The 144,179-nt window shown below is 41.0% G+C and overlaps 2 protein-coding genes across 5 annotated transcripts in view; both read right to left on the bottom strand.

The window, feature by feature from the left end:
- LOC136880958 (uncharacterized) overlaps positions 1 to 2,916 on the bottom strand; it is a 22,095-nt gene extending 19,179 nt beyond the window's left edge. Inside the window, exon 1 of the mRNA XM_067153508.2 lies at positions 2,862 to 2,916. Within this exon, the coding sequence (XP_067009609.2) occupies positions 2,862 to 2,866 (5 nt within the window). The 5' untranslated portion in view covers positions 2,867 to 2,916. The remainder of the gene's footprint in view (positions 1 to 2,861) is intronic.
- Positions 2,917 to 70,832: 67,916 nt separating this feature from the next.
- Positions 70,833 to 140,014, bottom strand: LOC136881148 (uncharacterized). Of its 4 annotated transcripts, none has more exons than XM_067153814.2 (5): positions 100,666 to 100,719; positions 91,063 to 91,156; positions 85,689 to 85,770; positions 76,360 to 76,608; positions 70,833 to 71,817 (listed from the first exon to the last, which is right to left on the bottom strand). In XM_067153814.2, the coding sequence occupies exons 2-5, from the start codon at positions 91,144 to 91,146 to the stop codon at positions 71,651 to 71,653; spliced, it is 582 nt and encodes a 193-aa protein (XP_067009915.1). In that variant the 5' UTR covers positions 91,147 to 91,156; positions 100,666 to 100,719; the 3' UTR covers positions 70,833 to 71,650. The 4 variants fall into 4 exon arrangements, with proteins under 4 accessions (XP_067009915.1, XP_068085386.1, XP_068085387.1 ...); XM_068229285.1 differs by lacking the exon at positions 100,666 to 100,719 and adding an exon at positions 91,885 to 93,490; XM_068229286.1 differs by lacking the exons at positions 70,833 to 71,817; positions 76,360 to 76,608; positions 85,689 to 85,770; positions 100,666 to 100,719 and adding exons at positions 121,673 to 121,924; positions 131,701 to 131,782; positions 139,783 to 140,014 and having other exon boundaries at positions 90,631 to 91,156.
- Between the last annotated feature and the right edge of the window lie 4,165 nt (positions 140,015 to 144,179).

Here is a 144,179-nt window from a genome sequence, read left to right as displayed (position 1 = left end):
TGTGGTCTGAAGAGGTGATCTTCCAAGCGATTCAGGAACCCAGACAATGCCAGGTAATGTATACGGTGTTCGGGTTTTCCAAGCCCAAAAACAAATCCATGATGCATGTTTTTACGTGTAACGGGGAAGAGTACGAATGCTAACTTTCTCATATAAGGCAAACGCTACGGCTGTACCTTTATTAAGGGACGTGTCACTTGCTTCCTGTCCCATCGTCACTTTAAGAACTTTCTTAGTCGATGTTTTCTCACATAAGTATATTCTATTTCAAAATAATGCCCTTTAGTTCAAGAGGTCTCGTGTTCAATTCCGGTCCGGTCGGGGTTTTTAACTTTCATCAGTTGGTAAAATTCCAGACCTAATCACGCAAGTATTATAAGGAAGTGGTGAAGTACAAAGCATGAAAAACGTACGTGGAATTCCTTTTAAAGAAGAGATGTGTTCAATTCCACATCTGGAGACCTACCAGCCCATCCCAAGAAATTCACTTACTTGTATAACTTAACGATGAGTAGTGCACGCCATTTTCCTTTGCTGGAATGGCCACGCGCATTGCTATTGGCTGTCGTAAAATGCGTTGTGACGTCATTCCTATCAATGATCAGAAGCTCATAGGGTTACCAACCCGCGGAGTAAAAAAGTACATGTAAATGTAATCTGTTAGTGAAGCAATGTTTAAAACAGTCAACAATGGAGAGATGCAGTGCTGTCTCAATCTCGAGACGCTATCTACCGAGAACAATGTAGCAGGCTTTTCCTATTATACGACATTCTTAATTAATTAGGACTTTTTACAACTAACAAGAAAAGGGTATTTCATCTTCTCACCAAAAAACCCATATAGAATGCACTGCTGTACTACGGAAGGAAAAAAATTGGTTCAGGGCTCACTGCCTTAACCAATCCAGACCAATAGTCTTGTCCAGGCCCTATCCTAACCTATCCTGACTAATGATTTTGTCCTACCCAGAGCAATGACCTTGTCCAGGCCTTGCCGTAACATACCCAGAGCAATGGCCTTGTCTAGGTCCTACTATAACCAGTCCAGACCAATGGTCTAGTTCCTAAGTCGGGAGGTTGGTAGCTTTGTGCAGCGCGTGATCACATCCTCGGCGAGTCGACTGCGAGAAATAAACATAGGACAGTCACACCGCGCGTAGATGTGCGATGCAAGTGATAACCCATGGTAATAATGTTGCGTGAACAGGACTGGAATTAAAATCATTGGTTAATTCCTATGGCTCCGGACCTGGATGTTTGTGACGTCTACAGCATTAGTTTTCATCTCAGATAGAGCACCGTCCTTACAGAGCGCAGGTCACTATGCGGTGTCAATTAGAAAGACCTGCACCAGGCCTCTCCGGAGGCCGCACACCATTATACTATTTCAAAATATAGTCCTGAAATATCATTATTTGTAAAATAGTTTGCAATAAGTCTCGTAATACCTTACTACTACACAAAGCACCATTCATTTACACAGTATTTGATTTGAAGGCAATTACATTAACACTGCGAAAATTAAGGAGCCCCGTTTATTACCTCACATTGTGTGTGTATTCCATTGTTAATTGCAGAACAAGTGACATGTGTTGTATATTCCTAAAATGAAGTTTATTATTATTATTATTATTATTATTATTATTATTATTATTATTATTATTATTATTATTATTATTTATTCTCTTTTATAATTGACGCCCACTTAAGTAAATAATACTTTTTGTGGTTTTGATTATATATTTTACAATGAAACTTTCACCAAAGGAACAATATTACACACACGTATTACAATTAAACAGAAGTTTGGTGTCATTGTACAATTAAAAATAATTTATTATTTGACTACACACCAAGAAACTAACAGACACTAAACAGACAGCCAGACTGACGTATGCGCGCAAACGAATAAATCATACCTCAGTGTCCATGACATTGGCAACAAAATATATCCAATAGGGGCGCGCAGCTGTGAGCTTACATCCGGGAGATAGTGGGTTCGAGCCTCACTGTCGGCAGCCCTGAAGATGGTTTTCCGTGGTTTCCCAGTTTCACACCAGGCAAATGCCGGGGCTGTACCTTAAGTATCTACCTGTATCGGTGCAACGTAAAAACAAATCATAAAAAAGACACTGAATAAGAGTAGGAAGTAGAAGATTTATCAATTGAACTGGAAGGACAACGTACGCAAACGATTGAGGAATAGCGGAAGAAGCAATACATCAACACCAGGGCGTGTAAGGGAAGAAAAGTAACGTCCAACGCAGGTTGTTTAAGGACTATATTCATGTAACGTTAATTTCATAACTATATTTCAGAAAATACGTTCACTATTCAGCAAACTAGTTTATTAAAAGTGCACAACAGAAATGGTCGTTTCCTTTTAGTCCGGGTGTGCAATCCCGCCTGTATTTCGAGGCTATTTGAGTTACAACAGTGCACATGTTCCTTTCCTGATAACGTATTTTAAAAAACAATGAATACTTCTATTTGCCATGTATTTAAAACACAAAAGTTCTACAAAAATACTGACGATCTGTTGATATAGAACCTTCTCGTAGGGAGTTTATTTTCTCACTATCATGTTTCTACAATACCATGTAAATATAATATTTAACTAAGAAGGGGAACGTTTAAAATGTGTATATACAGAAAGAATTATACCCAGACCTCCATTACATAAAGAATTATCTAATTTTTCATTCCTGTAAAGTTGCTAAGTGTGATATACAAATTTCTTTGAGGGCAGGCTTTAACTCTATTCTGTATAATAAATATCTGACAGACCAGAATTTCGCACTTCCCGAAGATGTAGAGTAGACTACAGTTAAGCCATGCAGTAAAAAAAATTTCTGACATACCTCATTATTCCAGACGTTATTCGGAACGCGCGGATGAAGGCAGAGTGAAGTTTCCCTGAAGGTCCGCACATTTATAGCGCATGCTCAGAGTACCAAGGTCATGAAAGGCCGTTTTTTATGCATGTTTTTTTCTCTTTACATCATGGGATCACGAGCTTTGAACCAGAAAACGCGATGTTGACTTCAAATTCCTTTCTAGAGATGATAGTTGCTATGGAGAGTGTTCTTAATATTCAACCGAAGATTCTAAAAATAATAAAGAAAAATAAAGTTGTTAAATTCAAGTATCTTGGTAAGATACTTCAGCCTAACGGGCTCGATAAAGAAGGAAAGCGCGAGAGAGCCAGAAAAATGGAGCATGCATTCCACCTTATGAAAAACACATACAACAAGAGACCGATTTATATTAGAACTAAACTACGACACCATCAGACACTAAATCCAACCAGAGTGCATGTATGCTTCAGGATGCCTAGGATTAACAACCAGAAGAGACATTGAAAAAATCGAGAAGGAAAGAAAGGTATTATAAAAAATGTTCGGACCACAAAGATGTGCGTACAGGTACCGATTACGCAATAAGAAAGCAGTATATAAAACATGCAGCAGGATTTCAGATACAATTCGCAAACGAAGGGTTAAATTCTTTGGTCATATTTCAAGAATTATTTTAATCATTTGAACAAAACCACTAGGAAAGGCTACTCTTGTGGCAAATGGTTTGTTAACACCAAGAAGGATCTGCACCAAATGAACATCATGGATAAAGAAACAAGATGCACATATCTGAGGGGTTCCTAGAGCCAGAAACAGCGACAAAGAAGAAAAAATTGTACGCTGCACTGGTACCAATTACTTTGTAGGGTGTTTCTATGAATGGCAGCAGCTATTGGTTCTTCTAGGGCCAAACGTACAAGCAAAATGACATTTAATGTTTGTGTCGTTATTCTCTCTCTTGATTTTGATTCTACAATTAACATGACCAAAGACAAGTTGTACATCAGCATTTGAATATGGCAGTCTTAATAAAAGAAATGCCAAGGATACCAGTTCTTGATAGGGATTTTATTCACTATCATCTCACCTCGACCCAAAAACTCTATTGTATTCAAGCACTTTGTTGTTTTGTGTAAGTAATATTTTTCCACAGTAAGTCTATATTATTAGAAAAAATACCAAGGTCACGTGTGGTATAAGCAAGTGGAGGTTTCAATACTTTCATGGTTTCCGCAACAACAACAACAAGAACTACAATAGGTTTGGAATTTGCTTACTATATTTATATCGCGTGCAAGGCGTGACCGTAGTTCATCGGTCAATTTTACAGTAAAATTTGTTCATCTTTGGAGTGTGTGAAACTCAGCGTCAGTTATGATACTATGTCTGGTCACTTGCGATAAGAGCACAATGTTCTTTTTTTTTGCTAGCGGCTTTACGTCGCACCGACACAGATAGGTCTTATGGCGACGATGGGATAGGAAAGGCCTAGGAGTTGGAAGGAAGCGGCCGTGGCCTTAATTAAGGTACAGCCCCAGCATTTGCCTGGTGTGAAAATGGAAAACCACGGAAAACCATCTTCAGGGCTGCCGATAGTGGGATTCGAACCTACTATCTCCCGGATGCAAGCTCACAGCCGCGCGCCTCTACGCGCACGGCCAACTCGCCCGGTGCACAATGTTCTGACACAAACATTTGTATTTTACTTTCTGCCTCACGTACGCGTAATGGGTTTGTAGTGTGGAACCCTATTTTTCGCTGTTCCAAACTGGTAAAGGGATCCGCCACTCTTTCAAATGTTATCACATTGTACATGTGATGTTTGATGTTATTTCACGCATTCAATATAAAAAAACCGTAAATCGTAAAAAAGGTATTAAAATGGAAGAAAGCCAAACTTCCTCACGTAACGGAAAAGCACAGTATGGGTAAAATTGTAACTAGTAGTTAAACTCAAACGTTTGTAGCAAATAAATTTTCAGAATAGCTATAAAATTGTTGAACTGGCAACACTGGCTTCAAGTGTTCGTAAACTGCAAAAGTTGTTAAGCGACAAACTTTAGATTCTTTCCATTTGCCGGTCATACAATAGATTCTATATAAAATTATACGCTGTCTTGTTCGCTTTGTCTTACGGTGTGGAGGTATGGACTGTAGATTTAGTTCCTTGTTGTTGAAGGGGAGACGTTCACAAAAAATCATTGATTTCCTAAACTAAATGTAAATGTTCATCTGTATATACTTGGTGGTATAAGGCAAATAAATAAATAAATAAATAAATAAATAAATAAATAAATAAATAAATAAATAAATAAATATGAATCTACGTAAATAAACTCGTAACGACCATGTGTCTGTACACTGAATATTTTGGTGAAATGTTCGTACAGTTATCCGTTTCATGTGTAATAATGACCATCTGGATGTATGTTAGCGTTGGTGTCTGTTTGTCTGAGTTCGTATAACTGGGAAAATACTAGATATATTCACACGAGCCTTCATGTTTAGGATCCGCAAGTTTCTGCGTCGGTTTTAGGGCCAATATTTCTAAATCCCTGAATGGAGTGCGGGTTTATGGGAAGACCGAAACGATAATTTTACCCTCCCACAAAAAAAAAAAAAAAAAAAAAAAAACTGACCTACCTTAATGGAAATCTACCAGCCTTATTGGAAATGAATTTGTAAATATTTTTCTCATGTGCTCCTTTTTGATATGAGGATTTAATAAGGGTGATATAATTAACGGAGTGATTTACAGTCTGTCATGACACTTCAAGGTAGGTTCACGGGAAGAATTGAAGAGCCATTTTACTGTCTTCGATAGGACAAATGAAATGACGTATGGCTTTTAGTGCCGGAATCGCCCGAAAACATGTTCGGCTCGCCAGGTGCAGGTCTTTTGATTTGACCCCCGTAGGCGACCTGCGCGTCGTGATGAGGATGAAATGATGATGAAGACGACACATACGCACAGAGAGATCATCGTCTACGATTGGTTTCAGGAGTCTATAGCCACGGCGCCACTCCAGGTTTCAGATAAGCCGAGAAGCAGGAAGAATTTCGCACAAGTTCGGACCAGGAACTCTATCGTTCAATTAAGTCATTGATCCTCCTCATTCTGCCTCGACTTTGTTCACATTATTGTCACATGGTTTCGTAGAAAAATATCACTTAACATACCCTATTGAACTTTCGAACACAAGCATGTAATATGGCACAAAATTCATGCAGGAATCGTGTGATCCATTACCAATTGCAGTGCGAAGAACGGTTGTAATTGCTAATAAATAAATAAATAAATAAATAAATAAATAAATAAATAAATAAATAAATAAATTAATTAATTAAATAAATACCCGTCTCTGTGTGTTGTGGTTAGTGTGATTATCAGCCAACGCCCGAGACCCAGGTTCGATTCTCGACTCTGCCACGGCATTTGAAAACTGTTACGAGGGCTGGAACTGGGTCCACTCAGCCTCGGGAGGTCAACTGAGTAGAGAGGGTTCGATTCCTACATCAACCATCCTCGAAATGGTTTTCCGTGGTTCCCACTTTTCCTTGTCTATCCCTTCCAATCTTCCCATGCCTCTATAGGACCCCTGTTGAGCATAGCAGGTGAGGGCACCTGGGCGAGGTACTGGTCCTCCTCCCCAGTTGTATCATCGAGCAAATTCGCACGCTGCAGGACACTGCCGTTGTGGCGGTAGACGTGGGATCCCTCGCTGAGTCCGGCGGAGAAACCAACCCTGGAGGGTGAACGGATTTCGAAAGAACGGAAGAAAGAAAGAAACAAGGAAAGAAGGAATAAATAAATAAATAAATAAATAAATAAATAAATAAATAAATAAATAAATAAATAAATAGTTCGCCTTTGTGGCGTAGTGGTTGGTGTGTTTAGCTGCCACTCCGGGGGCCCGGGTTCGATACCCGGCTCTACCACGGCATTTGAACACTGGTACGAGGTCTGGAACAGGGTCCACTCAGCCTCGGGAGGTCAACTGAGTAGAGGGGCTTCCATTCCCCCCTCAACCATCCTCGAAATGGTTTTCCGTGGTTTCCCACTCCTCCTCCAGGCAAATACCGGGAATGTACCTAACTTAAGGCGACGGCTACTCCGAATCTGTAAACTTGGTATCCGGAGACCTACACTCTATCAAGATCCACAAAGATTGAAGGAAAGTACGAAGCTAAAATATGAGGTGTAAAATATTATTTATATACATTAGGCAAACGGATGACCGAAGTGAAGAAAGACTGGAGGCTGCTTTGCAAGCCTGAAAGGAGAGGTGAATTCCATTCTGTGCAATAAAACTGCTCCTTTTGAGAGGAACAGTGTTCTTGTTAAATTGGCGCTCATTCATGTTGACCCAGATGGAACAGAGATGCTTTGTCCTCCGAGTTCAGTAACTCACTGCCAACTTTACGGTTTACTACTGTGTGTCAGTTCACATGGAGAGGAAGAGCCGTCAGATCGAGAACTCACAAGGCAAGGCTAGTCAAATCCAACCAAACAACATTTTGTACCGGGCAACCTCGTAATCTGCAGGCCTTCGTGGGGAGCAGCGGTCGCTTGGTAGTCAAAGGCCCATCGGAGCTGTAGCATACAAAGTAGGGATCCCCATACTACGAAAACCGTAAAATTAAGCAATTTTCTCAATTGTGCCAAAAGTTGAGAGCTTAAAGGGCCCGGAAATGTTTTAAATTGTTAGTTTTGGATAGCTCCATCAAACTAAAGAAAAAAAAATCGATAATCACTTCCGGCCTAAATGCAGTTCCGGAAAAACAGCCTAAAATCGCTTGTTTCTTTATTCGCTTTCTTTTTGATTCAAATCCTGGAAAAATTAACTTATTGACATAATTCTTTCTGTAATGTGTTCCTTGGTTCAATACCCTCAGGAGCATTTTCATTTTTGAAGAATTCCCAGACCGAATGCAGTTATAAGGGCTTAAGGGGAGACCCTACTGAGTTTTTCAGTCAAAAATGGTCCAGAAACCGAAAATGAGATTTTTCCATCAGATGATATTTCATTCCTTGCCGCGCATTGTGATATAATTTTTTTGCTTGTACGGCCATTTTTAAATGCTCTGCGGGGGTGTTAAAATGACACGTGCACTTCAGTTTGAATGGACACGCCCACTTCCCTGCAGATAAAGTGGCATAGCTCAAAGATTCTTTTGTATTTCAACTTGATTCTTGAACATGATGTTTAGGAATGGCCTAGTGCTGCCATCTGTTATCTTATTTTTGATGATTTGTTGAAGAGGTGTATTAGGGAAAAAACTCAAAAATCAAATGAGAGTTTACAATCTGTTATTTGGCATAAATGCCCTAAACAGACCTTTGTTTCCAAAGCAAGGGTGGACATGGCTGTTGTAAATGCTGCGGGGGAGTTCAATATGGGTTCCGTAGCCTGTCAAAAGGTCAAAATGGCAGTTGATGGCAGACAATTGAGTGAAACCACTTACAAAGTGGGTCATGAACGTGACAGAGACAGGAAGCAGAAAAGTGCCATGAATAGTAAAGAAGACAAAAAACTGTTAGCAAGAAGCAGAAGCAGTCAAAATCAGTTGCTGAAGAGAGAAAAAGGGCTAAGGAAGGAGAAATATAGGTGCTGGGAAGTTCTGATGAAGGTATTATTACTTGACAGATGTTTATTTATAAAACTATCTTTTTCTCAGAACTAACAATTTCAGATGTTTAAAACATTCCTTGCACAACAGTTTTTGCACGATTACCTTCAAACTGTGTCCACACACTCTACATTATGCGGTTCAAGAAACTTAGTATCCGTTTTAAAATGTAATTATAATTTTCAGAGATATTGGATGTGAAATCCAAAATTTTCATAGGTTTTAACATGGTTATGAGGTGTAGCGAGGAAAATGGAAATAATTGGATAACCAATGGATTGTTTTTGAAATGAATACCAATTATTATTAAAATATGTGTTGTGACTATTGTAAGAAAGTTTCAAGAAAATATTTTCAAAAATATTGTGCATGGGACATTTTGAAAATGATGTACTTTTTTCAAAACAATTGTTATAAATTGAAAAATATACATTCAAATTCATTCAAATGTTATAATTAGCTTAAACTTACTTATCTCAATGTACTACCAAAATTTGGTGAAAATCAGATAAGAATTGTAGAAAAATTAAAACTCAGTAGGGTCTCCCCTTAAGTGAAACTCAGCATTGACTCACAGTAGCGCTCGTTATGGTAGAAAAAAGGAAACTGCTAATCTAATCGACCGGATAACGATGTTTAAGAAAAGGATTGCACTTTTTAGTAATAAATAAATAATATATACTTATTATTATATTTTATTTACCTAAAATTCATTGCTCATATCCCTAGGACGTTTTCAACATTGCGTTGCTTGCCTGAAGGGATAGAACTGTGGATTTTCCTTATTTCACATGGTCCACAGCCATAAAGCATAGCCTGCACGTTTGCTACGTAACATCGCGCTACGTATTTTTTATCGCTAATTTCAGATGACTCCCGCCTACAGTGTAAGACACAGCCTGCACGTTTGCTACGTAACATCGCGCTACGTATTTTTTATCCCTAATTTCAGATGACTCCCACCTACAATGTAAGACACAGCCTGCACGGTTGCTAGGTAACGTGGCGTCACGTATGTTGTATCGCTAATTTCAGATGACTCCCTTCTACAGTAAAAGACACAGCCTGCACGGTCGCTAGGTAACATGGCGTCACGTATTTTGTATCGCTAATTTCAGATGACTCCCCACCTATAAGATTCAGCCTGCACGGTTGCTAGGTAACATCGCGTCACATATTTTTTATCGCTAATTTCAGATGACTCCCCACCTATAAGATTCAGCCTGCACGGTTGCTAGGTAACATGGCGTCACATATGTTTTATCGCTAATTTCAGATGACTCCCCACCTATAAGATTCAGCCTGCACGGTTGCTAGGTAACATCGCGTCACATATTTTTTATCGCTAATTTCAGATGACTTCGCACCTGTAAGACTCAGCCTGCACGGTTGCTAGTCAACATCGCGTCACGTATTTTGTATCGCTAAATTCAAATGACTCCCACCTGCAATGTAAGACACAGTCTGCACGGTTGCTAGGTAACGTGGCGTCACGTATTTTGTATCGCTAATTTCAGATGGCTCCCACCTACAGTAAAAGACACACCCTGCACGGTTGCTAGGTAACGTGGTGTCACGTATTTTGTATCGCTAATTTCAGATTATTATTATTATTTAGCGTATGACATTAAAAATAAAAAACACGCAATCACAAATTAAATATACAGTGCACTGTGTAGGTTACAATTTCACCATCAAGCTCTGCAAATAGTCTATACGAGAAGGATTTGGGTCAGGAAAGTCTTTTGGGCTACCCTGATAAGCACTCAGGGGGCACTGTTCCACTATATGTCGAACTGTTTGCTTAGGGGCACCGCAGCTACATTCCGGGGAGGAAAGTTTGCCCTATTTATAGAGGAAGTCAGCGCCTGTCCTGATACGATTCAGGGTTGTCCAGGTTTTGCGAGGTAGGTCAAATCCTTTTGGTATACTAGTTATACAGGGGAAGTTCTGATACTCAGCTGGAGCCAGAGAAGTCCATTCTTGAAATCAATCCTGCTGCAGGCTGAATTAGTCAACCAGGATTTTGGCAGTCCTTATTGGTGGTTTTCTGGATCGAAGTCTGTTGTTCAAGGCGTAGGGTATATCTCCATGAATTGGCAGATTGGATTTCCTCGACAGCTTCTGGTACTCATGCAACAAGGCATTCTTTCTCCGTAGGTGAAGTGGAGGAATATGGCTCAGAACTGGTAGCCAAGAAGTGGGGGTAGATTTTATGGTTCCCGATATAATGCTCAAAGTACGATTTAGCTGTGTATCAACCAGTTTTGTGTAACAGCTGTTCAGCCAGACTGGAGAGCAATATTCTGCAGTTGAGAAGACAAGGGCAAGGGCTGAAGTTCGTAAGGTAGAAGCAGAACAACCCCAGGTGGTGCCACACAGTTTGTGGATGATATTTTTCCGTGACTGGAGTTTAGCTTTTGTCATCTTCAGATGTTCCTTGAAGGACAGTGTTCTGTCAAGTGTTACTCCGAGGCATTTTGAGTGTTTGTTGTGAGGAAGTCTAGCGTTTTGGAATTTGACATTAAGTTCACGGTGGGCCAGTTTGTTCTTGAGATGGAAACATGAGACTTCAGTTTTACTCAAACTTGGCCAAGTCCCCACTTACGAAAGTACTGATCTAAGGTGGCGAGATCAGCTGTCAGCTCATCTTCGGTGTTCTCCATTGATTTGCTCTGCGTTGCAAATGCCCAGTCATCCGCATAACCAAATGCTTTAGAGGCTGTTTTCGGTAAGTCTGATATATATAAGTTAAACAGCAGAGGTGCTAGTACCGATCCTTGAGGAAGGCCGTTATTAAGGATCCTTTCCTTACTTGTCTTGTTTCCCAAAATTACACGAAACCTCCTGTCTATAAGCATGTTTTCGATGAGCTTGGCGATTTTCTTGCAAGGTATTACTCGAATCAATTTGTAGATGAATCCTTGTCTCCATACTGTATCGTATGCTGCAGTAAGGTCCACGAACACAACGTAGGTTTTTAGTTGATTTTGAAAACCAGCTTCAATATGTGTAGTCAGAGAGAGAACCTGGTCTGTGCAACTTCGATTTGGGAGAAAGCCAGCTTGTTCAATGGGTAGATAGTCAAGAACTACTGAGCCAATTCTATCGTAAAGAAGTCTCTCCAGTAATTTGTAAACCACACTAAGAAATTAAATTGGGCGGTAGCTTTGAGGATTTTTACAAGATTTACCTGGTTTGAGAATGGCGATGATCTTTGTCTGTTTCAGAACTCGAGGGATGGACCCTGTTTCTAAGATATTGGAGTAGAACTTGGCTAAGCAGATCATTGCATATTTCCCAGCATGCACTAAAAATTCTGAGTGAATGCCATCGAAATCAGGGGCTTTTCCTGATTTCAGACTTTTTAAAGCCATAGCAACTTCCTCTCGAGAGAATGGACAGGAAAATCTGCTGCCATCAAGACTGTCTGATTTCAAGGCTCTGATTTCCCTTTTGATTGCAATGGTATGGTCGCGATCTTTATGAGCATTTGAACTTGACACGATATGAGATGAAACTTTGTTGGGGTTTATAGGAATAATGTATCGAGCTAATCGGCTCCCATCTCCTAATTTCCTTAACAAGGACCATGCCTTCCTGCTTGAATGTTTGAAGTCGAGGTTTTCAACTGTTTCTGTCAATTTCTGTCGGCGAGCAGTGCCCAGGCTGTGTAATAGTTAATCAGCTGTGTTCTTGTCTCCAGTTGATTGGAATTCTTGATACAGTTCATCGCTGGCTTCGCTCCATCCAGGAATATATTCCTTTCGATAACGGCTAGGTATAAACTTATTTGCCGTGCTTATTACGCCAACTTTGAATCTCTCATACTTGTCACTTGTTGGGGAAATCCATCCCAATACCTTATCAAGCTGTTCAGTAAAGGCAGGCCACTTTGCCTTTCGGAAGTTCCAGCGTGGATGAGGAGTAGTTGAAACAATAGGGACTTTTATTCCGATCTCTATTACAACTGGCCGGTGCTGGCTATGAAGAAAACTGGAGAGAACTTTTCGCGAAACTGGTAGGGGGGGTGCAGTTGTTAGTAGACACAAAACACAAGTCAAGATTAGACTCTTGTCCCCATGCTGCTGATCTAAAAGTGCAGAGACTCCCACCTACAGTAAAAGACACAGCCTGCACGGTTGCTAGGTAACAACGCGTCACATAGTTTTATCGCTAATTTCAGATGACTCCTCACTATAATACACAGCCTGCACGGTTGCTAGGTAACGTGGAGTCACGTATTTTGTATAGCTACTTTCAGATGACTCCCATCTACAGTAAAAGACACTGCCTGCACGATTGCTAGGTAACATCGCGTCACCTATTTTGTATCGCTAATTTCACATGACTCCCACCTCCAGTAAAAGACGCAGCCAGCACGATTGCTAGGTAACATCGCGTAACATATTTTGTATCGCTAATTTCAGATTACTCCCACCTACAGTAAAAGACACAGCCTGCACAGTTGCTAGGTAACATCGCGTCACGTATTTTGTATCACTAATTTCAGATGACTCTCACCTATAAGACACAACCTGCACGGTTACTAAGTAAAATCGCGTCACGTATTTTCTATCGCTAATTTCAGATGACTCCCGCTGCGCGGTTGCTAAGTAACATCGCGTCACGTATTTTGTATCGCTTATTTCAGATGACTCCCACCTATAGTATAACTCATAGCCTGCACGGTTGCTAGGTAATATCGCGTCACGTATTTTATATCGCCATTTTCGAATGACCCCCAAGGCGTAAGACATAGCCTGTACGGTTGCTGGGTTAAAAGTGAGATGATGTTCCGATCGACAGCAATAAGTACCTCTCCTCCTTTCATGGTATCCATATGTCTACGATATACATCATATCTGTGTTTTACGAGTTCACTATTGGTGGCATTACTACAGAACTATATTTCCCAGTGCCCTGAACGAGTCTTCCGGATGACTTTCCCTCTCCTTTACATCCTAACTACAAAGAGTCTTATCTGTGATTCCGGATCTCATATATATAAAAATAATAAAATAAAGGTCCAATAATACTGCCTTGCGGAAGCCCTCTAAATGACTACAGAATCACCCACTCTAATTAACAGTGTTCTGTTTTCTAGAAGTTTAGCCACCCTTTCAATCACCCTTCTATGTCGTCTTGTAGCCCTTATTTTCGTCAGAAGTCTCCCATGATCTAACCTTTTAAAGCCACAGATAGGTCTAAACAAGGTAGTGGATAATAGCTAGTTACAAATGAATAATCTTTCTTTTAAGAGAATATCATCATTCACGATGATTGCCGCAGGCCTGCATGGAGCACTATGAGAAAATGTCTCCAAAGAAATGTTGATCGTGTATTCATCAAACTGTTTTTCATTCTTGGGGCGAGTAAGCACTCCTTTTCAAATCTTGGCGTTACCGTCGTGAAATCTAAACACCGACCGCATGTTGCTACAGTAATTTGTCAAGTCATCTCAGGATTATAATTCTTTCAGAGCCCTCCACAATTAGTGCTGACTAAACAGAACAGTTGTCTGCTGCACTAAATTCCAGTCTGGACGATGAATAGGGAACACATTTAAAATTTAAGGCATAACAAAAGAAGTTTTATTAACAGAAAGCTTTTTAAAAGGGTGGCTTGCTCTTTTCTTTTGTTTGCGAGAGATGAATACACTGAAAATATAAACAAAGAAATGTATTTCTTTTCAACTTATCTGGACATGAAGGCTTTTATGTGAGACAGATGAATGGATTTGTCCATTTTATTTTTGTTAGTGTGTGGGTGTGTGTGTATTTGTGAGCGCGTATGGGTGACGAAGCACAAAATAAGCAGAAACCTATGACCTCTTAGTATTGGTGGGTGTGTGAAGATAATTTTAGTGCGTGTGTTGTTGATGATAATCCGATATATTTGGTATTCTTACCATATATCGCAACTGAGTGCTGTTTATTGGTTTGCTTGACATAATATTGATTTGTACGAACATATTCCTCATTATCATAATCATAGAAATATAATACTAAGACTGATCATTTGTCATAAATCATTTCCAGTGTCTCAGAAATCCTTAAAAATAATGAGGCATAAAGGAACAAACACGGGTGAGGACAGGTGAGGGATTGTTCTGCTCGTCTTTCGTGACAAGAACAGCTGTCACTCCCAGTACAAAAATCAATAAGATTAAATAAATATACATTGATTAACTGATTACCTTTACATCTGTTAAGTTACTGAAGTTATTTCTTTTGAACAAACTTATCTGTCTTGTTGCCTTGCCACGTGGATGTATAATCCTGCAGCTCTGAATTGCGCGAATGGTAACACAGCGCTTCCGCATAAGTCGTGTGATTCAGTACAGTTGTAATTTGCGAAGTTGAAGTCTGAGAGTAATTATGATGACACAATTAATTTCTACTTGAATTACTTTTTCCAATGACTATAAACACGGCAGTGTTTCGTGTTTAGGAAAGATCACTCCACTGAGACTCGACTTGAATGATTCTAGCAAGATTTCTTAGATTTAGGAGAACAAATGGTTGGTATCGCTATTGGCATTGGATGGGGTAAATCACGGAATACTACTGAAGAAAATGAGGGATAGTGGTCTTCATAAATGCGTGAATGAATTTGTGACTCTCTTAGAAAATACAACTCTAAGAATTAAAGTAGTTGAAGCATAATTCCAAACGTTAGTGATTAATAATGGAGTTCCGTAGGCAGTGTTGTTGGACATTATATATAATCTTATACATAAAAATGAATGTTTGTTCGTATTATATAGACTCAAAAACTACGGCACCGATTTTACTGAAAATTTCATACTTTGTTCTTATTGCTCCTGAGAGGGTTATGAAAGTGGTTTGACATGTTATGTCCTCATCATTATCTAGACTTAGGCTGTTTGGCACATCACAATAGGCTAATATAGGCGAAATATCGAATCTGTCGTACAAGGACGAAACAGAGCTCATTTGAAGCCTCGCGATGCGAGAAAAAACCTCGGTATGTCCCCACGGGAACTGAAAACCACATTTTAAGGATCTAAAACCAACCGTTTTCGATACATTGGCACCTCAGTACCCCGGCTCTAGCAATCGGCTGAAGAAGTGACCCGCCGTAACCATGGCAAGTTAAATCAAGGATTCTAGATTATCGAAAAAGACCAATATTAGTGTCGATCCACAGTTTTCAGGGTCGCTGAGATGAACTGTGACAAAATTATATATGTAATAATAATCTGAACTTATATATGTAAAATAACATCGTCCTGACTGACTGATTCATCATCCTCGAGCCAAAACTACTGGACAGAACGAAATGGAATTTTGGGGAAACACTTATATTAGAGTGTAGGTTCTCACTAAGGGAGGATATTCCGTCGCTAAGGGGGTGAAAATGGGGGGGAGGTGAATTGTTTCAATGAGCATATCTATATCTCAAAAACCTAAAAGTTTAAAGACATAAAAATTCGTATAAAGAACCACGTAGCTCAGATCCTTTCAAACAGAACAAAGATGGCCAAGGCCACCATAGCTCAATTGGTAGAGCAACCGACGCGAAATCGGGAGGTTGTGGGTTCGGATCCCACTGGTGTCCGGCTGGCCATTTTTGTTCTGTACTTAACATCTCTTCAACACGTACTACATGTACGTAACACGACCTAATACGTTGAAAGTCTGTTTCGATCAACCAAGTGTTTCTTTGTTTTTGGAAAGTCGACTGAAGTGGGGAAGGGTGAAAATAATTAAAGGAGTTGAATTCTGTTTATGAGGATACTTATATGTCAGAAACGTAGGATTTTACAGGCGTGAAAATTGGTATTTTGAATCTCCTTTAAAAATAAAGAAACGCGTACTTATTGTTTTCGGAAAGTCCACTTAAGGGAGAGAGGGATGGAAAGAAATGAAGAAGAATTTGAATTCCTTTCATGAGGATTTCTATCTCAAAAACTGAAGATTTTACAGACGTGAAAACTGTTTTTTGGTATCTCCTTTAAAAATAAAGGAACAAGTATGGTTTTTTTTTCGAAAAATTTACTTAAGGGGTGAAAAGAATTGAACAAGTGGGTGAATTTGTAAAATGAATATCAGTATATCTACAGTATATCTCAAAAACATAATATGTTACAGACGTGAAAATTGGGATTTGGAATCTTCTTTAAAAATAACGGAACATGTGTTTTTTATTAATTTCGGAAATCCACTTAGGTTGGGTGAGGATGAGGTAATGACAGATAGAGGGGTTGAATTATTTTTATGAGGATACTTATATCTCAAAAACTGAAGACGTTACAGAAATAGGTATTTGGAGTCTCTTTTATAAATAAAGGAACATTTGTTTTTGTTTGTTTTCGATTTGAGAGATGACTGCTTCTCACATGTACGGTTCTATGTAGCATGGTCATCTTTGACCGAAAAGGCAATATCACAGACGTGATTTACGAAGAGCTTCTGGGGTAAATGAAACTAAATTCTTCAGTAGCGTTTATTCTTTAGGGATTTTCAGATAATGTCTTTGTACAGTACCGAGGAACGATTAATTTTAAGAAATTACGAAATCCACGCGAGTGAAGCCGCGGGTAACTGCTAGTCTTCCTATATGCACATATGATAGGAGTAAGGAACTGGTCAAAGACACCGTTAAAAGCGATCTGCAGAAGGATATTCCGTGGTTCCTTGTATTACGTTGATGACGTTATGATTGCTGTAACTACCAGGGAAGCTTTACAAGATCAAACTGAATTATGGCGTAATCTTCTAAGACACTTTGGTCTCCACCTGAATTTGCAGAAAACCTTGTACTATGAAACGTCCCGAAACCCCGGTCCTATACAAATTAACAGAGTTCCTGTACACAAACTAGACAGTGTCCGGTACATCAGATGCCCTCTGCAGATTGATGGTTCAGTGACAAGTAAGTAAGGTCAAGGATTAATGCTGCTTGGATGCGTTCGCTGTGATAACTGAACGCCGATCTGCCTGAAGTCCAATCTCTGTAGGACTGTTGAATGTCCAGTTGTGAATTACAGCGCTGAGCTCTGGGCTACGAACAGAATTGCAGAACACAATGGAGATGTTAATATGACCTTGGGCATTTCACTTTCTGACCACAGAACCAACGACACTATCAGACGGTAGATTCAGTGAAAAGTTACGCGAATGCCGGCTACGCTGGTACGGACTGATCATAAGAGTAGTGCCAACAGCGCCACATTACCTCGTAGGCGTTCAAAACTGTGATGGCAAAACATCAACGCAGGCAGGAGAGAACAACTGCAATCCCAAGATACAATAAAACAGAGCCAAGTGACATTTAAGTACACATAAAGTGGACCCCACCTTTGCGGAACATCACTCAGAAGAAGAAGAAGAAGAAGAAGAAGAATGATTCTGCACCATATGAATTGTATTTCACTTAAATCGGTTGATGTGTGTGTTCACCACGCAATCTTCAGTATATTCATAAATTGTTCTTATGGGAGGTCGAGATTGATATTTCGAAGTTTAACTCGTCTATTTGGATTGTATCCAGAAAAGAAAAGTGTTACTTAGTTAGATTGTTCGTTTACGCACAATTTGATATCAGAATTATTCCGATCACATGGGTCATTGGTTGTCTGCACCATTTCCAAGCGTCTTGAACCATTCGCGATCAGAGTTTCGCAGTACAGCCACCCCTGCGATCTCATGACATCAGCGGGATAAGATTATCTGAGAAACATGTTGCGTAAGGACCAACCTATTTACTGCTGCATTAATGTTAAACCTAGCCTTCAAGAGTATTTGCATGAACATCAGAACAAAATTTACGGACGCTCTCTTTCCGAGCGTGAGCGGCTGAGTTCTAAGACGTTCTCACATGAAAACACTTTGAATTTTATAAATATACATTTATTTTAAATTGCCCCTATCTGAAGTGTAAATGCTATTAGTAGGCCCTACCTCACGCCGGACCTAGAGCCTACGACATCACAATTGAGGAGCTACCTGACTGTAAGATACCGGTTCCGTTCTAGAAAGCCAAGAATAACGGCGAGAGGCTTCGTCGTGCTGACCATAATCAATCATTCAATATCGATCTGCATTTAGGGCTGTCGCTGAGTTGGCAGATTCCCTATCAGTTATTTACCTACTCTCTTGTAGGTTTACCCTCTAGGGTCGGGGATACAACTGCGAAGGACGACCAGTACCTCACTTAAGGGGCCTCACCTGCTATGCTGAATAGGGTCTTTGTGTGTGTGTGGGGGGGGGGGAGATTGGAAGGGATAGGCAAAGAAGAGGGAAGGAAGCGGCCATGGCCTTAAGTTAGGTACCATCCCGACCGCCATTTGCCTGGAGTGGGAAGTGGGAAACCACGGAAAATCACTTAGAGGATGGCTGAGGAGAGAATCGAAGCTCTCCCTACTCTGTTGACCTCCCCCGAGGCTGCGTGGACACCGTTCCAGACCCCGCACCACTTTTCAAATTTCGTGGCGGAGCTGGGAATCGAACCCGGGTCCCCGGAGATAGCAGCTAATCACACTAACCGCTACGCCACAGAGGTGGACGTTTTCCGTTTTCACACAAGGCAATTAATTAAGACTACCTTCCCAATCCTAGCCCTTTCCCCATCGTTCGATCACCGAAAACCTTCCATGTGTCAGTCCGATGTTAAACCAATAGCAAAAGAGAATTAATAACAAAAAGGAACCGTACAAAATTGAAGACCTCCCGGAGTAATCAGCAATTCTTCAGGCGAGAGAAAAAGTGTGTCTTTCTTTCTTCCTTTCTTAATCCGTTTCCCTCCAGGGTTGGTTTCTACCTCGGACTCAGCAAGGTATCCCACCTCTACCACCCAAGGACAGTGTCCTGGAGTGTGAAACATTGTATCGGGAGGATACAACTGGGAAGGAGGACCAATACCTTGTCCAGGCGTCCTTACCTGCCTTGCTGAACAGGGTCCTTGTGGGTGGATGGGAAGATTGAAAAAGAGAGACAAGGAAGAGAGAAGGAATCGGTCGTGGCCTAAAGGTAGGTATCATCCCGTCATTTGCCTGGAGGGGAAGTGGGAAACCACAGAAAACCACTTCGCGGATGGCTGAGGAGGGAATAGAAGCCCCCTCTACTCAGTTGACCTCCCGTGGCTGAATGGACCCCGTTCCAGCCCTCGTACCACCTTTGAAATTTAGTGGCAGAGCCGAGAATCGATCATGGGCCTCCGGGGGTGGCAGCTAATCACGCTAATCACTACACTACAGAGGCGGACCGAAAAATGATGGTTGGTGTTTATTTCATGGTATAGAATACTTGAAGCAACTGCACATGCAAGTGTACAAATGAGTTCACATATTATTTAAAAATATTTTATTGTTATTGTTTTTAAAATAATGTAGGAATATTGGAGATGATACAACGGAAATTAATCTGCAAGTATGTCTTACTTTTATTTATAATAGCAGATGCACAGAACATGATCTTGTAACACAAATGATAGGAAATATAATATTTGTGTAATAATGAAAATAATGAAAGAATTATACATACCACTGGAGGATTTAAAGAATAAATCAAGCAAAGTAAATGAATTGAAGAATAGTAAAGTTAGATTCCTACCAAAAATTGACAAAAGAGAAATAACTAAAATTGTATTTTCAGAAGAAAACGACAACGAAAATCAGATGTAATGAAGAAATACTGGAAGAACAGAAATGAAAAAACTATGAAGCATCATAGAAGACGGGACAGAAATTGAATACAGTGGTCCAAAGCGAAATGATGATAAAATAATGAAAATAACAATAATAACAAAGAAAAAGTCAAGAAAATGTTTCAAAATATAGATATGATTCTTTTCTATGGCATTTATTTAAGTGATCTATTACACGTGGTGACGAACAAACACAAGCAATACCTATCATCTCGACTGACAGCACGGAGCACAAAGTTCTCCTGGGTGTAAAACAGCTTGAGACATAAGATGCCACAACAGCATAGAGGCGTGATGATACACCCTATTTACACTGAAATCTCACTTTTCGAATATGTGTTGGTTACACCCTTATTGCAGGGAGGTTTTCAAGTAACGAAAGTAATTCGCAATAAAGCCTGTTCTCCTTGAGGGCTACATTCTACAGTATGAAGAAGAAACCCTAAAACCTGATTTACAGACATTGACGGGTCAGGGATGCAATGAATGAAGCGGATATAGGCTGTTAATACGATGGGGTCGCCACTCCCAAAGTGATTTATTAATGAGTGATAGATGCTATGAAATTTGAATGGAGAGTGTTGCTGGAATGAAAGATGACAGGGAAAACCTGAATACCCGGAAAAAACCTGTCCCGCCTCCGCTTTGTCCAGCACAAATCTCACATGGATTGACCGGAATTTGAACCACGGTAGCCAGCGGTGAGAGGCCGACGCGCTGCCGTCTGATCCACGGAGGCTACTCTACAGTATGATAGAACATAAATCTGAAGGTTGGAAGTACTGATAAATTTAAACTTACTCTCACTTTGCTCACGAAGCACGCACTAAAACGTTTTCAGATCCAATTCTAATCACGTGTGTTTGCTCTGTGTTAGATCAATAGGGCTCCACTATTTGCATTATTGGGTCAGTGAACCCAGGCTCCAGCGAAGGGATACCAACTGAGATCATTTAAGATGAATTGATCCCCTTTACAGTTCCGATTATGTAATATTCGTAAGAAAAGAACCTGAAAGACTTGGCACCGGAGTAAAACAGCTGTTTTGAGAGCTATTATTTCCATGTGCTCACCCGTATTACATTTTCCATCATGTTCACTCAGTAGCGATGATTGTTAAGGCTTGAAAATTTTATGGCCTGTTACGGCGGTTAGCCGTTTCGAATTCCATTGGTGAAAAAAGATTTTCAACATCAGAATGCTGGCCGGCAGCGTGAGAGAGTTGGTGGTATACAATTTCTAACCACTAGATGGAGTGTCAAAATCCTGGATTCAGTTCCCATAATAATAATAACAAAAATAATATTTAATAACATTCAAGCCCTTTAGGCTTGTTCAGTCGTGAAATTAGCAGCGTTTCGCCCCAGTGTAGCAGTGCTCTCGTCAGTTGGATTCCTACACCTTTCCAAGATGCTGGTGGCTAGTGCGCCGTTGAGACACCACCACAAGCCTTTTATGTAGGACAATGCAGTGACGGTGCACCATATATAGAAATAATAATAATAATAATAATAATAATAATAATAATAATAATAATAATAATAATAATAATAATAATAATAATAATGTACTCCTCTCTGGTGTAGCGATTAGTGTGATTGGCTGCCATATCCAGAGGCCAGGGTTCGATTCAGGCTCTGCCACGAAATCTGAAAAGTGGCACGAGGCCTGAAACGGGTTCCTTTCAGCCTCGGGACGTCCACTGTGTAGAGGAGTTTTCTATCTCTCCTCAGCCATCCTCGAAGTGGTTTTCCTTGGTTTCACAATGTTCCTGCCAGGCAAATGCTGGGATGGTACTTCACATAAAGAGACGGACGTTTCCTTACTTCTTGTCTACCCCTTCCAGTATACCCACCTCGCGCCCTCCCCCCAGCTATAAGTTCCCTGCTCAGTATAGCAGGTGAGGCCGCCTAGGCCAAGTACTGCACCTCCTCCCCAGTTGTACCCCCTGTTGTATGTCCGGCGCTCCCTTCTCGCTCCGCCAGCCAGCTGCACGCGCGCCTGTGTATCATTCTGCTAGCTTCGACGCGCAGCCCTCAGTGCGCGTGCCTGACCATCGAGTGTACTATAAATAGGAGCTCCCTGCCTGCTCACTTGCCCACTTGCCCCGGTGTCCAGCTCCAGAATACACCCTACGTCGAGCACGGAGGCTACTCCTCTTGAAAATGTGCTTCGACCAGGTGGACTGAATTTCTGGCAGTACGAGGTTTCACCTCTGGTCACCGCTCCCTTACCTGTTTCCGCTGCCTATGTTCCGTAATTCTTTTACAAGCCATTTTCATTCCCTAATTTACGCAAGCTCCCTTAGTTTCGCTAGGTGGAATTTCTTCAATCAATTGAACTTGCTTTTTAGGAATTCAGGCACTTCAACAAACAAGGACTCTCAAAGACATTTATGTTAGTGTGCCAGATAGTTCTCGACTATCAACGTGTCAATTCACAAAGACTATCTTTTCAAGATAGAAGTGTATATAAAGACTGCAAACCTGTACATATTGTATAAAGACAGACTTTTCTCAAGATTCAATATTCCTTTTTGCTTCAAAATAAATTTCAGTTATTTGTGTAAATATCATAAAGTGAAGCAATAAAAGTTGTGTTTTGTAAATTTCAACCTTTGGTTACAACACAACTCTATGGCGACGAGGTAAACGCAACAACCTACAATTCTTCAACCCCAGTTGCCAACTCTATAGCAACGAGGTAAACACGACACTACAATTCAACAGGCCCAGTTGTCAACTCTACGGCGACGTGCTAAACAACAACGACACTCCAACCAGTTCTGACACACAGCTTACCTTACTCTTTCTTGCACGCATCTCGCAATGGCTACTGCGGAACAACTCGCTACGGTCTTCCAAGCCTTACAGCAGCAACAACAACAGTTTATGCAACAACAACAGGCCGCATTACTTCAGGCTATTCAAGCTATTTCTGTCTCTACACAGCCATCAGCTATTCCTCCGTTCTCTGCTTTTGATCCGGCTAAGGAAGAATGGTCAGTTTATTTAGCCCGTTTACAACAGCATTTCATCTGCCATTCTGTCCCAGATGATCAACGCCGCCGCGCACTATTTCTTAGTTCGGTTGGCAATGCTACGTGTGAATTACTACGTAAATTAAGTCCGGAAGAACACTTATCTGAGGTACCCTTCAAGCAGCTCTTGGCCCGTCTCACGGAACACTATGCCAAAGCTCCTCACATAGTGGCTGCTCGCTATAAATTTTTTCAGAGCAGAAAGCAACCCCATCAGACACATGTTGAATGGATAACTGAATTGCGTGGTCTAGCTAAACCCTGCCAGTTCATCTGCTCCCAGGACGGTTGTGGTTCATCCTACACTGATTCTCTCATTCGGGACATGATAATTTTACATACTCCTGAAGACAAAATACGTTTTGACGCTGTCAAGCAGAGTAACCCTTCTTTAGAAGACGTCCAGCGTATTGCTACGGTTTATGAGCTTACTACCAAGACTGCCGCAGCCATAGCTTCTCCACACGAAGTTGCACAAGTCTCGCCTCAGGCCCGCAAGTCCTCTGCTACAGTGAACCGTACGGATAAGGCGCTCTCCACCAAGCATTCTCGCCAGGTTCCCTCTCGTAATGCTACACGGAAGCCCAATTCTAAAAGCACCTCGAAACTCCTGCCTTCCTGCCGAGGTTGTTTCAAGCATCATGAACGTCGTGACTGTCGTTTTTTCAAAGCTACTTGTGAACGATGTAATAAACTTGGACACATTAAGACTGTCTGTCAAAGTTCGCTCCGCCCTGCTAAGACTACTGCAGCACGCCGGAAGCATATACAGCCCCGCCAAGACATGGAAATTGATCAAATCAATCTTATTCTTCCCACAAAGGATTCTCACAAAATCATCATTCCTCTCTCATTCTCTGATCGATCTGTCGATTTTCAATTAGACACTGGATCACCTGTCTCTATTATTAACCTGACTACCTACCACAACTTAGGATCACCTTCATGCTCTCCAGCTGACATCCAGCTCGTGACATTTAACAAGAAGAAAATTGACATCAAAGGTCAAATCAAGCTTCAGGCTAGTTATAAAGGAATTCAGAAAGCCATTCCTCTTCTCGTAGTTAACAACTACACTGCATCAAACATCATGGGCATGGATCTATTTAACTTATTTGGTTTCCAGCTACATGACAACATTAACGTCGTATCTACATTGCATCCTACTTCTGACGTTACCGCTCTCCTAGCGCAGTTTCCTGAAGTCTTCGACTCTCAGCTCGGAACAGCCAAAGACTATACAGCTCACATACAGCTGAAATCCGGAGCTAAGCCTCGCTTCCTCAAAGCACGTCCAGTACCCCTAGCACTTCAAGACCAGGTCACGAAAGAATTAGAAAGATGGATACAAACTGGAATTGTTGTACCAGTTACTTCTAGTCAATGGGCTACTCCACTCGTGGTAATCAAGAAACCTGATGGTAATGTTCGACTTTGTGGCGATTTTCGATCTACAGTCAACGCACAACTCGACACAGATATCTTTCCTATTCCACGTCCAGAAGACTTATTCCGTCGTCTCTCTGGTGGACAATTCTTCTCTCGAGTTGATCTTAAAGAAGCATATCTCCAGCTACTTTTAGACGAAGAATCTAAGAAATTTCTCACACTCAACACTCCTCTCGGACTGCTCCAGCTCCAGCGGCTCCCATTCGGTATTTCATCCTCAGCGGCTATTTTTCAGCGCTATTTGGCTCAACTCACCGCCTCCATTCCCGGTTGTGCTAACTACCTGGATGATATTATTGTTACTGGAAAAGATCATCAGGAACATCTAACCAATCTACGCCTCCTTCTCCAGAAATTGAAAGACAATGGCCTACGAGCGAATCTCGCTAAATGTACCTTCTTTCAGCCTCAAGTTCACTACCTAGGACATATACTTGATAAGAATGGAATTCGTCCTAGTATACAGAATGTCTCAGCGATAGTAAACATGCCAGCACCTCAGAACCTCAAGCAGCTTCAGTCCTTCATAGGCAAAGCGAACTATTATAATAAGTTCATTCCACGCTTCGCTACAGTGGCAGCTCCATTAAACGCTCTACGTAAAAAAGGTGTTAAGTTTCAGTGGACTCCGCAATGCCAACAGGCATGGAAAACAATCAACGACGCCTTAATTCAAGCTATACAACTCACTCATTTTCAGCCCGACAAGATCATCACGCTAGCTACTGACGCTTCAGACTACGGTGTCGGTGCCGTTCTCTCCCAGCAGGATCGTCATGGACAAGAACGCCCCATCGCCTTCGCTTCGAAAACACTTAATGACCATCAACGTCGATACTCACAGATAGAGAAAGAAGCTTTAGCCATCATCTTTGGTATTCGCCGTTTCAATGAATATCTCTATGGCAACCATTTCCTGATCATTACCGATCATAAGCCTCTCGTACACTTATTCCATCCGGGTAATAAGATCCCAGAGAATTCCCTCAGAAAGCTTCAATGATGGTCCATGTTCCTTTCTGATTATTCCTATCAGATTGTATATCGAGCCACATCCCAGCATTGTAATGCTGATGCCCTCTCCCGCTTACCCGTTGGTCCTGATACTGCCTTCGATTCTCAAGAATCTGAATGTCTTCAATTGGACATAGAACTTGAAGATACTGTATCCAGTTTTCCTATTGATGCTACCTGCATAGCTAAAGCTACGGATAAGGACAGTACACTTGCTACTGTACGTACTTACATCCGCAACGGTTGGCCTCTTCAGAGCACACTTCCTGCCCACCTGGCACCTTATCATCGTATGCAGCATCGTCTCACGACTCGTGCCGGAGTTGTATTACTAGAAGCAGGCACCATCTTCCGAGTGGTTATCCCACTTAGCCTACAGAAACAAGTTCTCGAATTATTACACCAAAGCCATTGGGGTATCTCCAGAACAAAGCAACTCGCCCGTCAACACTGCTACTGGCCCGGTATTGATGCCGCCATCGAAAAGCTAATACGTCATTGTGAGCAATGTCAAACGCATCAGAACGCCCCGTCTTCTGATCTTGCTTCATGGCCTCCTGCTACTACTCCATGGGAACGAGTTCACATCGATTTCGCAGGTCCTTTCCTCAATTCCATGTGGTTAATAGTCATCGATTCACTGTCAAACTTTCCATATGTAGTGGATATGCATTCGACTACTACAACCGAAGCTACCATTCGTGCTCTCCAGAAAATCTTTACGACAGAAGGTTTACCGCAAGTACTCATTTCAGACAACGGACCTCAATTTACAGCTACTGCTTTTCAGAACTTTTGTACACATAATGGCATTCGTCATATCCTCGCACCACCTTTTCACCCTCAATCTAATGGTGAAGCTGAACGCTTCGTACAAACATTTAAAAGAAGTATGAAGAAAGCTGTCTCTTCAGGCTTAACTAAAGACCAAGCCTTGCTCCAACTCTTAAACAACTACAGAACTCTACCAGGCGCTGATAATATCACTCCTGCACAGAAGCTCCATGGACGACCTCACAGAACTTTACTTTCTCTGTTACAGCCTCTTCCGACCCAGCATAAGACCTCACCAACGAAGTTCGCCCTCAACGACAAGGTCTACACCAGGACATTCAAATCCAACCCACTCTGGATACCTGGAGTCATCTGCAGATCTTTGGGTCATCGTCTCTACGAGATACAGACTACGGAGAAACGTATCTGCCGCCATCAAGATCAGATACGTCTGCGCTACCGCCCCTGTCCAGCTATTGATGCTATTGCTAAACCTGATAAATCTATTGCTGAACGCGCTTTAGATCATTTAATAACAATGGGTTCCTTTCAGGACGAGACAGCGCCACTCCGCCCAGTTCCAGCCCCGGACAATACAACAGAAACATCAGCAGCTCCGCCCCAGCATCGCAGTCGCCGCCAGCGCCGCCGCCGTTTCACGCCGTACCGGCGTATTTAGGAGGGGAGGGTGTTGTATGTCCGGCGCTCCCTTCTCGCTCCGCCAGCCAGCTGCACGCGCGCCTGTGTATCATTCTGCTAGCTTCGACGCGCAGCCCTCAGTGCGCGTGCCTGACCATCGAGTGTACTATAAATAGGAGCTCCCTGCCTGCTCACTTGCCCACTTGCCCCGGTGTCCAGCTCCAGAATACACCCTACGTCGAGCACGGAGGCTACTCCTCTTGAAAATGTGCTTCGACCAGGTGGACTGAATTTCTGGCAGTACGAGGTTTCACCTCTGGTCACCGCTCCCTTACCTGTTTCCGCTGCCTATGTTCCGTAATTCTTTTACAAGCCATTTTCATTCCCTAATTTACGCAAGCTCCCTTAGTTTCGCTAGGTGGAATTTCTTCAATCAATTGAACTTGCTTTTTAGGAATTCAGGCACTTCAACAAACAAGGACTCTCAAAGACATTTATGTTAGTGTGCCAGATAGTTCTCGACTATCAACGTGTCAATTCACAAAGACTATCTTTTCAAGATAGAAGTGTATATAAAGACTGCAAACCTGTACATATTGTATAAAGACAGACTTTTCTCAAGATTCAATATTCCTTTTTGCTTCAAAATAAATTTCAGTTATTTGTGTAAATATCATAAAGTGAAGCAATAAAAGTTGTGTTTTGTAAATTTCAACCTTTGGTTACAACACCCCCCACTCAAAGTCTCACGCTCCAGGACACGGCCCTTGAGGCGATAGAGGTGGAATCCCTACAGTAGTTGATTCTGAGGGAGAAACCAACCCTGCAGGGTAAACGGATTAAGAAAGAAGAAGAAGAATGTTGACCGACAGGGTACGAGAGGTAGTGGTATAGAATTTCTAATCACTAGATTGCATGCCAAAAGCCTGGATTTAATTCCAATAATAATAATAATAATAATAATAATAATAATAATAATAATAATAATAAAGCGAGTTTATCGTGCGGTTAGAGTTGCGTAGCTGAGAGCTTGCAGTCGGAAGATAGTGAGTTCAAACCCCACTGTTAGCAGATGTGAAGATACTATTCCGTGGTTTCCCATTTTCGCACCAGTCTGTACCTTGATTAAGGCCATGGCAGCTTCCTTCCCATTTTTAGTTCTTTCCTATACACCGTCGTCATTAGAACAATCTCTATCCGTGCGAAGTAAAGCCAGTTGTAAAAAAAAAAAAAAGATATGTTAAATGATGATTAAGTCAAGCTTCATCGAAATCTGCTCCTCCAACTAAAATAATTAATTTGCCAGAATAGTGCAAAATATTTATCAATTCTTGCTGTTGGATTCCTATATAGCCAGGTGTAACAAAAAAGATTCCTCAGCTTTTCTAGTAACAGGTTTCTTTTCTAGCCCTGGTTCTGATATTATTCTGGGCACAATTAATCATTTCGTTAGAAGACAAAATATATATTTTGAAATATAACCATACATTTCTCAAGTTTTTATTTTATTAGAATACATTGCAATTGGTATTTTTAAAATATCATAGAAAACATTAAGACAAAATGCCCAACAGTGGGCGTATATTTACCAGTGACAATGCTTATGCTATTCTCTTTAGATGCAATCACATCTGATCAGCTTTCGCAATTATCCTTCCCACAAAGAAAGGAAAACTGTGTATCACAATATGCAACACCAATTCCTCTGCCATCGAGGTACCAGCAACCAGAACCAAACCTGAAAGTGAAAGGTATGGGCGAAGATTGGTTGAGTTGGTCGAGAGTCAGTGAGTCTCCTGAAACAAATTCAGTTAAATATGTAGAGTAATAATTTGGTCCTGTCGGGGGTCAGTAGGAGGCTAATGTCTCCTCTGATTGCCTTAGTACTGATCAAAAGGGCTCAGATTATTGAGATGTTAAGAATATGAAAATATCATTACAAAACGGTTGTTAGAATAATTACAATTTTTAAAAATGCGGTAAGAATTTATCAATTGTCATTGACCAATTCCCTAGTTCATGAAAACATATGTACCGTCAGATCAAAAGTGTCCGGAAACCTCTCATTGCACGAAAACTAGTGCTTAGATGTCGCTACGAAGGAACCTGCTGATACACCAGGTGTTGTGCATAAGTCTTTTCCAGTTTCACTAAGAGATGGCGCCAGTGAACAGTATGCAGCGTATGAATTTGACACATATGTCAGTTTGTTCGTCTGACATTAACCGATCAACACACACAAGTTGAGTCCGCCGAACACTAGAGTCAGTATTGTGATCATGTCGACGTTTGTGCCTGAAAAAGAACATTTGCGGCACGCATTGCTTTTCTTAATTTCAAAAGAAAAAGGCCGTGGAAAGTCATCGTTTGCTGACAGAAAAATATGGTGAACACGCTCTATCGATTAGAACATGTGAGACATGGTTTCCACAATTTAGACGTGGTGATTTCAATGTGAAAGGCTGTGCGCTCTGATGGACCACAGAAGTGCGAAGATGAGCAATTGCAGGTGAAACCGTTAAAGCACAACGCTGTCGCCAACAAATGATAAATTTAAATCACGCATTGATTGAAAGACGACCGGAATGAGCCAGAAGTGATTTTGTTACACGACAATGCACCGTCTTACACAGAAAAACCAGTGAATGTTACCTTGAAATTGCTCTGATGGGACATCCTTCCACACCCGCCATACTGCCCCGACCTGGTGCCATCTGACTACCACCTGTTCGTATCAAAGGGGCACGCGCTCGCAGAGCAGCACTTCAGTAATTCCGAGGAAGTTGGAAATGGCTCGACGAATGGTTTGTCGCAAAATACAAGCAGTTTTTCTGGCATGATATTCATAACTTACCTGGAAGCTGGGCGAAGTGTGTAGAAGCCTATGGCCAAATTTTGAATAAAATGAATTTCCCTTGAAAATTACGCGTTTTCTTTGCTACAAAACCGACAAAAACTTATGCATACACCTGGTAAAGTTTGACTAAGGGCTTGATGTTATTCATTACTTCACTTTCTCACTTACAACTTCTCAGTTATCTACATAAAACTGGTGCCAATCCTTCCCCACAACTACCTACAACAATATTATGTTTCAAACTTGTCATTCAAAGTTATAATTATCTTAAATATTTATTCCATAATTATATGTTACTAAATACCCCCATTGCTACAGGTGTGGTGATAACTAGGGACCAAATTTTTAGGCAGTAATAGGTAAACAACGCAAATCTGTTGAAGTGAGTAACAAGTATAGTCTAGCCTGCATAATGGTTATGCTATGAGGTTTACAAAAAATTTGGAGTACGCCCCATTAGGACGCCTAAAATTTATGTTACACTCTCTACATTATGGAAGAAGAACGAGCTAGATGATACTTCCTTATAACTAAATTAGTTTGCATTCTAACCTGTTACTGTCTAATAATGCGAAGTCTAGTGATAACTATCATCATAACCCAAAGACCAACAGAAATATGCAAATAGCTGTTGTAAACATACAGCTTCTTATCGTGAATGTCCTTATTTTTTAAAAAAATATTTAAGGTATTATCTAAACTAATTTCATCCTGAATTAGATTTGGATACATTGAAGAACCTCACAGTCGAAACTGAGGAGAAATGGCTTTCACTATAATAAATAAATTAATGTTAACTAACTAAAATAAATAAATAAATAAATAAATAAATAAATAAATAAATAAATAAATAAATAAATAAAGAAGCCATGGAAACCCACTATTCCCACAAGAAACATTTGTCAGCTAGAAATGATAAGATTTCTCGGGTTATATTGTTTTCCTTGTACACTGGAGCTACTAAAGCAACTTTAAATTCATATGGAATATCTCCCTCACACAAAGATTATGTATGTTGAGGTTATTGTTTTGATCCTCAAAAGGTACTCAGTCAGCTGTTATAGATGGTCTTTGTGTCCCTGAAGAGGTATTTTTGTGAAATGAGGTATGAGGACAGTTTTCCGTTCCTTTCCTCACCGAATCAGAAGTTGTTATAGCATAACAGTCTGTCAAGCCCACTGAAATGTACGCACCATCCAACCCTATGAATGATATGACTTTTCATAACAAGGACTGGCTTTATAAGAAATGATATTACTAGCATGGCTCATCTCTCAATCACTTTCATATCATAACAGTCAGAGGCAGATCAATCAAAGTAACAACTTGATATAGCCCACATCTGAACACACAATTCACTGTAAACACCAGGCCTAGCCAGCAAAGGCACCGAAATCAAATACACCATTCATATACGGCACTGTATCCTTACCCGTTAACTTTAGTATGTCCCCAGAAATCTTATCAATAACAGCTGCGCTTCTAGATTTTAAATTTTGTATTAATTTTTTTATCATAGGTAAATTGCATTACATACATACATGCATTATCATTTGTTATGCCTTTCAGCGTTCAGTCTGCAAACCTCTGTGAATTCACTAAACGTCTCCACAATCCTCTGTTTGTAACTAGTGTTGTGACCTCATTTAGTTCTATACCTCGAATCTTTAAATCGTTAGAAACTGAGTCTAACCATCCTCGTCTTGGCCTCTCTCTACTTCTCTTACCCTCCATAACAGAGTCCATTATTCTCCTAGGTAACCTATCCTCCTCCATCCGCCTCACATGATCCCACCACCGAAGACGGTTTATGCGTACAGTTTCATCCATTAGCCTTTATATCATTCCAAGTACACTCGTGCCATTCTTCCCACGTGTTTGTACCAGCAATCATTCTTGCTACTTTCATGTCTGTTACTTCTAACTTATGAATATGATATCCTGAGTCCACCCAGCTTTCGCTACCATAAAGCAAAGTTGGTCGGAAAACAGACTGATGTAAAGATAGTTTCGTCTGGGATCTGACTTCCTTTTTACAGAATACTGTTGATCGCAACTGCGAGCTCACTGCATTAGCTTTACTGCACCTTGATTCAATCTTACTTACTATATTACCATCCCGGGAGAACACGAAACCTAAATACTTGAAATTATCGACCTGTTCTAGCTTAGTATCACCAATATGACGTTCAATTCTGTTGAATTTCTTACCTACTGACATCAATTTAGTCTTTGAAAGGCTAAGTATCATACCATACTCATTGCACCTGTTTTCAAGTTCCAAGATATTAGACTGCAGGCTTTCGAGACAATCTGCCATTAAGACCAAGTCGTTAACATAGGCCAGACTGCTTACTACATTTCCAACGAACTGAATCCCTCCTTGCTATTTTATACCTTTCAGCAGATGATCCATATAAACGACGAACAGCAATGGTGAAAGATCACACCGTTGTTTAATCCCTGTAAGTACCCTGAACCAAGAACTCATTCTACCATCAATTCTCACTCAAGCCCAGTTGTCAACAAAAATGCCTTTGATTGATTTTAATAATTTACCCTTAATTTCATAGTCCCCCAGTATGGCAAACACCTTTTCCCTCGGTACCCTATCATATGCTTTCTCTAGATCTACGAAACATAAACACAACTGCCTATTCCTGTCATAGCATTTTCAATTATCTGGCGAATACTGAAAATCTGATCCTGACAGCCCCTCTGTGGTCTGAAACCGCACAGGTTTTCATCCAACTTACTCTCAACTACTGATCGCACCCTCCCTTCCAAGATGCCAGTGAATACTTTGCCTCGTATACTAACCAATGAGATACTTCGATAGTTGTTGCAATCCTTCCTGTCCCCTTGCGCTTATAGATAGGTGCAATTACTGTTTTTGTCCAATCTGAAGGTACCTTACCAACACTCCATGCTAATCTTACTACTCTATAAAGCCATTTCAACCCTCCTTCCCACTATACTTCACTATTTCAGGTCTAATTTCATCTATTCCTGCTGCTTTATGACAATGGAGTTTATTTACCAACGTTTCCACTTCCTCAAGCGTAATTTCACCAACATTTTCCTCCTCCCCGTGAGCTTGGCTGTTCGCAACACCACCAGGAACATTTCCTTTTACATTGAGAAGCTGTTCAAAATATTCCCTCCACCTCTCCAGGGATTCCCTGGGATCTATTATGATTACACCTGAATTACTCAAAACACTGTTCATTTCCTTTTTCCTTCGTTCGATTCTTTATTACTGTCCTGAAAGGTTTCCCTGCTGCTTGACCTAGCCTTTCCAGGTTATTACCAAAATCTTCCCACGATTTCTTTTTGGATTCAACAACTATTCGTTTCACTCTGTTTCCTTCATATACGTACAAGTCCCTGTCTGCCTCGACCCTTGTTTGGAGCCATTTCTGATAAGCCTTCTTTTTTACGTTTACAAGCTGCTCTCGCTTCATCATTCCACCAAGATGTTCGCCTTTTCCCATCTTTACACACAGTTGTTCCTAGGCATTCCCTTGTTGTTTCTACTACAGCATCCCTGTATTCCACCCATTCTCTTTCCATATCCTGAACCTGCTTACTGTCTACTGTTCGAAACTTCTCACTAATCATATTCATGTACTTCTGTCCAATTTCCGCGTCCTCGAGATTTTCTTCCCTTATTCGTTTGCAGACGGATTTCAGTTTCTCTACCCCAGGCCTAAAGATACTTAGTTCACTACAGATCAGATAGTGGTCTGTATCATAAAAAAATTCCCGGAAAACTCGTACATTCCTAACAGATTTCCTGAATTCGAAGTCGGTTAAGATGTAATCAATTATGTATCTGCTATCCCTAGCCTCCCACTTACAGCGATGAATAGCCTTATGCTTGAAGATTGTATTCGTAGCAGCTAAACCCATACTAGCTCAGAAGTCCAGCAAACGCTTCCCATTCTTATTAGCTTCCATATCTTCCCCACATTTACCAATCACCCTTTCGTATCCTTCAGTTCTATTCCCAACTCTCGCATTGAAATCGCCCATTAGCACTATTCTATCCTTGCTGTTGACCCTGACCACAATGTCACTCAATGCTTCATAAAACTTGTCAACTTCATCCTCATCTGCACCCTCACATGATGAATACAGGGAGACAATTCTAGTCCTAATTCCTCCAACTGACAAATCTACCCACATCATTCGCTCATTTACGTGCCTAACAGAAACTATGTTGCGTGCAGTCTTATTCCTGATAAACAGTCCTACCCCAGACTCTGCCCTTGTCTTTCTAACACCCGTCAAGTACACTTTATAATCTCCTATCTCTTCCTCGTTATCTCCCCTTACCCGAATATCACTTACTCCTAGCACATCCAGATGCATCCTCTTTGCTGACTCAGCCATTTCTACTTTCTTTCTTCCATAAGACCCATTAATATTGATAGCAACCCATCGAATTCCATTGCGTTCACCAAGTTGTTTCCAGGGAGTCCCTCGCCTGTCAAATGGGAGTGGGACTCCGTTACTCCCATAGGTCCGAGGCTTGCTTAAAATGTTCTGAGCTCGGTAAATTCATGAAACAGGATGCTATCCTACTTACACATAGTCCAAGTGAGGATCTCTCCTCTAACTGGTTATGGACCACCGGTGGATTGTATTGTCCTAGCCGCCTGAGCACAAGGAGGACCATGACTCAGAATGCCCACACCCATTCCTTAGCAACTGGTTTCCCGACTCTCAGGACCACTTACTAGGCCCCTCAGCCGTTGCCCATGGTTCACGAACTAGGACCTGTTGCACTACTTTTCCAGTATTATTAGCCTCCTCAATCTAGACATTATCCTTATACCTAGCTAACTATATTCAGTTTCCTAGTATGTTCCTTCAATTTTTCCGAAATTACACTACAAAACCTTACTTGTTTCCAAGCTGCACTTTTTTATTTTTTTATTTCTCTGTTATAATGCAGTGGGTATTTCCCCATTCCTTACCATCTTTAAAGTTAAATGATTGTTTATACACTTCTCAGCGATTTCTTCAAACCCTTCCGATAGTCTGTTTGCATTTTATTTACCATTTTCTGCAGATAGTAATTACTTTGTAAAATCTCTACCATGAGTCTATTATCAAGTGTGTGCTACTGCCTAATAGTCATTACATTCAAAACCTTCCTTCCCATCGCGTTTAGTTTTAAATGGCAGAAACTGTTTCGTGAACAATTATACCATGTATCATTTCAGTTTATTTACAGAGTTCTTCTTCTGGTTTAATCAGCACCAATTCAAGAGCATTATTCTCTCTACTTGATTCCGACACTTTTTGATTCAGGTGACCTTTCCATATTAACTTAATTAATATTTACATTGGCTTTCCAATTAACATTCGGTACATTGAGATCACCCGATAAAATTAACGTTCCTTTCTGTGTCGGACCACACATAGCTGATTATCTTATCAGCGTCAGCATCTTGCTTTCCTGATCTTTAAACCCACAAAACATGAAGTTGCCCATAATCATTAAAGTGTTGGACCTCTATATCTTAAGACGATTACTAAGTATCTTTAAGTCCTTACCTGGTGCTGTCGTCAATGTACTATCAGTACTAACATGGAAATTTTGTCTCAGTCCAATCCAGTATCCTGAATTTTTCCCTTCGCTCAGTTTCAGGCGGCAAACATGATCCATATACAGTTCTATCTCCCAACCAGAGCGAGGCACAGCAAGGAAAGCATCTTCCAATTCACAAGTGATACGAGCCTGTTCCCAATTCTTCTCCATGGTATGCAGTCTGAGAGAACGATGGTGAATTCCGGGTAAAGGATCGTAGAAAGCGCAGTAATCTATAAACAGAAGAAGGTACATATTACGACCAGGGTGCTTCAGATATACCAGGCGTATGCATAATTATTTTCTGGATTCACTAACAGATGGTGCCAGCGAACTGTACGTAGCGTGTAACTTTTACGCATACGTCAGTTTGTTCGTCTGACATTATTCGATCAATACACACAAGTTGAGTTCTCCGAACACTAGCGTCTGTGTTGTATCGTTCAGTGATCATCTCGACGTTTGTGCCTGAAAAAGAACATTTGTGGTCCGCATTGCTTTTCTTAATTAATCAAAAGAAAAAGTCATCGTTTGCTGGTAGAAATATATGGTGAACGCGCTCCATCGATTAGAACATGTGAGACATCGTTTCGACCATTTAAACGTGGTGATTTCAATGTGAAAGACAGTGCGCGCTCTGATGGACCACAAAAGTGCGAAGACGAACAATTGCAGGTGAAACCGTTAATGCACAACGCTGTTGGCAACAAATGATTAATTTAAGTAACGCATTGATCGAAAGACGACCGGAATGAGCCAAAGACATGGCAAAGTGTTTTTGTTACACGACAATGCGCCGTCTCACACAGCAAAACCAGTGAAAGACACCTTGAAATCACTAGGATGGGGCATCCTTCCGCACCCGTCGTACTCTCCCGACCTGACGCCATCTGACTATCACCTCTTCGCATCAATGGGGCACTACAGACAGATTTTTATACAGATTGTAGATAATTCTTCAGTCTCGGTATCTGACCTCGATCACCTTCAGAATCTCAAATAGACGGAAGATGGCGACGGGGTGGTCTCCACCATCGGCTGTCTTGAGATTGGTTTTGCATGGTTTTTTGATCCTCCTGCAGTAAGGCGAATGCCAGGACAGTTAATAATATAGGCCACGGCTGCCAACCCTCTCACCTTCTCCGATACAAAACTCCTGGCCTGAGAGATGGTGTCACCGTCTACAGCGGATGTGATTATCAAAAGATTGATCCACTAAAACTTCAGCATTAGAGGCTGGAGACCATCCGGTGAGAGATGAAACGAGCCCTTCATCCTGGAGTGCCATCAGCAGCAAGGGAGCTCCGATATGTTTTGTGGTGGGATCATGGCATTATCCCAAATCCTGCAAAAGAAAACTGACAACAGAATATCAGTCTGTCAGTTCACGTGGAAAACGTTGAAAAGTTTGGTGCGTAGCGATAATTGAACTAAAGCTCCGAAACAACTTGTTTGCTGATCTTGAAATGATAGCAAATAAGTTGATCAGGAACTAATTGCTGAGGGTCACGACTATCTTTTTGAGTGGGAACGGCCACCGCTACACTGTCTGCGCATTCCTCAGTGACCTGTCAAACAGAAGGATTGGCCGCCTTGGAGAAAATGATCATTGTCCTCCAAGTGATACCCGAGATCATGACATCCAAATGTTTATGAACTTTTCTTTGCGGATGCGTGCTGTATACACCTCCACTTCTCCGAACGTTGGATTATCTTCAGAAACGTATCCCTTAAGTCGTAAGATTGACCACAGCCCTGTGAAGGATCCGGTCTGAGCTAGAAGATGGTGCTGATATTCACCGAATGACAGCTGTTCACCTCGTGCGTGTGTGAGTTTCATATGAAACGGTTTACAACAGGATAGCGTGAAACTGTAGACTTTAGGTATTTAACAGCCAAGAATTGAGTCGTAATTCTTCTGTATGCCCATCTTCCCGCCGAAGAATGATGCATTGAATATTCTGGCTTCAGGTCCAAGGGCCATCAACTTTTCTCCTCTTTGATAATGTTAGTTTATGGGACGTCATAAAGATCCAAATCAGCAAAATTTGACATTTTCAAGTTTTCACATTTTATTACCGTGTGAATTATTCTGTTTAATGCGGCATTCATTTCATTCAAATATTTACTATTTTAAATAATTCATGTAATATACTGTGCAATTCCATTTCAAGACACGTTTCGTGCGACGTATCACTGATTTACACATATCCCAGGGACTATTCACTGAAGAAGACTGTGATTTGGCGTGTTTTGCAGAAAAATATCTGTTTTATTAGTTAGTGACCCTGCTTGAGCTGCAATCGCAAGATTCAGTGTTGTTTTGCTGGAGGATTTTAAAGCTTAGGTTCTGCAGTAGTTGAGCTTTACAGAATCTTCTACATTTAAATGTAATTTACTCAAAATCGCGTTTTCCGAAACAAATGTTCCCTTTTCTCAGAAACTACTGGGTGCATTTACATGAAATGTTTACCAAATGTTTGTGATAATGATGTGGTAGTACGGATCTACTTCGGTTGACATTTCTTGAATAGTTCATTTTTTATAACAAATTATCTGCAGAAAAAATGAAATTGAGGAATATTTTAAAAATCATAACATTTTCTTAGCATATATTTTAAAACCATTCCAGATCAATGTATGGAAAAGGCACGAGTTAACATAATATTAAAAATAATCTTTCTACATTCAATGGCTACGGAGAAAATAAAGATCATTTGTTCTGCTATTTTAATATTGACGAGATATATTATTACGACCCCCTTTAACACTCCAATTCCCGGCTTTTACATTTGCCTTTAACGCCCAACCTGGGTCAATGTAACTCAAGCTATAAAATGTTGGTGTACCGGGCGAGTTGGCCGTGCGTGTAGAGGCGCGCGGCTGTGAGCTTGCATCCGGGAGATAGTAGGTTCGAATCCCACTATCGGCAGCCCTGAAGATGGTTTTCCGTGGTTTCCCATTTTCACACCAGGCAAATGCTGGGGCTGTACCTTAATTAAGGCCACGGCCACTTCCTTCCAACTCCTAGGCCTTTCCTATCCCATCGTCGCCATAAGACCTATCTGTGTCGGAGCGACGTAAAGCCCCTAGCAAAAAAAAAAAATGTTGGTGTACTGATTTCATTGCTCACAATATCGTTTTTAACGTTAAGAACTATTATTTACGAGCAGTAATATTTATTGGAGATCAAGCCGTATGGAAAACAATGAGTAGCTTCTTCATAAATTATTGCAACAACACAAGTACACCCATGTTCATGAAAACCAGAACACCTTGAAAGACTAGAGATAAAAAGTTAATATTCACATGACATGTGCATTAGTAAGTTCTGAAGAAATGATTAACATAAGAACTTTGTCGGCCCTGAGGTTTAAGGTCCACATCGATATCTCGGCGCACCACCGCTGACTGGTAAAATGTGCCTGCAGCTCTCGTTGTCGCTGTAAACCGGAGGTAATGGATCAGTGTGACTTGAGCAGACGTGCAGGTTTCCTTGCGGACGTATGCGAGAACCGTGACGTCAAATCAGTGGTTTTGAAAGAGGGCGCATTATTGGCATGAGAGAACGTGATGCATCCATCTGGGAAATTGCTGCTCGTGTGGGACGATTGTGTCGGCAGTGCAACGGGTGTGTACAGACCGGATCAGAGTAGGCCGCAGAACACGACGAGATTGGTCTGGTCGCACCACCCATGCCACCCCCCGTGAAGATCGACACTTAATCCGAATGGCATTGCAGGACAGATCTGCGTCCTCCTCGGCTCTGGCGCATCAGTGGAACAATGCAACACATCGTACACTATCAGGAGTGACAATCCGTCGCCGTTTATTACGACCGAGCTCGATAGCTGTACTCGCTTAATTGCGGCCAGTATCCAGTATTCGGGAGATAGCGGGTTCGAGCCCCACTGTCGGCAGCCCTGAAGGTGGTTTCCGTGGTTTCCCATTTTCATACCAGGCAAATGCCGGGGTTGTACCTTAATTAAGGCCAGGGCCGCTTTCTTCCAATTTCTAATCCTTTCCTATCCCATCGTCGCCATAAGACCTATCTGTGTCGATGCGACGTAAAGCAAATAGCCAAAAAACAGCGTTTATTACGGTCTGGGTTACCGGCACGTCGTCCACTTCTCCGCCCACCTTTGACTAATGTGCACAAACATGCTAGACTGCTATGGTGTATGGAACGACGTCACTGGGGTCAGGAATGGCAGCAGATAGTGTTTTCGGACGATTGTAGGTTCTGTTTGTTTGAAAATGATGGCCGCATTTTGGTTCATCGCAGACAGGAGGAGAGGCATCACATTGCATTCGCACAAGACATACAGCTCCAAATGAAGGCCTTATAGTTTAGGTTGCTATTGGGTACAACCACAAATCACAGTTGGTACGTGTGCATGGCACTGCGACCAGTTTGAACTACGTGAATGACATCCTGCGACCCGTAGCCATACCCTTTCTGCACGACACCCTATATTTCAGCAGGACATGTTGCTGCACGAACACGTGGCTTCTTGTTGTCACAGGATGTCAAACTGTTGCTCTGGCCTGCCCGATCACCGGACTTGTCGCCAATCGAAAATGTGCGGGATATTGTGAAACGACGGTTGCGGTGCTGTGACCCATTGCCAATCACCAAAGATGAAATGTGGAATCCGGTGAATTCAGCATGAATGGCTATACCCCAGGACGCCATTCGCACGTTATGCACGCAATGCCATCACGCATGGAACAAGTCATCAGTGCCCATGGAGCACCCATTGCCTACTAGACAAAGAGGACACATGCTGAACCTAGGTGACTGAAATGCTAATCGTTTCTGCAGAACATATTAATGAACATATCCTGTGAATATGAACTCCGTATCTCTAGTCTTTCAAGGTGTTCTGTTTTTTTATGAATATGAGTGTATATTAGAAATCCTATCAAAATTTCAGTAAATACTGAATTTATATCCATGAATTCGGGAAAAAGGAAAATTGCTATTAAGAGATTTTACTCATGTCTTTTTCAATTTTTTAATATTTCTGTATCGTTGTCGATAGTCCTAAACACACATATTTATACTCATCTGTTGCGCATTCCATTTCCTCGCATTCAGAATCACTGGACGCTTCGTCTACTGGAACTTCCTCCATCAGATTCTCCCTCCATAATATTTTGTAATTCCTCCAGGATTTCATCATCACGCAAGCATTTACGAGATATCAACAACCTCTCAAGACAAGCAGACAATGACCACACATCATGCCAAACAACAACAAATAAATAGAAGTATTGTTGCATATAATGCCATTGTTGACTGAATAAATGCGGTGACGCGTAGTACTTCACAATCCGAGATGCCAACATGAAACTTATATCACTTAAAAAAAGACGTGGTTAAGAATGACCCATGTTGGGCGTTGTAGGTAAATTGCATTTTTCCCCGAAAAGTCCAGTATTTATAAACCTAAGATTTTGTAATAATGAAAAATATTCTCAGAGTGAGTAAAAATTAAGAAATGATGTTCTCGTAGTTCAATTTCAAATGTTAGAAATAAACTCTTCAACTTCAGCTCGGTCAAATTGAAGTTGAGCGTTCTAGTGTTAATTGAGGTGGAGGAAAGAAGCGAATATATACAATATACCCACCTATTGTTGGTGGTGTTGATGGACTCTCCGTGCTGGTGCTGGTGCTGGTGGTTGGGGTGGTGGCCAAGGTGGTGTGGGCAGTAGTAGTATTCGAGGGTAATACTTGATGATAGTAGTATTCATACGCCTGAAAGAATTGAGATAACATAAGTTAAATTTTATAAATAAAGACAAAATATTTGATTTAAAAAAGATCACATAACATTCCATATTCCTAAGAACTGCGATAGAAAATGTGATATCATGACATCTTTCATACCGAGCGAGTTGGCCGTGCGCGTAGAGGCGCGCGGCTGTGAGCTTGCATCCGGGAGATAGTAGGTTCGAATCCCACTATCGGCAGCCCTGAAGATGGTTTTCCGTGGTTTCCCATTTTCACACCAGGCAAATGCTGGGGCTGTACCTTAATTAAGGCCACGGCCGCTTCCTTCCAACTCCTAGGCCTTTCCTATCCCATCGTCGCCATAAGACCTATCTGTGTCGGTGCGACGTAAAGCCCCTAACAAAAAAAAAACGACATCTTTCACAATATGATATGAGCAACTCTTCAGTGTATAGACTTTTGTATTCAGTACCTCTCGCAAATCACTCCTGTAACAGCTGTAAAACCTGTCATCATATGTAAATTGATAATACCTTAAGAACAGATCTAGATGTTTCTCATATGCCAATATGGTAACTCAATATTACAGAACAATATTTTATACCTACGCGCAGTTATTACACCATTAGATGCCCGAATTACTTTAATTTCTGGTTATTTTAATTTCTGTGGCACCGGGCGAGTTGGCCGTGCGCGTAGTGGCGCGCGGCTGTGAGCTTGCATCCGGGAGATCGTGGGTTCGAATCCCACTGTCGGCAGTCCTGAAGATGGTTTTCTGTGGTTCCCCATTTTCACACCAAGAAAATGCTGGGACTGTATCTTAATTAAGGCCACGGCCGCTTCCTTCCAACTCCTAGACCTTTTCTATCCCATCGTCGCCATAAGACCTATCTGTGTCGGTGCGACGTACCGCCCGTAGAAAAAAAAAAAGAAAATCTGTGGTGAGTAAGTTGTAATGGAAGATTTTATTTCTCTGCCCCATATTGGGTCTTAAACTCAACGTGTCCATATGGAAACGCCGGGCTGTTATAGATGCAAAGAGTTTCCACACACAATACGAATTACAACAATGTGCTGGCCACAAGATTTACAGATTTACTGACCAACCGAGTCGTGGACGCAAGTGACGAATGGGGCTTCACACTTAATGTGAGATACGTTTCATGACAATATCCCGATGATGTGATGATCAATAGAAAGTACATCAAGTGATAAAATAGAAGTATTTAGGAACAAATGTGAACTACAATATTGACTGCACTGAGGAAATAATGTAATGAGGAGAGAGTTCTGTAGCAGACACCTTAGTTTACTTCTAAGAATTAGACTTCTGAGATGTTACGTCTTCTCCGCCTTGTTCTATGTAGTTGAGACCTGGACCATAAAGAAAAGAGAAATGGACAGATTAGAGGCATTTGATTTATGGACGTACATAAGGATACTGCGGTTCGGTTGGACAGACGATTACATAATGTGGCGAATGGAAAAGAGAAAGGAAATATTAAATACTGTCAAAAGCTGCAGTATCTCGGTCATGTGATGCGAGGTGAGAAATGTCATCTACTGCAGCTGGTCATTCAAGGGAAGATACAAGGCAAAAGAAGACCAGCAAGAAGACGCATTTCTTCGATTAATATAATCTGAAAACTTGCTTCAACTGTTCCACAATTGAGATGTTTCGCGCTACACCATCTAAAACGAAAATCTCTATGATGGTATCCTACCTTCTTAGAGGAGATGGCACTTGAATAAGTGAAAGAAGAAGGTGTACAAATCTTATTCACTGGTGCGGACGGTACAGCTCAAAACACTCGACACACAATCCTACATCACATTTTCCACATTTCTGTATATGAAAGTTGAACCAACGTAAGTCACATTTTTTTTTTTTTTTTTTTTTGCTAGCGGCTTTACGAACCACCGACACAGATAGGTCTTATGAAGACGACGGGATAGGAAAGGCGTAGGAGTTGGAAGGAAGCGGCTGTGGCCTTAATTAATGGGAAACCACAGAAAACCATCTTCAGGGCTGCAATCCACTATCTCCTGGATTCAAGCTCACAGCCGCGCGCCCCAATCCGCCCGGCCAACTCACCCGGTAAGTCACTTTTTTTTTGCTAGTTGTTTCACGTCGCACCGATACAGATAGGTCTTACGGCGACGATGGGAGAGGAAAGGGCTAGGAGTGGGAAGGAAGCGGCCGTGGCCTTAATTCAGGTACAGCCCCAGCATTTGCCTGGTGTGAAAATGGGAACCACGGAAAACCATTTTCAGGGCTACCGATAGTGGGGTTCGAACCTACTATCTCCCGAATACTGGATACTGGCCGCACTTAAGCAACTGCAGCTATCGAGCTCGGTAAGTCACATTTTAGTCATTTTACAGGAGAAAGGAAAGACGTCAGTTGTAGAGCATCTACTTAAGTAATAAACGTTCATCATTGCTCCTTGATATATTTTGTGTAATTTTCATCACTGAGGTGCTGCCTGGCCGAGGCGGTAAAGGCGTGCTCGGTTCGCCCGGAAGGACGTGGTTTCGAATCCCCGTCAGGAAATCGTAAAATTTAAGAAACGAGATTTCCACTTCCGGAGGTGCATATGGCCTTGAGGTTCACTCAGCCTACACAAAATATGAGTACCAGGTTAATTCCTAGGGGCAAAGGTGGCCGGGCGTAGAGCTAACCACTCTACCCCATCACGTGCCGAGGTTACGAGTAGTGGAAGCCTTTACCTTTTACCCCTCCAAGGGCCTTCATGACTTGTACGGAGATTGCTTTGCTTTAATTTTCATCACTGAGCATATTCATTAATATAATTTACACTTAAAATGGTTAATTATTAGTTTGTTGCCATCAAAATGAAATGACAGTGGAGTTACGTTCATATGGCTTTATGTTACATAAAATGTAACACGTTGGTTTGCCTCTCAGATACAGATTTAGTGCATAGTGCTTGTAGCCATCACTTGGGACATGTCCGACTCGTTGGCTGCATGGTCAGCGTACTGGCCTTCGGTTCAGAGGATCCCTTAATTGGTTAATTCCAATGGCTCGGGAGCTGGGTGTGTGTGGCGTATTCAACATTAGGAATCATCCTAGGTAGGACCCTCATCTTCATAGACATGCAGGTCGCCTAATAGGCCGTCTACTAGAAAAAGACCTGCACCAGGCCTCTCCGGAGGCCATACGCCATTATTATTACTTGGGACATGCGACTTGTATGTTAGCGCACTAGTGAATGGTCTTCTAGCTAATTTAACCCTCGACTGGCGTTGTGAAAACGTTGGAACGTAAATGGCGTTGTGGGGTCGAAAATGATACCATACATTGGATGACCTCAAACACCCTTTATTTAAGTTTCAAAAATAAATAGATGTCAATTATATTTCCTTATACCTTTTGCATTGCCTACAATGAGAAATTAATATCGTCGCTGATTATAGATTGTGAGATAATGCACAATTGTTTTACCGCCACTGATTTTAAAAGAAAATCGCACTCCCATGATTTAACTTAAATGACTTTTTTTTTTAAATTTCCAATTGCTCCAAAACAAATTCAAAAGTACATTTAAATATTATAGTATACGAAACTCATAAAACCTTTGAATTTCACATTCATTTACGTCATTTTCACAACCATTTAGGAGTTGGAAGTTTGACAATAATGTTCTGACTTTGACGTCTCACTTGCCTGTTGGGTTCGGTAGCTGACCACTTCTAGCTGTTCCTAGCAGAGAAGGATGACGGCAGGTTATGGACGTCTAGGTTGTCCGTGGAACTTCCTTCTTCGTCTTCCTCATCTTCTTCTTGTTCCGAATCCGTGTCGTGCTCGGAATTGTAGTCTGCATCATTTTCATCCCGGACGAAACTATCTTTACATCGGTCTGTTTTCAAACCAACTTTGTTTTAAGGGATAGAAATCTGGATGGACTCGATATCTTATTCATAAGTTAGACGTAACAGACATGAAAGTAGCGACAATGATTGCTGATACAAACAGGTGGTAACTCGGAATGAGGAGATAAAGGCTAAGTTAGGAATGAAATCGATGGATGAAGCTGTACGCATAAACCGACTGCGGTGGTGATGTCATGTGAGGCGAATGGAGGAGGATAGGTTACCTAGGATAATAATGGACTCTGTTGTGGAGGGTAAGAGAAGTAGGGGAGACCAAGATGGCGATGGTTAGACTCAGTTTCTAATGATTTAAGGATAAAAGGTGTTACCGTGTTTTAGCGGTAGGTAGAGGTGAAAGAAGGTGCGGGTGTGAATGGATCTCAAGCTACGAAATTATAGTGCCAGTAAAGTAAATTTAAAATTTAATACGGTTATATTTTCTTTTCAAAATAAATAAGTAATAAGCATGGCAGGTACAGAATAGCAAGTCAAAATAGGGTAGTTACAATATTTACAGAATTTGGGCTTCGCGCCCCGAGTTCACAATGCTTGGGCAATCAGCTCCGTTTTACCCCAAACACAAGTTTTAACAGAGGGGCAGAAAACCCCATTCATACCTAGGAGCCCTTGCTCCAAATTACACTGAAAAGCCTCCTCGAGGCATACAACATACAATTTTCAAAAGAGCCACTCGCTCTCAAATTTAAGCCTCTCCCAGGCCACACCAAACTCCACCTTCAAGCTGTCCTCAACGGACATAAACACAGGGGTAAAATACCCAATCTACTGAGGTCTATTAAACGAAAAGAAGGTTAATTAAATGACCTCTAAAATAACAATTTGAGAGGAGGCGAACTTGCACTCCTAATACACTTTGATTAAGACCTACTTGGCACTAGGCCGTTAATACAAGGGCTAATCCCATGCTAAAGAGGTGACTTAAGAAAAGAACAATTTGTTTTACATTAACGAAGAATAGGTTGAGAAAATAAGTTCACCTCAAGACAATGTGGGTGGGAGCTCGAGAGGGTTAGCACTCTCTATCCCAATATGCAGCTTAAAAGAGAATAGAAGAAAAGATCGTTACATTTTAGGAAAAGGTTACATGGAGGAACGCTTCGCACCCGCCCCGAGAGTTAAACTGCTGAGCTAGCAAAGAAAGAATTTATTAATCGGCCATTACCTTATTGATGACCGCTGCCGAGGAAAGAGGCGCTTCCCGCCTCCTGCTGTGTACTTTATACACTGAAAGATGGAACAGAAGTGGCCCGGAGACCCTAAAATCAGCAGTTTATATCCTCTCGCGGAAGGTTCTAGGCGTTAGGGGAATGAAAACACCCTCCCACAAACTTTTTATTGGCTCGGGTACAGAAACATATCCAAGTTGGGGGAAGATACATCGGATTGGTCGGAAATAACTCAAAGAAATTCAGGATTGGTTAAATGCAAAACAAGGGGAAAGAGAGGGGTATACAGCCAACTTAAACAATAACTGAAAATTTTTTTTAGCAAAGACAAACATTTGAAATAAAAATTTCTCCAACAAAATAGTTCTTTGACTTCGCACTAGGTTGCACTATTGTTGATCTTCAGTAGTGTCCTCTAGAAGAGAAAGTTCACACTTCTTACTTCAAGCGAAACAAAAACACATCAAAAATGACACAGTTCAAAAACTCAAAGTTTTCCATGTGGTGACATCTTCAGAGAAAGTAGAGAATTAATAGCGTAGATAAAGTTCAGACTTCCTCCAGCAGAGGAGTTTCAACAGGCGCACATTTTAAATTAGCGGAGTGGAGGTGTACCGCCCGGTACAAAAGGTATACAACGAAATTAGGCCGCAGCACTAATTGCAAATAGGGGATTGTGGTGACGTTTAGTAAATTCACAGAGGCTTGCAGACTGAACGCTTAAAGGCATAACGGTCTATAATGATAATGTATGTTGAATATATACTGTACTACCGTTGACATAGGGTGAATATCAACACAGGCTGATGCTGCGTTAACAATCGACTTATCATTCCACTTTATCACACCATTGCCACTGTGAATGTTCAAAATATTCCTCTGATTTTTCTTCTGTCCATGTTCTATGTCTACTTTTGTTCAGATTGTTTAGTTTTCTATGTTCAGTCAAGGGCTGGTTGGATCCTCAACTGCTCCACTATTAGATTTCAATTTCTCTATTTACTAGACTGACTTCCGCATCAGCTGGAAGCTGGCGTGTGTTTAGGTTTTGATGCCTCCGACATCTTCATCACCTGAATCTTCCTCTGTCAAAATAGCTACATGCAGTGGTGCATTTCAAACTGTATATGCCATGGACACATTATTATCTTCTTGCAAGAGTATGTCAAGGGCATCCTTAACACTCAGATCAGGGGGTAATGCTCTTCAAAAGGCTCTAAAATAAGAGAATCATTATGCCCGAAGAGTGCAATAAAAATAGTACGTTGATAACTATAAGTAAAATTAACCTGACTCCATAACTGTGCAGCATGTTCAGATGGACACGCGGCGAAACATGAGGTCCTAAATACATATCTGACCGGCTAAGGTTTACTCTATGGTTTTCTGCCCATTCATTATACTGTTCTGTGGCTTAGAAGGCCGAAACTCACCTACAAAGTAATATGAACATACAATAACGTACTTACTCGACATCGATGTTCTTCATTTGTGTGATGAAAATAACTGCTAAGGACCACACTGTTACAGCAGTGCGCCAAGCAAGAACTAGCACTCCTATATGCATCTGACACAAAGATCACAGTTTCCTTAAATCTATGCAGGCATGCCAACGTCAAATTTTATGTCTCACAATTTCACAGGAGCAACTGAAATAACCCTTACAAACGTGTCCATATGGACACACTGAGCTGTTAAGGGATAAAAGGAACTGAAGGAAATCTCTGAGGTGCTGACTTTGTATCGGCTCACAATGACGTAGCCGCGTCGTCGTGTGCTGAAATTCGGCAGAGAATCTACTGGCGTCTTGCGGGGGAGTTCTCACGTTGTACTAAATTTCTCTCCGGCTCCTTGGCTAAATTGTTAGCCTGCTGGCCTTTGGTCACAGGGGTCCCAGGTTCGATTCCCGGCAGGATCGGGAATTTTAACCATCATTGGTTAATTTTGCTGGCACGGGGGCTGGGTGTATGTGTCGTCTTCGTCATCATTTCATCCTCATCATGACGCGCAGGTCGCCTAAGGGAGTCAAATCAAAAGACCTGCACCTGGCGAGCCGAACGTGTCCTCGGACACTCTCGACACTAAAAGCCATACGCCATTTCATTTTTCACTAAATTTTTATGTTCGCATATATGGCGACAAACCACACGCTGAGCAAATTAACGTTGCGGGTTGTTTATTCCTCCTGTTCAATAGATACGCTCCATATAAAGGCAGCTAAACCTTTGGGTTCTTCTGAATTAAGGGAGTATACAAGCCATTTTACTGGGGGAGAACTTTGTTGTTGCTCAGGCTTATAGCGCGCTAGGGGCGCACAGCTGTGAGCTTGCATTCGGAACCACAAGAAAATATAAGTTAATAAACTCATGGTACTACATTTTTGTTCGAATCGGTCTGCAAAATATTTTCGGGCTTATTGGTGTTGACATACACATTATCCCTCAAATGGCATCATAACTCTGCGAGACGGCTGCTCAACTTCCCGAAGGCAATCCCCTCTCATTACGGGGTACACATACTTTCTTCCTTTGTGTACCTTTCAGCTGGAGTGTTGACTTCATGCTGTGAAGTTGGCGTACCGTTCGCACTGTTTGATCTTCAGAAAAAGCGCGGTAAGTTCGCCGCCCCGTTTCGCAGTTATGTGACTATCGTTCGTGAGTCTTGATAATCAATATTTTAGGTTTATTGTGATTAGTACAGTTTTTACTGACTGTGCTTTGTAATTACTTCGTACAATATAGAGCTACGACTAGGTGCATCTCAACAATCAAAATAGACTGATCATGTGGAATCAAAAATTGATTATTCACACCGAGGTCTGAAAGCAAATCAATCAAACTTCGAAATTAGTTTATGAGAAATGATGAATGAAATGTTAGAGGACATTGATATTGATCCAGATTACGAGGTAGAAAGTGGTCATGAAACGGATTCACAACAGGAAACGGATGATAATGATGGAGGGGAGGACATAGAAACAGGTAAAAATTAACTAACATACATGAATTTTGGATATCAAAATGTGAATTCATGCTTTGAGGTTTCGGGAAATATTGATTCTTTGTCCAGTTCTACTTTATTTATTAAAGGGCTGACATAGAAAAAAGTAAGTACCGTAAACAAAGTATTTCTTCAAGATTTTTTACTAAAATAGGAAGTTCCACTTTTCCGGGGCTTCAGTTTAGTGTTTTTGTATTTTCTTCTGAATTTCGGATTTTTCATCCTATGCTTTGCTGTGACATGTTTGAGAACATGTGTTCCAAGCAATTAAGCTCACCGAGCTCGATAGCTGCAGTCGCTTAAGTGCGGCCAGTATCCAGTATTCGGGAGATAGTAGGTTCGAACCACACTGTCGGCAGCCCTGAAAATGGTTTTCCGTGGTTTCCCATTTTCACACCAGGGAAATGCTGGGGCTGTACCTTAATTAAGGCCACGGCCGCTTCCTTCCCACTCCTAGTCCTTCCCTGTCCCATCGTCGCCATAAGACCTAACTGTGTCGGTGCGACGTAAAGCAACTAACAATAAATAATAATAATCAAGCCCAATAAAAGCATCAACAGTAAAAAAATTGTATACTTTAATAGTTCATTCCAGGAGTCTGACAGACACCGTGATATAAGTTACGTTACTAAATGATATGCAAGTTGAGGGTTATAAGAAAACAATCGTTGAAATGTGGAATTAAATTAAAGAGTTATATTTTTCAAACATTTTGAGAACCTACAAAAATACCCCGTTTTTTATGCAAAGACCATCCTGTCCACTAAACTACGGAATAGGGCTACTTTATTTTTAATAACTATTCAGTAGACTGTATATTGGCTTAAAAGCCGAAAGATGAAAGTGTCATAGGGTCGTTTTCTTCTGGGGATGCTCTTATTGAAATTTCGCATTTAAATAGTGAAAACCAACACTGTATTTAGAAATGCATGAAAAATCTTTGGACGAGCTACCATAACCAAAATTGCACTTCTCACGAAGTCCAGGCTTCTCTCAACAGATCGCAGAGTTACAGATGGAGAATTATAGCTGACTGGCGTCTTATCTTTGAGGTTACAATTACCGTCCGAACTGGGAAGCGACTGCCTTGAAAATGTAGGAAAAACGACCCTGTGATTATTTCATCTTTCCGCTTTTACGCAAATATACATTTTTATGAACAGGCACGTATACAATAATTCAGCAGTCATAATACCTTCTGTAGTTCAGAGAAAAATGTGAGTTTACTACCAAAAGTGGGGTACTTATATAGGTCCTCAAAATGTTCCAAAAATTATATCTAATTAATTTCATTCGATATTTGAACTGTTATTTTTTATTTGTATATCATCACGAACGAGTCAAAAATTTATTTGCATACCAATTCGTACTATAAATGTAGGACTAGGAGATCATTAACTGGTTTTCGCTGGTGGTCTTAAACTTTTGTTAGGTATTCCATATGTGACTCTATAAATATATAAAGAAAGAAAGAAAGAAAGAAAGGAATAACAAAGAAAGAAAGAAAGAAAGAAAGAAAGAAAGAAAGGGAAAGGGATTTCTCAGGAAAACACGAAATGCACTACGAGGTATCTCTTATATGCTGACATTGTACGATGTGGAGTGCTGAGTCCACTTTCATCCATCCTTCAAAATTCCAACTTCCTCTGCTGGATTTGAGCCTGTGATCATGGTATCCGGAGACGGCCATTTATCCAGAACTTCTGTAGACTCGGATAAAATAACAATAATGCCGGATGCCCTTCCTGGCGCGGCATGACTTTTGAGATGAAAATATTGACCCTGAATTAGACGGGATTCGAGTCTGAGCCTCCCGTGTAGGAAGCCAGCAGCTAAGCCATTGAGGTAACCACGCCCCCGCTCCCTCCGCCATGTTTAAGAAAAAGAAGAAAGATTTGATTTAATTTTGTAAGTGATGTCTTCCAGCATACGAGGTAAAAGTAGCAGGTATTATGGTACACGGACAATGATTCATTTTTAGTTCCATGCATACCTCTTCAGTGGAACAGCAATACGTGATAGTGCCTCAAAAACCATTGTGTGACTATGTGACAATTAGGGAGCGGATTTTTAAACAGTAATAGGTTAGATTTCAACGAGTGGAAAACTTTCTCAAGGCCGCAAAGTGCTCCTCTTTAAAGAGTTGCATAGATGCTAGGGGCACGCCCATTCGAAAACCCCTGATACTTACGCAACTTTTCTTACTGAAATTACGTGCGAGCTAAAGGATAACTTTGACTCGTTGCAATCAAACGTATTACTGCAAAGAAACCCACTCCCTACTGATAATATTTCGGCTTAGAACTCTGACTAGTATGTCATCTAAGGCTCAGTATTGCATGAACTATATCAAAGGATTTTCTTTCCGTTGCCATTGATTCTTTCTAATTAATACGTGTGTTGCTGTCATTATTTCTCCCCACAACGTTGTCACACAGCGGTATCTCGGGGCACAAGGACGACTGGCCTCAGGACCAACATGACGGACCACACTGCACATAGATTATAAGGGTCCTATGACAAACAAGTCGTTCGCAAGGCGTGCTGCTTGTCTCTTATATTAATTTGAGATAATGAAACTGAGTTTGTCTATGACAGTTATCAATACAATAACTGGTAAATGAGATTTCAGCGTGGAACAACAGACTGTATGGTTACGTCACATAATTTTCACGTACTGCCGGAGCGTTGAACCACTGCCATTATCTTATCGTACGCCAGTTACTATTGGTTGAAAATTATATCAAACGGGAAAGTCTTTTTCTGTTTAAAATTTGTTATACGTCGCACTGACACAGGTAGGACTAAATAATAATAATAATAATAATAATAATAATAATAATAATAATAATAATAATAATAATAATAATAATAATAATATTTGCTTTACGTCCCACTAACTACTTTTTCGGTTTTCGGATATTCCGAGGTGCCGTAATTTAGTCCCACAGGAGTTAATTTACGGGCCAGTATTTTTATACGAGGCTGACGTATTTGAGCACCTTCAAATACCACCGGACTGAGCCAGGATCGAACCTGCCAAGGTGGGGTCAAAAGGCAGCGCCTAAACCATCTGAGCCACTCAGCCCGGCACAGATAGGTCTTATGGCGACGATGGGATAGGAATGGCCTAGGAGTGGGAAGGAAGCGGCCGTGGCCTTAATTAAGGTACAGCTCCAGTGGTGTGAAAATTGGAAACCACTGAAAACCTCCTTCAGGGCTGCTGAGAGTGGGGCTCGAACCCACTATCTCCCGGATGCAAGCTCACAGCTGCGTGCCCCTAAACACACGGCCAACTCGCCCAGTCAAACTGGAAGGACATCCTCGCGGCGTGTGAAGCCGTGGGGTAAATGTAAATGTTTTTATGAAGACCCAGTGAGTTGACTACGCGGTTTTAGTCACGTAGCTGTCATCTTGCGTTCGGTTCCCTCTGTTGGTAGCTCTAAATACGGCATTACTTGATTGCTTTTTTAAATATTTTAATTTTACACTCTGCTTTACGTCGCACTGATAGGTCCTATGGCGGCGATAAGATAAGAAAGGGCTAGGAGTGAGAAGGAAGCGGCCGTGGACTTTAATTAAGTACAGCTAAAAATGTTCGTGGCGTGAAAATGGGAAACCACGGAAAACCATCTTCAGGGCTACCGACAGTGTGGTCTGAACCCACTAACTCCTGAATGTGAACCGATGTAAAGCTCAGTTTGCTCAGACCGTGCTGTCACGCTACGCCACTGCTCTACTTGACCTGAACATGTGGATGTCCCATGGGGTGGGCTTCCGTCATGAGCTCGATTACGTCAGCCACTTTCCCTCTTGAGCCTCTGATTTATCTTCTCAATCTGGTTTAGGGTAGAGTAGATTGCATTGGTTACTAACACCGCAGGAATGTAGTCCATAACAGTGAAATGAGGTATGACATCATCACTGGACCAATCCCTCGCTGTGAATCAGAGCAGGAGGGGGATGAAGCCGCAAAACAATTTCAAGGGTCGCCAACTTCCATAACATCTGTATCAGGACCACCTCGAGCGGATCAATGTTTAAAATACTGACTAAAAAGCTCCACAGTTCCTGATATCAGATTCACGAAACTATTCGGTAAATTTTACTTTCACATACCGAGCTCTATAGCTGCAGTCGCTTAAATGCGGCCAGTATCCAGTATTCGGGAGATGGTAGGTTCGAACCCCACTGTTGGCAGCCCTGAAACTGGTTTTCCGTGGTTTCCCATTTTCACACCTTAATTAAGGCCACGGCCGCTTCCTTCCCACTCCTAGCCCTTTCCTGTCCCATCGTCGCCGTAAGACTCATCTGTGCCGGTGCGACGTAAAACAACTAGTAAAAAAATTTACTTTCACATGCTAGTATTTTAAAGCAGACTTACGTACTTCGACAATGAAAAGACGAAAATAAAAATTTTTGAACACTTTAGTGTTTGGATGGAACGCGTACATATTTCTTTCTTAATCTGTTTACCCTCCAGGGTTGGTTTTTCCCTCGGACTGAGCGAGGGATCGCACCTCTACCGCCTCAAGGACAGTGTCCTGGAGCGTGAGACATAAGGTCGGGGGATACAACTGTACTGGAAATAAACTTTCAAATCATTAGGTCTGTACAGATATTAAGTACAGGAGAAAAATGGCCACAGGACACCAGTGCGATCATAACCCGCACCCCTCCGATTTCGCGTCGGATTCTCTACTATGGTGGCCTAGGTCATATTTGTTCTGTTCGAAAGGACTCACTGAATTAGCACACATCGGATGACTAGCACGCACAATACAGTGTGATGCCAGTAGTAACGGACCTGCAGCTTCGATTCTTTTCAACTGGTAAGAGCATCCGGCGCGAAATCGGAATGTTGCACGTTCGGATTCCAATGTTACCCGGTTGGCAATTGTGTTCTGTACTAGACATACCTACCTTTGGTACGTACTGAACACAACCTGATTCGCCGAGAGGTTATTACTAATTTTTGTCCAGCTGTTTTGCTTTATGGTCGACATAGAGGCCTTGTTTGAGAGTATCTAGGGTTCAATTCCCGGCCTGGCCGATAATTTTCGTCCTCTTTGGTTCATTTCCTCCGTTCATGACTTCGATGTTTATCGATAAATAACTTGCATATCTCAATTGACGTTAAATAAGATTAGATTCTTTTGTCTGGTAAAACACAGTGGATAATTATGGTTTTTGGACGTCAAATTTGGCTGTAGAAACTAGTCCCGGCTTCATCAAGGAGGGTTAAATACAGGGTGGCTGAAAACAATGTGAACCATGTATATGAGTGTTAGAGGGTTGGTCATGCTGATAAATAATTTGATATCTCTTTCTATTGTCATTTTACCAGCTGCTGAAGTTAGCCGATCGGATCGCTTCGCGGGCGAATTCAAGTGTGCTTTGCGAGGCGCTGTTGCTAAATCTTCTCGTGGCTTAGAGCTATGCCGATAATTCGGCATCAAACGAACACAAACATACTGGGGGTTTAAGCCAGAGTCACCGTAGCGCGATCCTGTCAGCTCGAAGTACCGAGTTCAAATCTCTTTCCTGGTGGAGTTCTTCATTCGATTGGTTATCTCATGACACGTACAGATTTAGCTACACCGCCCTGCAAAGCCCATTTGAATTTGATTGCCAAAGTTCAGCAGCTGATAAAATGCCTACGACGGGAGATAACGAATTATTTTTAAAAGAATTATTTATCAGAATGACCAACCTTGCAATGCTTATATACCTGGTTCACGTGGTATCCGACCCTACAGTATAACCTAACCCTGGTTTTGTTAAATTTTGGTTAATATATTAACTCGTTCTTACGACCCAGTCGTTTCACTAAGCTATTTCGGTTAAGGCTTGACTAACACCGTAATAACCCTCGCTAAGGAGGCTGTGACTGAACATTAGAAATCATGAACACACTTCTCTCGCAATTTTCTTGTTTCTGTTTTGCGAGATATTTTATTTTCAATCACAGTTCTGTGGTAGCCTCAATTATTCCTTCGAAATATGCCTGATAGCTGTGATCGAAAAAATGGAAGAGATTCAGAAGAGAAACATAGGCAGAAATGTTTTAACGTTGAAAACATTTCTTAGTAGACAAAGTAGGGGTCGCCATACTACAAAAACATAACATTTAGCAATTTCCTCAATTGGGCCGACATTTGAATGGCTAAAGGGCCAGGAAAGGTTTCAAATTGTTTGTCTTAGATATCTCTATCAAACTAAAGAAACATATTTCCAAATTCACTTCCGGCCTAAATGCAGTTCCGGAAAAAGAGCCTAAAATTCTCGTTCCTTAACTCGTTTTCTTTTTTGATCGAAATCCTAGTCAAATTAACTTATTTACATAATTCGTTCTATAATATGTTCCTTGGTTCAATACCGCAGGGCACTTTTTTGATTTTGAAAAAATGTCCACACCAAATGTATACTGCTAATAATAAGAGTTAGTGTCTGACATTTCTTAGAGGGAGGTCCGTTCACTGCCTGCCGAGGCGGGATAAAGGGAGTGGCTGTGTGGATGCCATGGAAACGAGGGTGGGGCGACTGCGGTTGCCAGGGAGATAAAACATAAATCTTCAGGTCAGCTCGTCTTTCTGGGAGTTGCCAAACCTCTCACTGTCACTGATAAGAACCTGATTGTTTGTATAAGAGTGATCGCAAATGGGACGGCACCGCCTGGCCAGGTAGTCTACAACAGATCACAGCGGTCAGAATGAAGGAGGGAACAAGTGAGCCGGAAGCGAGGGGTAAGAGCATGTAGAAAAGAATGCTGGAATGTGGCAACATCGTGAAATGGCACGTGCAGTGCTCCTCCCTCCAACCTTACCTGTCAGACGCCAACTTTAGTTGAGTCTAGTATAGTTATAAGGGTTTAAGTGAAACTCTGCTCGTAGTGGTGCTTAAGTGAAGCAATGCATTGACTCACATTAGTTCTCCTAGTGGTAGAAAAAGGCAAACTGCTAAAAAAATCGCCTGGATAACGATGATTAATGAAAGGATTGTAATTTTAGGGATAAATAAAGAATATATTCTCATATTTCACTGTGTTTACCTAAAATTCGTCTCTCATATCCTTAGGATGTTTATAACATTGAGTTGCTTGCTTGAAGGGCTAGAACTGTGGATTTTTATGATATTCAGGTCCGATAATTTTAAGAATTTTTACATAGTTGTAGCATACAGTATGTTTCATCGGATAATTTACGTACTTCAAGGTAAATTCGTTTGCAAATTCCCTCATAGTGGATCACAAATCATATTCCTGAAAAGTTTTAGTCTTATATGTACCTGGAAACTATGAAGAGGCTAAAATAACTTATAAGGATAGTCACGGTAGGCATAAACTTGCTCATTTACAGATGTCTTGCGTCTGTAGGGGATCCATACCTCTTCCTACCACATCGTGCGCGATCATGAGGAGCTTATAGTCAGCATATTCTGTACCTTATATTTGAAGTTATACTTACACGTTGACGACGTGGCTGGGGTACGTATGGTTTAACGGGAGAAAGTGTCACCCCGATGATGAGTAGAGCAACCCAAGGTTTCACCATCTCGTTGTTCCTGAAAGTAATAAAATATTTTATTAACTAACTAACTAACTAACCCCATGGCACCACAGCCCTACCAAGCGACCGCTGCTCAACCCGAAGGCCTGCAGGTTACGAGGTGTCATGCGGTCAGCACGACGAATCCTCTCGGCCGTTATTCTTGGCTTTCTGAACCGAGGCCGCTATCTCACCGTCAGATAGCTTCTCAATTCTAATCACGTAGGCTGAGTGGATCTCGAACCAGCCCTCAGGTTCAGGTAAAAATCCCTGACCTGGTCGTAAATCGAACCCGGGGTCTACGGGTAAGAGGCAGACACGCTACCCCTACACCACGGGGCCGGCAAATATTTTATTACTACATTCGTATTGTTATCACTAGGGGCGGATTTGTATGACACGTCATATTTCTTTACCTTAACATTATATCATGTAGTCTTGTATTTTCAACACGTTTCCAAGCATTATAACCAAAAGTAAACTGGTTTGAGCATATAAATGCACATTTTGGCTTCTTTTCATTTTTGGCATATTTTGAATAAAATCTCATTATAACGAAATATTTTGACAATTTTCATTTGGATTTCATTTTATAGAATCCGAGTAAGCTCTACAAATTATTTTTTTCAAAGTAGACTGTAATATACTTCTACACAAGAACCATTGAAAAGTAGTGTACGGAATGTTTCTAGCAGATAAGGGCTATTGTTTGCTGGTTGGGTCAATTCCTGGAAGCCGGGTTATTGTTTTCACGGAGGCAGAGGCAATTCTGCAGTTATTTGTCTGCAGATTTTCAGGATTTTCCTTCAAGTGATGCAATTCTATTTAAGTACACTCCCGTCACATGTGATGTCAAAAGAAGTTTTTCTCTCTACAAGACGATAATCAGCGACAACAGGAGAGGATTCTCATTCAACTATCTTGATAATGGAGAATAAATCAGTTACGAAAGCTTCATTCAAATGGTACATATTCTGTGTATAACGAAAAACTGTTTGAATACTGAAGATTGAAAGTAACTGTACTGTTTATGTCTTCCACAGAGTCCTTTATTGAGTAAAAGTATGCAATGCAACCTTATATCGTGACGAATAAAAGAACAAGTTTGACGACTCCTCGAGTTCAAGCGCGCCCCGCCAGGCAGCGCTCGGGTGGGCAAGCTCCACAGTACCGATCAGATGGTCTTAGTAATGATCCCAGAGGAAATGTATTACCCCATAACTTACAAGTATACACACTGTCTTTTAAAAACCTATGAGAGGTTACAATTAAAATACCACGGCAGGGCATAGTGGAAAAGATCCTACATCGAAATAAGAGCTACGGACTTCATGACAGGTTACTGGAGTGTACATATACAGATAAATAGCACATAAATCCCAGCATATGAAAACAAACGCCTATGAACAATTTAAAGGGAATACTCTAGTTACCAACTCAATTTTTCGGTTACTGGACTTTCGAAAGCTTGCGCGAAGATTTGGCGACAAATTAGGGAAAATGTGAGGCACAACTCCTAGACGTAATTTCCATCTCACACGAGAGATATCCACTTTTTCACCATTCGCTATAAAATTATCCGATTTTACTATCAAATCGTCAGAGAAATGAACATGAAAAATTCTGCTATTACGCGTTAACTCAGTATCTCTCCGTGGAATAGCTCTGGCCCATTTTAAAAATTGATTTCTAACCTCCGGTGGTGAAAAAGTCGCATATCATCAACTACTCTATAATAGCCTGACTTACAGCCAGGCACGTAACAGTACGTCATGTTCAACTATTAAACTAATCAATCCACGTAAGATACATGCATTAAGTACACAACACACAATGAACTGAGTTTAAGAGTAAAGAAAATTCAATTTTATAGTGTGCGAGATATTTCAGTGAATGTCTCCCGCACTTTTCTACACCCGGCTTGCCGGAGCTACTAGAGCACGTGATGGATATAATCACTTGCAGTGCTTGTAGTGGCCGGACCACAAACTATCATGCTATAATGGCTGAGTCCTCGCATTTGTAATGGTTATATGAACTAATGTTAACACTGATGCTTTCACGGACCGTACTTGTAGACATGATATGAGCTTTTGGGCTTATCCCTTTCAAGAATACAAGGTGAAACTCTTTATGTTTCGCAGAGAACTTTGGTCCGCGTCTTCAGAAGAAGGTCTCGACTGTGCACGAGGAAGTTTTCTACAATAATGAGGGTTTGACTTTTAGAATGCTTTACCATTGAAGAGCCAACGGCCGTAGCCGTGTTGAACCACCGGATCCCGTGAGATCTCCGAAGTTAAGCAACATTGGGCGTGGTCAGGAGTTGGATGGGTTGCCACGCGCTGTTGGTGGGGGGTAAGGGAATGGAGGAGCGGAAAGAAACTGGCCACCCTACCGCACGTAAACTCCGGCTCAGGTACACCTCTACGGAGGTTCAGACCTGCCTTCGGGCAGAATAACCCTTACCTACCATTGAAGAGCTGTAGTGGTGGGCTCGTTCGTCACCAGGTGGCTCGCTGTATGCTGGCACAGCGCTCCTAGCGGAACGAGCGTTATTTATAAGTTAATTTACAGCTTTTAATTATTATAAACAGTGTACAGGACTTTTCAAATTTTATTCGGAAAACGGAAGATTTTTAGACAGTGAACTGACAATTCATCCATGAGCTACCCATGACCTAACGGACATCCTGTAATACTCAAAAAGCTTTCAAGAATTTTATTTCAGTGTATTATGCAAGAGAACAAATGTTCCCTTTGCTAGCCTATCCCTCAATATGGGATGGATCCAGTATTTCCTATGGCGTGTACGCCGCCGCCACCACCGCCACCATGGAAAAATAACTGACGCAGTACATAATGTAACTTAATTCTTATTTAATGAGATTCTGTTCATAATTATTAAAATTGCACACACGATTGGTTATGCCAGTACACACTCTGAATGTGAACTGCAACGTGAAAACACGCACATGGGTAGTTTATAAATTTCAGGCTGCGTGAAAATACGCTTGATGAACTCATGAAAACACGCACGTGTGGCCGTAGCCTTAGGGTGTGCACAACCCACAGCTCGCCGCTGTAATTGCTGAGGCCTGGTACTGTCAAATTTAAAATAATTTTATGTATTTCCCTTTCATTGAAATGGAATGTCGTATGGCTTTTAGTGCCGGGATATCCCAGGGCGGGTTCGCTTCGCCAGGTGCAGGTCTTTCTATTTGACTCCCGTAGGCGACCTGCGCGTCGTGATGAGGATGAAATGATGATGAATACAACACATACACCCAGGCCCCGTGCCATTGGATGTAACCAGTTAAGATTAAAATCCCCGACCCGGCCGGGAATCGAATCCGGCACCCTCTGAACCGAAGGCCAGTATGCTGACCGTTCAGCCAACGAGTCGGACACCCTTTCATTAATATTCGAACTGAAAGTAACCAAACCCAATGGTGCAAGAACCCCGAAGGGCCATGGCCTACCAAGCAACCGCTGCTCAGCCCGAAGGTCTGCAATTACGAGGAGTCATGTGGTCAGCACGAAGAACACTTTCGGCCGGTTTTCTTGACTTTCTGGACCGGGGTCGCCCTCTCACCTTCAGATAGCTACTCAATTGTAATCACGTAGGCCGAGTGGACCACGAATCAGCCCTCAGTTCCAGACAAAAATCCCTGACCTGGCTGGGAATCGAACCCGGGGCCTCTTGGTGGGAGGCAGGCACGCTACCCCTACACCGCGTGGCCGGCAATATTAGAAGTAACCCACTGTTAAAAGCGAAATTTTGCAATGTGCACCTCTTTGATTTATACAGGCTCTACTTATCTAACAGGAATGGTTCATACCAGTGACCAAACAATGAAAAGGACAAACCGACGCAGTGACAAACATTTGGAAGAATTGGGCAAACAATTCATTACCGACATAAACCATACCGAGCTCGATAGTTGCAGTCACGTAAGTGTGACCAGTATCCAGTATTCGGGAGATAGTGGGTTTAAACCCCACTGTCGGCAGCCCTGAAGATGGTTTTCCGTGGTTTCCTATTTTAACACCAGGAAAATGCTGGGGCTGCACCTTAATTAAGGCCACGGCCGCTTCCTTCCCATTCCTAACCCTTTCCTGTCCCATCGTCGCCGTAAGGCCTATTTGTGTCGGTGCGACGTAAAGCAACAAAAAAAGAACAACAATAAGCAAGATTCCGTGCACTCCACTGAACTTCAAATCCATCTTACTGATGCCGATTTTTAATGTTAAAAGTGACAGTTTACCAAAACTCACCTAAGTCCATTGTCATCATATTCCAAGCAAGACTAAGTGGAAGTTCACGGACTGTAGCTATAAAAAACCTGACTTAACAGTCTCGGTACATTTTCTTCAATCCCATAGACCTATATTAAAGGCAAAATGCGTTTATGAACAACCAGTGATTGAACCTGGAGGTGACAATAAAAATAGTGTTTGTAAATGAAAATGTAAATTTTCTCGTTAGAACTGACATGTAACAATATTTATTATTTGCCGATGACATTGTTGTTTTATCTGAGTCCACAGAAGATCTGGAGAAATTGCTGAATGGTATGAATACTGTCTTGGAGAAGGAGCGCGAGATGAAAGTAAATAAATCCAAAGGAAAGTAATGTAGTACAGTCGAATGAATTCAGATGATGTAGGAAATATTAGATTAGGACATGAAGTCTTACAGGAAGAAGACGAATATTGTTACTTGGGTCGCAGAATAGCAAACGATGGCAGAAGCAAGGAGGAGATAAAACGCAGACTACCGCAAGCAAGGAAAGCCTTTCTTAAGTAAACAAATTTGCTCACTTCGAATGGTGATATGCTGTAGGAATTAGAAAGATATTTTAAAAGTCGTTCGCTCGGAGAGCGGCTTTGAAAAGAAATAAAATACTGACAACAACTAGCTCAGATGGAAAGAGAGTAGAAGCGTTTGAAATGTGGTGTTACAGAAGAATGCTGAAGATGGGATGAAGGTATACTGAATCGAACTTGAGAGGAGAAAGATTTAGTGAAATTTAACCAGAAGAAGAGATAGAATGGTAGGATACATCTTAGGACACCGAGAACCTGTTCAGTTAATTTTTGAACGTTGTGTTGGCAGTAAGAACAGGAGGCGTAGTTCAAGTTCCGAAATACGAGAAACAGATTAGAGTAGATACAGAATGTAGAAGAAATCAACAGTTAGCAAGGTGTTAGGGGGACATGGAAGGTGCATGGTACCAATCGATGCACTGATGACACAAACAACAACAACAACAACAACAACAAAAGTACAAACGCGTTCTTCAGTTAATGTATCATATTTCAGTCGACCATAAACTACAGGAAAACTTTTTAATGGTGTATTCGTGTTATGGTGAATTCAACACAAGTTTCAGTCCTACTATTAGCTCCGTAATCATTATTTTCAGGATTTTCTCTTCGAAAGGAAATAGTAGAATCCTGAGTTCGCTGATTAGGAACCCATCTTTCCAATTACACCAAGCTGTTACCGCTATATCTTATGGAATTAAAATAAACCAACAACCAAGAGAGGGTTCGAATCCCACTGTCGGCAACCCTGAACATAGTTTTCCGTAGTTTCCCACTTTTACACCAGGCTGTACGTAATTAGGGCCAAGGCCGTTTCCTTCCCACTCCTAGGCTTTTCCTGTCCCATCGTCTCCATAAGACCTAGTTGTGTCAGCGCGACGTGAAGCAAAAAGAAAAAAGAACAAGAGTTATCCTAGTACAGTAAGGAAATTTTAACATTCAATTACCTGATACGTTCCTTGACACTAGCCGATGTAGACTGTTTGAAAGATAAGTAATTATTGATTGTTGTATGGTTTCGGTATGTGCACGAAATGTTCCCGGTACAAAGGTTAGAGACAGATACATTTCAGTCGCTGCCATGGGACGGTCATTTATCATCCAAGATCAACAGTGAATCAGTAGAAAGTCTTGATGTCCCGTAAATATTTATTTGGGCTGACTGAGGAAATTATTGTTTCCTTAAACGTAAATAAATACGGTGATTTCGAAGTAAGTAGCCGTCTTCTCCGTGTAGATGTAGCTATCCTGCTTCATACACGGAGGTTCCGGGTTCGATTCCCGGCCATGTCAGGGAGTTTTACCTGTATCTGAGGTTTTGTTCGATGTCCACTCAGCCTACATGACTACAATTGAGGAGCCATCTGGCTGTGAGATCGCGGCTCTTGTCTAGAAAACCAAGAATAACAGCCAAGTGTATTCGTTGTGTTGACCAGACGACACCTCATAATCTGCAGGCCTTCGGGCCGAGTGGCGGTTGTGTGGCAGGCCATGATCCTCCGGGGCTGTTGTGCCACATGGGGAAGTGGGGAGTAAGCAAGTAATAATAATTACAACAATATCTGCATCTGTGGTGTAATAGTGCGATTAGCTGGCCCTGCCACGAAATTTGAAAAGTGGTAATGGACTCGAACAGCGACTACTCAGCACCGGAAGGTCAACTGAGTAGAGGGGTTTCGATTCCCACCTCAATCATCCTCGAAGTTTTTTCCGTCGTTTCTCAGGCATGCCGGGATTGTAAGGCCACGGTCTCTACCATCCGTCTTCCTTGAGTATCCCTCCCAATCTTCCCATCCCCAAAAGGACCCTGTTCAGCAAGCAGGTGAGGCTGGCTGGGAGAGGTACTCGCCCTTCTGCCAAGTTGTATTCGGTGACCAAATGTCTTGCGATCCAGGACACTGCCCTTGATGCGGTAGATGTGGGGTCACTTGCTGAGTCAGAGGAAAAAATAACCCTGGAGGGTAAACAGTTTAAATAATTATATTAAATAATAATAATAATAAAAATAAAAATAATAATAATAATAATAATAATGGAATTCTTGATTAGCTCAGTGACTTAGCAGCTAGATTCCCACCTAGAAGGCTGATGTTCGAATCCCGGTCACTCCTGCGTTGATATTTTCATCTCAAAATTCACTTGGCGGCAAGAAAGGCATCCGGTCCGGCCTTAAAAGTCCGATCAGATCAAAAGTGAACCTGAGTGGCCCCAACGTCTCAAGAAATAGCTGGGATAGGCTGTAGAAAGTTTGAATAATAATAATAATAATAATAATAATAATAATAATAATAATAATAATAGGGGAATCTCGCTAATATCGGTTACGTACAAAATTATATTTCAGTGTCAGCTGAACAGGTAACCACAAGTAGTTGTGGTGGTGATCATTGTTTTACGAGCAAGTACAACGGGGTAACCTTCCCCTATTAACACTAATTAGAGGGGGAAAAGGAAGAGGTCCAATTCCTCGAGAAACGAAGATACGGGTAAAAGAAAGGAAAAATCCACGAAGGGCGTGAAAATAAAAGACTCACAGGCCTAGAAAATCTAATACTTTCGGGGTCGGAAAAAAACGAGAATTGACCAAGAGAGGTCGGAGAACATAAATTAAAGTGAGGAGCATATCAAATATAAGTGGAAGCAATTTTAGGTCGCAGCTAAGGTCACCGTGCCTGCCAACTTACGTTCCCAATTTAACAGCCTCTGGGACCTCTTTTAGTTGCTTCTTGCGATAGGCAGGTGATGCCGTGGACATTATTCTACCGCCCCAACTCACAGGGAGTCTTGAATAGTGTGCTACAAAAAGTTATACAAGAGTTACGCGAAGAAAAATATAATTCCCAGATTTAATTAGACAGACGAAAATAAGAGATACATAGCCTAGCAATTGCAGATGAACTTGCAATCTTAACCTGCAACATCTGAACAATCCATAAAAATATCACGCTCATAATTGAAACTCCATAAGAAGACGTTGTCGAAGTGCCATAGCTAAAAGTAAAACAGAACTTTGTACTTTACCTTAAAAAAACAAGAACCAAAATACGTGGAAACACAATACGGAAAAACCATACACTAGCACAATTATAGAATTCTTTTACAAATTTTTCAAAAATTTGCTTTACGCAGTACCGATACCGATAGGTCTCATAGCGATAATGGGAGAAGAATAGGCCAAGATCGGGAAGTAATCTACTGTGGCTTTGTTTAAGAAACAGCCCCAGCATTTGAATGGTATGAAAACGGAAAACCACGTAAAACCATCTTCATAGCTGCCGGCAGTGCGGTTCGAACCAATTATCTCCCGAATGCAAGCTGATGTGTACGTACTCAAACCGCGCAGCCACTCGCTTGGTACACAGTTTTAATATATTCGTGAAACAATACAGGAAAATGGAAATGTAACAAAACCGAACGAGTTTGGATGTCTGAAAATGAAAGCCGCATATTACTAACCCTAAATATCTACAACATTCCCAACACACAAACGAAGACATTACAACTCGGTGATTATACTGGAATGTCCCAATAGTTCCGAAACACTAATTTCGAAGAGGAATGTAGCAGTCAAAATCACTGACAAGAAAAAACAAAACAAAAAACGCATACTCCTAAGAGAATTTATAGAACCAAAAGTCGCAGACAACAAGGGTAGTCAACAAATTAGTATCGGTAAAAGTTTATACTTCTGTGTATCTTCAATATACGTTCATAATGCTTTGAAACCAAGACAAGAGCTTTTGTCCAACCCTTGTCCCGTTTCTCTACCGGGTCGGGTATGAAATGAGATGAAATTGATGACGTGATATATGGTAGTACGACGGAAGAGAGTGAAAACCTGTGCCGGCGCATAGCCTACTCCTATCGAATGGCACCGAATGGCCTATCGTTATGAACATTTTAAAATATTAACATCCTGTCGTTGCGCCTGAAAAAAAAAACACTATGTGAAATATTTTAGCTTAGAACTTTGGTCGGTAAGGTTTTGTCATCTAATATTGTTAACGCATTCTCGCTCTTCATAATGCATATGCTGCGGGTCAGTATATATCCCAAAATATCAAACAGCGGTTTCCGCAGGCGCAATGAAAATACAGGTAGACCTCGTTATACGCGACAGTTACGTTCCGCGGAATTGCCGCGCATACCGAATTCGCGTAAATCGGGAGTCATTTTATATGTAAAATATAGGGTTAGGTTTCCGTTTATTCACACTTTAAGTTTAAAATAGCAGAGATTCTTAGTATTTAAAAAACCCATTATCATGTTTTGAAACGCATTTTAATTTAACACTGAAACACACAATAATATAACTAACCTCTGCATACAAGCTCTTGGCTTTCGCTTGAATAGCAGCTCCAGATAGAGGCATGTGGTGTTGGTTCTAAGCTCAATCCAATCCATTTTTCCTTCGCTTCCGAGCGAGATTTGGTCACTCTAGTCACACGTAGATAAGTTAGCAGAAGACTGAGCAGCTTTTCGAATTGATTCCACATTGTTATGAATAGTTCTCACATTGGAGTCACTAAGTCCCAAAGCACTCTGAATATCAACAACATGCTCACCTTTCTGATAGCGATCCGAAACTTCTAACTTTGTTTCTAACTAATACGACTTTGGTACACGTTTCTTTCCTTCGCCAGGCGCACATTATTTCCTTTTACCCGGCGTTTTAATACGAAATCTGTGAAGTGCAACTTCACCGCTCTGCTGATCGGAAATGACGATTCACGTCTCGACAAACACGACAGAAGATGCGCGTAGATTGCGCTTGCCGCGTTTAACCTTGGTGAGCAACGTAGTGTACGGTACGTTACAGAGTTCGGCACGCATGGGTGTACACGCCTTAAGGCATTACAGCTTCTACATACTGTTAACAGATATAAGCAATCTACTTAAAACCAAAATCGCGTATATGCGAAATCGCGGATAACGAATCCGCGTATAACGGGGTTTACCTGTATATATAACAGGGTCGTTCAATGTATAATGTAACACATTTCATATCTCGGCCAATTTCGGTTTAAAAAATGGAATTTTGTGTGGGACATCTTTGAATATTCCTACTTCATCTCGCAGAGTTTCATTGATTTACGATAGGTGGCAGCGCCTTCAAGATGGCGTCTGTAATGTAGGTGCATACCAACCAGACAGCAGTTATTCAGTTTCTTTTGGGGTAAAATCAGAGAATCACAGATATTCATAGGCGCTTGCAGAATGTCTGCGGAGACCTGGCAGTGGACAAAAGCACAGTGTGTCGTTGGGCGAGGCGTGTTTCATCATCACAACAAGGTCGAGCAAACCTGTCTGATCTGGAGTGTGCTTCCTCACCCACCCTACAGCCCGGACATCGCGCTTTCTGACTTCCATCTGTATGGTCCAATGAAGGATGCACTCCGCGGGAAGGCGGGAAGCACTATGCGGATGATAGGGAAGTTATCGATGCAGCACGACGTTGGCTCCGACATCGACCAGTCGAGTGGTACCATGCAGGCCCTCACAATACAGTGGCGTTAAAAGCCGTAGCATTGGATAGAGATTATATTGCAAAATAGGCTATTGTAGCAAAAGGATTGGGGAATAACATGGTGTATTTGGATCCTCAATAAAACCAACCTGCTTTTAGAAAAAAAATATGTTGCATTATGTATTGAAATCACTTCGTGTTATTATCCAGGAACATTTCTTTGCACACACGGCTTTCTTCACTGGGGAAATGCGCGTTAACGTGTCGTCTTTTGTCGACGGTTGCTTCCTTTCCATTCCTAGGCCTTTCCTATCCCATCGTCGCCATAAGACCTTCTGTGTCGGTGCGACGTAAAGCAAATAGCAAAACAAACAAAAAACAATTTGAGGTCCAGGGCTGATACAAAATAATGTCGAGTGTCATGTCTGTGAATTTCAAATACCTACGTCCAATTTTATCTTCAAACGATTAAAATATTCTAGTGTTACGCAACCCCTAGGAGTTACGCAAAGCTCTCTACTTTGGAGGAAGTTACGTCATTCATACACAACACCGTAAACCTCAGCAGAAATGTGTCCGACTCGTTGGCTGAATGGTCAGCGTACTGGCCTTCGGTTCAGAGGGTCCCGGGTTCGATTCCCGGCCGGGTCGGGGATTTTAACCTTCATTGGTTAATTACAATGGCCCGGGGGCTGGGTGTTTGTGATGTCCCCAACATCCCTGCAACTCACACACCACACATAACACAATCCTCCACCACAATAACACGCAGTTACCTACCAATGGCAGATGCCGCCCACCCTCATCGGAGGGTCTGCCTTACAAGGGCTGCACTCGGCTAGAAATAGCCACACGAAATTATTATTTAGCAGAAATGTCATCAGTCTGATTACTGGTGCCTGCACTAATCAAGTGAAAGGCTACTGGTCAAGGCTTAAACGCAGCGATGTAACGAAAATTGTATGGGCCAAAAAAAGAATCGAGCTCCCCCAAATAAAATGTGAAACTTATGAGTAACTTAAGACAAATTTAATTACAGCAGGAAGAAGTAATGCAGTATACTGTCAAGTTGTACGAACGAAGGGGTTATTCGTTATTGTAAGATTATTATTTAAATACGGTTTAATTATTTGATAGCCTCCGTGGTTTACCGGCTGAGGTGCTGAACTGCCAACCATGCACCACTTAGATGTTAGTGCACAACTTTAATTGGTTTCAGGTTTTAGTAACTACAGAAATCTACTCTGTAACCGATGTCGAAGTTTCCATTATAATAATTTATTCGATTAAAACACAGAAAAATGTACGAACAAAATTAAATAAAAGAATGTTCAAATAAAGTTTGAAAAATATCAAACCGTACAACTGATAAGGCTAGTCTATTATTAACTTCACGCAAAGAGAGTTCGTTCGAAACTGAGTCCACTGATTGTTATTATACAAACTTCTTATTGACATTATACATTGTTGTGGAATAAATGTGTGACAAAATCTGCAAAATTTGTGCCTAATACGATCTCAGGGGCAGGACACAAGAAAGTATCATTTTCTAACTAAAATACGATATTCTGTAATCAATTTTCATTGCTGTAATTGTTTTAAAATAACTTGATGCAGGTTATTTGTGAGGAACGTGTGGCGGTGTTCCGAGAGACGGCAAGGGAAAGCACTGTTTACAACTATGGCGTCTTACAATCAACATAATAGAACTGCTGATAGATTCAACCAAGTGGCAATTCCTCTGCGTACAAATTGTAACAGGAGAACTATTTCGAGCGATTCTATAAAACCGTCCTGATCATTTCCGTGCAGAGTGGCATTATTCTAGATCAGAGGTGCTCATGCTGAGCATCCCGTCCCGCGAGCACCCAGCACTGTAGGTGGGCGGACTGGCAGGCGATGAGCGCAGCGTATGCTACTCAACCACAGTGACGTTGTGGCTACGTTACAAGCCGGGAAGAACGAGCGAAGTTCTCCCAGTCACTGTCGATCATTGTGGCGATACCCGAGTTTGAAATGCAGGCAGAAAATAATGAAAGAAGGAGGGAAGAAATCCACGTAATTTTCAATTTATTTTGCTAGAAAAAAGTTATATATATTCATTGCAGTTTATATATTTCGACCGAATACAATAAAGAGTAAGGCCTACGACCTCAAATATTTTTTATAATATACTTAATGAATTAACATTTTCACTGTTAAATATTAAGAAGAGCTTTAGATGATGGTGGTGGTGATTATTGTTTTAAGAGGAAGTACAACTAGGCAACCATCCTCTATATAACATTAATCAGAGGGAAAAAATGGAAAGGATCCGACACTTCGAAAAATGAAGGGATTGGTCAAAGAAAGGCAAGGGCCACGAAGGCCTTGAAAATGAACGACTCCCTAGGCCTCGAGTGCTCTAATACCGACGGGGTCGGAAAAGATCAAGAGTTGACCAACACAACTCCGATGGGATAAATGACAGTGAGGAGCCTGGCACAAGTAAGTGGAAGCATTAAGGTGCTTTAGAAATATTTCGAATATAATACGGAATTAAGATGGATAAGCTGTGCTTGGGTTTAAATTATCTGATAAACTCACCAAAAATCCAACCATGCTTACCGGGAATAACATCAGTTAGGTTGTTTATTTGAAGGCATGCTGTATATCAATCTGTATATACATTGTTGTTGTACTTTACCGGGTGCATGCATAAGTCTTTTCCGCTTTCACTAAGAGATGGCGCCAGCCAACAGTACGCAGCGTATGAATTTGACACATACGTCAGTTTGTTCGTCTGATACCAACCCACCAACACGCACAAGTTGAGTCCGCCAAACACTAGCGTCTGTGTTGTATGGTTCAGTGATCATGTCGACGTTTGTGCCTGAAAAAGATTTGTAGCACGCACTGCATTTCTTATTTAATCAAAAGAATAAGGCTGTAGGAAGTCATCGTTTGCTGGTAGAAACATATGATGAACGCGCTTCATCGATTAGAACATGTGAGACATGGTTTTGACAATTTAAACTTGGCGATTTCAATGTGAAAGACAGCGCGCGCTTTGGTAGACCACAAGTCCGAAGGCGAGCAGTTGCAGGCGAAACCGTTAATGCACAACGCTATCGCCAACTAATGATTAATTTAAATCACGCATTGATCACAACAATGCGCCGTCTCACAAAGCAAAACCAGTGAAAGACTCATTGAAATCGCTTGGAGCATCCTTCCGCACCCGCCGTACTGCCCCGACTTGGCGCCATCTATCACATCTTCGCATCAATGGGGCATGCGCTGACAGAGCAGCATTTCAGCAATTCCGAGGAAGTTGGAAAATGGCTCGAGGAATGGTTTTCCGCCATTTTTCATCAAGTTCTGCAAATAATTTAACCTCGATTAAGCATTAATGAGATAATTTGCAGTGATTGACTTGAAATAAAATCCAAACCCTGAAGGACCATATCTCTGAACGTTTTATTTATATCGCAGAGGTCAAATGTACTAACCGAGCATTATTCAATAAACAACTTACTGTAGAATTAATTCTAACACTTACCTTGTTATATTGTATGCATTGTCCTCAGCGGCAATCTGCAGTTGGGGAAAGTTTACAGAAATAAAACAAATAATTTTATGAATGGCAGGTATATATTTTGCCAAATATGTATTTATTTAGTTATATACTGTGTTCTTGGTTGGACACAAATAAAGGTAGGAATTAAAATATTCATCAGTAAACTACGTTCTATATTTCTATTTATTAGTTTATTTTTAGAGATGACTACTTCGCAAAGATAGGTAGAAGCAAGGAACTGTGTCAAAGCAAGAGCGGCGGATGTCAAGAAATAGGGTACATCTTCGTGTAGAAGAAACTAGAATTTATTTTCAGGTACTCTCTCTTTCAAGAGAATGTCATATTTTGGTTCAATATTTCATTACAAATTTACTGTTGATACTCCAGATAGTTCCCCTATTTCATGCATAAACGTAAGGAATCATTTTATGTTAATTTTTCTTTGCCAAACAAGAACATTGTAACCTACCCTGTAGAAACAGTACCACGTAAGGACTAAATGCAAATTTTCCGCCACTAAATTTGGTCGATGATTCTAATGACTTGGTCGCCCAAAATAAGTGTAAGTGTGTCTTTCTTCTCTTTCGCAAGTTGACTTAGCCTGGAATCAGGTCGTCTTCATCATGTGAAGTCTGAGAGACTAGTAGTATCCATAATGAAATAAATCGTAGAATACACAATCATTTGCGAACACGATTGAACATCAAAATAAATTTTAATGTGCCAGTATCGAAATGGTCATTAAATTCTACACTTAGAATTCAGATCTGGATTCTCGCAGTGGAAGTTTAGAGGAATGTGGAATGTGTTAGTCCCACCACCACCACAAAAAAGCCTAAAAATCTCAAGTTGTGAAGATATAGGTGTCTCTTTCTGGTGTTTGAATTCTTCACAGTTAACATATTTCTCTCTCACACAGGAAAGCACTTCTAAAGTTGTCAGTTGTACAATTAGTGTATCTGACATATCCATCGAGGATTCTCCAGCAGCCGGTTTCAGCAAGCGGATTGCCAGGGAGCGACCACGAGCCATCCAGGAGTTTCTCGTCAGTGAGCACGTCACCTGGAACATGAAACAATGAATCTGTAAGCCTTCGGTCGGGCTTTACATCAAGAAAACAAACACAAGAAACATATTTATTGACAAACAAAGCAAGGATCAATTCAAAGTTTGTTGAATATCTGTCTAGAGAAGACTCTTGGGAGACTCTCTTTCCCGTGTGTGTTTTCAATAAAATCCCCATAATATTTATTTTTAAAGCTTTTTGAAAGAGATGTTGGTAGGTATACACCAATAGCTTACAAAAATCTGGACCAAATTCCGATTTTGACCTGGAGAGTCACTCTTAGCATGATTTAATATTCGCTTGAAGTGTGCAATTATTTGAGAATGTATTGTGTAATATTATTGGTTACAATTTTTCTGTTTCCGTATTGGTAGTTCTCCCGCCTGTTCCTTCCCCTTCCTTCTTAAATGTTGTCTTGGTGGCTGGATGCGCCCAGTATTTCTTTCTTTTTAATTCCCCTTCAATTCCCAGACAAGTTACTTGTCAAGCTGAAGGTTCTTTTCGAACCCAAGGCTGCTGGGCTGCGAGCATTGGAGAGTGAGTTTTGAGTCTATGTTGAGTGAAAGGTTCATGATTTGGCAGCGAATGAGCGTGTGAATGGTAAGTGTTTTTGATCTCTGTGTATATGCTATGTATATGGGCCGGGCTCATAGCCCAGCACACACTCTTGCTCTGATTGCCAGTTTGGTATTATTTCTTTAACTTCATTCTATTTTTCGTAAGAGAAGTAAAAATATACACAGAACAGTATCTTGGTTAAATACTATGTTCATTATTAACTTTGTTTGTAATCTTTGTAAACTTTGTGAAGATTTTAAATATATTGTAAAGTTTTGTTGCTCTATTAAGTAAATTTGAATTACAGATGGTCAACTAGTTGTTAATACTTTGGTTCAACTTTCGTTTCCTATAATGCAGCAGGCGAACTTTAATACGACGAATCTGTTTTCACATGACATCACCTTGGCCGAGACTGACTTCGTCCAGCGTGGACTCGATTTGAGACAGAGGTATCCTGTGCGACCTAAGGCGCTTTCAAGAAAAATGGAAAATTGACAGCTCGTTAGACTAACAGGGTTCCTGAAAGAGGAATTTTTTTTGCTATGTGCTTTACGTCGCACCGACACAGATAGGTCTTATGGCAACGATGGGAGAGGGAAGGCCTAGGAGTGGGAAGGAAGCAGCCGCGGCCTTAATTAAGGTACAGCTCCAGCATTTCCTGGTGTGAAAATGGGAAACCACAGAAAACCATCTTCAGGGTTGCCGACAGGCGGATTCGAACCCACTATCTCCCGCATGCAAGCTCACAGCTGCGTGACTCTAACCGCCGGGTGAGGAAAGAAATAATTTAACGTTATCTTCTAGTGTGGTAACAGGTGAAACGCCCCTATTTCTGCGTTCAGACCCCACTTCCTCGGTTCGTAGCAATACGAAACCGAAACATTCGCGCTGGATAAAGCACCTGGTACCGCGGTTACTATACTAGACGGTAGGGGTCATCAACTGGATGCGCAGTAGCACGCCACACTCCTGACGTCACGCGGTGACAAAGTTCGTTACACAAAGCCGACCGTTGTTAGTTGTTAACGTACCGGGCGAGTTGGCCGTGCGCGTAGAGGCGCGCGGCTGTGAGCTTGCATCCGGGAGATAGTAGGTTCGAATCCCACTATCGGCAGCCCTGAAGATGGTTTTCCGTGGTTTCCCATTTTCACACCAGTCAAATGCTGGGGCTGTACCTTAATTAAGGCCACGGCCGCTTCCTTCCAACTCCTAGGCCTTTCCTATCCCATCGTCGCCATAAGACCTATCTGTGTCGGTGCGACGTAAAGCCCCTAGCAAAAAAAAGTTGTTAGTGTACTGATGGTGTTTACCTTTGAGACAGAGTTTAACGTTTCAGTGCTGTTCTGTGCTGACATCAGTTGTTCTAACTACGCTAGACACCAGAAGGACTTTGACATTGCATTTCATTGCTTTCCGAGGAACTGTAGAATTAAATCAAATTGGATTGATGCCTGTAATCGGGATGACTCATTCGCTGTTGAGAGTGCTCGTGTGTGCTTTGTACGCAAAGCCAGCATGTACAAAACCCAAACAGACATTTCTCCTTTACCTTTACCTCCGAATTGGCTAGAAACTATATCAAGGGGGTACTTAATGAAGCCTGCGGACGAGTGCATTAATTTTATTAGGTATTAAAATGGAAAATGACTTTAGTGTCTTCGATGGAAACTCTACTAAGAAATGTCCAGGAGCTTTTACATTGTTAAAGGAAAAAATATCAGGTGTTTACAACACTACTTAACACCAATAAACCTCTAAAACAACTCTAAGATGCATGCCCGTGTGATTGGTCATGTTTCTTTAATTTTTATTGAATATATTTAGAAACAAAACTACACATCAGATCGTTCTCAGAATCACTGGTTGGATAGAAAATACGAAACTGATTCGTAAACACTTTACTTGCGAGCCGAAAGATTATTTAGTACTGAGAAAAATACTGAAATATTTCGTATTAAGCACAGCTGTAATACTCTGAAAAATTAATAAATTATAAGACATTACATTAGGTAAATGCATAGCTATAAAACCTGAGAAATATATTGAAAAACTTGAAAAATATTAAGCAAGTGGTTAAAGAGAAACAAACAAATCATTAACAGAAACGCACAGTTACAATGGGTCATGTATAGTGCCAGCCCGCCGCTGTGAGCTAGTTGAAGTCACCAATACTGCGCGTGACCTTTACCGTCTAGTATAGTAAACATGCCTGGTTCCGAAGCCGTCTATACTCATTGACGCCTCTTTCTCTTCCGTGTATACCTAACTTCAGTCGGCCAATGAGGTAACTCACGTGCGAGCCCTCGAAAGGAATTTCCATGACTGCTATTATTTTACGCTGATTATCAGGCAGACATATTGTGTATTTAACCGGGCAGGGGAGGAGTGTAGTCGTAGTGATGATTTTTGTTATAAGAGGAAGTACAACTAGGTAACGAACATTTCCAAACAAATTAAGGGGAAAGAAAAATTAAATGTTAGACAGAAACACCTGTCCCTAACTTTGCTAGTTAAAATAAACTATCTATTATCTAAACGGAGGATTTTGAAAATAAACTATAAAATAAAACAAAACATCTATATATTGAAAACGTCCGGTCCGTCCAGCCATTCTACTGGACAAATTTGATTCGTTATTGTTTTGTTATCTCCGGAATTACCTATTGGTGAATCACCAAGCATTTATGGGTCACTAAGTTCAGTCTACTTTGAGTAATCATAAAATCATTAAATGAACACTCCAATATTTGGAGATGAAGGCTTTCTCTAGCCCGCAATACATTCTGTGCTTAGCGGGTTGCACACCGATCTTTACATAACGATATCGGCGAAGGTAAACGATTAAAAATGACGGTGAGTATAAGCAAGCCTACAATTTCAACCAAACTTGGTGCACATACGGTGCAAAGTACCCTGGGGTAGGACCCCTACTGTTGGGGGTTGGGAGGGAGTGATATGTCGAATCCGTACTTTAAGGAGGAAGTGCAACTCGGGAGCCATCCTTTCCGAACAACTTAAGTGGAAAGAAAAATGAAAAAATTTAACCTCTTGATTAAAGATGGGAATTTGAAAATTAATTAAAAACAAAACATATTTTATCAAGCTGAAAGGAACACTGAAAATTTGAAGTTTATACGCCTTTGATTAATCCACTTTCTCACATAAAGTGAATGACGAGCTCAGCATTATTCTCTTCATCGGCTAATATGAGTTCGAGTGTCTCCTGCAGGCTGTGGTTCTGTCTTAGGCCAGAGAGACCGGCGAACTTTGTGATGATATGCGCCACGGTGAAGTCGGCACCACACCGGGGGTCTTCCCTCTTTAGGAAGTAAGAGTGTGAAGATCATCCATGACCTAACCTCAGCCCACACAAAACAACGGCCTCTCTCTCCGGGAAGTGTCGCAAAGAGGATCGCCATACGGTATTTGTCTTCTTAATTGCCATCAGATTGTTGGCAGTTTGAATAGCTTGCCACTCCGATTCCCAGGACGCCTTGATTTTTCGACGTAGCTGAGAACAAGTATCCGTAGCAGGAACGTTCATAGGTCTAGGTGATAAAAGTTCCGCTCACTTTTCAGCTTGATCCTCAAGTTCATTTCTAACAATTCAAAGTGGCAACTTGCAGCAAAAATGAAATGGCGTATTGGCTTTTAGTGCCGGGAGTGTCCGAGGACAAGTTCGGCTTGCCAAGTGCAGAACTTTAGATTTGACTCCCGTAGACGACCTGCGCGTCGTGATGAGGATGAAATGATGTTGAAGACGACACATACACCCAGTACTCGTGCCAGCAAAATTAACCAATGAAGGTTAAAATTCCCGACCCTGCCGGGAATCGAACCCGGGACCCCTGCGACCAAATGCCAGCACGTTAGCTATTTAGCCATGGAGCCGGACAACGTGTAGAGGTACTGTTGCACAGAATCGTGTAACTTCTGTTTCTAAGTATACCCTCCACCAATTACACGCAAGTTCTTACCTTGCACTGTCATCCAGGGATCACGGACGGAATTTCGACGAACTCCAATCCAAAACCACTTTTCTGCTTGTCTGAGGCGGCTCAAGTAGTCCATGTACAACTCCAATTCCTGACCAGAACGAGGAGAAGCAAGGTGACCGCCTTCTCTTTCACAAGTTGACTTAGCCTGGGACCACGTCTTCTTCATGATGTGAAGTCTGAGAGAGTGGTAGTAGCCATCATCAACTCTATCGTAGAATACACAATTATCTGCGAACACAATTATATCGAGTTCAGATCTGGATAATAATAATAATAATAATAATAATAATAATAATAATAATAATAATAATAATAATAATAATAATAATAATAATAATAATAATAATAATAATAATAATAATAATAATAATAATAATGTTATTGGCTTTACGTCTCATTAACTACTTTTAAGGTTGTCGGAGACGCTGAGATGTTGGAATTTGGTCCCGCAGGAGTGTTTTATGTGCAAGTAAATCTACCTGATGTATTTGTGCAGCCTGAAATACCACCGGACTGAGCCAGGATCGAAATTGTGAAGTTGGGGTCAGAAGGCCAGGGCCTCAACCGTCTGAGCCACTCAGCACTTAGTACTCAGATCTGGATTCTATCAGTGGATGTTAGGAAAATGCAGAATGTGTTAGCGAAATACGTTTATAGACGTCCAAAATGGTCATGAGTAAACGAAAATTACGCAGACTGACTGTTTAAGATGGATGTCCGAAGAGCAGGTGCCCGGGGGGGGGGGGAGGGTGTAGTCTTTTACAACATCCGTTATAGAGCATATACAGAATGTTCAGAAACAGCGTGAAAAATTATATGACAGTTAGAGCGTTGTTCATACTTATACGTAATTTCAAAAATTTGCTTCGATATCTCGCGCCATTGTCATTTTATCAGTTGCTAAAGTTAGCCAATCAGATCGCTTCGCGGGCGAATTCAAATAGGCTGTACGAGGCGGTGTTGCTAAACCTGCACGTTGCTTAGTCGGGCTTGAGAGCCATGCGAGAAATGAGCATCAAGCCCTAACACACCGTGCGTTTCAGCCAATGCCACCGTAGCGAGCTTACTATGGGCCGAGCCTATCAGGAGGCAGACACTTGTTCAAGTCCCTCCCCTGGAGAAGTTAATTTCTTCTAATGGCGCTCTCAAGCCTCGCAAAGCCCATTTGAAGTCAAATGGGAAGTGATCTGATTGGCGAACTTCAGCAACTTATAAAATGAAAACGGTGCGGTGTGTCGACGTAATTTTTGTCAAATTGCTTATCAATATGACCAACTCTCATTTACCTGGTTCACGTTGTTTCCGACCACCCTGTATTAAAAATAGACTTTGCGTGAGTTGTTTAGATCCAATAGTGACATGATACGTGTTGTGGAATTTAAATTTGATTTGCTAGTGAAGGTGGGGCTGGTAATCATTGTTTTCAGAGGAAGTGCAACAGGACAACCTTCCTTTATTGACAGTAATCAAAGGGATAAATCGAAGGGTTCCTAAATTTCGAATAATGAAGGTATCGATAAAGGAGAGAGATGGGCCACGAAGTGTGTGAAAATGAAAAATCAACCTACATCCTTCTTTTCCCTACATGTTCCAACTCGCAAAACCAGGATAAATTCACCCCTTCGTATTCCGTATTCCTGCCTCTCTCTTGTTCAAAGAACTTTATTTATCCGTATTCCAACCCTCCTTATCTTCTGACAGGAACTTGGACGTTTTTTCTTCGTATGCCTCCTTTAACCTAGCTCATTTTCCTCATATTCCTTTTTTCTCTTCTCATTGCTGTTTTCTCTATTGTACATAATGTAACATTTATTTTTTACTGTACTTTACCGCTGCTTATGTGTCATATCTGTATTTACCTCACTGTGCCTAGCTACGAGTTCTTCTATTCGTTTTACTTTCAATCTTTAATTTTCCACGTACTTTTCTTTTGCCTTTATGTTTTGTTGTTAATTGTTGTGTCTCTACAGTTATTAGATTTTAAATTTTATTCCGCTATTTTTATCATTAGATGATTTTTCCTCACTGTTCATTCACTTATTTCTTTAAGGTTGCCTTGTGCTACTCCTTTGTAAATATATTTTTCATTGCGGAACTCTGTAATTCGGATTCTCGCTTTTTGGTTTCCCAAATAAATAAATAAATAAATAAATAAATAAATAAATAAATAAATAAATAAATAAATAAATAAATAAATAAATAAATAAATAAATAAATAAATAAATAAATAAATAAATAAATAAATAAATAAATAAATAAATAAATAAATAAATAAATAAATAAATAAATAAATAAAAATCAGACATTACAACACTGTCATAAAACCAGAAAGTCTATATGCGATCGAATGTATTCCACTGAACAGGAAGGGCTTACTAGAAAACATTGAAAAGACAGAAAGGAAGATCTTGAGGAAGATACTAGGGCCCAGGAAAGTGGGTCAAGAATTTATACTGCGACCAAATGAGGAACTATACAAATGGACCGAAAAAATCACAACATCCTTCAAGAAGAGAAGACTCTGCTTCTACGGACACATTAAAAGAATGCCACCAGAGAGAACAGCCAAGCGAATTCTGGAATACATGGAGAACAGGAAGACACAAACTAGCTGGCTTAAAGGGGTCAAGGAGGATATGGAGGAAAATAATATATCACAGCAGGCAGCATACAACAGACAGGAATACAGAAAAATCATCAACAAAATTAAGGGATTCCAAGATCAAAGTAGCAAAAAACGGACCGGCAACAACTGGTCACGAGAATGTAAAGAAGCCCACTCCGAAAGGATGAAGAAGTACTGGGCCGATTGAAAGAGGAAGAACCGTAAATGAATGATGCTTAACGTGGCCCATAGTAGACCTATTCGAAAACAAGAAGAAGAAGAAATAAAAATAATAAATAAATAAATAAAGAGTTGGCCAAAGGAGCTCAGGCAGGAAAATTTCCAGGCGAGGAGTCTGATACAAGTGTGGGGGAACAATGGCAGACTCAGATAGGAAGAGCGTGGACACCAACCCATGCTCCCAAGTTCAGAGAGAGATTTTAGGGCCGTTTTACGACAGGCAAGAAAACAGTGGATATATTCATTTTCATCTGACCGTTTTGGACGTAAGGCATACCATCAAAGGGACATCTTTGTCACTTTCGACAACCGGAAACGTTTGTGGAAGTATAGTGCTGAAGATGTATAATAGGAATTAAAATACTCAGTTAACATTACCGAAGAACCTCAGGAGAGTTCCTGTCCACACTGCACAGTTCACCAATCACCTATACTTTATCTTATTGCAGTAGATTTGTCACGTAGCGATTCCAATTCCCCATATATTTCGAGTTATCGATACTTCATGTTCTTCTAATTCCGATTGTTGTCTTCATTCTCCTCTTAATCAATAGTAGCTAAAGTCCACTCGGTCTTACAGCTTATACAATCACTACCTTCACCAGTTAAAGGGACGGCCACTAAATTAGACGGGTCAGAGAAATTACGCTGTTGCCGAGGTTATGTAGCAAGTGTCTAATTGAACACACCATTTCGGAGTGCGACGCAGTTTGTTCTCTCCGAAGCTCCTGATGTTACCTCCTACAATGCCTCAAAACAAATTATACTGCAAACTTCAGGGAATACTGCTGGTTTCAGCGGTATAACTATTTTTCACATAAACCAAATTAAAATAATTATTAAGAATAAAAACCTGAACAAGTAAATTTAAATGGCCACATTTTTATTTCTTCAGCCAAAAAACTGTTGTATTCTGGAATAATATAGAAAATAGTCTGAATTAATTTTTGTGCCTGAAACATTTTTCCATGGGTTCTTTAGTTCTTCTTGGAAATGGAGCGGAAAGTGGCCATATAATAGACGATAGCCGAGGTCGTTTGGGTCACGCAGGACACAAGACAGGATAAGTAGGTACTTTCGGATTACGCATTAATCTCTATCAGTTTTCTTAAAATTTTGTATTTATTTATCGTTTAAAATTTAATTTTACCTGCGTAATACAGTAAAGAGAACTACAGTGGAACATCGATATCTCGAATCACCTCAGAATCTAAATTTTATTTCGAGTTATCGAATTTTCGAGATATGAGAATATAGTTTTTGAGCATGTATGGCACATAATTGAATCATATGTATCTACGTGCTTATACTGAATACAGTATTTTTAACAATATTTAAAAGTATACAAACAAACTCTATTTTACGGCATCACTTTAATTATAACACTTATTACAGTAACTTTTTAGACGACAGGGTACAGTACATCTGAAACAAGAAACATACCTCCGTTAACACTCTTGGAAAGAAATCCATTAATCTCTCCTGTTAATCTTTCCTCCCTTCACGTTGAAACTTCTAGTCAATACCACGCAGCCGAGATTCGTAAATGGAGCTTGTCATCCGCGACTTCGGGGGTTGCTTTTGTATGTAACTCTTAATTCACATCCGAGAAACAGTGACGCTTCGCCGATTTTCCGATCACTAGAAGCACTGGACGCATTTGAACTCTGGCTATACAGAAGAATTTTGAGATTATCATGGACTCAGAAAATTACAAACGTTGAGGTTCTACGCCGAGCTAACAAGAGACCAGAGCTGATCAACACCATCAGGTGTCGTAAACTACAATATTGAGGACACATATATGAGGAATCAGGAAAGATATGAGGTGCTTCAACTTATCCTGCAAGGAAAAATAGAAAAAGATCTCCTGGGTGAAGAATTATTTCCTGACTCGACGACCTTAAAACCTGGTTCAACAAAACATCTGCAGAACTGTTCCGAATTGCAATGGATAAAGCCAGAATAGCCATGTTGATCGCCAACGTCCGAGGCGGACAGGCACGCTAATAATAATAATAATAATAATAATAATAATAATAATAATAATAATAATAACAAACCTCAAACTGGCGCCAAGTGAGCTAGAAGGGACTCACGGAAAAGTCAAGCGAGTTGAAAAATTTAAGTCTCTTGGTGAATGGATAGAACCTAACTTGTCCGAAAAAGAAGCCTTTTCTTCACGCATGAATAAAATGGAAATGGCTTACCATCTGACTAAAAATGTCTATAACAAAAGAACTATATCTCTGAATGCAAAAATCAAACACTATTGCACTGTCATCCGGCCAGAGGCTATATATGCTGCGGAATGTCTCGCCATGAACAAAAAAGGCATGATGGAGAAATTGGAGGCCAAGGAAAGAAAGATTTTGAGAAAAATCTTAGGTCCAGTCAAAGACAACGGCGAGTTTAGGAGACGGCACAACCAGGAGTTGTACTCGCATGTGGAGAAAATAACTGATATGATGCGAAAAACGAGGATTACTTTTTATGGACACATGGCCCGAATGAATTCAACACGGTTAACCAACCGCATTTTCACTTTCCTCCAAGAGAAAAAGGCAAAGGGTCATGGTTCAGTGAGGTACAGATAGATCTGCAGGAGATTGGGATCTCATTTGAAGATATCCAGGAGCGTGTCCCACTTTAAAAAAACTCCAAGAACAACAGAGTTTCCTACGAAAGCCGAAGATGAAAACTGGAAAGGCATGGACGGAAGAACGAAAGGAGCAACACCGTATACGAATGAAGGAATACTGGACCAACATTAAAGCTCAAGGGAAACAGTTGAAATGACGTGGTCCTTAGTTGGCCGAAACGAAACAAAATAATAATAATAATAATAATAATAATAATAATAATAATAATAATAATAATATTTTAGTTTATCGGTTCCTATCATATTAGCTCCCACCATCACTGTAACCCTTTCTTTACTTGTTAACTGTCACAAACCACAAATGGCGTATTGCACAGTTAATGTTGCACAAAATTCGAGTTACAGGATATTCTTCTTTTGCTTCAATGGAGGAAATGATTGCTTCGAGAAAACGAGAAATTCATGTATCAAAATTTCGAATAATAGGGAAATGAATACACGTGAAGAATAGGCAAAACATCCGGGAAATATAAGTTACTTCGAGATACTGAACATTCGAGTGGTTATTCGAGATATCACCTTTTAATGTCCAAAAAACACTTTTTCCGTTTTTCATATTTTTTGATAGTTTAGTCATTATTTTATAATATACTGCTTGTTTATTTTGTACAAGTCATCCCGTAAGGTCTCAAATGCCATTTAAATGTCACTCTGACAGCTGTGTGACACGCCCACTTTTTGTATAACAGATATATTTTTGCCGCATTATAAAAAATTAATTTCGCGGCATGTGCTCTCGTTCTAGGGTTGGTAAAAGTGTTGCGGCTTGGCGGGTGATGCTTTTCTTTTGTTTTGTGTCATGGCTGTTCTTTTGAACACGTCCTGTTGTGGAAAGTAAACACAAAGTAAAGAAGTATTTTTGTAGGATACCCAGCTCAAGTAGATTGTTCAAGAAGCGCCGTGTAGGCCCTGGAAAGACAGTGTTTGTTGGCTATAATACCTTATGTATGGGATTGTATGACGCGGTGCTGACCTATAATGAGGGCTGTGTGGGTCGTATGATAGTGCTGGAAAATTTAGGAATTAATCCCGGCAGAAACATGCGACAAATTTGTAGTGAAATTGATGCAGAGCGAGTGAGAAAAGCTGACCTGCAGGCTGATATGGTGATCAAGAGGAACAGGGTAATGAGCAGGAACGGGAAGAGAGCAAGGGAAGATGACTGTGATGATCCAGATGATCCAGAATATGGACCAGGGATGCACTAGGCAGTGTGTAACTTGAATTCCTTTTTTCCGAAGGTATCATGTTTAAAGATATTCAGGTATTTGTCTCAGTATGTATTTAAGCCAGTTAAATGAAATTTTTACCAGCTGTTTTACTGTGTTTTATGAACATACTGACATTATTTTATGCCTCTAACTCAAATAGTTCCAAAGTTATTGATTATAACACTTCACATAAAGCAGTTATTTTTAGCAGTAAGGTAAAAAAATATGTTTCTGCTATGTGTGAGGTTAGATGAGTTATAAAATTGTCAGTATTTACAGCAAACATTTCTTTTGAACCATACCAAATTTCATCATTCTAAGCTTCATAGTTTTGTAGAAAAATACTTTTAAATATGAACAATTTAACATTGCCAAGATAGGGTGTACCACGAGGATCTGGAGCTGACCGGATTCGACTAGACAACACTGCACGGTCAGCGTTGCCAATCATTCATAACAGACACTGGATGTACAAAATATGGTACAACTACTGTAGTATCGTCTATACCTCAGACAATTTCATGTTGTCAAAATCGAGGATCAGACTGAGATAGGTCAATGAAAGTAACAAATTTGTTCTAGCCTCTACCAGAAAAAATAGTGCAGAAATCATAACATATTTACTCCAGGGAGCAGGCGCTACTCGCTCCGCGCGGGACGGCTAGCTGTGGCGTGAGAAGCGAGCAGCGGACAGACGGGTTGCATACCGTGGTGGTACCTTCAGTAACCGCAATGAGATGATGATACAACTACAAATTAATAATATTATAATATTATTATAATATGGAACGAACAAGACACAGATAATGGAGTACTAGTATGTAAGCCTGCCTGGAACAGTAAAAATTAGTATGTAAATGTAATTGGAAATTCTAAGTGAATATGGTAATACATCTTAGCACAAAAGTTACACTTCCCACCGTTACGTGTATGTCAATTGTAGAGAATAGTCACAGGAATTGTTTAATTTTTTCATGAATCATATTGAGTGTTGTAGATGGGAGTTGTACTTTGACGTTTATGGATCTCCGAACACTTGAGTTATTCCATAGGCATATAGTTATCTATGGGTAAACATTTTAGTGGAGAGATTCATTTTAAATCTATGTAAAGTTTTGTAAAGTTTGTCCCTGTGCCTTTTTTCCTTGTGCCTGCATATATCCTCCGCTTAAGAATCAATGGTATGTCAACATTGCCAAACCTATTCTTGGCATATACACTTTCCTCCTGAAGCTGAGTCCATCAGAATTTCTGTATGAACAATATTTTTGTCTAGCGTTACCGCAATCCAACTCGTACTTCCATTTATATGTAGATTCCCCATTTCTTCCCTAAGTCCGAAAACCTTCTTTTGTGTTGCAAATCCTTTCAACATTTCAATAATCTCAAATAACGATACTGAATCCTTGTATTTATTTTAAGTATAGCAACTTGATCAATAACAGACAGCAACTGGTCTGTATTATTGTAGCGCAAACAATATGACGGTCACGCGTGTCTGTTGGCTTCAATTCTGTTTCACGTTAGTGAGGTACTCTATAGTATCTTATGCTATGCTTATTGGCTGGCATAGACGATGTTGCTAATATGGTGTTGGGAAAAAATCTTGGCCTCAGGGAGTGAATGCATGGTGGTATGAGACGCCATCTCTATGTTATTCTGTGTTTGTTAGCAATCATTTACAGAGAAGCTTCAGACATTTTTAAAGTACCAAATTCCTGGTTGTGAGAGTTTCATTGTTGAATTTCAGTACGTATTACGTCTTGCACTTCCCCTCCATGCTCGCTCAGTTGTTCTCGTTTCGCTCTGAGTTGACGCTAGTTGGCACAATGCACATTCAACGCAATGTCTCACCCATAAAGTCATGGTATTTGATAGTTTATGAAAAATAAAATAATGTCTAATATCTCCATTCTGATACCTCATACGGTAAAATGAAGTTAATACACACGATTGAAAATTATATGTCGTAAAATTTTATTATGTACAATTTTTTGATACAGCTAATAACATGGGAGATATTTGGCATTATCTGTTTTGACGTTTTCAGTATTGCTAAACCGCTGTATACTTGTGAATTAGCATAAAGTCTAGTGCACCAACACGGTATCCCTGAACTTAAATATAGATTTACCGGGCGAGTTGGCATTTCGGTTAGAGGCGCGTGGCTGTGAGTTTGCATCCGGAAGAGATTGGGCTCGAATTCCACTGTCGGCAGCCCTGAAGATGGTTTTTCGTCGTTTCCCATTTTCACACCAGGCAAATGCTGGGGATGTAACTTAATTAAGGCCACGGCCGCTTCCTTCCAATTCCTAGGCCTTTCATATCCCATCGTCGCCTTAAGACCTATCTGTGTCGGTGCGACGTAAACCCACTAGCAAACAAATATAGATTTTCAAGAAATTCTTTTTAGTCGTTCTCGCATGATGTCGTAATGTAGAAGCAGGCAAACAGAATTCAACTGTATTTAATTTTCGACATTCGTACTCCAAATCCGCTATAAAAATGCATTTTCATATAATATTTGAAGTGTACAGACAATATAACAATTTAATTTATATATATGTCAATGTTGATCATTTCTATATACTGATCACTGGAGCGGGTCTTGTAGTTGTAGTAGTGTCCTCTTGTAATGTCGACTCACCATAATCATTGTCAAGCCATGCGTGCTGAAAATATTAAAATAAGGTATTACGGAGTTTTCTCGCATTCCATTAACGGAGTTTGTAAACAAAATGTTTTATATTTTCATTAACAGTCACTGACCACAGCAATATTTTTCGGTCATTACTCTCATATAACTGGTTAATTTATAATAAGCAATTAATTCAGGCGTCTCAAAACAGTACATTTAGCCCTTTTGTGCCCTTTAGCCCTTTACATCCAGCTCCAACAGCACCTCCGTGCCCTTTAACCCTTTAGATCCCTTCAGAACTTCAAACTCTTAGCCCTTTAGTGCCTTTTAGAAATTTAGGGCTGTTTAGCTCTTTCGTGTGATTTAAGGCTCTAGCCCGTTTAGCCCTCCAGGACATTTAGTCCTTTAGTGCTCTTTATCCCTTTAGCCCTTTAGTGCCCTTTTACCCTTTAAATTTTCAATTACACCTCTTTCTTTTGTGTTCATGACTGTGCAGTTTTCAAAACTCTGCCGCCAGAGCTACTAAACATAATTCTACAGTATATAGACTTGATATGTTGTAAGATTCATCATCACCCCTGCCTGTCATTGTTAAATCAGTTCTTTGGGCCGACCACCGCGGAGTTTTCAGGACTTAGCCGCCTTAGACACTTACCTCTGATTCCCTGATGTCGCCCTTCAAAGTTATTCCTAAATACGCAAAAAATACGTATTACACCACGTCCCTAAACCCATATAAACAGTGTAAATTCACCATCTTGTTCAGAATTCCAATTTCAGCTCCGAGTCACTGAGATCAGTATCCAACGTTATTCCTATACGAGCAATGCGGGCACATTTGGACTACACCACCTCCCTAGTTCCACAAAAGCGATGTACAGTTACTATCATGTTCTGAATACCACGTTTAGCGCTAATTCCCTGAGTTCACCCTCTAAAGTTATTCCTATACTAGCAGAAATACCCGTTCTTCGTACGGGTTATCAGAAACTGGCTTTAGTTACTTATACAATCGGTGTGACTGACTTCGAATTATAGTGATTCTTCTTCTTCTTTTCTTCATGGGGCCTCTAACTATTAGCTCCTAATTAGCGTCGAACTCTAAGATCTTTTGCTACCATGTTTTTCCTTTTCCTTCATTCCCACAAAGCTGCAGGTTTAGTGTAAGTATACTTCCGCTAGATAGTACCACAAATATAAATATTATTGAATGTATTTGTTTGATCCGACATTTCGTAACTATTACAAATGATCAAGGATATACGCGATGCATAAAAGAAACTACTATAATTATCGAGACTTATAATTCTCAGGGCTTGTCACTCATGTCGCACATCATATAATGAATCTTAGTATAAATGTTTAAATTTTTTTCAAAAGTCATGCGCGCACCATCTTGACTATTGTGTACAGTATATAGGTTGTTTTCATGGTTATAATGATCGTAAAATTGGACAAAAATATCGGCACTAATAACATCAGCGATCCTACTACTCCATGATTTGATAGAAAATAGTTTAAACTATAGGTAACAGATTCCGCAAAATGCTGAAACCTAAGCCAGTACGTAAAAAAGGAGGCCCGTCGGCAACCGCTGGTCGCTGTACTACGTAGATCTCCGGGGCTATTGTTTTTATACTTCACTCTCTTTCCATCCCCGTCCAAGGGAGTGCTATGAGCGTCTTACACAACAGTTTATTATTTCCAGATAGTAAGTCATATGTGTATCAATTTTGGTTGGCAGCTATGCCCAAACGTACATGCATAATCTAGCTGCTGTAGAATCCTAGAGCTGACGTTGCCATGGTTACGGCCGTTCGTTTCTTTATCCGATTCCTAGAGCAGGGGTAGAGTGGTTCCAATATCTCCATAACGGTTGGTTTTAGGGCCTTAAAACATGGTTTTCGGGCCCGACGGGTTTACCAAGTTTAGTTCTTTTGCGTCAAGGGGTTTAAAATGAGCTTTGTCTCGTGCTTGTACGACAAATTCTATTTCGCCTATATTAGCCTATTATTTTAATATTTTTATATCTCCCCCCGTCGCCCCCTCCCTCGAATTGTTTTGAAAATAAAATACAGCCCATGTTACTCACTGGCAATGCAGCTTTCTATAGGTGAAGTAATTTTTAAAATTGGTTCAGTAGTTTTAGATTCTATCCGTTACAAACAAATATACACTTTTTCCTCTTTATAATATTAGTATAGAAGAATAGATTACATCCCTACACATGGTTGCCGTCAGAAAGGGCATCCAGTCATAAAACAGGGTCAAATCCACATGTGCGACACAGTTCGTACCCGCAAACCTACAGGTGTGGGTAAAGCGATAGAAGAAGAAGATACTCATTTTAAAAATTCATCCGCTTTTTTATTCTTTTCACCCCCTTAAGTGGGTTTTCCAAAAAGATTGTGTTCATTTTTAAAGGAGATTCCACGTACCAATTTTAAAGTCTGTAACATATTCATTTTTTGAGATATATGTATCCTCATATAAATAATTCAACTCCTTCCTCACTTCTTTTCACCCACCCCTCCCCCCTTAAGTGGATTTTCTAAAGGGGATTTCAAATATCAATTTTCATGTCTGTAACATGTTAGGTTTCTGTGATTTATTGTAGACAATTTCGCTGCTGTAGAATCCTGGAGCTGACGTTGCCATGGTTACGGCAGCTCATTACTTATATCCGATTCCTAGAACAGGGGTAGTGTGGTGCCAATATCTCCGCAACGGTTGATTTTAGGGCCTTAAAACATTGTTTTCGTGCCCGTAGAGGTTACCGAGTTTTGTTCTTTGCGTCAAGAGGATTAAATTGAGCTTTGTCTCGTCATTATACGACAAATTCGATATTTTGCCTATATTAGCCTATTATTTTTATATCCCCCCCGTGCCACACACCTCGAATTGTTTTGAAAATAAAATACAGTCCATGTTACTCAATGGCAATGTAGCTTTCTATAGGTGAAGAAATTTTTAAAATCGGATCAGTAGTTTTTGAGTCTATTCGTTACAAACAAACAAATATTTCCTCTTTTTAATATTAGTACAGATAAGGAATGCATGGGTATTTTCCCTTACAGCACCTCCGTAGTCCCATACGAACAGTGCGTTATCACCATCTTGATCACAGTTCCAAATTCACATTGGATTCACTGAGATCGACCTCCGACGTTATTCTTATATACGCAATGCATACGTATTAGGTCTTACCCCACATTCCTAATCCTATATAAAAAATGTATTGTCACCATCTTGTTCAGAATTTCAAGGTTAACTCCGGGTCCGTGAGATCAGCCTCCAAATTTATTACTACATATATATAAATACTTGCGCCACCTAAATCCCATACAAACAACGTATTGCTATCCTGTTCAGAATTCCAAGTTCGGTTGCGAGTCCCCGAGGTCAGCCTCCAACGTTATTCTTATATAAAAACGAATACGAATCAGACCTTACAGCGCCTCGCAGTCCCATGCAAATGACGACAAATGGTGTGGAGATGTAAGGGACGCGGGGCATAACTCTAGTGTAGGCACTCCACTCACTGCGCTCGCTGTACACGGTGGCTCGGCTTCAGGTGATGCTCTATAGGTTACAACCACTAAATTACTTTTTTCTTGCCGTGCGGGCAGTATGCGCCGTGGCGATTGTTAAGAGCCTCTCGAATGGAGGGGGGCAACTGTTCTGATCCCAGAGCTTGGCCTGGATTTGCAATGACAGGTTACAGCTACTAAATTACTTTTTTCTCGCCGTGCGGGCAGTATGCGCCGCGGCGATAGTGAAGAGATCTTCCGAAGGGAGTGTGGCCCCATGACCTGGATTCGGAAAGATACATTACATATATTTCTTCGCGTGTTTCTTGCTGTGTTTTTATTCTGCGCGTGTTGATAACGGAAGCAGCGAGTTAGGATTTGTGGGAATGACGTCATATCGGCCAATGGCCATGCTCGTAGCTGGCCGGCTAATGGTCGATGGCGCCTGAAAACTATCATTGTGTTATGAAAGTAAATATACCTTTTTGGCGGGCTGGTTAGGTCCCTGGGAACCCATCTCTCTTCTAAAAGGATGTTAAGGTCAAATTCGTATATATTTATTCGCGAAGTTCTGTGCTATATACTGGAGTGCCTACACTAGGGCGCTACTGGGACGCGGCGCAGCATCTTCGAGAATTGCAAGCGTTTGGAGGTGGTGGTGTAATAGTTTGGCTGGGATTAGGCATGGCCATCGTACACATTTGATACCTGTTCTAGGGAATGTATACCGATGAAATACTTCGATTATTTGTAAAACCGTTTAGGAATAATATGGGACTTAATTAACATTCGTCGAAGACAATACTCGCCCTCATCGAGGTGCATGAATGAGGAAGTCCATGGGACAGGTGGGCATCAACCACATGAATTAGTCTGCCAATTCACTGGACATGAACTCCATTGATCATTCATAGGGAAGCTTGAAAACTGCTGTTTTAGTCGTCTATAACTTCCACAGGTACTTCCAGACCTCATTAGAGTTGCCAAGATAGAATATGACCTTCCTCAAGACGACGTGAAGTGAATATACTGATCGCAAGTACGCCACAAGTATCACAGAGTTGAGCAATGCCAGATGAGGCCGTACACGACACTAAAGAAGTCTGCAGAAGGGATAACCGTCACAGTCCCAAACACAGAAATTGTCACCTTTACACTTTGTGTTGCAAAAATATAAAATGTCAGTTTATAAGTTTCTGTGATACAATAAACGACATCCTGTAACTTTATTATGTCATTGCATCCTTAGCGTTCCAAACATTTTACGATGTATTACTTGGAATTACTTTTTTCAGAAACAGGCATAAATGATTAAAAATAGCATATTTATTAAGCTTGGTACATGGGCATTTGCATGTCAGAAACATTCATTTAAAAATAAGACGATTTTTAAAAATTTGGTGGATGATTGTGCCCTCAAAGAGGGCTACATTTCATAAAGTTACACTTCTTATGTCTGGAGAAATATTCAGGTGTGATAGCGACACGAGTTCAACATAGTTGTAGAATATCTTGCGTTCAATAATTTACGTATTTCAGGGTCAGGTCCTTGGCAAATTCTCTCGAAGTGGAACATGTATCATATTTCTGAAAATAGTTTTTACGACAACGTGTATCTCAGGAGCTATGAAGAGCTAAAATAACTGATAAGGATGCTCACAGTAGGCACAAACTTGTTTACGAACTGATTTTTTTGCGTCTTTAAGGGACTCTTATCTCTTCTTGCACCATCGAGCAAAATCATCAATATTTTATAGTTGGCATATTATGTACCTTACATTTGAAGGTATACTTACACGTTGACGTAATGAGTGTGGCGAGGATTTAACGGGAGAAAGAATCATCCCGATGACGAGTACAGCTACCCAAAGTTCCACCATCTCGTTGTTCCTGAAAGTAGTAAAACATTTTATTACTACACTTATCGTTATCACGAACTAACGATGTATCCATGATTAAGTATGGAATTATCTGCGATCTCCAAAAATCAGCAGCTTTCACCTTGGTGTGTACCTGGGTAGGAAGATCCCTTTTTTGATCTCTGGTAGAGAAGGAAGAAGGAAGTGCATTCATACTAAATGTAAGCTGGGTGATTTACGACAAAAGAGCAGCGTTGCAAAAATGTTGCAAAGTTTGGGCTGGGAAGACTTGGGAGAAAGGAGAAGAGCTACGACTAAGTGGTATGTTCCGAGCTGTCAGTGGAGAGATGGCGTGCAATGAGATTAGTAGGCAAATAAGTTTGAGTGGTGTGTCTAAAAGTAGGAAAGATCACAGTATGAAAATAAATTTGGAATTCAAGAAGACAAATCGGGGCAAATATTCGTTTATAGGAAGAGGAGTTAGGGATTGGAATAACTTACCAAGGGAGATGTTCAATAAATTTTCAATTCCTTTGAAATAGGGAATCCGCCACCTGGGGGACTGCTCTAAATCCAGATCAGGATTGATTGATTGATTGATTGATTGATTGATTGATTGATTGATTGATTGATTGATTTATTGATTGACTGATTAAGCTGTTGTCCAAAATGTTTAATAAGCAGTCTTTTATCGTCATCATCTCAGTAACGTCCAGGACAGACAAGGTAGAGTTAGATAATATCTCGAATTTTCCTCACCGTATAGATGTGAGTGGAGAACACAACGTACAGAGACAGGGCCTACCGTTGAACGTTAGACTCTCGTTCTACAACACACAAACAGTACAAGTGTATTGTTTTTTTTTTTTTTCTTGCTATTTGCTTTACGTCGCACCGACACAGATAGGTCTTATGGCGACAATAGGATAGGAAAAGCCTAGGAGTTGGAAGCAAGCGGCCATGGCCTTAAGTAAGGTACAGATCCAGCATTTGCCTGGTGTGAAAATGGGAAACTACGGAAAACCATGTTCAGGGCTGCCGACAATGGGATTCGAACCCACTATCTCCCGGATAAGTGCATTGCTAGTGAGGATCAGCGTTGTTTCAAAATTCCCAATAAGCAGTCTCTTAACTTCAGAGAGTATCCTGATATCTAGGGCCCGAATTTTTATATAATTAGATATTCCACTCTTTTGCTGTGTAGTAAAAAACTGAAAATGGCGACGTAAAGCCCCTAGCAAAAAAAAAAACCAACTGAAAATGAAGTCTGCAAATAGTGGTTTTAATACGGTAATTAATACCTGTGTTTTGTTTTACATATTCTCAGTAATATTACATATTTTTATATATCATGCGAAGAATGTCAAATGTTTGTATATACACTATCTAGGTTATTATTGAAAATAAATTAAAAATTGTATCAGCATTTTAATTTTCAGACATAGGAAAATAACCTAATTGGCGTTTTCGTGTCACATAAAAATTATTTCGCTTATTAAATTTGGCTTTAAAGTTCCTTTAAAATTGGGATTTCTAATTCTTTATCCCAGTGTCTCAACTGCATAAAACAGCACTAATCCTTTCTCAGAATCTGGGATGGCAAGGTTCCTTATATTGTTCAGAGTTTCTAATGCTGAAACGAAATCTGCGAAACGCGAAGAATTTAACCTAATTTTCTTGACACGACATAAGCCCAAAAAGGCTGTATCATGTTTAGAAATCCAGGTTTTTCAAGGTCTCTATCTGTTAGTGAGTTCATTAGTGGTAGACACGAAGAGTTCTTGGAAGGTATTTCACCCAGATAATTTGCTCTTTTAAAACATACACCGGTGACACCGTGCGATGTTAAACGGTCCTTCTCAGCCTTCAAAAGAATGTTATCGGATCAGCGCCCAAACATCACAATGGAAAACCTGGGGAAGTTCTTGGTGATACATTGCGCATCACGATCAAAAATGTTACCGTATTATTTGGGTTAAAGGAAAGATTCTAAATTAACATTATTTAGTAACTTTTTTGGTTTCAGGGCATGAATCCAACAGTAAATTAGCTACAACAATCCATTGTGTAATGAACTCCGCGATTTCCAGTACATAATAGTTTTTAATTATTTGAGCTATTTTGATTATGCGCTTAATTTCATTATTTAATTCTGTCAAAATTAGAAAACAGTAGGCTATACAAATTACCTAAAGCAACATATATCGTATGATATGGATGTATTTGAAACAATATGTTATTATCACATATCATAACAGTAAGTCATTATAAAAGGAATATACGAACTTTTTTAGAAAATTTTGTGCATTAATAATATTACATATTTTATTAACATGGCTTATTTAATTACATATGTTCTTCTTCTTCTTCTTATTCTTCTCTTCTACCTATTTTCCCACACCTATGGGGTCGCGGGTACGAGCTGCGTCGCATATGTGGATTTGGCCCTATTTTACGACCGGATTCCCTTCCTGACGTCAATCTTTTATGGAGGGATGTAAGCACTATTGCGTGTTTCTATGGTGGTTGTTTGTGTATTATGTTGTCTGAATATAATGAGGAGAGTGTTGGGACGGACACATACACACAGTCCCCGAGCGAGAAGAATTAATTAGAAGCGATTAATATCCCTGACCCGGTTGGGAATCGAACTCGGGACCCTCGGAACCGAAGGTCAGCACGCTGACCATTCATCCAACCAGTCGGACATATGTTATGAATATTAAATGTTTAACTACGTATATCACTGATATTTACTAAATTTGTATGCGCAAATTTCGCACTTTGGTGTTGCATAAAATCCCGTATTCTACTTGTCCTGTTAGTGAATCTCGTTTATCCGACGGGATGACGGATTACCGGGAATGTCGGTTAACACGGGAAGAGAAATGAAACCAATATCGTGAATGCTTACATATGTCACATTACTGAAGCAGTTGATACATATATTCTGTGCAAAACACAATTTCAATTTGAGCATGAAAAGATGCTCCTGAAAATTAAAATTAAAGTTTGTAATAGACTTTTGCTTGCCTGCAGAATGTCTTCTTTTCGCCACAAAGGTACGCATTCCTTGTGGTGGTGGTGATTATTAGTTTAAGAGGAAGTATAACTGGATTATCATCCTCTATAATAATGGAGTGTGGCCTCCCGAAATACCAGGTGCAGGTCTTTCGAGTTGACGTCGTGTAAGAGAACTTCGTGTCATATTAGAGGGTGCTGTCTAAGATGAATTCCCAGTTGGGAATCAAATCAGGGAACACTTGTATCAAAGGTAAGCATGCTGACCATTGAGCCATGGAACCATCTACTATTAACACTAATCAGAGGAACAACAATGTAGGGAGTCCGAAACTTGGAAAAATGAAGGTATCGGTCAAACAAATACAAGTGGTGGTGGTGATTTTGTTTGAAGAGGAAGTACAACTAGGCAACCATACTCTATAAATATTGCCGAGCGAGTAGGCAGCTTTGAGCTTGCATTCGGAAGTTATTAGGTTCGAACGCTACTGTCGGTAGCCTTGATGATGGTTTCCCATTTTCACAGCGGGATAATGCTGGGGTTCCAACTCCCAGCCCTTCCCTGTCCCATCGTCGCCATAATACATCTCTGCGTCGGTGCGACATAAAGCCAATTGTATGTGTCTATTAACATTAACCAGAGTAAAAATATGGAAGAGGCCTGATAGTTCCAAAAATGAAGCTATGGGCCAAAATAATACAAGGGCCACGAAGGGCGTGAAATGGAACACTCCTCAGGCCTCATGTATCTAATTCCAGCGGGGTGGGAAAAGAACAAGAATTGACCAACCGAGGTTGGATAGGATGGTTGAAAGTGAGGAACATAACACAAGTAAGTGAAAGCAAAATAATCATTCAGTTAAGAGTCCCGTGGTCGCCAACACACGCTCCCAGGTTGAGAGCTCCAAAATTCCCATTTAGTTAGCCTCTTACTTAGGCAGGGTATACCATGGGTGTTATTCAACCGCCCCCACCCATAGGGAACAATGAAATACAAGGACCACGATGGTGTCGGTGGTGATGTTGATTATGGTTTTAAAAGGAAGTACAACAGGGCAACCATACTCTATTAACACTAATCAGCGCGTAGAGGCGCGCGGCTGTGAGCTTGCATCCGGGAGATAGTAGGTTCGAATCCCACTATCGGCAGCCCTGAAGATGGTTTTCCGTGGTTTCCCATTTTCACACCAGGCAAATGCTGGGTCTGTACCTTAATTAAGGCCACGGCCGATTCCTTCCAACTCCTAGGCCTTTCCTATCCCATCGTCGCCATAAGACCTATCTGTGTCGGTGCGACGTAAAGCCGCTAGCAAAAAAAAAAAAAATAATAAACCACTAATCAGACGGAAAATGTGAAACGTCTGACGCTTCGAAAAATTAGGATATTGGCCGAAGAAAGACAAACCGGGCGAGTTGGTCGTGCGGATAGGGGCGCGCAGTTGTGGGCTTGCATCCGGTAGATAGTGGGTTTGAACCCCACTATCGGCAGCCCTGAAGATGGTTTACCGTGGTTTCCCATTTTCACACCAGGCAAATGCTGGAAATTAATGCCACGGCCACTTCCTTCCCACTCCTAGGCCTTTCCCATCACATCGTCATCGTAAGACCTATCTGTGTCGGTGTGACGTAAAACAAATTGTAAAAAAAAAATGAAAGACAAGGGTTACATTCGGGGTCGGAAACGAACAAGAGTTGACTCAAAAGATGTCGAGTAGGCTAGCTGGAAGTAGGGAGCCTAGCACAATTTAGTGGAAGCATTGTAGGATTCAGATAAGTTCCCCGTGGTCACTAATCAACGCTCCCAAGTTATGAGCCCCTGGATCCCCTTTCAGTCATCTATTACGACAGGCCTGCGATACTTTTCTACTGCCTCCACCCACAGGCTATATTATTTGTGGAAGTAATAGATCACTGCCGGAGTTTCTTCTTGTTGCTTCACGTATTTCAGTGCTGCTATAAGGGCTTTGAATTCTTTATCGTGTGCTAGTTTGTCCCTCCCTTCATCAATTACGTTTTATTCTTACTCTGTTTCTATTTCCTTTCGCAGTTGTGAACAGTGACAATGTCTTCATAAAACACTTCAAACTGATCATCAACGTCAAAACACTCACTGAAGTCTCAATCTATCTCATTTGCACTTACAGGGATTTGTTTCAGCAAAGGCAAGATATTGTTAAGTGCCAGAGCTGTGGAAGCACTTCTCGGTACTCCCGGGAAGGTACTAGTGGATCAGCCGACCGGGCAGGTCCCAGCCAGTCTGGAGGGCATGGCCGGTATTTCCGTGCATGGTTCTTGTCAGCTTTGAGTTTCATGGATGTTCAATGAGAACGTTCCGCCTCTGGCCACTTCGCGACTGTTCGGGTCCCCATCTCCCGAGCAATATAAAGGGAGGCTAGCCGCGGACAGTCAGTCAGAGTTGGGCTCCGTGGTGAAGCTGTAGTCAGGTTGGACTTCATGGTGGAGTCAGACTCAGTGTGTTGGGGTTCGGTGAGTGGACTAAGGGTGACAGAGGTGTTGGCTGTCGCTAGAGTCCCACCGAGGACTGAACCGGGAGTTGCTGTTGTTGTCGGAGAGTCCAGTAAGTAGGTGGACTGGAAACGACGGATGGAAGACGTGTACTACGCGAGAGTACTTTGTGTTGGTGTATTTCCGTGGACTGAGGATGCCATGAGTCAGCGAGGGAAGCCGCTATCGTGAGTGTGAGGGTAAATGGATCTGTGTTAATAATTGCTGTGCCGGGCTGAGTGGCTCAGACGGTTAAGGCGCTGGCCTTCTAACCCCAACTTGGCAGGTTCGATCCTGGCTCAGTCCGGTGGTATTTGAAGGTGCTCAAATACGTCAGCCTCGTGTCGGTAGATTTACTGGCACGTGAAAGAACTCCTGCGGGACTAAATTCCGGCACCTCGGCGTCTCCGAAAACCGTAAAACAGTAGTTAGTGGGACGTAAAACAAATAACATCATTATTAATAATCGCTGTTTTGTATATCGTCCTGCTGTTGAATATTGTTGATCTGTTGCTGTTCGGTTGTTCACTGTATGTGACTGTGCGAATTTATTGGACTGTCTGTGGAGTCAAAACAACGAACAATCAGCGTGTATCGAGTGATCCATAGCCCTGTGTTCAGATCCAGTGGTCTACACACAGTTGCTGTATGAGGTGATTGGACTTGGGGAAGTGAAAGTAAGGAACAGCCGTCCCAGGTATAGCAACGGGCCGGACCACCTGTTGTGCCGTAAGGAAGAGAGACTTGTAAATAAAAAGTAATTTTTGTTGCTAGTGACTTTACGTTGCACCGACACAGATAGGTCTTATTGCGACGATGGGATAAGAATGGGCTAGGAGTTGGAAGGAAGCAGCCGTGGACTTAATTGTGGTACATCTCCGGCATTTGCCTGGTGTGAAAATGGGAAAACACGGAAAACCATCTTTAGGGCTGCCGAGAGTGGGAATCGAACCCACTATCTCCCGGATGGAAGCTCACAGCTGCGGGCCTCTAACCGCGACTTAGCCGTGGCCTTAATTAAGGTACAGCCCCAGGATTTGCCTGGTGTGAAAATGGGAAACGACGGAAAACCATTTACAGGGCTGCCGACAGTGGGGTTCGAACCTACTATCTCCCGAACACTGGATACTGGCCGCACTTAAGCGACTGCAGCTATCGAGCTCGGTAATCACGTAGGCTGAGTGGACCTCGTAATAGCCCTCAGGTCCAGGTAAAAATCCCTGACTTGGCCGGGAATCGAACCCGGAGCCTCCGGGTAAGAAGCAGGCACGCTCCCCCTACACCACGGGGCCGGCTTCCTGAAATAAATAGGAGTAATAAATGAAGCGCCGTTCTACCCGTAACAATATTTTTCATGTTGGGCTAGAGAAGAGTAGCGCGAGGAGAGAATTTGCAGGTCGTGCCAATTCTTGTGCGTAATTTTAGCAGATTGTTTTATGAAAGGGTCGAACAAAACGAAATCCCCGATAAGCGAAGCAAACTACGGAAATCAACTATTCGCTCATATGAAATTCTTGTCATAAATAGAAAACCACCGGAACATTTCTTTTTGATCAAATGAAGCCCCCTGTTCAAAAAGAGAAAAAATATCTAATTTTCATGAGCAAATGATGTTGATCAATGGCAAAATATATGTGTTGCTCATCGCGAACATAGGCTCGCCGAGACTTGCAGGGGAGTTCAGTCTGATGTTTGGTTTATACCAACTCTCCAATAAGTCCGATTTTCAGTGCCAAGTAATTGTGGAAGCATTTATGCCGCATAATTTGCTATACGTGGCTTTAATTGTATATGGTCTGACACTATGGTTAGTCCGTTCTAGCCCCGACTTCTGGATATACATTTTTACCTGGCTCTGAGGGCTTATTCATTGTCCACTCAGCCTACGTTACAACAATTGAAAGGCTACCTGACATTGAGATAGCGCCATCGGTCTAGAAAGGAAAGAATAGCGGCCGAGAGGATCCGTCGCGCTGATCACGTGGTCAGTTACAATTAAAATTTCCTTTACGTCGCACCGACACAGGTAGGTCTTTGGTGACGATGAGATAGGAAAGGCTAGGAGTGAGAAAGAAGTGATCGCCACCTTAATTAAGACGTGAAAATGGGAAACCGCGGAAAGCCATCTTCACTGCCCCCAACAATGGAATTCGATATCACTATCTCCCGAATACAAGCTGACAGCTAGGTCACCAAAACAGCGGAATAAATGAAAATGTCTCAAATATTAGCTTTGAAGATGTACAATTAGTTGCCGGCCTCGTGGTATTTGTATAGCTCTCTTACCTCTCAGTCGGGGGCTTCGGGTTCGATTTCTGGAGACGCCATGGATTCCTTTTACCTTGATCTAAGGGTTGCTTCACTCAGCCTACTTGACTACAATTGAGGAGCTATCTGACAGTGAGATAGCGTTCTCGGTCTACAACTCTAAGAATATCGGCCGAGAGGATTCTTCACGATAACCACGTGGGACTCTGTAATCTACAGCGGTTTCTGGGTAAGCCCAGGGGGGCTGTTGTCACATGGGGTTTGTTTTTGTTTGTTTGTTAGTTTGTTTTCTTATTTGTTATATGATTAACTGATCTCTTTGGACTACAACTTATACCCAAAGAACAGGAACATGAACATAAGCTCCCAATCAACGTAAAGGAATTGCTAGAACCACATAAGGGATTTCTTGGGCGGGACAAACAATCCATTACCAACATAAACAAATCAGCAAGATTCCGTGCACTCCACTGAACTTCAAATCCATCTTAGTCACTCTAATTTTAAATGTAGAGTCAAGTCAATTGTCATCATATGCCAAACATAATTAATTCGATGCACGTGGACAGTAGCTTATACACAATGGTTACTAGGAGTGTTGGTGGATTTAATTTTAGTCTCATAGTACTATATTAAAGCCAAACTTTTTTAATGAACAACCACTGATTGAACCTGGAGATGACAATGAAATTATTGTTCGTAAATGAAAATGTAAAAATTCTCGTTAGAACTGGCATGAAACAATATTTTGTATTTAGTAAACGCTGAGATTCGCTGAAGACATTGTTATTTTATCTGAGTTCACAGATATGGATGGTATGGATAATATTTGCATAAGGAGTACAAGTCAAATGTAAATAAATCCAAAGCAAATATAATGGAGTACAGACGAACGAAGTCAGGTGTGCAGGAAATATTAGATTAGGTCTCGACATCGTAAAGGAAGTAGATGAATTTTGTTACTTATATAACAGATTAACAGCAAAGAAAGCCTTTCTTATGAAAATAAGTTTTCTGACTGCGAAAGTTGGTAAAGGAATTAGAATTATGTCTTTGAAGAATTTTGTGTGGAGTGTGGTAATATATGGAAGAGAAAAAACTGGCATTTACTAGCTCAAGATGGAAGGGAAGAGAAGCTTTAAACATGTGGTGTTCCAGAAGAATTCTGAAGGTGAGATGGATACATCGAATTATAAATGAAGGTATACTGAATCGAAGTTGAGGAGTGAACGATTTGGTGATATTTGACCGACCAGAAGAAGAGGTAGAATAGTAGGACACATCTTCAGACAGTGAGAACATGTTCCGTTAGGTTTTGAGTGAAGTCTGAGCGGTAAGAATGGCACGGGTAGACCAGGGAATGAATATGAGAAACCGATTAGAGTAGCTGTAGGATGAAGTAGAAATGGAAAGGGTAGGAAGGGGTTTAGGTAGGCATGGCGAGTATGTAAAATAGACCCTAACATATGAATGCGATGTTTAGTTAAGGCATCCTATTCCAATCAACTATGAACTACCTGTACATTTTAATGCCATATTCGTGTTATGATGAATGCAACAAGATAATTTTCAGTTGAGCTATCATTTCAAGAATCATTAATATGTTTTGTTTTTCTCGTCTGAAAGAAATAGAATATGGACTTCGCTTTCCAATTACACAAAGTTACCCCGATGGCTTGTGCACTTATAACAAGCCAACACCACGAGTTATCCAAATACAGTAAGGAAATGTTAACATTCAATTACCTGATGACTTGGTACGCTCCTTAACACTGGCCGATGTAGACAGGCCGAAGAGAGTTTGGAAGATGAGGAATAATTGTATAGTTTAGGTATGTGCTTCAAAGGTTCCTGGTACAAAGGTTAGAGACAGATAAACTTCAGTCGCTCTCATGGAAGGCCATTTCTTATCGAAGATCAATAGTGAATCGATAGCGCTGACCGTTTGCAAGTATAAATATCCGACAAATATTCATTTGGGATGACTGGGGAGATTATTGTTATGTTAAACAGGAATAAATACGACGTTTCTGAAGTAAATAATAATAATAATAATAATACTGTAATGTCCGCCTCTGTGGTGTATTGGTCAGTGTGATCAGCTGTCACACTCGGTAGCCCGGGTTCGTTTTTCGGCTCTGCCACGAAATTTGAAAAGTTGTACGAGGAATAGTATGGGATCCATTCTGCCTCGGTGGATCAACTGCGTAGAGAGGGTTCGATTCCCACCGCAGCCATCCTTGAAGTTGTTTTCCCTGTTTTCCCCATTTCTTCTCAAGGAAAATGCCACGATGGTACCTAACTGAATGCCAAGGCCGATTCCTTCCCTCTACCTAGCTTATAAGTTCTAATGTAATCATCCCCAACTAGGCCCCTGTTCAACATAGCAGGTGAGGATGCCTGGGCGAGGTACTGGTCATCCTCCTCAATTTTATTCCCGACCAATTATCTCACGCTACAGGACACTGCCGTTGAGGAGGTAGATGTGGGATCCCTCGCTGAGTCCTGAGCAAAAAGCAACCACGAAGTGTAAACGATTTAAATAAATAAATAAATAAATAAATAAATAAATAAATAAATAAATAAATAAATAAAGAAAGAAAAGAAGAGGAATAATAATAATAAGAATAAGAATGTGGTCTTGATTAGCTCAGTGACTTATCAGCTGCATTGTCATCTAGATGACCGAGGTTTGAAACCGGGTCAATCCTGGGTTGACATTCATATCTGAAAAATCATCTGGCGTCAGGAAGGGCATCCGGCCTTAAAACTCCGACCAAACCTAAATCGGGGCCGATGACCTACGTGTTAGGCCCCTTTTAACAACAACAATAATAATAATAATAATAATAATAATAATAATAATAATAATAATGATCATCATCAAGAACATCATGGACATCATGAACATCATCAAAACCCAAATGGGCCTGGGTGGCTTCAGCGCCCTCCGAAATAAATGGGATAAGCTGAAGGAAGATATAATAATAATAATAATAATAATAATAATAATAATAATATTAAAATATTTCTCAATGTCTAATCAACAGGTCACATTGACTGGTAGTGTTGATTATTGTTCTAAGAGCAAATACAATGGCGCAAGCATCCTCGATTAACACTAATTAGAGAGGAGAAGGAAAGAGATCCAATCTTTCAAAAAGTGAAGGTATCTTTAAAAGAAAGGGAAAGGCCACGAAGGGCGGGAAAATGGAAGACACCCAGGACTTGGAAATATATTACGTAGGGGCTGATGTCCTAGATGGTAGGACCCTTTAAACAACGCGCATCATCATCATCATCATCATCATCATCATCATCAGACCTAATACTTTCGCGGTCGGTAAGAGCAAGAAACGACCAAGGGAGGTCCGGTAGGGTAAATGAAAGTGGGTAGCCTATCACATGAAAAAGGAAGCAATGCCAGAACTCGGTTAAGTGACCCGTGATTGCTAACCCACTCTCCCAATTTAAGAGCTTCAGGGGCCTCTTTTAGTCGCCTCCTACGACAGGCAGGTGATGCTGTGGACATTATTCTACCTCCCTCACTCACAGGGGTCTTGAACTGTGTGCTCGGAAATGTAATACAAGAGTTACGCAAGAAAAAAGTAATTCCCATAATTAATCAAATTAGGCTGAGAAAATGGGAGATAGAATGACTATCATATGCAGATGACTTGGTTATCTTAACTTGCGACATCTCAATAACCCATGCACATATTACACTCCTAGAACAAACACCAGAGAAAATCGGTCTCGAGATATGATGAGAAAAAACAGAACACTGTACTTAACCTGTAACAAACAAGCACCAAGGCAAGTGAAAAGAAAGAATTCAGCAAAATCAAGCGAGTCGCTCAATTTACAATTCTCTTAATTTTTTGTCAATTTGCTTTACGTAGTACGGATTCAGATAGAACGTAAGGCGACGATTGGATGGGGAAGGCCTAAGAATGGGAATGAATCGACCGTGGCCTTGTTTAAGGTACAGCCCCATAATTTTCCTAGAATGAAAATGGTAAACCATGTACACGCCCCAAGCAGTGTGGTTCTAACCCACTACCTCCCGAATGCAAACTCACAGCTATGACACACATACCACTCAGCCGCTCGCTCGATGCACAGTTTTAATTTCTCTGTAAAATGAAACAGGAAAACGAAATTGAAACCAAAACGAATATACCAAGCGGCTCGCGAGCGCCGTACTTTCTACTTACAACTGTCCCGCATGCACTAGTGATGAAGGGGATGCCTAAGCACTTGTTTTCGAATGAGTGCTAAAACATGCTGTATTGTGGATGTTGTGAAACAAATAAGTCATTTTACTGAGCACGTTCCCTAACGGGGTGCATTGTAAACACGCGAAAGTTGTAGAAAAGAAAACTTAATAATTTATTAATTTATACACGCGTAAACATTCCACTCTATAAAAGAGTTGCTCGTATGAAACAAAAACAAATACTGTTCGACGAAATATGTGTGTAGAAGGCAGACGTCTGTTTGGAGCTTCGGCTGCATTCTCACCAGACTTTCTACTATTAAAAATGATGTCTGTGTATTCGTCGTTGCTGAACACACTAGCCATTGCCGATATACAGACGACAAATGTAGTGCTGCCGTATACTAGTACATATACCAGTCCAGTACTATGCGGTTGTAAAAGAGGTTTTTTTTTTTTTTTGCTAGGGGCTTTACGTCGCACCGACACAGATAGGTCTTATGGCGACGATGGGATAGGAAAGGCCTAGGAGTTGGAAGGAAGCGGCCGTGGCCTTAATTAAGGTACAGCCCCAGCATTTGCCTGGTGTGAAAATGGGAAACCACGGAAAACCATCTTCAGGGCTGCCGATAGTGGGATTCGAACCTACTATCTCCCGGATGCAAGCTCACAGCCGCGCGCCTCTACGTGCACGGCCAACTCGCCCGGTAAAAAGAGGTTTACTAAGTCAAGGGGTTGCATTAGACGGGTAGCGCTGAGGAATATGCTGCGAGACACTGTCCGGTTCTGATCTCTACATATTCTGAAGTAACCTGCCTGCTGGCAGTAGTGCCCTTGTGAAAATCAGTTAGTATACATCCCATTCATCATTTGTGCATGCGGGACATTTATAAGTAGAAAATACGGTGCTCGCGAGGCGCCTGGTATATGGATGCCAGAAATGGAGGCAGCTTATCGACTGACCTTAAACACAGGGTGGGCAAAATATAACTGGACCGGAAATTATTCATAAGACTGACGTGGAATAGACCCTTATTAATGAACAGGATAACTCTCCATCTCAGGAAATGATGGAAACCGTGATTTCGATGCACCAATCGGTTGCTGTCACATGTCTGCGCGTGCGCATCTCCCGCATGATCTGACGCTATTACGTCGTTGTGTCATTACTTGTGAGGGAGTAAGAGGAGCAGATGTGTTTAATGACCAGTTGAATGCAACACAAAATGGTGCTCACGATGAAACAACGCGTGTTCATTGTCGAGTGCTATGCGAACCGTGCGGAACCGTTTGCACAAGTGTTTAAGTGTTTTGACAAAACCTCCAGCAAAGTGTGCAATGCAAACCTTAGTACCAAAATGGCGTGAAACGGGTGCTGTAGCGAATAAGAACCGTAACTATCCGAAAAGGGTTCGAACACCGGAAACAATGCTCGAGTGAAGGAATTCCTGGAACGAAGTCCCACGAAATCGCAACGCCATTTATCTGTGCAAGTGAGAGTTAAGAGATTGTCGTATCGAAGCATTATAAAAAAGGACCTGCATCTGTATTCTCACAAATTTTCTGTTGTGCGTCCAGACGAACCTTCGCGTTTTGAGCACGGGGGAGATGCGCATGCGCAGATGTTTTATTGTATACATTGTCCTCTGGGGCATCGTGCTGTTAGGGAAAGTTGAAAGAAATAAAACACATTTTTTTGAATGAATAGACACATATTTAGCCCACAATTTATTTATTTATTTATTTATTTATTTGCTGTGGGTTTTTCATCATTCATTATAATTAACTGCCAATATATTATTAGACACTAAATCTTAGTACACTTATTTCATAAGTTTCTTTTAAATTTTAAGCACTGACTTTATACTTTGAATACCAACCATGGCACTGTACTTCTTACGAAAGTTGGGAAAAACATAGTTTGTTGTTGGTTAAGCAAAAATAGAAGTAGGAATTCAAATGTTCATCAGTAAAACTTGTTCTATATTTTGACTTATTAGTATATTTTGAGAGAAGACTGCTTCGCAAAGGTAGGTAGAAGCAGGAAATGGTGTCAAAGCAAGAGCGGTGGATGTCAAGATGTCGTGTAAAAGGAACCAGAAATTATTTTCAGATACTCTCGATTTCAAGCGAATACCACATTTTTGGTTCAATATTTCATGAATATTTTACTTTTAATACTCCAAACACATTTCTATGTATCTTGCACTAACGTAAGGAATTATTTGGTATTATTTTATTTTTATATAAAAGAGTACACTGTAACCTACCCAAACGTAAGGCGTGATTGACGTTTTGGAGGACTCTGATCCATATCGCCGCAGGACTAAATGCAAATTTTCCACCAGTAACCCTTATGAGTTCGCGGCTTGTAATGAACTACGTAAACTACCATGTAAGCGAAATAAACACCATCTCTGTACTTATTTACCCCTGGTAGTCACGTGATATTGAAACGTGCATTTAGCAGTAACCTGTTAGCAACTCGCAGGGGAAAATCGGCCCGCCATGACATACCTGGCAAAGAAAAACATCTGTCGCGCTATGTTGGTTGGCTGCTTGAAGTAGAACGTAGTCTGGATCATTTTACTCTACAATGACATGCCTAAAGTCATGGGACGATGGTCTGGTATCATGGTGGCCCTGCTCTACCTCGGTCAAGTGCAGCAAGTCCTGATGGCATCGATTCCACAAGTGGAAGAAACGCCTGTGGAGAAACTCTGACTCATAATATTTGGATAGCTACCCACAGCTTCCTGATACTTGTCGGCGCAAGGTCAACAGTGCGAATGGATCTCAGCACCACGTTACATAATTGCTCGACAGGGTCCATATCAGGCAAACGAGGTGGCTAAAATAGTCGTTGAAACTGTCCAGGACGCTACTCGAACGAAATCTGGTCGAATTGGGTCCGATGACACGGTGCATAGTCCTGCGGGTAAATCTCGTCGTTGAAGGGTTACTTAAAGTTCATGGTGGGTTGCATGTGATCACCAAGCACTTTAGCGTCCCTGGTAAACGACATGTTCAGGTGGATCAACGGATTCAGCCCCTGCTATGTGAACACACTCTACACCATTGTAGAGCTACCACCAACCTGCAAGTTGCCTTGTTGACAACTAGGGTCAAAGTTTCATGGGGCCTGTGCCATATCCGAACCCTACTTGCAGCTCGAAACAACTGCAACAGTGACTCATAGGACGAAGCTTCATGTCGTTAGTCCTCCAGGGTCCAATTAGCAACGTCACACGCCAAGGTGAGACGCTGTGCTCGGTGTAGTGGTGTTAACAAGGGCACTCTGGTAGGTCTTCTGCTCCCACATCCCACTGACCGTAAAGAACGGTGCACTGACCTACAGAATATGCATTTGGTATCTGATACGTTGAAAGTGTGCGTGAGTTTTGAGCCAGTGTGGCTTGTATGTTTCCGCGGACAGTTCTAGTCAGACGCTTCTAATCATTAAGCATTTGTGGGCTGCAAGTATTGTGTTCATTGTGGGTGGTAAATTCCTTCCTTGTGGTATCCCGGTACACACGTAACACCGTCGATCGAGGTATAATAAAATTTCGCGCAATTTCTACAGTGGAATATTCCATCCACCTGGCTCCAATATTATAGCCCGTTCGAAAGGCGTCTCCTTGCCACACGAAGAGCGCAGAGAGTGTTTACAGTTACTCTATGAAATAAGATAACATTGGTACAAGTCTGGGCACTTCCAAGCCTCACGGTATATTGACGCCAATGAAGATTATTTTTAAATACTGCTGTCCCATGAGGTTTGACATGAAATTGTACTTTCTACTGTACCCGGACGACCTAAGCCTGAACGGGTGCATCAACTCGTTAAGGTTAAAAAGAAATCAAGGTACTCTGAAAGTGCAATCGGGAACTGAACAGGTACTAGAACAAAAATGATACAGACATATTAGAGTAAAGATTGCAGTATTTAAATAGTGTGCCATAATTACCCCCTCATCCCAACCGACCACCAGAAAAGCCTGAAAATCTCAAGTTGTGAAGTTGTAGTTATCCCTTTCTGTTGTTCCAATTCTTCATTGTTAACATATTTCTCTCTCACACAGGAAAGGGAGCCTCAAGTTTACAATTGAACAATCTATGTATCCGATATTTCCTGAATTGATAACCCAGCACCCGGATACAGCAAGAGGATTGTCAGGGAGCGACCATGAGCCATCCATGAGTTTCTCGTCAGTGAGCACGTCACCTGAAACATGAAACAATGAATTTGTAAGCCGTGTGATAGTTCACTTCGCTGCTGAATAGCAATGATTAGGCTAGGGTCAGGCTCGACATCACCAAAACAAACAAGGCAAGAATCAATTAAAAGTTTTTGCTGTGTCTCTTATCTAGTTGAATGTCGTATTAGAGTGTACTCTAGAGAACTTTCTTCCCGTGTGTTTTTCAAGAAAATTTCCATAATATTTATTTATCAAACTTCTAAAGGAGATGTTGGTATGTACCAATATTACTGTCATACACACATCTTGTCCAAATTCTGATTTTGATGTTGACAGTCACTCTTGGTATTTAATTTTATATTTGTGTCGTTTGCTTTTACAATATTATTAAAGAATAAAGATCCGTGTGCCCTTACATTTCTCAGCAAACTTTGTAAAATATAGTGTTTAGAATCTTGCTTTCACGGTCGGTAATCGCGCAGATGATATTAAGCTTGGATTCGGTGTTTTCCAAATTCGTAATCTCTTTATCACCAGATGGTTCACTGTAGGCTGTGCTATAGGTTATGCTTCATAACCTGTTGTGCACCTCTTACTTTTCTTTCCACTGTACTTAATTACATCCGATTTGTTTTTTGGCATGCTCTATTGGTGGAAAAATATCTAATTCCCTCCATAGGAATTTAGAATTTTCCATTCGGAATTGCTAGGCAGGCAATAATTCCATTGTTGAGTTTTATCTCCCGTATGCAGTTATCAGACTGTGCCTCTTATATAGGGCTTCTGATAAGTTCATCTGCATACACCCAGCGTCAGTGGGTAGGGTCTGACACATCCCACTCTGATGAGTCGAGTGTCAGACGAAACGCTGGTTAATACAGCAAACGCCTGAAAAGCCTTACATCTGATTTGTTTTCTTGCACTTAATTTGTTTAATTTCTTATTTCTTCTACCACATTCGTCTGATGACCTTACTAATCATTCACATACGATGGAACAAGGAATATCTTAACTGGAGCACGGATTTCTAGAGCACAGTGAGTAATCTAGTGACTAACTATAGTATCACTACTATAGACCAACAGTGAAACATTCTGAAATTAAGACCTTCGTTGTCAGAGAAGTCTTGTTTATGAACAGACGAGCTTTCCTTCTGAAGACACCTAGCAAAGTTCTTTGTCAAACACAAACTATTTCACCTGGATTCTGACCTGGCAAAACCCCAAGGCTTATTTTCACGTCTACAAATACAGTGTTGCCTAATTTTGAAATAAAACATGGCCGGGCTGAGTGGCTCAGACGGTTAAGGCCCTGGCCTTCTAGCCCCAACTTGGCAGGTTCGATCCTGGCTCAGTCCGGTGGTATTTGAAGGTGCTCAAATACGACAGCCCCGTGTCGGTAGATTTACTGGCACGTTAAAGAACACCTGCGGGACTAAATTCCGGCACCTCGGCGTCTCCGAAGACCTCAAAAAGTAGTTAGTGGGACGTAAAGCAAATAACATTAAATAAAACATGTTTGTCGAAATCCTCTATCGGTTTTCTACTGCCGAAAACGGTCCTTGATTTGTATTTTTGGTATTCTCCTTCGTATTGTGTTTCTTACAAACTCCCCAGAGATGTGGAAGGTCTTGTTAGTCTACTTGCACACGGAGAGAAGAAAGCAACCATTTGTACTCACATGTTACTAACTCCCTCTCTTCTCCGTATACTGTAACTTCAGTCGGCCAAATAAGGTGACTCGTGTACGAGACCTCGAAAGGAATTTCCATGACTGCCATTAATTGACGCTGGTTAGCGAGCAGACGCAGCCGGCATTTAACCGGCAAGCAGACGAGTGTGGTGGTGGTGGTGGTGGTGGTGGTTATTTTTGTTTTAAGATGAGGTACAACTTGGCAACCTTCCTATCAGAATAAATTAAGTGGAAACACAAATTAAGTGTTAGCCGGGGCACCTGACCCTAACTCTGTCAGTTAAAATAAACCCAAAATATATCTAAAACAAGGAATTTGAGCTAATAAATGAACTATAAATTTTTTAAAAGATGTTAGTAAGCTGAAAATAATACTGAACTTGCACCACGGTGTAGGTGAAGCCTGCGTGCCCCTTAGCAAGTGACCTCGGGATAGATTTCCGCCAATGTCAGTGCATTTTTACCTAGATTTGAGGGCTTTGTGGATGTCCACTCATCTTAGGTGACTGCAATCGAGGAGCCAACCTACGCTGAGAACCGGTCCGGTCTAGAAAGCAAAGAATAACTGCCGAGAGGATTCGCCGTGCTGACCGCAAGACACCTCTTAATATGCAGGACTTCGGGCTGAGTAGCGGTCACTTTGTAGGTCATGGCCCTTCAGGAATATTGCGCCATGGTATTTGGTTTTGGAAAGAACACTGAAAACTTGTCATTTATAAGACTGTGTTAGAAAAGTTTCTTTTTACGGGTTCAACGGCAGTATCAGGATCGATCGGTTAAGAAAAGCAAAGCTAATTTCACACATTGAGCCTGGCTAAATTTTGGAGCCTTAACCTCACACACTGGCTAATAACAGGGGATTAACCTCACACCGTGGCTAAGAGCAGGGGCCTGTACCCACACCATGGCTAAGAGCAGGGGATTAACCGTACTACTTGGCCAAGAGTAAGGGCCCAACTTCAAACTCTGGGTAAGAACAGGTGCTTAGCTTCACACCCTAGCTAGGGACCTAACCTCACACTCTGGCTAAGAATAAGGGCTTAATCTCACGGTGACTACGCCTTAACCTAACCCAACACAAATTAATTCAAGAAACCTAGTAGCCAACAGCATATTTCTTTCACCACTAAGAGATTAAAACTGTATATTCTGAACCGAAAGCAGTTCCCTTTATTTCGTGAATGTAAGAGTTTAAGACTTTCCTGATATATATTGACTACATTTCTGAGACACGTAATTAGAATATAATCTTTTAATAATGGATACCCGTTGCAAGATGTGAAAAAGAATTATACTGGGATAGGTTTTGCATTGTTCTTATAGGACTTGCAAGGTGATATAGGGGATAATGCGTATGTGTGTATATATATAGCTACCTCAAGGGCTCACAACATTTAACTTAGGACTTATTTGTCTTATCAGTATAAAGCTGTGGCAGCTGAAGAAAGGGTTATTAGACAAGATGGATACTATACAGAAGAGCACAATAGGCTAAAAATGCTAAAAGACTCTTACGTACATAAAGGTTGAAGAGCTTCTTCTGACTCGAAGACTTGATTCTCTGTACTATCCTAGTAGCTTCTACTAGTAGTTTAGGCGTGAAGATTTGCAAACATTGAGAGCTTGCTACAATACAAAATGCTAGCCTTAACAATTTGCTGACAACAATCTCGTGAATCTAGAAGAGATCGCTGATGACAGAATGTATCTCCTAGTTTATCCAGGCTTCAAACTGACTCTGCAGGTACAGGTGGATTTAAAATCCTGATAGGGTTATTAAGAAGTCTGCAACATTATTGTTAACTATATGTTACAGAATGAAGGCTTAGTTTTAGGCGGAAAGAATATATATATGGTGGTGTTTAAGGTACAGAGCGATAGATTGAAAGTAAGGTTTTCACTTTGAAGAGTGTGACTTCCCCCTCTCGGAGAACAATCAACAAATGAGAAATGCAACCAAGCAAGCAAAGGGCGCCAATCTTTAAGTTGAGGACTTAAAGATAAAATTTATAATCAAGCTTGGACAGACTCTTATCACAGGGGTGAGGTGATAGTGCACTAATCATTAAGCAGGAGAATTAGAAATTAAAAGGCTAATTAAGGCAAATTGATTAAAGTAAACTAGAAAAATACTATTTATTATATTTAATATAAATGACGACGGTTTAACGAGAACTGAATTTAAAATAGAAAATGAATTTAATAAAAAATTGAATGACTCTACTTCGCAAAAACTTGCAATATCTTTAACTCGCTTGCTCACCATTTAGTCTTGTTCTGCTGGTCCTTGGAAGGCTTCCCTCCTTGTAGCTGGAACATCATCGGTCGTCTTTGATATCTCTTCATCTGCAGCGAAGTACCATTCCTGCCTTGCAAATTGCACCCACCACTAATTGGAAGATGACTTCAAAACTAACACTCCCTATTATGCTCTATCCCATATTGGAGATAAGCCCTAAGTCATAGTTAGCAGAACCACCTTGGGTTATTTGGAGAGGATACTCAATTAAGAATCCTTCCAACTTTACTGAAAATATTCTCTGAAGTTTCATTTCTATCTAGATTAATACTACCTCTTGACTTAGACTGGTTCGAACCGGTCTTGTAGCCGTGCTGTACGTAATTACTGATGAGAGTGGCTCTACATCCCTCATTCAGAATTTCTAAGTACCACGTTGTGGTAATGAAGTAGAATGCTAACGCAGAATCAAACGAATAATAATACCGAAGAATGCAGCAGAGTCCAGTAGTAGAGATGAAGCCAAGAGCTCCAGCATGCCCTTTTATAACCTTTACTGGTGCTAATTACAGGTCGCAACACGTGGTCCAATCAGATGACATGTCTCTCCCCACTCCAGATATTAGAGTTGACGGGTCTTAACTCTGATATTAACTGTTCTTCTATTGGTCCATTCACTCATTATCCATGGCAACATGACGCTCCTTTCAAAATATAGGCGTTGATTCGTTTGAATAATTCTGGTCGAAATACGGTAGCTTACGTTGGGACGCGTGAACACGTGCTCGCTTTTCCCAGAACTTGATGTCTAAATTGGTCCTCCCTTCCTCCTCGGTGATGTGGCAAGATAACTGAAATCTACTGCAAGTTAATTTTAACCAACTGTCGCAAGAATCTAAGTGAATATTAGAATATTCAGCCCTCGTTTACAAGTCGTAGTTACAAAGTAATGAAATGATAGTGAGCAAATGATTAAACATGAATTATAATACAATTACATACCAAAATAAATATCATGACGTTAAATTCTTGAATTAATTACACATAATAAAATTAACATAATTACACTGTAACGTCTGGAACGTTACATACGCCCCCATGAGTTCTTAACAAATATCACATGAGTTGAGAACTCACACACTTACTCCCACATTGACTTGAAATACCTCTATTACCTGCCCATAACGAGCGACATTATTTTCATACAATTAATTATATCTCACTCTTTCCATATCTCTCTTAGACTGCTTCCCATTGCGACTGTCTGTTATTTCAGTTCATCTTGAGGTTTAGATGCTAAATTATGCCCATCATAAGCAACTTTTCACTTTTGTAAAAAAAACAAGATTATCCTAGAAAATATAACATAATATATATACAATTCAGATTACAGACTCTGCCGAGTGTCTATCTGTCCTTTTACTCCCCATATCTCTCCGACATTCTTTGCTAGATAGCAGTAACACGTTCTCTTCCAATTTCTTACATAAAAAAAATGGAAAACATATGATACAAACAATTTACACTTTTATCACTCTTTCGAATGTTTCAAACTTATCTTGAAGCAGGATGTAATACACTTCACTCGAATACACACGTGATTTAAGCTCACGGTAAAATTATTGCAAGTTAGAAATGCACATACGGAAAAATTAATTATTTGCCGTCGTCAGCTTTAATTAGCCTTCTGTAACATCTCAGAAAACAAATATATAAAATTTCATGGCCTCACATCCGGAAAACAGATGATCTATCGTCAATGAACGAGCGTAATTCTACCGCTACACAAACACCTCCCTTGTTTACAAACACAACTAGGAAATACCACCACAATAGAGCCGTAAACACATACCGCTCGTAGTCTGACATAACAAGTAGCAACTTCCCCGAGTTACTGACCTATATCTCACAATCCGGTTCAGCCACCTCACACGACAGGTATCTCCTTAAACTACTAATGTTATATGAGCCATTCATTACGCTCTCGCCATCCGCTAACTTGTAAGCACAGGGTCCTAGTTTTCGATGTACTTTATAAGGGCCTTGATATAAAAGAAAAAAATTCTTCGTTACCTTATCCTCACTGTTTGACAACATGGGAACTCTCACGAAAACCATATCACCTACCTCAAAGTTATCCCGTACCTTACGTTTCTGTTGCCTTTTACGTTTATCTCCAGATTTAATCAGGTTCTCCCGTGCCAGTCGGACGTAAAATTCAGCATTACGAGGTGGTTCCTCAGGCAAACCTAACACTCTCACTAGTTCATTCTGAGGCTTACAACCAAAATGAACTTGTGACGGCGTCAATCTCGTGCTTTCATGTTGAACTGCATTGATCCATGTCTCTATGCGGGATAAATGAGCCACCCAGGCTGTATGCTTATCGAACACTAAGCATCTAAACATGCGAGATAACTCTTTCATAACGCGCTCACACATATTACCCTGAGGGTATCTAATAGATGAATGAACCTGTGTGATACCTAGCTCTCTAATTATGGACTTCCATTTTCTCGAAATAAATTGCGGTCCACTGTCTGATAATATTCTAAGAGGAGTACCTAATTCAGGGATATACTTCTCTTTGATTATACGACTACAAGATTTTCCAGTGGCTTTTCTCATACCGTATAATCTGACTAATTTCGAGAAGGCATCAATAATGACTAAAATATATTGGAAGCCGAACTGTCCCTTTACCACAGGTCCAAATAAATCAGTACACACCAAGTCACCAGGTCTTTCTGAGATTACTGCTTGACGAGGTCCTTCTAAATAGCGGTTAGGAACTTTGCTACGCTGACACAGATCGCAAGTGGAAAGAATTTTTCTTATATCTCTTCCCATCTTGTCCCATATAAAATTCTGTCGGATCTCATACAGAACTTTATTAGCTCCAAAATGTCCTAATTCCTTGTGGATAAACCAAATCAATTCCACACGTAGCGCTTTGGGTACACAAATCCCCCAGAGATCCTCGCTACATTTCCTGGCTAGAAACCCGTTAACCAGTTTGTACGTGTGCCTACCATGCGACACAGTGAGCTGCTCTCCTCCCTGAAGTACAGACAAAGGTTCCCGACATTCTTCGTCTAACGACTGTTCAACCAATAGGTTACGTAGTCTATTTAGAGCAGTTTCATTTTCCTTAGACAGACATGTACATATAATAATGCCCTCACGTGGCTCTAGAAGGCTACCTTCTTCGCACAACTTCGGATCACGTGACAATAAATCAGCAAGGACATTATTCTTTCCCTTAATGTGAGTTACCTTAAACTCATACTCTTGTAGGGAGAGTATCCATCTACTAACTCTGTTAGATGATAATTTACACTTGGATACAAAAGAAAGAGCATGATGATCCGTCCTAACTTCAAATTCGGTACCTAAAACATACATCCTAAATTTACTGAGGGAGTATACGATAGCTAGGAATTCAAGTTCCGTTATAGTATAACGCTTTTCAGCAGCACTTAAACCTCTGGAAGCTAAAGACACAATCCCTAAATTACCATCATCATCTACTTGACATAGTGCACCAGCGATACCACAGTGAGATGCGTCCGTCAGCAACACATACTTCCTATCGGGCATGGGGTATCTCAAAACAACCGCCTGCCTGAATCCTTCTTTTAATTTTAGGAAAGCTATATCATGATCTTGTGTCCATTCCCACTTACTGCCAGCTTTCAATAGTTCTCTAAATGGCTCTAGTAAGTTACCAAATCTCACTACAAATCGTCTGAAAAAATTACATACACCAATATACGATCTGAGCTCCTTAATATTTCTAGGTGTCGTAGTATTCAATATTTTTTCAATTCTTGTGCTCTCAGGCGTCACTCCCATTGCCGATACACGGTGCCCCAAAAAAGTCACCTCTCGTCTACTGAAAACACATTTGTCAAGTTTCAGAGTAAAACCAGCATACTCTAATTTAGAAAAAACCCTTTCCAAGTGGTCCAAGTGCTCTTCAAAGGTACTAGATCCTATAACCAAATCATCGATATAAATAGTAGCATAATCTCCAGTATCATCTCCCAAGGCAATACTAAGTGCGCGAATAAGAGCTGCCGAACTCGTACGGGTCCCAAAAGGAACACGCCTAAATTGGTACAAACTATGCTTATAGCTGAAAGCAGTAAGAGGCCTGTCTTCTGATCTCAAAGGTATCTGCCAAAAACTACTCCTAAGATCTAACGTAGAAAACCAACTCTTACCCTGAAAATTCTGTATCAACTCTTCAATGGTTTGTGATCTCAAGTGATCAGCACCAATGCGACTGTTCATCTCCCTGCCATCAATACACAAACGTATTGATCCATCAGACTTAGGCACGACAATTAAGGGATTAACATATTGACTGTTTGATAATTCAATCACATCGTCTGCTAACATAGCTTGAATTTGATCCTCTACGGCTTTTGCATATTTGTGTGGTATCGGATATCGCGGTCCGCTGAATGGAGTCTTATCCAGCACAGAAAAAGAATGTTCATACAGATGGGTAACACCAGGTTTCACGGAGAAAATCTCCACGTGTTCACATAACACTTCAAATAACTTGTCCTTCTGGACTTCATTTAACTCATTTCTACTTACGGCTTCTTTCAAGCCCCATATCTTATCCTCATTAATCCACAACTGGCACAACTTCAGGCCCTCACTAGCCTCTTCATTTACTTTAGAAACCTCTCTCATTCTCCACACTGTACTAACTTCCGTTTTCCTCTGAATTTCCTCCTCAAACTTGACCTTGATATCCTCATTATTCCACCTCAAATTTAGCACTAGATCATTGTAATTTAACTGAGCCAATTTTAACGTTAACCAGTCAGATCCCAAGATAAGATCAAATATCAAATGCGGAATTACCAAACATATCTGAACGCTAATAGAATTATTAATGCAGATCGGGACAGCTACTTGTTTACAAATTTGCTTAGACTTCTTTCCAACAGCCGTAATGATGAAAGTAGACTTAACAGGCATTTCCTCCAACTGAATACCCTGTTTCACTAATGACTCATACCACTGAGAACTAATACATGATATTTGGCTACCAGGATCAATCAAAACTTTAACCCACGCCCCCCAGACTTTCAATTTAACAACGGGATTGACTACTTTATTACATGAATCTCCATTATTCTGCTCGGGTTCATCCAACAAATCGTCTCTAACATCGAGGTCATATGGTAACACTTTCATGGCAAGACACTTCGCTACCTTCGCACTAGGCTGGAATTCTGACCTAACATTACAGCCTCTAGTTAGTTTAAAGGTTCCCTTTGTGTATTGACGTTGGACTCATTAGTACATTGCTCTGGCCTCCGTTGGGAATTTCCTGTCCTATATTCCTGTGCTCCGCTCCTGCTGTTCTGCTGAGGTCTGAACTGATTGCGAGTTTCGTGATTCTGTGTACTACCGTTATGTCTCATTCCGTTGTGATGACTAAAGTTCTGAATATTCTCCGTTCTACTCCTAAGGTTACCTAAAGCATCAAAACTGCCTAGTAGGTTCTCCATCTCCTGAATAGTACCAACTTTTTGCATACAGGCCGCTTCTCTCACCCTGTCCGGAAAATGTCTCAAAAGTAGTCTTACTACATCAGACCCCTCGGTTATACCATCTAAGTTCTGACAAATCATGACATGTGCCAGGAAGTACTCGGTCATAGTAACTCCCTCATGCTGTTTGTACCTCCCAAATACCACCCTTTCTCTCTCCCTAGCTTGTATCGCTTCATTCCAGAATTTCTCTCTAAATTTATTTCTGAATTCTTTCAGGTTCGTCATCGTCTGCCTATATACCATGAACCAAGACCGAGTTTCTCCTACAAAAGCATGGTCAATATTTTCCATAACGTCTTCCCAGTCCATAGACCCTTCCTCTAGACGCTTTTCAAACCGTTTCTCTATCATCTTAAGGAAATCTAGCGGGTTCGTTTGTTTCCCATTAAATTTAGGTAGTTCAATTTCCCTAATGTAGCTATTTCCTAGACATTGCCTTCCCGTGAAAACCTGTTTATCCTTTGCCACCTGTTTTAACTGATTTTCTGCTTTCTCCATCCGGCATTCTACCTCTTTGTCTCTCCTATCAATTTCGCTCTCCAAGTTAACCTGCTTCTCTTTCAATGTCCTAATTTCAATCTTATTCTCTTCAGCTATCGCAAACCTTTCTTCACTTGCCCGGGTCTCATCTTCTATTCTAAGCTTTACCGTGTCAATCTCTTGTTGGACGTGGTCTTTAAATATCCGTATTTCCCCTCTTTGAGTCTCAACTCTCTTATCAATACTAGTGACCTGCCTCATTACTTCCTCCCTAGTAGAGTTGTTTTCCTTCCCCATTAATTCCAGGAATTCACTTCTCTGCCCCGCAAACTTTTTTTTTACCTCTTTCCCTCGCCGTTCATATTCACTTTTCTGGTCCTCTAATCGCTTATTAAAATGTTCATTTTTTACCACCAGATCGCGTAACTGCCTACTGTGTTCGTCCATTCTCCGATTCGCTTCCTCCTTATTTTCCCTCATCTCCCTGCTTAATTCAGCTTTAGTTTGCTCTAACTGTTCTTTAAGTTCATATTTAATATTCTCAATTTTAGTGTTAGTTTGTTCTAATTCACCTTTAAGCTCATTTTTACTGTCCTCTATCTTACTTAACATTAATTGCATCATTCCCATTAACTGATCATTATTATTACTTTCATTGTTAGTGTTTACTTCCGCTTCGCCCCCCATCCTACTATCATCTGACTCCATACTGACTTCTTTCTGCTTGCCTTCACTCTCCATACTACTTACACTTCTATCTTCAATTTCCTCTACTAGACTACACAACTCTTCCTCTGAACTCAATACGTTATTGCCTTTTATCGCCCGTCCACTGCGCAACATCCTCTCCTCTTTCGTTTGATCAGCCATGACCCTTCCCACAATCAAACACTTCTAATGAAACGTGGATATCCAAATTTTGCCCATAATACAAATTCTGATATTGTTACTGTCATTAACTGCTCCGTACTTAATGATTTTCTCGCCACACGTTGGAGCGGAATTATGTGACTTCCCCTCTCTCGGAGAACAATCAACAAATGAGAAATGCAACCAAGCAAGCAAAGGGCGCCAATCTTTAAGTTGAGGACTTAAAGATAAAATTTATAATCAAGCTTGGACAGACTCTTATCACAGGGGTGAGGTGATAGTGCACTAATCATTAAGCAGGAGAATTAGAAATTAAAAGGCTAATTAAGGCAAATTGATTAAAGTAAACTAGAAAAATACTATTTATTATATTTAATATAAATGACGACGGTTTAACGAGAACTGAATTTAAAATAGAAAATGAATTTAATAAAAAATTGAATGACTCTACTTCGCGAAAACTTGCAATATCTTTAACTCGCTTGCTCACCATTTAGTCTTGTTCTGCTGGTCCTTGGAAGGCTTCCCTCCTTGTAGCTGGAACATCATCGGTCGTCTTTGATATCTCTTCATCTGCAGCGAAGTACCATTCCTGCCTTGCAAATTGCACCCACCACTAATTGGAAGATGACTTCAAAACTAACACTCCCTATTATGCTCTATCCCATATTGGAGATAAGCCCTAAGTCATAGTTAGCAGAACCACCTTGGGTTATTTGGAGAGGATACTCAATTAAGAATCCTTCCAACTTTACTGAAAATATTCTCTGAAGTTTCATTTCTATCTAGATTAATACTACCTCTTGACTTAGACTGGTTCGAACCGGTCTTGTAGCCGTGCTGTACGTAATTACTGATGAGAGTGGCTCTACATCCCTCATTCAGAATTTCTAAGTACCACGTTGTGGTAATGAAGTAGAATGCTAACGCAGAATCAAACGAATAATAATACCGAAGAATGCAGCAGAGTCCAGTAGTAGAGATGAAGCCAAGAGCTCCAGCATGCCCTTTTATAACCTTTACTGGTGCTAATTACAGGTCGCAACACGTGGTCCAATCAGATGACATGTCTCTCCCCACTCCAGATATTAGAGTTGACGGGTCTTAACTCTGATATTAACTGTTCTTCTATTGGTCCATTCACTCATTATCCATGGCAACATGACGCTCCTTTCAAAATATAGGCGTTGATTCGTTTGAATAATTCTGGTCGAAATACGGTAGCTTACGTTGGGACGCGTGAACACGTGCTCGCTTTTCCCAGAACTTGATGTCTAAATTGGTCCTCCCTTCCTCCTCGGTGATGTGGCAAGATAACTGAAATCTACTGCAAGTTAATTTTAACCAACTGTCGCAAGAATCTAAGTGAATATTAGAATATTCAGCCCTCGTTTACAAGTCGTAGTTACAAAGTAATGAAATGATAGTGAGCAAATGATTAAACATGAATTATAATACAATTACATACCAAAATAAATATCATGACGTTAAATTCTTGAATTAATTACACATAATAAAATTAACATAATTACACTGTAACGTCTGGAACGTTACAAGAGTTATTACTCGATGAAATGAAATGTCGTATGGCTTTTAGTGCCGGGATATCCCAGGGCGGGTTCGGCTCGCCAGGTGCAGGTCTTTCTATTTGACTCCCGTAGGCGACCTGCGCGTCGTGATGAGGATGAAATGATGATGAAGACAACACATACACCCAGCCCCCGTGCCAGTGGAATTAACCAATTAAGGTTAAAATCCCCGACCCGGCCGGGAATCGAACCCGGGACCCTCTGAACCGAACGCCAGTACGCTGACCGTTGAGCCAACGAGTCGGACATTACTCGATAATACCCGCACGGCGTAATTCTTGCTCGATTTCAACAATATCTGCCTACACTCTCGTTCACCTCTAAATTCGTATGATCGGCCAGACTTTCGCCGGGAAGTGTAGCCGCGTAGGTTAAGCCTTGTTCTTACCTAGCGTGAACCTACATTCTAGCTCAGCTCTAATGCTCCTAGACCTGCTCAAGCCGGGAAGGCAGCCTGCAGTAAGGAAGGGCAACCTGGTATCAGGAAGGGCAGCTAGTAAAGTTAAGCCTACACACTTACCGAGCGTGAGGTTAAGCCTACACTCTTACCTAGCCTGAGGTTAAGCCTAGACTCTTACCTACCGTGAGCCTACACTCAGATTTAATGCACTAAGGTAACCCAGATATATGTAGGGATGGGTAGCCTGCAGTAAGGCAAGGCAGCCGATGAGGTTAGCATGAGGTTAAGCTCACACTCTTAGCTAACGTTAAGTTTGGTTTGGCTAGGTTTCGTTGGGTTGGCTAGGTTAGATTGGGTTAGGTTAACGCGTGGTCATCGTGAGGATAAACGCCTTTTCTTAGCAAGAGGTCCCTAATCTTAGTCATGGTGTGAAATTAAACCCGTGTTCTTAGCCACAGTGTAAGTTTAGACCTCTACTCTTAGCCAAGGTGTGAGAGTAAGCCCCTGCTTCTGGCGAAGGCACGAGATTAGGCGCCTGTTCTTAGCCAGGCTGTAAGGTTAATGCCTCAAAACCTATCCAGGATATGAGTTTAAATCCTCAAAACTTAACCAAGTTCTAAGGTTAGCTTAGCTTAACATAGTCGAGCGATCCTGTTCCTGCTGCTGAACGCGTAAAGAACACTACTTTTGATTAATCCCCTCTCATGCATAAACGAATAACGAGATCATCAGTATTTTTGTCATCGACTAGTGTGAGTTTGAGTTCCTCCTGCCGCCGAGAGAGAACATATTAAGTATTTGATTTACGTCGCACCGACACAGATAGGTCTTATGGAGAAGATGGCATAGGAAAGGGCTGGGGGTAGGAAGGAAGCGGCCGTGGCCTTAATTAAGGTACAGCTCCAGCATTTTCCTGACGTGAAAATGTTAAATGACTGGAAAACCATCTTCAGGTCTGCCGACAGTGGGGCTCGAACCCACTATCTCCCGGATGCAAGCTCACAGCTGCACGGCCAACTCGCCCGGTGTGAGAGAGATCAGTGCTCTCTTTCAGAACATGGGCCTTGGTGAATTCGGCACAACAAGAACACATTGGAGAGGTCTTCCCCTTTAGGATCTTCCATGACCTATCCTCAGCTTACACAAAACAGCGGCCTCTCTGCGGGAAGGGCGTAAAGAGGACCGTCACACGGCAGTATTCTTAATTTTTCTCAGCTTATTAGCAGTTCGGATAGCTAGCTAATCTGACTCTCAGGCTGCCACGATGGTTCAACATAGCTGAAAAGATATATCCGTAGCAGGTACGTTCATAACTGTACGTGGTAAATGTGCCGCTTCTTTTGCAGCTTGATGCACAAGTTCACTTCCCGCAATCCAATACGGCAACTTACGTGTGTTGCGTGGTACTGTTGCACAGTTATATAATAAGGATACTGTAACTTGCGTTTCTAATTATACCCTCCGCCAATTTCACATACGTTCTTACCTTGTACTGTCATCCAGGGATCACTAACGGAATCTCGACTAACTCCAATCCAATACCCCGTGACACCATATCTGATGCTGCTCACATAGTCCATGTATAATTCCAATTCCTGGCCAGTACGAGGAGACGCAAGGTGTCCTCCTTCTCTTTCACAAGTTGACTTAGCCTGGGACCAGTTCTTCTCCATGGCGTGAAGTCTGAGAAATGGTAGGTGGATAATATTGTCTGCTCTGCGGTAGAATACACAATTATCTGCGAACACAATTACATATCAGAATATATACTAATTCCATACAGAAGCGGAAGTATCCAAATTGTCATTGAGTTTAGACTTCGAGTTCTGATCTGGATTCGATCAGTGGAATTTTAGAGGAATATAGAATGTGTTCGCTAAATACCTTTGTGGACATCCAGAACGTGATGTATAAATGTAAATTTCACAGACTGTCAGTTGCAGATGAATGTCCGAGTACCAGGCGCGCATTTAGCGTGGTGGAGTGGGAAGTGTCTTGTAGTCTTTTGCAACATCTTTTATGGAGAACATATAACATATAGACATTGTGTGAGTCGTTTAGAACTATTAGTGGCATTGAAAGTCTGTTTTATTTGCTGCTGGTGGTGGTCATTCTTTAGAGGAAGTACAACAAGGCAACATTTATCTGTTAACACTAAACGGAAGGAAAATTGAAGATGCTCGATATTTCGAAAAATGAAATCATCGGTAAAAGAAATATATAAGCCCCGGAGGTCTGGAAAATGAAAGATCGCCCTGATATCATAAACCTAATACAGTCGAGATGGGGAGAGAAAAAGAGTGGACCAAGGGAGTTCAGGTAGGGAAGATGAAAGCGAGTAGTCAGATATAAGTGTGTGGAAACAACGCAAGACTCAGCTAGGAGAACCATGATCGCCAACTCACGCTTCCAAGTACGGAGGCTTTGTTAATCCTGTTAGTAGACTTTTATGACAGACGGGGAGTACCGTGGATATATTCTACCTCCACCCAAAGGGGGATCGCCCTGCTTGTAGAGTAGAGATGCATCCATTGCGAATGCCAGGCAGCATCAAACCCTCTTAAAATACTTTTATAACAAATTTTGTACCATAAATCACGTAACACGCTTCGCACATTATGAAATGTCACATCATTCCCAGAATTCAACACGGCGCAATAAAACCTCCTGGCCGATGACCTCGCTGTTAGGCTCCTTTAAACAACAATAGCCATCGTGAATAAAAACTCCTAAACGAACAACAACAAAAGATAATCATGTAGCGGGAGATTTACTTTCACAGAATCCCCTACCTGTTGTAAGAGAAGACTTACTTGCGCCCCAGGGACTCTTAAGTCGGGAGTTTGGGTTGGTGACAATGCGGCCCTTAGGTGAAGTCTGGCATTGCTTTCACTTACTTGAGTCAGGCTCCTCACTTTCACATATCCTATGTGATCCCCCGTGGTCAGCGCTTGTTCCTTTGTTATCACAACGTTGTTAGAACATTCGAGTCTTAGAGAGTCTTTTATTATCACGCCCGCCGTTCCCCTTGCCTTTCTCTGCCGATAACTTTATTCTTCGAAGTGTGTCACCCCTTCCATTGTCCGACTCGTTGGCTAAATGGTCAGCGTACTGGCCTTCGGTTCAGAGGGTCCCGGGTTCGATTCCCGGCCGTGTCGGGGATTTTAACCTTAATTGGTTAATTCCAATGGCCGGGGGACTGGGTGTTTGTGCTGTCCCCAACATCCCTGCAACTCACACACCACACATAACACTATCCTCCACCACAATGACACGCAGTTACCTACACATGGCAGATGCCGCCCACCCTCATCGGAGGGTCTGCCTTGCAAGGGCTTCACTCGGTTAGAAATAGCCACACGAAATTAAATTATTAACCCCTTCCATTTATCCCTCTGATTACTGTTAATAAAGGACGGTTGCCCAGTTGTACTTTCTCTTAAATAAATAATCACCAGTACCACCTCCACTAACACATCAGATGTAACTTCCAGGACACGTGTCATGTCAACTCACATAATGTTTTTTTTTTTTTTTCTTGTTAGGCGCCAGCCCTGCTGTAGTTCCTTTCGGTGCTTCCTGGGATGGGCTAGTGAGTCACACAACGGGGAATCTCCCAGCCGGTCTTTCCTTGCTTTGTTCTCTTCGGCTCATTTGTCCGTGAGTTGTTGGTAGATGCAACGATAATTTTACGTCTTAAGCCACATGGCGAATATTCCTGTACTCATCGCCCAAGCTATGAAAATGAGGCTAACCGGGAGCTGTCGGTCAGTTTTGGAGCCAGAATCGGTGTTTGAGACTGCCTGATGGAGTCAGTGTTCGACTCAGTGTTCGCGTCGGAGTTGGAATCGATGTGTTGGGGTTCGGTGGCTGGAATGAGGGTGGTAGAGGTGTTGGCTGTCTCTAGTGTTCCACCGGAGTTGTGTCGGAGTGTGAGTAAGTCTCTGGACAGAAGACGACTTCGGAATAGACACTGTGTACTGCCTTAGAGCACTGTGTGTATGCTTCTATGGGCGGAGGATCCTTGTGAGTCAGCGACTAGAGCAGCTATCGTGAATCTAAATTTTACTTAGTTAGTGGTCGTTGTTGTGAGAAATATTATCATGCAGTTTAACACTGTTGAGTTGTTACAGTTCGGTTGTTCTCTGTGTTTCATTGTGTGAATTACTGGACTGTCTCTAGAGCTGAACCAAGGAACAGTCGTCGTGCGTTGTGTAGCCAGGAGCACTGTGTTCAAACCTAGCTGTCTGCATGCAGCTGTTTTATGGGATGACTGCACTTGAAGAAGTAAAAGTAAGGCGAGCCTGTGATTCGGATTATAGCTCTCTCAGGTAATTCTTATGAGCCGGGACTCCCTGCTGTGTGAAAAGAACAGAGACTTGCAAATAGACACTAATTAGTATGTACGGTCATTCACGGTTGTATAGAATTGTGTATGTGTGTGTGTGTGTGTGTATTAGGTCATCCTGAAATAAATTAGAATAATAAAACGAACAGTATTTCATTCGTAATATCACAAATATTTTCTCTTTATCAGCTGTAGCAAGAGGCTACAAGCCCCCTCCCCCTCCTCCCCGCGAAATGCGCGGCTGCTCCTCGGTCATTCATATTAAACAGACAGTCTATGTAGTTTTCATTTAGGCCTCACTCTGACCGTTTTGGACGTAATGTACAGGATCATAGAGACTATTTGTGCTATTTGAGAGAGGTTGATCGATATTCTTTGTCACTTTCGACAACCGGAAATGTTTGTGGAAGTATAGCGTTGAAGTTGTGCAATATAAATTAGTTTCCTTGTGTTAACACACTCAGTTAACATTAGTGAAGAACCTGAGATCCGCCGGCACAGTTCCTGTTCACCCTGCACAGTACACCAACCACCTACAGTTTGTTATTGTAGTAGATTCGTCACGTAGCGGAGATGACTTACAAATCATCCCTTAGTTAGAGACTCCTAATACTCTTATCGTTTTTCTTATAATTGTGATTATCGTCTTAATTTTCCTCTTGATTAATAGTAGCTAAACACTATGCGGTCTTACAGCTTATACAATTACTACCCTCTCCAGTTAGTCCATTGTCTGACAATGAAAATACCTCCAAGTTTGCGACGGACTTGGCAAAAAATCGAAATATAATCGTTAAAATTTTCTTAACACGTACTGTAAAAACGCACGAGACATCATAGATTAGATGTTGCTGTTTCTATTATGAATCAGTCTGACACCCTCACTGAAATGTACGCAACCTATGCGTGACACTTCCTCTCCATTCATAACAGAAACTGAATGTACAATGAATGGTACTACTACTATCGCTTATACCTCAGTCATTTCATGTTGTAAAAGTCAAGAATGAGACTGTGACAGGTCGATAAAAGTAACAAATTTGTTCTAGCCTATGACAGAAAATATAGTGCAGACGTCAACAAGTAGTTTCTCTTGGTAGCAGGCTCTACTTACTCTACTGGGGACTGCTGGCTGTGGCATGAGAAGCGAGCAGCGGACAGATGTGTTGTATCCCATGGCGGTACTTGTAGTAACTGCACGGAGATGATGTTACAGTATGGACAAGAACAAGAACAACAATACTTTGGAGCATGGATCATACGCAATGAACAGAACATAGATTATAGAGTATAACAGTACAAGCTTTCCTTTAGTGCGTATTATGTCATGCACCTTCTCTCCACGCTCGCTCAGGCACCCTCGTTCCTCAACAGCAGGGAGGAAACTGGCTCCGAATTCGTTTCGCTCTGAGTTGACTCTAGCTGGCATAACGCGCGGTAAACGATATGTCTCACCAATAAGGTCGTGATATTTGACAGTTTATGAAAAATACAACAATATCTAATACCTCCATTCGTATCCGTACACTGCATGAATTTATTTACACCCACAACTCTGCCATGAAAGTAATATTACAGGGAGATTAGATATGTAACAAGACAGTGACAACAGATTTTTGCTGTATTTGACCATACGGGCGAGGAAATAGGGGAAAATTCAGGAATGTGTTAAAACTTTATATCATGCATTGTAGGATACTTATGTACAAATGTTACCCCAGTACACTATATGAGAAGAAGTATAGTTTATTACTCGAAAGAACATAGAAAACAAATGCATTTATTTTTAAACAATTAAAAGAGATGTAATACACCGACGGATTTGGAAAATAATTGCTTGTTCAAATGGATAGGTCATGTTCACAGTTCAGCTGATGTGATAGCCTTTGAGTCAATCTCCATTCATTTTTAAACACAGTGCTGATTGGTCACGGCTGCTAATTTCAGATGAGTACCAGCCATAAGATATTTATGTCAAAAGGAATTACGTATATCGTTGCTAAAGGTGAAGAACTTAATCTTGATAAAACACAATACATATTACATTACAAATTATTATTATTATTATTATTATTATTATTATTATTATTATTATTATTATTAATTTATTTATTTATTTATTTATTTATTTATTTATTTATTTATTTATTTATTTATTTATTTATTTATTTATTTATTTATTTATTTATTTATTTATTTATTTATTTATTTATTTATTTATTTATTTATTTATTTATTTGAACTTAAGTCTTGCGGCATGAATGAAATAATCATCAATTAGAGCACAGCAGAGAAGTAAGTCAAGTCATTGATACATCTGAAAAGAAATTTCTTAGATGCATGATGTAGCAAAAACGCTTACATTCATATTTCGTGACATTTTAGTAACAAATATTATAAATTGAATATGATTGGACATTTATGCCAGATGATAAATATATTATGGACTGGGCAATCTTCTTGTTGAACTACAATTAACAGCTAATCACCTAGAATTATATTACAATGCTACTCATGCATGTACAGCCGCCATGACACATGTTTAACTGCCTCAGGCAAAGATAACATAGCAAATAGATAGACAAAATTATTGCCTCTAGGTCCCTGTAACATCATTTCTGGAAGTACAGATATTAAAGATATTATGTACATACTTAGGGTTGCCATCTTTTAGAATGTTACCGAACAACAAGAAGAAGAATATTATGTGGCAAAAACGCAAAACTATGCCGTGTAGGGTTAAACCTCTTACGTTAAAATGAAACTAATATACAAGATTGGAAATTATGTCATAAAATGTTATAATGTACAATTGTGTTTGATATTTTCAGTATTGCTAATCCGCTGTATACTTGTCAAATAGCATAAAGCCTAGTACATCAGAACAACTATCTCTGAACTTAAATATAGACTTTAAAAAAATTATGTTTAGTAGTTCTGGCGTGATGTCGTCACGAAGAAATCGACAGACAGAAATTCAACTGAACCTATTTTCAACATTCGTATACCAAATCCGGGATAAATTCATATAATTATTGAAGTACAGGCAAAATGGTTATTTTATGTACATATCTTCTAATATATAAAAATTAATATTTGTTCCTTCGTCTCGAATGAACTCAAATACTATTGGACCTATTTCGTTGAATATTTCACAATAAGTTCTTATTACTCCTGGGACGGTTTAGGAAGTGGTTCGAACGAAATCCGATAGGCAGTTTTTTATGATGAGTAATTTTATGTAATTCACTTAATTACAAAGCCTCAGCAAGATTTGGATCGACCTTGATGGACATATTGTCGCTAATTGACAGTGACTTACTCTGTATCATGGTAGTCCGATAAGAAATGCTGTATATAGGAGGATGGGAACACGCCGCCATGTTTTATGAAGTACCTTTCTTGCCAGGGGGTTCATGACCGTTGCTGTATACAGGAGGATGGGAATACGCTGCCATGTTTTATGACACTTTCCTTATCTCCTCCTAAACCGTTGGAGCAATTTCAACCAAAATTTCTACACGTATGACTTACTACCTGGAAACAAAAACTCCTAGGGGTGCCAGTGGGAAAGGGGTGGCATATATGACCGAAAATAGTCGATCGATAGTTTTCGGGGTCGCTGAGCTCAACAGTGACACACTGTACGCCGTCTAAGTCAATGTTCAGCCCCATCGGCATAGGGGGTGAGAAGAAAAGGTCCAAAAGCGACTGAGGTTGTGGATATACGAGGGTTGGGGCAAAAGTCATGGCATTTATTTTTGTTCTTGAAGATACCAGTCCGGTTGGAAAATGTGACATATACATACGAAAGGACAAGGTGTTAACTACATGTGTGGACAATGAATAGCACTGAAATATCGTAACACACTAATTTATTACGGTAGTATACATGGCAATATAGCCTTGCCGGTGCAAAAGAATGACAACACAGTACACATAAAGTTGACATGACAAACCTGGGTCTAAAGACCCTCAAAGTAGTCCCATACTACTGACACCACACGCTGTCAACGATGTGGGAGACGCTGAACACCATCTGCCTCAGCATTTGCCGCACCATATGTGAATCGGGTCACCTGTTGGTGCACAGCATTAGCAATGTCCTCTCGTGTTGCAAACCGCCTACCACGTAGTGGTTCCTTAATCTTTCGAATGAGATCATAGTGCGAAATGTCGGGAGAGTTCGGTGGGTGCTCCAATTCTTCCCATCCCCAACGTCGCAGTAGCTTCCCTACACACTCTGCTTTATGTGGTTTTGCATTGTCGTGCAGGATTATTGCACTGTCCTCAAGATCCGGACGTTTCGCCTGAACGCCACGTCGTACCTGTCGCACCAGGAAGTCCCTGCAGTACTGTGCGGTCACTGTTCTGCCATGTGGAACAAAGTGGCAAACAATGACACCCCTGACGTGATACGCCACGATCACCATCAATTTGACTGGGGAAGGATTCTGACGGACTTTCTGCCTCCTTGGTGATCCAGCATGTAGCCACTCCACCGATTGACGTTTCAGTTCTGGTTCGTATGCCCTGGCCCAAAATTCATCGATGGCGATTATTCGTGACAAGAATTGATCGCCGTCCTGATGCAAGCGTGCAAGGTGGTCGGAGCATATTGCATAGTGCGTCCACCTTTGAACTTCCGTCAGTGCATGCGGTACCCATCTGTCTTCATCCAGGAGCTGCTCGATGACGGCACGTGCCACGTCGGCCCGCACACTGACAGGTCGTCCGGAACGTTACTCATCAGTGGTTGACACACGTCCTTGCTGAACATTTCCTACCCACCGTGCTACTGTACGGTATGGTAGGGCATTATTCCCAAGGGCTTCCACTAATTTACTGTGACATTCCATCGCATTTTACCCTCGGAGAACGGCTATTTTGAGGTAAGCGCGCTGCTCAACACGGGTTACGTCCATTTCGCACGACATTCACCAACTGACTGATTTCACAGCCCTCACTGCGCTACTACCGGCTATCACAGAGCCATCTGTTGTTCTGCATACACACTATGCCTGAAGAACTTCCACACGACACATATACGTTCGTCATCCGTTTACATATCTACAAAGAAAAAAATAGTTGCGTAGCTCTCAACTAAACTTGGTACAAATATGACTTTCTATCTGGAAGAAAATAGTGTGGGGGCAGGACACATCCAGCTCCCATACGGGAGGGGGTGAAATATAAAAATAATCGAAGAAAAGGACCGATATTAGCGTCGAATCTATAGTTTTCGGGGTAGCCATGATGAAATGTGACTGTATAGATGCGTTGTAAGTCAAAGTTCATCTCCAATCGCAACGCGGGTTAGGAGGGGTGAAAAAGAAAATGTCAAAATTGACAATAATTTGTGTTGAGTAGACAGGTTTTGGGATTTCTAGCCTGCTTTATGACAGTCCCAATGACATTTGAATCATGTACATCATATATATTATGCGAGATGTAAATACATACAGCTATAACTTACACTCCTGTTCATAAAAAAACAGAACACCTTGAAAGACTAGAGATAGGAAGTTAATATTCACAGGACACGTTCATTAGTATGTTCTGAAGAAACGATTAGGATTTCAGTCACCTAGATTCAGCATGTGTCCTGTTGCCTAATAGTCACTGGGTCCTCCATGGGCACAGATAATTTGTTCCACGCGTGATGGCATCGACGCGTATAAGGCGCGAATGGCGTCCTGGAGTATAGCAATCCATGATGCATTCACCTGATTCCACAGTTCATGTTTGGTGGTTGGCATTGGGTCACAGCGCCGCACCAGTCTGTTCACCATTTGCAACACATTTTCGACTGGAGACAAGTCTGCTGATCGGGTGGGCCAGGGCAATAGTCTGACATCCTGTCACAACAAGAAGGCACGTGTTCGTGCAGCAACATGTGATCGCGCATTGTCCTGCTGAAATATGGCGTGTGGGGTGTCGTGCAGGAAGGACATGGCTACGGGTTGCAGGATGTCATTCACGTAGGTCAAACTGGTCACAGTGCCCTGAACACGCACCAACTGTGATTTGTAGTTGTACTCAATAGCACGCTACACCATAAGGCCTTGAGTTGGCGCTGCATGTCTTGTGCGAATGCAGTCAATGTGATCCCTCTCCCCCTGACTGAGGCGAACCAAAATGCGGTCATCATTTTCAAACAAACAGAACCTCAACTCATCCGAAAACAATATATGCTGCCATTCCTGTCCCCAGTGACGTCGTTCCATACACCATTGCATTCTAGCATGTGTACGCACATTACTCAAAGGTAGGCGGAGAAGTGGACGACGCGCGGGAAACCCAACCGTAATAAACGGCGACGGACTGTCACTCCTGATAGAGTACGACGTGTTACACTGTTCCGCTGAGGTGCCATAGTCGAGGAGGACGCAGATCTGTCCTGCAATGGCGTTCGGATGAGGTGTCGATCTTCTCGGGGGTGGTCTGGGTGGTGCGACCAGACCCATCTCGTCGTGTTCTACGCTCTACTGTGATCCATTATGTACACACCCGTTGCACTGAAGACACACTTCGACCCACACGAACAGCAATTTCCCGAATGATGCATTACGTTCTCTCATGTCAATAATGCGCCCTCTTTCAAACTCACTCATTTGATAGTACGGTTCTCGCATACGTCTTCGAGGCATCCTGCACGTCTGCTCAAGACACACCGATTCATTACCTTCGGTTTATAGCGACAACGAGAGCCGCAGGCACATGTTACCAGTCGGTGGTGGTGCGCCGACATATCGATGTGGACCTTGAACCTGAGGGCCGACATGCTTCAAATGCTAGTCGTTTCTTCAAAACATACTAATGAACATGTCCTGTGAATATGAACTTCTTATCTGAAGTCCTTCAAGGTGTTCTGGTTTTATGAACATGAATGTACTATTAGTTTTTTGTTCGAAAGGATCAGCTACTTGTGTGACAGTCTGCACAGCGTAATATTTTAACGCAAAATGGTAATCTCAAACTAAAACATATTAACTCTAAATTTACAAAAGAGATGGTAAACTACGAGTATCAGTCAAAGTCACAAGGAAATAACCTTTAAAAAATCCGCTCAGACATTTAATGCAAATCCTACAATTAAACATTCAACGAAACTGCCCAGGTAATACAGCTAGTTATATATGTTCATTTTGATCATTTGTACAAACCGATCACTGGAGGAGGTCTTGTAGTTGGAGTAGTTTCCTCTAGCACAATCGTCTGACCACAAAACACGTCATACAGTCGGCACTGAAAACAACAACGTAAGGTATTATGTTCTCCCCCATTCCATTAACGGGGTTGGTAAACATTTTAAACATTTTTGATAATTATAACATGATGACAAACTTATAGTTGTAATAATAACCACAAACTCTCGGCAATTGTGTTGGTTTTGTTAAATAATTGGTGAATATAATGCATCTATTTTTCTTAATCATCTGCAACCTGTTTCCTGTGACTTCCACATCTTGCAGCAGTTTTTTCAGTATTCGTAAACTTCGTGGCGTGCAGTTGCCAGTATGTACGCTCCGTGTGATTCACGCTCACTTAGAGTACGGTAGTAAGGACTTAGTAGTTGTGTGCACATTTATTCGTGCCTTTCAGTGACTACGCCTTCCTAGTGTGTAGCCTAGTGACATACCTCGCAATTTAATTAGCGGCCCTCCCCCATACCACCGTCTAATGTGCTCATACCCAACAGTATACAGCAGGTATCTCATAGCGTCGGGAGTGCTCTGGCAGTGCTAAAATCACCTCCTACCTACGACTGTAATATGGAAACGAGTTTTCCATCTGTTGTGCCAAAAACAAGCGAGCATTAGAAGAACCTTCAGGTAACATCTATAAGAAACAAGCAGTTACACCAGAAAACGCTACAGGTAATGTTTCAAAATATGCGTACTCTCACAGTGCTTCAGTGTCTAGCTCAGCTTCTAGTAAAGGCGATAGTTTTTTTGAGTTGAATGCGGTACATCTGTGCTTCTCCATCAAAATAGCAGAGCACCGACTCGGCTCAGTGCGTCAATCAATCACTACTGATCTCCATTTAGGGCAGTCGCCCAGGTGGCAGATTCCCTACGTGTTATTTTCCTAGCCTTTTCTTAAATGATTACAAAGAAGTTGGAAATTTATTCAACATTTCCCTTGGTAAGTTCTTGCAGTCCCTAACTCCCCTTCCTATAAACAAAAGTTTGCCACAATTTGCTCTCTTGAATTCCAGTTTGATCATATTGTGATCTTTCCTACTTTTAAAGACACTGCTCAAACTTATTCGTCAACTAATGTCATTCTACGCCATATCTCCACTGACAGCTCGGAACATACCACTTAGTCGAGCAGCTCGTCTTATATCTCCCAAGCCTTCCAAGCTCAAACCTTGCAACATTTTTGTAACGCTACAGTTTTTTCGGAAATCACCCAGAACACATCTACCTGCTTTTTTTTTGTATTTTTTCCAGTTCTTGAATCAAGAAATCCTGGTGACTGTCCCATACACCGGAACCATACTCTAGTTGGGGTATTACCAGAGACTTATATTCCCTCTCCTTTACATCCTTACTACAACCCCTAAATACCCTCATAACCACGTGCAGAGACCTGTGCCCTTTATTTACAATCATATTTATGCGATTACTCCAATGAAAATCTTTCCTTATATTAACACCTATGTACTTACAATGGTCTCCAAAAAGAACTTTCATCCCATCAACGCAGTAATTAAATCTGAGAGGACTTTTCCTATTTGTGAAAATCACAACCTGACTTTTAGCACCGTGCATATGATTATAACAAAGCTAACCAGTATCACATTGATTTTTCAGGGCCGTATTACATCTATGTGGCAGGGAAAGAAGAAACATACGTAAACTACATCCGATGGCGTTGGTTAAAATGATTTATCGGAAGTGTCCATCCCAAAGTTGAAATATCTAAGATATTTCTTCCATAGGAAAAAATCGTCTTAAAATGGAATTTCATTCGGCACAAGCAGCAAAATGGTTCTTTAGTTCTACTTTTATTCCTCTTATCAATTAGAAGGTTATATTCCCTCTCATGTCATCACTCGACAGGGTGTCATTCGAGATGTGCATACAGAAATAACGGAGTACGAACTATTACAAGTGATAGATTCTTCTGTTAAAATCAGACGACTCGGTCGTATGTATAGGCGCACCCTTAAGGAAAATGTTTCATCTGCTGTTCCAGTACGGACTTGTGTAGTTGTCTTTGACTCTCAGACTCTGCCAGACAGTGTGTCAATATATGGGGCACGTTTTGAGGTTTCTCCCTATGTGGCTCCAGTACGTATTTGCTACAATTGCTTGTGTTTCGAACACATTAGTAAACACTGTCGTTCTCAGGATAGATGCAATAACTGTGGTGTGTCACACTCTCCAAACACCTGCTCACTGCCTCAGCCTCCCTGCGTACATTGTCAAAGTAAACACAATGCCCTCAGTAAAGAGTGCCCCGAGTATAACAAACGATTAGAGATAAACGAGGTTTCGGCAAAATATGACATGCCATTCAAGGAAGCTAAGGAAGCTAAGGAAGCTGTTATCAAAAAATCATATGCTGAATTGCTTCAGCCATTACCTCTCACACACGAGCAAGTTTTTCCAAAACAATAAAAACACAAAAATTACCGTTGTCCAACGTCGGCGACCTACTCCGGAGTTACCCAGAACATATATCCTCCACCCACCGGTATTTTACCATCCCCATGAAGTTAGTGGGAGTCCAGTGGGCCCAAACCCTTATCTACCTCAGCCCCATTTAATCGCATCCCGTAGTGCAAGTGCCTTGGCAGGCAGCTCTTCTCAACCACCACTTACCTCATCAGAATCCCTTATTGCTCGGATCCTTAACCTAGTTGCTCAGCTTCTACACCGTATTCTTCTATCAAATCGTCCTATCCCTTCAGCATCGAAAATTCGCGAAATGATAATACAAAACATTCATGGATATTTTCAAATTGAAATATTGCAGTGGAATAGCCAATCAGCGCTACCTCATAATCATAGTCTTAAAAAAGATTTACATGATCGGCACATCAACTTGGCGGCATTATCTGAGACTTGGTTTCGCGCTGGTATACCAGTTATGTTTTCTGGATATCGTGATCTACGTTGAGACACAGATGATGGATATGGAGGCTGTGGTCTGTTAATAGACAACAGTATTCGTCACAGTGCAATATCCCTTACTTTTCCCGGAGTTCTTTCATTCCAAGTGGTAGCGGCTCGTATGTTCCTCCCCACGGTGGCATTTACATTAATATATATTGCCCATCACGTATTTTAATGCAACCGGGAGAATGCGACAGTTTATTTGATCAACTGGAACCTCCAGACATGATATATGGGAACCTTAACGCCCATAGCGTAGCTTGGGGATGTGCTTTTACGGACCGTGCTGGAATAGCCCTTCGAGGTATGATGGATGACTACGACCTGGTCATACTTATCGACGGTAGCCCTACACTTATATCTCGGCCTGGACATCGGCCTTCGGCAGTAGATATAACTATTTGTTCTCCAGCAATTTCTGCCAACCTAACCTGGGGAGCACTACGATTACTCCCTGGGACCTGATCATCTTCCTATCGAAATTCTTTTACGAACTAGCTACCCCTTACTTACAACCTTCTACCCCTCCACAAAATGGAACACCAAACAAGCAAATTTGATTGCCGTCAGTGGGAAAATAGAGTCCGAACTCCGTACTGCAACTCTCCCTACCAAGCCACTTAAAAATACGACTGTTTTATACACATCATAAATGCTGCATCATCGGTTAGTATCCCAATGAAACAGCGTTTCTGTTTTCAGAAACACACCCATACGCCGTGGTGGAACACAGAATGCTCCCGGATGATTGCAAGAAGAAAACTCGCTCTTATGCAATATCGAAGTCTTTATTCCTGAAAAATTATTCTAACTATCAACGTATCAACGCACATGTCAAAAGATTTTTAAAATACAAAAAGTGGCCCAGTTGGCTAAGATTCTATGAAGAAATTAGCAGAGAAACCCTGCTTATTACAATATGGAATGAATTAAGGGCCTTGAAAGGGGTAGGGAGTAGCTATCCACGTTCTTCATTTCCGTCTGATTGCGTCGAGGATTTTCATAGTCATATAGCTCCACCGACTGTGCCGTACTTGCCTGGTATCACCCAACTGGGATCGCGATCGTTTCCTGTTACGGACATGACATAAAAATATTAGTGTTGAACTGTAGAAACATTGTAAAGAAAGGAATAAAATTGAGTAATTTAATAGATATATACTTACCAGATATTGTAATAGGAAATGAAACCGACTTTCAACCTATTAGGTCGTGTTACGTACATTTAGTACGTGTTGGGGAGATGTTAAGTACAGAACAAAAATGGCCAACCGGACACCAGTGGGATCCGAACCCACAACCATTTTTGTTCTGTACATAACATCTCTCCAACATGTAATAAATGTACGTAACACGACCTAATAGGTTGAAAGTCGGTTTCGATTACAATGCGGTCGTGAAAATTCAATATTCATTGACTTGGCCCTCAACGGGCAACTTAAACGCACTCTACAGTGTGATGGTAGTAGTACCAGACCTGTAGCTAAGATCCTTTCCAACAGAACAAAGATGGCCTAGGCCACCATAGCTCAACTGGTAGAGCAACCGACGCGAAATCGGAAGGTTGTGGGTTCAGATCCCACTAGTGTCTGGTTGGCCATTTTTGTTCTGTACTTAACACCTCTCCAACACGTACTAAATGTACGAAACACGACCTAATAGGTTGAAAGTCGGTTTCGATTACAATGCGTTCGTGAAAATTCAATATTCATTGTAATAGTTGAATCATGGCTGAGAAATGATATAATGGATGCAGAAATTTTCTCACGGAACTGGGGTGTGTATCTTAGAGACAGGATAGAAATGATGGGAGGGGAGTATTCATTCTGGTGAAAGAAGAATTTGTAAGCTACGAAAAAGTTAAAGATAAAAAATATGAATGTTTAGGTGTAAGGTTCATTTCTAAAGATAATAGGCAACTTGATATTTTTGGAGTGTACAGAGCAGGAAAGGGTAGCGCTGACACGGATTCAGAATGATTTGATGAGATAATCAGCTATTTGGGACACGACATGGAAAGCAATGTGATTGTAGCGGGAGAACTGAATTTACCAAATGTCAATTGGGAAAGAAATGCGAACGACAGGAAGCATGACCAACAAATGGCAAATAAGTGAATATGGGAAGGACAGCTGATTCAGAAAGTGATGGAACCAACCAGAGGGAAAAATATCCTGGATGTGGTGCTGATAAAACCAGATGAGCTCTATAGGGAAACTGAAGTAATAGATGGTATTAGTTATCATGAAGCTGTTTTTTGTGGTAGTTAAAAATCAGTGTGATAGAAAGTAAGGTCTTAAAAGTAGGACTATGAGGCAGTACCATATGGCTGATAAAGCAGGCATGAGGCAGTTTCTAAAAAGTAACTATGATCGGTGGAAAACGGTAAATAAAAATGTAAACAGACTCTGGGATGGGTTTAAAGAAATTGTTGAGGAATGCGAAAACAGGTTTGTACCTTTAAGGGTGGTAAGGAATGGTAAAGACCCATCTTATTATAATAGAGAAATAAAGAGACTAAGAAGGAGGTGCAGACTTGAAAGAGATAGAGTTAGAAATGGCTGTGGAAGTAACGAGAAATTGAAGAAACTTACTAGAAAATTGAATCTGGCAAAGAAGGCAGCTAAGGATAACATGATGGCAAGCATAATTGGCAGTCATACAAACTTTAGTGAAAAATGGAAGGGTATGCATAGGTATTTTAAGGCAGAAACAGGTTCCAAGAAGGGTATTCCAGGAAAAATTAATGAACAAGGGGAGTGTGAATGTGAGGATCTTCAAAGGCAGAATTATTCAGTCAGCAGTATGTAAAGATTGTTGGTTGCAAGGATAATGTCGAGATGGAGGAGGAGACTAAGGCCAAAGAAGTAAAAAATTTACGTATGATACCAATGCCATTTACAATAAGATAGATAAGTTGAAAACTAGGAAAACGGCTGGAATTGATCAGATTTCTAGGGATATACTAAAGACAATGGGTTGGGATATAGTACCATATCTCAAGTACTTATTTGATTATTATTTGGTCGGAGGAGCTATACCAGACGAATGGAGAGTTGCTATAGTAGCCCCTGTGTATAAAGGAAAGGGTGATAGACATAAAGCTGAAAATTACAGGCCAGTAAGTTTGACATGCATTGTATGCAAGCTTTGGGAAGGCATTCTTTCTGATTATATTAGACATGTTTGTGAAATTAATAACTGGTTCGATAGAAGGCAGTTCGGTTTTAGGAAAGGTTATTCCTCTGAAGCTCAACTTGTAGGATTCCAGAAAGATATAGCAGATATCTTGGATTCTGGAGGTCAAATGGACTGTATCGCGTTTGACCTGTATAAAGCATTTGATAGGGTGGATCATGGGAGACTACTGGCAAAAATGAGTGCAATTGGACTAGACAAAAGAGTGACTGAATGGGTTGCTATATTTCTAGAAAATAGATCTCAGAGAATTAGAGTAGGTGAAGCTTTATCTGACCCTGTAATAATTAAGAGGGGAATTCCTCAAGGCAGTATTATCGGACCTTTATTTTTTCTTATATATATAAATGATATGAGTAAAGGAGTGGAATCGGAGGTAAGGCTTTTTGCGGATGATGTTATTCCCTATAGAGTGATAAATAAGTTACAATATTGTGAGCAACTGCAACGTGACCTCGAAAATGTTGTGAGATGGAGAGTAGGCAATGGTATGTTGATAAACGGGGTTAAAAGTCAGGTTGTGAGTTTCAAAAATAGGAAAAGTCCTCTCAGTTTCAATTACTGCGTTGATGGGATGAAAGTTCCTTTTGGGGATCATTGTAAGTACCTAGGTGATAATGTAAGGATAAGGGTAATCACATAAATGGGATTGTAAATAAAGGGTACAGATCTCTGCACATGGTTATGAGGGTGTTTAGGGGTTGCAGTAAGGATGTAAAGTAGAGGGCATATAAGTCTCTGGTAAGACCCCAACTAGAGTATGGTTCCAGTGTATGGGACCCTCACCAGGATTACCTGATTCAAGAACTGGAAAAAATCCAAAGAAAAGCAGCTCGATTTGTTCTGGGTGATTTCCGACAAAGGAATAGCGTTACAAAAATGTTGCAAAGTTTGGGTTGGGAAGAATTGAGATAAAGAAGAAGAGCTGCTCTACTAAATGGTATGTTGCGAGCTGTCAGTGGAGAGATGGCGTGGAATGACATTGTAGACGAATAAGTTTAAGTGGCGTTTATAAAAGTAGGAAAGATCACAATATGAAGATAAAATTGGAATTCAAGAGGACAAACTGGAGCAAATATTCATTTATAGGAAGGGGAGTTAGGGATTGGAATAACTTACCAAGGGAGACGTTCAATAAATTTCCAATTTCTTTGAAATCATTTAGGAAAAGGCTAGGAAAGCAACAGATAGGGAATCTGCCACCTGGGCGACTGCCCTAAATGCAGATCAGTATTGATTGATTGATTGATTGATTGATTCTGTAAATATTATTTATATATTAAACTAGTAATTGAATATTCTGAATATCCATAAAATTCAAAGTATGTATTGAAGGAGAAAAACTTCATCGAGCTCTTTACCAGGTGGTAATGTCCCGAGAATGGATGTGACATTACCACGCATTAGAGCTATGCTGATGCGCAAAAAAGGAAAAAAGTTAATCGCGTATCGCCGAAAAACGTGCAATCCGTTGGGCAACCTCTTCGATAAAATTGAGGCCATTATTACCCCTTCTCTTTACCAGGTACTGAGTGTTATTAAGGAATAGACGTAGTGGCAATAAAGTGGTTTTATGCAAGGAAGTGAACTTATCTCTTCTGATATTTATTTACACCAGAATAGCTTTGAGATGGTACTGATAAAGTTCCCTCACAGAAGGCTATATTTCATAAAGGTATAGTTTGTATGTGTGGATAAATGTTCATATCTGATAGTATTAAGAATTCAACATAGTTTTAGCATATTTTGCGGATCATGTATCATAATCCTCTCTATCTGAATAGTTATGAAGAGGCTAAAACAATTTATTAGGAGACTCACGGTAGGCACAGACTTGTTGATGAAGATACTTTTTGCGTCTATAGGAGACACATACTTCTTTTTGCGCATATTTGAAGGTATACTTACACTTCCACTTACATTGAATGGCGGAGGTGGCATCGGTTTAACGGGAGAAAGAATCATCCCGATGATGAGTACAGCAACCCTAAGTTTCACCATCTCGTTGTTCCTGAAAACAATAGAAAAGTTCATTACTACACTCATTGTTATGGCGAACTAATGATGTGGCCGTACTCAAGTATCGGATTATCTGCGATCTCCGAAAATCAGCAACTTTCATCTTGTTCTGTAGCTGGGCAGGAGGACCTCTTTTTGTTTCCTGGTAGAGAAGCAGGAAGGAAGTGCATTCCTTCTGAATTAAGCTGTCGTTCAAATTTTCTAATAACCGGTCTCTTAACTTTGCAGGTTATCGTCATCATGTTAGTAACGTCGAATTTTCTATGCCGTGTAAATATGACGGGGGAGACACAACCTACAGAGATGGGACATTCTATTGATAACTCGGCACTCTGTCATATCTGGGACACGAACCCATAAGCATTACATAGTACGTAGTGATTATTTTGGAGCTTAATCCGTAGGTCTGTGCTTAACCCACGCATGCGTTTTTTAATTTTTCGAAATCGTTTCACGGTATAAAGCTTCATCCCTTCCTGTACCGTACCTTTCAATGGACTCGTCCACTACGCGTGCTTACGTTCACTGTTCCTCATTTTCATCACCAGTCAGTCAGTAGAAATATTTTCTGTAAGCCTGGTCGTTTCCACCGTGCGCGACTCCTGACGTTGCATTATTACACGGTCCTTTACACTGTGCGCGACTCCTGACGTTGCCTTATTACGAGGTCCTTTACACCGTGCGCTACTCCTGGAGTTGTCTTATTACACGACGGTCCTTTCCACCGTGCGCGACTCCTGACGTTGCCTTATTACACGGTCCTTTACACTGTGCGCGACTCCTGACGTTGCCTTATTACGAGGTCCTTTACACCGTGCGCGACTCCTGGAGTTTTCTTATTACCCTACACGATGGTCCTTTACACCGTGCGCTACTCCTGACGTTGCCTTATTACAAGGTCCTTTACACTGTGCGCTACTCCTGACGTTGCCTTATTACAAGGTCCTTTACACCGTGCGCAACTCCTGACGTTGCCTTATTACGAGGTCCTTTACACTGTGCGCTACTCCTGACGTTGCCTTATTACAAGGTCCTTTACACCGTGCGCAACTCCTGACGTTGCCTTATTACGAGGTCCTTTACACTGTGCGCGACTCCTGGAGTTTTCTTATTACCCTACACGATGGTCCTTTCCACTGTGCGCAACTCCGGACGTTGCCTTATTGCACGGTCCTTTACACCGTGCGCTACTCCTGACGTTGCCATATTACAAGGTCCTTTACACTGTGCGCGACTCCTGACGTTGCCTTATTACGAGGTCATTTACACTGTGCGCGACTCCTGGAGTTGTCTTATTACACGACGGTCCTTTACACCGTGCGCAACTCCTGACTCCGGGTCTTTAAGGGGCCCCAAAGACTCCTCGCAAAAAAATAAAAAAATATATCTAGCTTAATGTCATTGCGAGGAAATGGTCAAGGCGGCTTTTTAGAATCAATTTAAATGGTTTTGTTTACAATTTGTACTTGGAGAAATTGCCACTCAGTCATCATATTTGTGTCGAATGTCACACAGCACAACTGTAAACAACGCTTGCTCGTGCTATCTCACACAAAGTCGCAACAGGCTCCTCAGAAAATACATGAATTCAGTTATTTAAAACTAACAACAGCAACGGACACTTATACCAAAATATCATGTATTAGAAAATGATACTTTCTTGATGTGTAGTTCACCTGATATCAAGGATCATATAAGAGAAATCCTGAGATCGTGTAATGCATACATCTTACTGAACATTTAACCTTTATGACAAATTTATTCGACAATAATATATAATGCAAACATTAAGTCTGTGTACTAACAATCAGTCAATTCAGTTACGAACAAGCTATCTCTGTGCCAAGTTAATAATACTCTTTTAAATTGTGAGGCTTGATATTTTTCAAACTTTATTTGAACAGTTCTTGATTCCATTTTTGTTCGTACATTTTTCTGTGTTGAAAATGAATAAATTATTATAACTGGTACTTCGGTATTGGTTAAGATTATAGTTCTGTTCTGTAGTTATTGAAGAATGAAACAAATTTTAAGAACGAACAACTAAGTGGTGTGTGGGTGGCAGTTACGCAGTTTAGTCGTTAAACCACGGAAGCAATCAAATAAAACCTATTAAACATCTTTCATTAACGAATAATGACTTTGTTTGTATCATTTGACAATATATTGCATTACTTATACTTCCTGTAATTTAATTTATATTGGGAATCACTGGAGAGGTGGAGGGAATATTTTGAACATCTTCTCAATGTAAAAGGAAATCATCCTGGTGGTATTGTGAACAGCCAAGCTTACGGGGAGGAGGAAAATGATGTTGGTGAAATTATGCTTGAGGAAGTGGAAAGGATGGTAAATAAACTCCATTGTCATAAGGCAGCAGGAATAGATGAAATTAGACCTGAAATGGTGAAGTATAGTGGGAAGGCAGAGATGAAATGGCTTCATAGAGTAGTAAAATTAGCGTGGAGTGTTGGAAAGGTACCTTCAGATTGGGTAAAAGCTGTAATTGCCCCTATCTATAAGCAAGGGAACTGGAAGGATTGCAACAACTATCGAGGTATCTCACTGATTAGTATACCAGGCAAAGTGTTCACTAGCATCTTGGAAGGGAGGGTGCGATCAGTCGTTGAAAGAAAGTTGGATGAAAACCAGTGTGGTTTCAGACCACAGAGAGGCTGTCAGGATCCGATTTTCAGTATGCGCCTGGTAATTGAAAAATGCTACGAGCGGAATAGGCAGTTGTGTTTATATTGCGTAGATCTAGAGAAAGCATATGACAGGGTACCGAGGGAAAAGATGTTCGCCATACTGGGGGACTATGGAATTAAAGGCAGATTATTAAAAGCAATCAAAGGCATTTATGTTGACAATTGGGCTTCAGTGAGAATTGATGGTAGAATGAGTTCTTGGTTCAGGGTACTTACAGGGGTTAGACAAGGCTGTAATCTTTCACCTTTGCTGTTTGTAGTTTACATGGATCATCTGCTGAAAGGTATAAAATGGCAGGGAGGAATTCAATTAGGTGGAAATGTAGTAAGCAGTCTGACGTATGCTGACGACTTGGTCTTAATGGCAGATTGTGCCGAAAGCCTACAGTCTAATATCGTGGAACTTGAAAATAGGTGTAATGAGTATGGTATGAAAATTAGCCTCTCGAAGACTAAATTGATGTCAGTAGGTAAGAAATTCAATAGAATTGACTGTCAGATTGGTGATACAAAGCTAGAACAGGTCGATAATTTCAAGTATTTAGGTTGTGTGTTCTCCCAGGAGGGTAATATAGTAAGTGAGATTGAATCAAGGTGTCGTAAAGCTAATGCAGTGAGCTCGCAGCTGCGATCAACAGTATTCTGTAAGAAGGAAGTCAGCTCCCAGACGAAACTATCTTTACATCGGTCTGTTTTCAGACCAACTTTGCTTTACGGGAGCCAAAGCTGGGTGGACTCAGGATATCTTATTCATAAGTTAGAAGTAACAGACATGAAAGTAGCAAGAATGATTGCTGGTACAAACAGGTGGGAACAATGGCAGGAGGGTACTCGGAATGAGGAGATAAAGACTAATTTAGGAATGAACTCGATGGATGAAGCTGTACGCATAAACCGGCTTCGGTGGTGGGGTCATGTGAGGCGAATGGAGGAGGATAGGTTACCTAGGAGAATAATGGACTCTGCTATGGAGAAGTAGAGGTAGACCAAGACGACGATGGTTATACTCGGTTTCTAACGATTTAAAGATAAGAGGTATAGAACTAAATGAGGCCACAACACTAGTTGCAAATCGAGGATTGTGGCGACGTTTAGTAAATTCACAGAGGCTTGCAGACTGAACGCTGAAAGGCATAACAGTCTATAATGATTATGTATGTATGTATGTATGTATGTATGTATGTTAGTAATTCATAGGATTTTCATTTTATTTGAGAGAGCCTGAATATTTATTTTGATAGACGGGGCGTTATCACATTTTTTACGTCCCTGTCCACCTGCCATGGTTGGGTGTGTCCTCCAGGGGTGAGATGAAAACCAATAGGAAGCAAGCCACAGCCTGATACTGAGAGAAGGGGTGTTAATTCCTAATGCTAATTCCTTTAAATACTAGTGTTAAACAAGGGAACAGCGTATTTTGTCTTTGGCAGTCCTTACTTTCAGTTAATGTACCAGGAAGACCAGAAGTGACTTCGGTATTCTAGTAAGTCATAGTAGATCGAACTGGGATGTGTTGCTTGCATTTCGTATTTATCAACGATACTTCGAGTCTCGACTTCAGCGTTTATTCTTCTGGGTTTGTCACAGTTG

Source organism: Anabrus simplex, chromosome 9 (genome assembly GCF_040414725.1).
Source record: "Anabrus simplex isolate iqAnaSimp1 chromosome 9, ASM4041472v1, whole genome shotgun sequence".
In the NCBI taxonomy this organism is placed as follows: Eukaryota; Metazoa; Arthropoda; class Insecta; order Orthoptera; family Tettigoniidae; genus Anabrus; species Anabrus simplex.
Note: the sequence above shows the minus strand (reverse complement) of the source record. Positions and strands in the feature narration are given on the sequence as shown.

What these genes read in the sequence shown, in the direction of transcription:
- LOC136881148 (XM_067153813.2), bottom strand. Translation starts at nt 139,908, where the DNA reads ATGAGTGTAGTAATGAACTTTTCTATTGTTTTCAGGAACAACGAGATG. An exon ending in TGCCACCTCCGCCATTCAAT is followed by an intron (nt 131,783 to 139,782) that starts GTAAGTGGAAGT and finishes TGTTGTTTTCAG; the next exon opens with TGCCGACTGTATGACGTGTT. An exon ending in AAGACCTCCTCCAGTGATCG is followed by an intron (nt 121,925 to 131,700) that starts GTTTGTACAAAT and finishes TTGTGTTCGCAG; the next exon opens with ATAATTGTGTATTCTACCGC.